The sequence below is a fragment of the Panthera uncia genome, assembly GCF_023721935.1.
Source record: "Panthera uncia isolate 11264 chromosome A1 unlocalized genomic scaffold, Puncia_PCG_1.0 HiC_scaffold_17, whole genome shotgun sequence".
In the NCBI taxonomy this organism is placed as follows: Eukaryota; Metazoa; Chordata; class Mammalia; order Carnivora; family Felidae; genus Panthera; species Panthera uncia.
In genome coordinates, this window is record NW_026057577.1 from 126,679,889 (window position 1) to 126,824,067 (window position 144,179).

Here is a 144,179-nt window from a genome sequence, read left to right on the forward strand (position 1 = left end):
AACTTAAAAATGGCTAAGATGGCAAATTTTGTGTTATGTGCTTTTTATCACAATAAAAAAAAAGAACTTCCAATTATCTCATTGGCAATAAACTAGAGAAGAAACCTGGTGAGAGACTTCTTCACAGAAAACAAGGAGATGTTTGGGAGAAAGAATGAAGTTTTAAGGGGTCTGGACTTGCCTGTCCTTCCCGGTGACTTGGGAAGTATTGAGTGTAATGAGGATAGAGTCGAGATAATAACCTCAGAATACAAAAGGGATTGAAGAGATGTATGCAAGACCTCCCTTCTGCCAACTTTGAGGCTCCTCAATTCTGAATGTCTTTATAGATCCGTATCTTTTGATACCACAGACCCACCCAGTCTCTTCTTAGAACCAATACTGCCTGAACTGTCAAGGAAGAGTCTTCATATGATTTGCCCCTATCCGTTCGGGGAAGACTAAAAGAAAGTACTTATATCCTGAGAGCTAAAACACAAGAGTGGATTGGGCTTGGGGGGAAACCTGGGGATCAAGTAAGCCAGCAGATATGCATACATAGTTCTTTAGGTTGGAGCAAGACATTAATTCAAAACATTCAGGCTTATCTCATTCCTGTGAGAAACCACAGGATCAGAAATAACTAAAAACAAGACCAGCCAGTGGGTCAGAACTTAAGAAGCAGAGACCAGTAGTCCAGTCCATAGGCATAAATAGGAGCCTCCATCCCCCAGGTAGTAAGTATGACTAACAGAGGTTTAGGGACTCAGTTAGGTGGTCCAGGAGCCACACCCAGGAAACCTGCAGCAAAATGTAACCAATGCCCCTGTTACAGAGCTCTTCCCAGGAATAATACAGACCATTCTGTACAGAAACTCATCTCACCTAAAGAACCAGATTTAGGACTTTGCCAGTGCTTGACCCTTCCAACTAAGAGTAAGAAAAGGCACCCACTGTTTCTTTCTTAATCTCTTTTCATTCCCTTTAATCAGATTGCAAAGACTTTATTTCTGGCAGTATGGGGGATATGATTGCCTGGACACTGCACACTATTGAGCAGATAGAAATACTGGAGAGAGGGAGAGAGAGAGAGAGAGAGAGAGAAAGTATCAAACATTCTTGTAAATGTATAACTGAGCTCACAAAAAAAAATAAGGGAAAGCTCCAGGGTCCCAAAATGCAGAAGGAACTGAATAAACTCCAGAGCAGTAAGAGCATAAGCCAAAGCGCCACTGCCCTTTGCATGAAGGGGTGACGGGGAGTTTGCAGAAACCAGGACTTGGGCTTTAACAGTCATGCAGGAACAGAGAATGAATGTTCTAGAGAAATTTTTCCATGACTAGGTATCTCGCTTGGATGACCTTTGGTGGACTTCTAGCCTCCTTGTCAGAACCAGCCCCCAAATCTTTCTTCCCACTGGCTGGTCCTAAAGATGAACATAGTGATCTTTCTTCAGTGCTTCTTCTGGGTATATTTTTATCAGAAAGCAGAAGACATTGAAGACTCTTAAGTATAGTAACAAACCCTGGAGACACTCAGAGTCTTCTAGCATGGGCAGCATTTAGTCATCCAAGGCCTTCGGCTTCTAATCTTCTCACCAAGATTTACAAAGTTGAGGGATCCATCTTCCCGCCTGCCCCATTGCAAGGTTCCTGGATTCTAGAATCTATAGCCCAGAGGATCCTGAGCCTAGAACCTACCTTGGCTTAAAATGAACAGTGACGCCTAGAATGTTTTTTCAGAAAAATTCAACAGTTATTCCTTTTAGAAGAAGGGAGCTTGCCGGTTTTTTGTTTGTTTGTTTAGTTAGGTTTTCTTTCTTTATTTTTCTTTCTTTCTTTCTTTGTTTATTCCTTTGTTTCTTTTTTTTTTTGCATTGGAAGCTAGGTTTTGGGGTTTTTTAAATTTTTATTTAACACATTTTTTTAATTTACATCCAAGTTAGTTAGCATATAGTGCAACAATGATTTCAGGAGTAGATTCCTTAATGTCCCTTACACATTTAGCCCATCCTCCCTCCCACAACCCCTCCAGCAACCCTCTGTTTGTTCTCCATATCTGAGTCTCTTATGTTTTTGTCCCCCTCTCTATTTTTTATTATTTTTGCTTCCCTTCCCTTATGTTCATCTGTTTTGTATCTTAAAGTCCTCATATGAGTGAAGTCATATGATATTTGTCTTTCTCTGACTGACCAATTTTGCTTAGCATAATACCCTCTAGTTCCATCCACGTAGCTGCAAATGGCAAGATTTCATTCTTTTTGATTGCTGAGTAATACTCCATTGTATAAAAATGCCACATCTATCCATTCCTCTGTCAGTGGACGTTTGGGCTCTTTCCATACTTTGGCTGTTGTAGATAGTGCTGCTATAAACATTGGGGTGCATATGTCCCTTCAAAACAGCATACCTATATCCCTTGGATAAATACCTAGTAGTGCAATTGCTGGGTCGTAGGGTCGTTCTATTTTTAATTTTTTGAGGAATCCCCATACTGTTTTCCAGAGTGGCTGCACAAGCTTGCATTCCCACAAGCAGTGCAAAAGGGATCCTCTTTCTCCACATCCTCACCAACATCTGTTGTTGCCTGAGTTGTTAATGTTAGCCATTCTGACAGGTGTGAGGTGGTATCTCATTGTGGTTTTGATTTGTATTTCCCTGATTCTGAGTAATGTTGAACATTTTTTCATGTGTCAGTTGGCCATCTGGATGTCTTCTTTGGAGAATTGTCTATTCATGTCTTTTGCCCATTTCTTCACTGGATTATTTGGTTTTTGGGCATTGAGTTTGAGAAGTGCTTTATAGATTTTGGATACTAACCCTTTATCTGATGTGTCATTTGCAAATATCTTCTCCCATTCTGTCAGTTGCCTTTTATTTTTGCTGATTGTTTCCTTCACTGTGCGGAAGATTTTTATTTTGATGAGGTCCCAGTAGTTCATTTTTGCTTTTGTTTCCCTTGCTTCCAGAGATGTGTTGAGTAAGAAGTTGCTGCAGCCGAGGCCAAAGAGGTTTCTGCCTGCTTTCTACTTGAGGATTTTGATGGCTTCCTGTCTTACATTTATCCATACATTTCATCCATTTTGAGTTTATTTTTGTATGGTGTAAGAAAGTGGTCCAGTTTCGTTCTTCTGCATGTCGCTGTCCAGTTTTCCCAGCACCACTTGCTGAAGAGACTGTCTTTATTCCATTGGACATTCTTTCCTGCTTTGCCAGAGATTAGTTGGCCATACGTTTGTGGGTCCACTTCTGGGTTCTCTATTCTTTTCCATTGATCTGAGTGTCTGTTCTTGTGCCAGTACCATACTGTCTTGATAATTACAGCTTTGTAATACAGCTTGAAGTCTGGGATTGTGATGTCTCCTGTTTTGGTTTTCTTCTTCAAGATCGCTTTGGCTATTCAGGATCTTTTCTGGTTCCATACAAATTTTAGGATTGTTTGTTCTAGCTCTGTGAAGAATGCTGGTGTTATTTTGATAGGGATTGCATTGAATATGTAGATTGCTTTGAGTAGTATTGACATTTTAACAATATTTGTTCTTCCTATCCAGGAGCATGGAATCTTTTTCCATTTTTTTGTGTGTGTCTTCTTCAATTTCTTTCACAAGATTTCTATAGTTTTCAGTGTATACATTTTTCACCTCTTTGGTTAGATTTATTCCTAGGTATCTTAGGTTTTTGATGCAACTGTAAATGGAATCGATTCCTTGATTTCTCTTTCAGTTGCTTCATTGTTGGTGTATAGGAACACAACTGATTTCTGTGCATTGATTTTATATCCTGCCACTTTGCTGAATTCATGGATCAGTTCTAGAAGTTTTTTTGTGGAACTTTTTGGGTTTTCCATATGGAGTATCATGTCATGTGTGAAGAATGAAAGTTTGACCTCCTCCTTGCTGATTTGGATGCCTTTTATCTCTGTGTTGTCTGATGGCTGAGGCTAAGACTTCCAATATTTTGTTTAATAACAATGGTGAGAGTGGACATCCCTGTCTTGTTCCTGACCTTAGGGGGAAAGCTCTCAGTTTTTCCCCATTGAGGCTGATATTAGCATTGGGTCTTTCATATATGGTTTTTATGATCTCAAGGTATGATCCTTATATCCCTACTTTCTTGAGGGTTTTTTATCAAGAAAGGATGCTATATTTTGTCAAATGTTTTCTCTGCATCTATTGAGAGGATCATGTGGTTCTTGTCCTTTCTTTTATTGATGTGATGTATCACACTGATTGTTTTGTGGATATTGAACCAGACTTGCATCCCAGGTATAAATCCCACTTGGTCGTGGTGAATAATTTTTTTAATGTATTGTTGGATCTGGTTGGCTAATACCTTATTGAGATTTTTTCATCCATGTTCATCAGGGACAATGGTCTATAATTCTCCTTTTTAGTGGGGTCTTTGTCTGGTTTTAGAATCAAGGTAATGCTGACTTCATGGAAAGAGTTTGGAAGTTTTCCTTCCGTTTCTATTTTTTGGAACAGCTTCAAGAGAAGAGGTGTTAACTCTTCCTTAAATGTTTGGTAGTATTCCACTGGAAAGCCATCTGGCCCTGGACTCTTGTTTTGGGGGAGATGTTTGATTACTAATTTGATTTCTTTACTCATTATAGGTCTGTTCAAATTTTCTATTTCTTCCGTTTCAGTTTTGGTAGTTTATACGTTTCTAGGAATTTGTCCATTTCTTCCAGATTCCCCTTTTTATTGGTGTATAATTGCTCATAATATACTCTTATTATTGTGTTTATTTCTTCTGTGTTGGTTGTGATCCCTCCTCTTTCATTCTTGATTTTATTTATTTGGGTCCTTTCCTTTTTCTTTTTTGATCAAACTGGCTAGTGGTTTATCAATTTTGTTAATTCTTTCAAAGAACCAGCTTCTCATTTCATTGATCTGGTTTTTTTTATTTCGAAAGCATTGATTTCTGCTCTAATCTTTATTATTTTCTACCTTCTGCTGGTTTTGGGTTTTATTTGCTGTTCTTTTTCCAGCTCTTTAAGGTGTAAGGTTAGGTTGTGTATCTGAGACCTTTCTTCCTTCTTTAGGAAGGCCTGGATTGCTATATACTTCCCTCTTATGACTGCCTTTGCTGTGTCCCAGAGGCTTTGGGCTGTGGTGTTATCATTTTCATTGGCTTCCATGTACTTTTTAATTTCCTCTTTAACCTCTTGGTTAGCCCATTAATTCTGTAGTAGGATGTTCTTGAGTCTTTAAGTATTTGTTCTCTTTCCAAATTTTTTCATGTGGTTGATTTCGAGTTTCATGACATTGTGGTCTGAAAATATGCACGGTATGATCTCGATCTTGTACTTGTTGAAGGCTGGTTTGTGTCCCAATATGTGATCTATTCTGGAGAATGTTCCATGTGCACTGGAGAAGAATGTATATTCTGCTGCTTTAGGATGAAATGTTCTGAATATATCTGTGAAGTCCATCTGGTCCAGTGTGTCATTCAAAGCCATTGTTTCCTTGTTGATTTTCTGATTATATGATCTGTCCATTGCTGTAAGTGGGTGTTGAAGTCCCCCACTATTATGGTATTAGAATCAATGAGTTTCTTTATGTTTCTGATTAATTGATTTATATATTTGGGTGCTTCACATTTGGAGCATAAATGTTTACAATTGTTAGGTCTTCTTGGTGGATATACCCCTTAATTATGATATAATGCCCTTCTTCATCTCTTGTTACAGTCTTTATTTTAAAGTCTAGATTGTCTGATATAAGTATGGGCTACTCCATCTTTCTTTTGTCAACCATTAGCATGATAGATGATTCTCCATCCCCTTACTTTCAATCTGAAGGTGTCTTTAGATCTAAGTTGGTCTCTTGTGAACAGCATATTGATGGATATTGTTTTCTTATCCATTCTGTTACCCTATGTTTTTTGATTGGAGCATTTAGTCCATTGATGTTTAGAGGGAGTACTGAAAGATATGAGTTTATTACCATTATGTTTCTTGTAGAGTTGGAGGTTCTGGTAGTGTTTTCTGGTCCTTTCTAGTCTTTGTTGCTTTTGGTCTTTTTTTTTTTTTTTTTTTTTTTTTTTTTTTTGTCTTTTCTCCGCTCAGAGAGTCCCCCTTAAAATTTCTTGCAGGGCTGGTTTAGTGGTCATGAACTCCTTTAATTTTTGTTTGTCTGGGAAACTTTTCATCTCTCCTTCTATTTTGAATGACAGCCTTGCTGGGTAAAGTATTCCTGGCTGCACATTTTTCCAATTCAGCACATTGAATATATCCTACCACTCCCTTCTGGCCTGCCAAGTTTCTGTGGATAAGTCTGCTGCAAACCTGATCTGTCCTCCCTTATAGGTTAAGGACTTTTTTTCCCTTGTTGCTTTCATGATTCTTTCTTTTCCTGAGTATTTTGTGAATTTGACTATGGCTATGCCTTGTTGATGGTTGGTTTTTGTTGAATCTATTGGGAATCCTCTGTGCTTCCTGGATTTTGACGTCTGTGTCTTTCCCCAGGTTAGGAAAGTTTTCCACTATGATTTATTCACAAAACCCTTCTACCCCATTTATCTCTCTTCATCTTCTGAGACCCTTATGATTCTGATGGTGTTCCTTTTTAAGGAGCCACTGATTTCTCTAATTCTTAAATCGTGCTCTTTTGCCTTAGTCTCATTCTTTTTTTTCTGCTTCATTATTCTCCATAAGTTTGTACTCTATATTGCAGATTTACTGCTCTGCTTCATCTATCCTTGCTGCCGTGGCATCCATTCAAGATTGCAGCTCAGTTATAACATTTTTTATTTCATCCTGACGCTTTTACTTCTTTTATCCCTGAAGAGAGGGATTCTAAACTATTTTCAACCCCAGCTAGTATTCTTATTATTGTGATTCTAAATTCTGGTTCAGATATCTTGCTTGTATCTGTGTTGATTAAGCCCCTGGCTGTCGTTTCTTCCTGGTCTTTCTTTTGGGGTGAATTCCTTCATTTCATCATTTTGAAGGAAGAAAAGGAATTGATAAGGTAAAAAAAATTAAAATTAAAAAATTAAAAACACACATACACACAAATCAAATAAATGATGTTATATTCTAGGAGTGTTTTCGTCTAGCTATTGAAAAGAGCTTGATAGATTAGAGAAAAAAAGGGGGGGAAGAAAAAAAAAGGAAAAAGGTTGAAAATTTGAGAAAATGAATACAATGAAATAGAATAAAATGAAATGATGGAAGTAAAATCGAATTTGAAAAATTTACAAAAAAAGTAAAAAATATAGTAGAAAAAATAAAGAAAATTGTTTTTAATAAAAATTGAAAATAAAAATATTTTTTCTCTTTCTGTATTCAAGAAAAAGAAAAGAAACAAAAAAGAAAAAAGAAAAAAGAAAGAAAGAAAATTGAATAGATGGACCCAGAGAACAGACTGAAATACAATTGAAATTACATTAGTTTCCCCTAGGAGTCAAACTGTGAAGAACTTTATAGTCCATAAACTAAGCAGGTGGAGAGATTTGTGGTGTTCCTGAAGAGCAAGGTTGGCCCGGTCGGGCGGGACTTAGTGTAACAGCTCCACTCTCCACTAGATGGCGCTGCTTAGCTTAAAGGGGTGGATTGTTTGTGGCGCTTGTAGGTGTGTGTGCACATGCGCTGGAGGAGTGAAAATGGTGTCACCCAGCTACCCAGTCTCTAGTATCAGAACTCTGTGCTCTCCCTGACCAGCAATCACACACCCATCCTTTGTCTCTGGCTTCTGTCCACTCCCCGCTTTTATACTATCTGTGACCAAGCCATCAGGTTGCCAAGCAGCACCTCCCTCCTGAATTTTTTCTCGGATGTGACTGTATTTCCCAATCCCTCATTTCTGAGGGACTGCAGCTTTGACCCACTCAGATCTGCTGGGGGAGGGTCTCACCAAGCAATGGCCAGGTGCTGGCTGCACCCACAAATGTTCACAGGACCATGCTGCTATCAACGCCCAGAGACTACGGCTGGGCACCACCCTGCCCCAGAAAAAGTTCACGCAATAATGTAGCAGCAGTGTTTCAGGGGTTATGGAAAACCACAACATACATCTGGCACTAGGCTTCACCCTTAATGACCTTGTTCCAGCACCAGTGAATGTGGTTGTTCTCTGGGACCTGCTGGGACTAGGTGGCTGCACAGACTCTACCAAATGCCCTTCCGGCAGTGGAACTGCTTTTCCCCATGTGGACGGAGAACCTTCCAGACCCCACTCTGCTTCTGGGGATTCGCCCTTCCCACAAGAGCACCGCCAGGTATTGAGGTGTGGAGTTTCAGACTCTGCGCTCCCCCTTTTATACATTCTTAATGGAATTTAAACACTCTCCTTTCTCCTTTCTCCCTTTTTAGTTCAGTCCTTGTAGCTGTTTCCACTTTTCCACTTTCTCTCCAGCTGCTTTGGGGGGGTGCTTTTCCCATACTCTCCCCCCCCACCCCATCTCTGTCCTCTCTCCACAAGCAAAAACAGCTCCCTGCCCTCCGCAGCTTCTCTCTCCCCCAGTTCACCTCTCCACATCATGTACCTGCTGAATTCTGTGGTTCATGTTGTGCAGATTGTTGTGTTAATCATCAAATCAGTTTTCTAGGTGGGCAGATGGTTTAGTGTTGATCTGGCTGTATTTCATGGATGTGAGATGCAAAAAAAACTTCCATGCTATTCTGCCATCTCATTCTTTTTTAAAAAAATCATTATGTCCCCAACATCTAGCAACAAGTACTTAAAACATTTATTGAATTAACAATGAATGATTGCAACCCTTTATACAACATCACATAATCAATCTTTCAGCACAGAAGGGGGTCTTTTCTGAATTGTGATCTCAATTGTACTTAGAACATTAACAGCCTGGGTGATTTATTTATTTATTTATTTATTTATTTATTTTTTGTGCTGCATTGGGAATCCCATGCTAAGAGGATGGCTTTTTCCTGTCCTACAGACCAGTCTCATGGTCTTTCTCTGCTTCATTGCCTTTCTCACTTCCTTTTTTCTTCTCTTTCTGGCTTCCTCCTGCTTTAACAACCTTCAAGTCACATACCCAAGTTGAATTTTGTAGGAGCTTAGTTTTTTTTTTAGTCCATTTTTGAAGTATAATTGACATACAATGTTACATTAGTTTCAGGTGTACTGAAACTACTGATTCCACAGTTCTATACATTACTCAGTACTCACCATGATAACCATATTCACCATCTGTTGCCATACAATTATATTACAATAGTATCGACTTTATTCCCTATGCTGTACTTTTCATCTCTGTGACTTATTTATTTTATAACTTGAAGTTTGTACCTCTTAATCTTCTTCATCTCTTCTGCCCACCCCTTAACCACCTCCCCACTGGGAACCACCTCACCTGCCTGCCTGTTTTTAAAGCCAAATGGGATGTCTTTCCTTTAAGAAGTCTCTGTAGTGACAGCTTTGGTCATGGCCACTTCAAGCCTGGAACCAGCACCTCAAGTATTGGAGGTCCCAGGAAATGATACCAAACTGTTGGGTCAGGAAACCAGTAGACATCTAGAAGGAAAAAAGAAGTATACAGTTACAGTAAAAACAGAGCTCCTTATCAGTGATGTCATTCTCCTCAAAGAAATGAGGAATTTTGTGTTTTCCTGAGAAGATAAATATGAGAAGATCATTAGCTTTGAGGTGACTCACTGAAATGCACCCAGAGTGGCATGTTCACTAGGAGATCCCCATTGGCATTGCAGGCTGTAAATTATGGTCATTCCTAAGAGGTAACAAGAGAGGTTCTGTCAGCTGTGCAATTACTTTGTTTTGGCAGGACACTTTGGATTCAAGAAAACATTGGCTGGAGTTCAAGGCCAAGATTTTGGATCAGCTGCCACCATAATTTTTCAGAAATGTGATGACTGTACCTCAAGAAATAGTTTCCTAAGTAGGCTGCAGGAATGTCTCTTGTACATGTTTGAAAGGAATGAAGCTCTTGGGGACTTAACAGTAAAGCTGAGTTATCATGGGCTTCTCAAGCAAAGGGTGAGAAGCCCAGATCACATCAGGAATCTTCTTCACCAAATGTAGTGAAGTAATGAGAGAGTGGCTTTAATTGAGATAGGACATGGCTGGACTCTGTATCTTCAACATGATATACAAACACAGCGATATAAAAATCTATCAAGGTTACCCAGATCTCTCTTTGCCATTGAAAGTTCTATGTTAAACTAAACAGCATAAGCTTCCTACACTTCTCAGTATCCTGTCTGAATGTAATAATAGTGAAGAGGAGAATCATGTGAACATCTAAATGATCCCCAACCCTCTAGAGGGCCAGTAGATGCACTCAGTGTCCATTTCTTGCTTATTCACAGTCCTTCATTTATATATCAGAAAGCATCACTCAGACTTGAAAATTTCAGGGGGTCATTGCAATTTGAATACCTAAGTCTATGGCTTGACAAGGAGACTATTCCCAGCCCGTTTTTATTTAGCATAACATTGTCTCTAGACAAATACTCTATTATTAACACTACATATTGTGGTTGTCAAGGGAAATATTTACAATGTACCTAAGTTTCTAAGATAGAAAATAAGATAAAATTTGAGTGGTGGGAAATTGGGTGTGAAATTGAAAGTCAAATATTGAGTCAGAAATACCATCACAGAAGCATAGATACGATGCCTACAGAGGAATTGAACATGCTTGGCCAGTGAGGGTAGAAAAAGAAAACACTAGTCCTTTAAGGGCAGTAGCTGGGCCATGCAAATAACAACCTGAAAAGATGAAGCAATCCATTAATTTACTTTCAATTATTACATTCATTTTATTGATTTTATGGAATAAAATTAAGAATATTAAAAGCACTGTCCTATAAGAGAATTTAAAAAATTGTGGTGGGTCTCTGAGAGTTTATATAGGAGGCTGATGCTGGATTCCCCCTTCTATTTAGAAAATTATATTCATTACTCTTGAGGAAGCCTGTAAAATTTCTCTGCTGTACTATGAGTGTGCTTAATTGGTTTTACATCATAAATATAATATTGAAAATGCCACAAGTTAAAGTATTATACAAAAGCATGGACTGAGATCTTACTTGGAAAGCCTATTATTTTCTATATTTTTCATCATGTTGCCAACTTCCCTATGTGTGCTATGTATGGGTATGTGGTGTGTGAGGGTGGGAGTTGTAAATTTAGGAGGAGATGGGGGGTCTAAGAAGTTCAACAAAAGCAAGGCTTCCAATTATCATATTCCTAAGGGCTCTCAATCTTTTGGACCTCCCCTTCCCATCACCCAAATTCCAATGTACATACAAACCTCACTAAAATATCTACGGCTTCTTGTAAAGCAATTTGGGACTCCTAGCTGTGGCCATAAAAGCATTTTTGTCTCTTAGGGATTTCTGTCACAGGAATCAAATCTTTGATCTCTTGGGAGACCCTCAGGGCAGCACTTTCTCCAGAGCCATTAAGCTGGGAGGTTTATACTAATATTCGATGTTCTTTTTAGAGTCTGAGGTCCTTCATTCTCTAGCATAGGCTAGAGACTTTTGAAACCCTAGGCTCTAGTGCTGAGCTTACTGTTTATCAACCGTGAGACTTTGAACAGATCATGTAACTTCTCAGAATATCAATTTCTTTTTCTGTGAAAGAGAAGCATCATTGACAGGTTGCATTCTGGGTTCACTTAGTAGGAAGGGGAGAATGGTAAACAGTTGGTATGTTGGTGAGCATTTAACAGCCAGGTCTCTGGAGGGAATGTGCCATGATTTATAGCATTTGTTGATTTCTGTGGTGGAAATACTCATAACATGACCAATTTCTTTATTATTATTATTATTATTATTATTATGAAATTTATTGTCAAATTGGTTTCCATACAACACCCAGTGCTCATTGCAACAGGTGCCCTCCTCAATGTTCATCACCCATTTTCCCCTCTTCCCCACCCCCCATCAACCCTCAGTTTGTTCTCAGTTTTTAAGAGTCTCTTATGGTTTGCCTCCTTCCCTCTCTGTAACTTTTTTTCCCCTTTCCCCTCCCCCTTGGTCTTTTGTTAAGTTTCTCCGGATCAACATATGAGTGAAAACATAGGGTATCGTTCTCTGCCTGTCTTTCTCTGCCTGACTTATTTTACTTAGCATAACACTCTCCAGTTCCATCCACGTTGCTACAAAGGGCCAGATTTCATTCTTTCTGATTGCCACGTAGTATTCCATTGTATATATAAACCACTTCTTCTTTACCCATTCATCAGTTGATGGACATTTAGGCTCTTTCCACAATTTGGCTATTGTTGAAAGTGCTGCTATAAACATTGAGGTACAAGTGCCCCTATGCATCAGCACTCCCGTATCCCTTGGGTAAATTCCTAGCAGTGCTTTTGCTGGGTCATAGGGTAGATCTATTTTTAATTTTTTGAGGAACCTCCACACTGTTTTCCAGAGTGGCTGCACCAATTTGCATTCCCACCAACAGTGCAAAAGGGTTCCCGTTTCTCCACATCCTCTCCAGCATCTATAGTCTCCTGATTTGTTCATTTTAGCCACTCTGACCGGCGTGAGGTGATAGGTGAGTGTGGTTTTGATTTGTATTTCCCTGATGAGGAGCGATGTTGAGCATCTTTTCATGTGCCTGTTGGCCATTCAGATGTCTTCTTTAGAGAAGTGTCTATTGGTGTTTTCTGCCCATTTCTTCACTGGATTATTTGTTTTTTGAGTGTGGAGTTTGGTGAGTTCTTTATAGATTTTGGATACTATCCCTTCGTCCGATATGTCATTTGAAAATATCTTTTCCCATCAAAGGCATCCAAATTGGCAAAGATGAAGTCAAGCTTTCACTTTTTGCAGATGACATGATATTATACATGGAAAATCCGATAGACTCCAGCAAAAGTCTGCTAGAACTGATACATGAATTCAGCAAAGTCGCAGGATACAAAATCAATGTACAGAAATCAGTTGCATTCTTATACACTAACAATGAAGCAACAGAAAGACAAATAAAGAAACGGATCCCATTCACAATTGCACCAAGAAGCATAAAATACCTAGGAATAAATCTAACCAAAGATGTAAAAGATCTGTATGCTGAAAATTATAGAAAGCTTATGAAGGTAATTGAAGAAGATATAAAGAAATGGAAAGACATTCCCTGCTCATGGATTGGAAGAATAAATATTGTCAAAATGTCAATACTACCCAAAGCTATCTACACATTCAATGCAATCCCAATCAAAATTGCACCAGCATTCTTCTCGAAGCTAGAACAAGCAATTCTAAAATTCATATGGAACCACAAAAGGCCCCGAATAGCCAAAGTAATTTTGAAGAAGAAGACCAAAGCAGGAGGCATCACAGTCCCAGACTTTAGCCTCTACTATAAAGCTGTAATCATCAAGACAGCATGGTATTGGCACAAAAACAGACACATAGACCAATGGAATAGAATAGAAACCCCAGAACTAGACCCACAAACGTATGGCCAACTCATCTTTGACAAAGCAGGAAAGAACATCCAATGGAAAAAAGACAGTCTGTTTAACAAATGGTGCTGGGAGAACTGGACAGCAACATGCAGAAGGTTGAAACTAGACCACTTTCTCACACCATTCACAAAAATAAACTCAAAATGAATAAAGGACCTGAATGTGAGACAGGAAACCATCCAAACCCTAGAGGAGAAAGCAGGAAAAGACCTCTCTGACCTCAGCCGTAGCAATCTTTTACTCGACACATCCCCAAAGGCAAGGGAATTAAAAGCAAAAATGAACTACTGGGACCTTATGAAGATAAAAATCTTCTGCACAGCAAACAACCAACAAAACTAAAAGGCAACCAACGGAATGGGAAAAGATATTTGCAAATGACATATCGGACAAAGGGCTAGTATCCAAAATCTATAAAGAGCTCACCAAACTCCACACCCGAAAAACAACCCAGTGAAGAAATGGGCAGAAAACATGAATAGACACTTCTCTAAAGAAGACATCCGGACGGCCAACAGGCACATGAAAAGATGCTCAACGTCGCTCCTCATCAGGGCAATACAAATCAAAACCACACTCAGATATCACCTCATGCCAGTCAGAGTGGCCAAAATGAACAAATCAGGAGACTATAGATGCTGGAGAGGATGTGGAGAAACGGGAACCCTCTTGCACTGTTGGTGGGAATGCAAACTGGTGCAGCCACTCTGGAAAACAGTGTGGAGGTTCCTCAGAAAATTAAAAATAGACCTACCCTCTGACCCAGCAATAGCACTGCTAGGAATTTACCCAAGGGATACAGGAGTACTGATGCATAGGGGCACTTGTACCCCAATGTTTATAGCAGCACTCTCAACAATAGCCAAATTGTGGAAAGAGCCTAAATGTCCATCAACTGATGAATGGATAAAGAAATTGTGGTTTATATACACAATGGAGTACTACATGGCAATGAGAAAGAACGAAATATGGCCCTTTGTAGCAACGTGGATGGAACTGGAGAGTGTGATGCTAAGTGAAATAAGCCATACAGAGAAAGACAGATACCATATGTTTTCACTCTTATGTGGATCCTGAGAAACTTAACAGAAACCCATGGGGGAGGGGAAGGAAAAAAAAAAAAAAAGAGGTTAGAGTGGGAGAGAGCCAAAGCATAAGAGACTGTTAAAAACTGAGAACAAACTGAGGGTTGATCGGGGGTGGGAGGGAAGGGAGGGTGGGGGATGGGTATTGAGGAGGGCACCTTTTGGGATGAGCACTGGGTGTTATATGGAAACCAATTTGACAATAAATTTCATATATTGAAAAAAAAAAGAAAATATCTTTTCCCATTCCATCAATTGCCTTTTAGTTTTGTTGATTGTTTCTTTTGCAGTGCTGAAGCTTTTTATCTTCATGAGGTCCCAATAGTTCATTTTTGCTTTTAATCCCCTTGCCTTTGGAGATGTGTCAATTAAGAAATTGATGTGGCTGAGGTCAGAGAGGTTTTTTCCTGCTTTCTCCTCAAGGGTTTTGATGGTTTCCTGTCTCACATTCAGGTTCTTCATCCATTTTGAGTTTATTTTTTGTGAATCGTGTAAGAAAGTGGTCTAGTTTCATTCTTCTGCATGTTGCTGTCCAGTTCTACCAGCACCATTTGTTAGAGACTGTCTTTTTTCCATTGGATGTTCTTTCCTGCTTTGTCAAAGATTAGTTGGCCATACATTTGTGCGTCCAATTGGTGTCTGTATTCTATTCCATTGGTCTATGTGTCTGTTTTTGTGCCAATACCATGCTGTCTTGATGATTACAGTTTTGTAGTAGAGGCTAAAGTCTGGTGTTGTGATGCCTTCCACTTTGGTCTTCTTCTTCAATATTACTTTGGCTATTTGGGGTGTTTTGTGGTTCCATACAAATTTTAAGATTGCTTGTTCTAGTTTTGAGAAGAATGCTGGTGCAATTTTGATTGGGATTGCATTGAATGTGTAGATAGCTTTGGGTAGTATTGACATTTTAACAATATTTATTTTTCCAATGTTCATGGAATGCACATTTTCAGATCACAACGCTATGAAACTTGAAATCAATCACAGGAAAAAGTCTGGAAAACCTCCAAAAGCATGGAGGTTAAAGAACAACCTACTAAAGAATGAGTGGGTCAACTAGCCAGTTAGAGAAGACATTAAAAAATATATGGAAACAAATGAAAATGCAAATACAACAATCCAAATGCTTTGGGATGCAGCAAAAGCAGTCCTGAGAGGAAAATACATTGCAATCCAGGACTATCTCAAGAAACAGAAAAATCCCAAATACAGAATCTAACAGCACACCTAAAGGAAATAGAAGCAGAACAGCAAAAACACCCCAAACCCACCAGAAGAGAAATAATAAAGATCAAAGCAGAAATAAACAATATAGAATCTAAAAAAAAAAAGTAGAGCAGATCAATGTAACCAAGAGTTGGTGTTTTGAAAAAATAAAATTTATAAACCTCTAGCCAGGCTTCTCAAAAAGAAAAGGGAGAGGACTCAAATAGATAAAGTCACGAATGAAAATGGAATTATTACAACCAACCCTTCAGAAATACAAGCAATTATCAGGGAATACTATGAAAATTATATGCCAACAAACTGGACAACCTGGAAGAAATGGACAAATTCCTAAGCACCCACACACCTTCCAAAACTCAAACAGGAAGAAATAGAAAATTTTAACAGACCCATAACGAGTGAAGAAATTGAATCAGTTATCAAAAATCCAAATAAATAAGAATCCAGGACGTGATGGCTTCCCTGGGGAATTCTACCAGACACTTAAAGCAGAGATAATACCTATCCTTCTCAAGCTTTTCCAAAAGATAGAAAGGGAAGGAAAACTTCCAGACTCATTCTGTGAAGCCAGCATTACTTTGATTCCTAAACCAGAGAGAGACCCAGCAAAAGAAGAGAACTACAGGCCAATATCCCTGATGAATATGGATGCAAAAATTCTCAACAAGATACTAGCAAATCGAATTCAACAGCATGTGAAAAGAATTATTCACCATGACCAAGTGGGATTCATTCTTAGACTGCAGGGCTGGTTCAGTATTTGCAAATCAATCAATGTGATATATCACATTAGTAAAAGAAAAGATAAGAACCATATGATCCTGTCAATCAATGCAGAAAAAGCATTTGACAAAATTCAACATCCTTTCTTAAAAGAAAAAGAAACCCTCGATAAAGTCGGGATAGAAGGAACATACTTAAACATCATAAAAGCCATTTATGAAAAGCCCACAGCTAATATCATCCTCAAAGGGGAAAAACTGAGAGCTTTCCCCCTGAGATCAGGGACACGACAGGGCTGTCCACTCTCACTGCTGTTGTTTAACATAGTGTTGGAAGTTCTAGCATCAGCAATCAGACAACAAAAGAAAACCAAAGGCATCAAAATTGGCAAAGATGAAGTCAAGCTTTCACTTTTTGCAGATGACATGACATTATTATGGAAAACCCGATAGACTCCACCAAAAGTCTCCTAGAACTGATACATGAATTTAGCACAGTCGCAGGATACAAAATCAATGTACAGAAATCAGTTGTATTTTTATACACTAATAATGAAGCAACAGAAAGACAAATAAAGAAACTGATCTCATTCACAATTGCATCAAGAATCATAAAGTACCTAGGAATGAACTTAACCAAAGATGTAAAAATCTGTATGCTGAAAACCATAGAAAACTTATGAAGGAAATTGAAAAATATACAAAGAAATGGAAAAACATGACCAATTTCAAGCTGATGTCACTGAATGTGGAGCTAAGAAGATATATACAGTGTGTTACATGATTATTTTATATTTCCATACAGATACCTTACAGATAGAATAGATGTAAATACTCTCAAATGCATAGAAAATAGCAAAATAATTTGAAAGTGAAATTTTGAGTATTTATTACCATTGTTTTTAATGAAATGAATTTAATTGTAAGCTTATATAACTTAGCTTTGAAGAATGACTTTGTTAACCAGCTCACAAAGTTTCTGAAACTATAATAAATTGTTTTCACAAGCTAGTACAAACAACTCCAGCACAACTCTACACATATTTTCTTTATATGACAGAGATGAACCAGAGAATGACAATTAATTCTTAAATAAGATCTAAGAAATCTTTTGGGCCAAGGCTTACTTGAATGAGAAGATATAGGATCTTGGATGGGTAGACATTAAGAATAAAATGCAAAAAAAGCATCCAGACTAATATACAGGGTTTTGGCTTTGGGGGGTTTTCTTTTTTTCTCTTAAGTCAAAGCAGCTAGAAAAAGCTTAAAGTAAGAAAAAAAATGTTTCAAAAAAGAAAAAAGATGTTTCAATGTGCTTTTCTGGAGGATACACTAAGTAAGAAACACAAATACCATATGATTTCACTCATAATCTAAAAAACAAAACAAATGAATAAACAGACAAAAAGCGTTATCTGACCTGTAAATACAGAGAACAAACTGATGGTTGTCACAGGAAATGGGGGTAAAGGGATGGGCAAAATGGGTGAAGAGGAGTGGGAAACACCAGCTTCCAGTTATGGAATGAGTCACAGGAATAAAAGGCACAGCACAGAGAATATAGTCAATGATACTGTGGCAGTGTTGTATGGAGACAAACGGGGACTACTTGGGGTGAACACAGCATAAGATATAGAAAGGTTGAATCAGTATGCAGTAGGCCTGAAACTAATGCAACATTGTGTGTCAACTATACTCAAATTTTTCAAGAAAAAAATTTTAAGCAGATAGAAAATGCTTAATAGAGTAAGAAAAAAATGTTTCAGCATGATCGTTTGCAAGTGTATTGTTGCATTATTATCACTATCACTATTGTTGTTATTATAATAAACCGATAATTAGTGCTCTGTTTCACTATAGGAGCTGCCTGTAAATGTAACTAAAAGTTTAACACTGGAGGCTGGTTTTAAGAAACAGTTATGAAAACCTTTGAAGGAAAGAGCAGAGGCATGAGATGTTTATTTTGCCAGTAGTTTTGGTTTAAAAATAGCCTGTTAATCACTCAACTAGTCAGAATGTGAGAGATCTCTCAAGGAAGACAAAGATAAACTATTAGGAATCTGGGGTGGACACAGGTTTGTGTGGCCTCTAATAGAATCAGCCAGCAAAGATTTACTAAACAGATGGATATCTCTAAGACACTGAGATACAACAAGGGGGAAGCGTGGCCCAGGATCTATTCTCAGGTTACAGTGAATAAACAAGCAGACATTATGTAATCCCATCAGACAACAGACTAATGTCTCCAGACTGATGGATTTCATAATTTCAACTATCATTTACCAATGTTTAATTCTGTCAAGTAAAGACATAAAAGCGGGGGGTGGGGGGACCACTGTTATCACTACCATTAGAAAAGGTATTCTCACAGCTCAGACACAAAATCATAGTTGTAATCTCACGGGAAAAAAAAGCCAAACAAAGCTTTATATATTCAGTCAATTAGTGTTTATAAACATTTCCCTATTATTGTCCTTATTTTTCTTATTAAAGCACAAACTGCTAACGCTTCCTGGACAGACAACCATCCTAAAGATGTGACATGGAAACCTCTGAGCAGCAGTCCTAAATTCTGCTGTAAAGGTAGCATCTTTTTCTTATCATCACGATCAATGTCTGATAGGGCAGTATGCGACAGAGGATTAAAGGTGAGAGGGTCTTTGAGGGTCATCTAGGTATACTTAGAGTGTGAACAACACTAATCTCATGTTGTTACTGTGGCCACTGCCGTATTTCACGCCCTGGCTTTGTCATCTCCTGGCTGGGTGACCAGGGCAAGGTGTAAGACTCTGTCTCAGAGATGATCGCAGTGCCTGCCTCACAGGGCTGTGGCAGGGACTGCATGAGATAGTTTAGCCCTGGAGGGTCCTGGGAAGTTTGATGCCACCAGTGTGAGCCATCATTGCTTCTCTCTGCTGGGAACCTCCCACCCACAACGTTGTGCACACCTCAGGGTCCTCATCTATGAAATGAAGTTAAGGAGTAGATAGAATCTACCGCACACAAGGTCACATACAAGAAAGATCCCAGGGCCACAGTTATGGGCCAATCTTGACGCTAGGAGCCCAAGAACTTGAGGTGCTAAAATAGTAGCAACCCCGTTTGTTGACCTGCCACTGCATATCAGGAACCACTTGAACCCTTCAAATGACTTATTATTCTCCTAATTGTACCAAGGGGCAAACTGAGGCAAACAAAGGCCTGTGGTTTTCTGAGACACCCACAGCTAGTTTACAAAAACACAGAGATTTAAGCAGGCCATTTGAGAAAATCTAAGTTTTAACAAAATTTCACAAAGCAGAAACATCATGGAGTATTAACCTTACAAAAACTATACAGAGTTTCTTTGGGTAATAATTCCCCTGGTGCAGGAAATGTTTTATTTTGGAATACTTAGTACTTGACAAAGAAGATAAAAGGAAAGAAAAGTTTCAGGGAATTCTTTGAAGACCAGCAGTGTGGAGGTTATAATGTTAAAAGGATAAATAAGGTGGCAACTGAAGAGATGGGACAAAGCTACAAGGTTGTTCAAAACAGAGTGCAAGCCCTAAAACCTGATGTAAATTAGTGAAGAACGCTGGATGTAAAAACATTGGGAGTGGAGGGCTCCCAGCAAATTAGAGAGTATTTGCCCCATCAAAGGCATTAAAATTCCTTTTTTTTCTTTCTGCAAACACTAGCTGTCCAAACAGAATGCATCTGCAGAGGCTCCAATCATAATCACTGAGACAATAAATGCCCCAGAATGAGGGAGAGCTCACCTGAAGCCAGGGTGGCCAGGGAGGTCTGCAGAGCAGCAGGTGTGAACCTCTGGTGAAAAACAGACCCGACTAGAAAGCCAAGGGTTTTCCCGGCAGGAGGAACAAAAGGGATAAAAAGTTGCAGTCAGGAAAGTGTGAGGAATGTTTTGTGTGTGACAAGGAAATCAGTTTGAGGAAGTCAAATTCAGCACAATTTGAACCTAAGGACTTGCCACTAGTAAGACAGTAAAGCCAGACTGAGGGCGTAGGGCTGTGAACACCAGAGGCAGGTGTGGAATCTGATGGGGAAGAGGGGAGCTCATTAGAGGTTACTGAGCAAGACAGTGACATTGTCAAAGCAGCATCTTAGGAAGACCAACATGGCAGCAGTGAAAAGAAGGAGGAAAAGAGGGGAGTTGAGGAGTTGGGAGGCTGCCCTCTACTACTTTGAGGCTGAGGTGATAAAGACCTTGTTTGGTGGCAGAGAAGATGGACAGGGAGAGATGGATGAGAATCTGACTGGATGTGAAAGGTGATAAAAAAGAAGCCAGGTCTACTTACAGAAGATGAAAAATGACCACTCTACTGGACTAAGTCGTTTGGCATGGTCATTGTCTAGAAACAGCAGCCTGACTTCAAACCCCAGCTCTGCTACTTGGTAGCTGGGAGGACTTGGGCAAACTTTCTGTGCCTCCATTTACACACTTTTAAAGTGACCATAGTCAAACTTCATAAGAGTGACACATGGATAGTGTGTCATAGGAATTTCATAGGAATGACACTGACACATTGTTCAGAAAATGAACCTATTTAAGGTGCTTAGCCCATTTATGGTGCTTAACCCATTTAAGGTGCGTAGGTCTCTTGGCATGCAAAGAGCTCTCAATAGCTTGCTACTGTTACTGAACTGAGAAGGGCACACACTCTTGCTCATTCTTCATTAAATACTGAGAACAGTCATGAGGGGTATACAGTTAAGACACCAGGTGACAAGTTTCATTTAGTTAGTCTTTTGTTGGATTTTTTCCTAAAAGCATAAAATACCTTTGACACCACCCAGGACGCTCCTGCTGGAGGAGCACAGATCTCTCCTGCATAGCTGGTTCTTTTTCAAACCCTCCATGGAGAGCACCCAGCACTGGCCACCACACTACAGGATAAGGAGGGGGTGACACAGCCTGGAATGCAGTCTCCCAGACCTGTCTTACTTGACCCTCATTCTGAACTATCGGAGGCCCTTCTGGAAGAGAGGTGTTGTCTCTATTCTGGTCTCTGGTGTCCCTGGGCCTGGGAGGTACCCCTATAGGTATTAAGAACTTCAGGGCTTTGATGCAATCATCTTCTACCAGCCTGTCTGATGCCTGGTCTCTCTTGGCCCACTGGGGTAGCAGTGGAATAAGAATCCTTTTGTCTACACTATGCAATCTCCCCACCCACCCACTAACACCTTTATGAGGTGCTGCAAAAATCCCAGAATTCCCAGGAGAGACTTGGACTGAGGTCAGGCACTGGTGGGAAAGATGTTCTTCGGGACCCATGAGGGTCTTTTATATTGGGGGGAGGGCAGTCATTGCTCTGACAGATGACAGCTGCTAGCATGATTGCCCCAGGGTAATGACGTCCAGGGAGCAGTTCTTAGGGATGCTAGGTTCTTCAGTTCTTAGAGGTTCTGATAAGCCAGGGCAAGAAAGCAGGTGTGTGACAGTGCTGATGCGCTAGGCCAGCAGGCGCCTCCACCCCAAGGAGAAAGCAGATTTGAATGAAACTTCTCTGACCCTCTGAGGGCTGTCACTGGCCCACACTGGCCCTTCTCTGGCCCCTTTGGATGGGGGCCAATGTACAGAAGAGGGACCTCTTCCTCCTTACTGTCATCTCTTCCTACAGCAGGGCAGGGCTACTTGTCACCAAGCCAAATTGTCTTGAAAGGCCTCAAAAATGACAAGCTGGGGGCTTTGTCCCCTTATCCAGGGCAACAGGAGAGTATCGTAATTGTCCTACTGAATGCCTCACTCTATGCCAGGCAGGGTTCTAAGTTTGAAGTCTTCACAGCAGTTGTGAGGTTGGGACTATGACAATCCCACTCACCACAGGGTGCAAGTCACAAGAATGGAGCCGGGTTATAACCTGGCTCCAACAGTGTCCTCATCTATGAAATGGGAATGATAGAGCTTCAGCAGCTAACGATGCTCAGGGATGCACAAAGCCTGCAAATGGAATTCTTTTCCTTACTTCTAGTTTGGTGTTAATAGATGATTTTTTAAATTGCTATTCTTTAAAAAAAACACAGCCATTGGTACCTCTCCTATTAGTAGTCCTATTTCTGTCAACTCCAGAAGCCCATGATTTAGCATTAGGGAAGGAGTGTGGTACTAAATCAATGGTATTTGGAGCTCCGTAGAGCTCCTCTGGGGAACATAGCCCCCACTAGCCACAGTGATGAAGCATATTTGGCCATTCGTGGGATGTTGCGTATGCATGAAGAAGTTCATAGAGGGATGAGGAGGTAATACACAAGATGGAGATTCAAGAAGGCCCAGGTCCCCAGGGTGGTCCCCAGGGTGATATGGGAAAACACTAGGAATACTCTGTACATTATGGACTGAATATTTGTATTCCCCCTAAAATCCATATGTTGAAGTTCAAATCCCCCAGTGTGGCTCTATTTGGAAATGAGGTCACAAGGGTGGGGGTCTGATCTAATAGGATTAGTGTCCTTATAAGAAGAGACACCAGAGAGGCGCCTGGGTGGCTCGGTCGGTTAAGCACCTGACTTCGGCTCAGGTCGTGATCTCATGGTTCGTGGGTTCGAGCCCCACATTGGGTTCTGTGCTAACAGCTCAGAGCCTGGAGCCTGTTTCAGATTCTGTGTCTCCCTCTCTCTCTGCCCCTCCCTTGCTCACACTCTGTCTCTGTCTCTGTCTCAAAAATAAATAAACATTAAAAAATAATTTTAAAAAGAAGAGACATGAGAGAGTCCCTCTCCCTCTCTACTTGTCTACCTCTCTCTCTATTTCTATCTCTATCATTGCATTACCTGCCCCACACACAGCCATTTCTGGGATTGGTAAGTAATAAATGTGACTTTACTTCCTCTCTGTGAGTATATTGAAACTGTGCCTTCAATCAAAATAACCCCAGGGTTCTTACTTCCCCAAAGTGCGAGCTCTGATGCTAAGGGAGCTAGCTGCCAACCCTGTGTAGGTGCCTTGTGCCTCCTCATTCATCAGATCAGATTCTGCATGTTTTCAGTTCAGTACACTAGCTCCAGCTTCCCAACATTTCTATCTGCCTATCTCCCTGTGCACACATGCACCCAGGAAAGGACATGTGAGGATACGGCAAGAAGACGGCCATCTATAAGCCGAGAAGCCCTCGCCAGGAACCAAATTGGGAGATATCTTGATCTTGGCCTTGCAGCCTCCATAACTGTGAGAAATAAATTTGTTGGTTCAGACCCCCAGTCTTTGGTATTTTTGGTATGACAGCCTGAGTGGACTAAGACAGCCTGTGTTTCCTGGAGGTTTCCTGGCCCCGCCCTTCATTTCTGGCTTGCCCTTCCACACCCTTCCCCCAGCCCCCACTCCAACCTCCAGCCCAGAATCAGCATCCGGCTCAGAATCCTCTCAAACAGGAGCCCCCAGTATGAGTGGCATTCGTGGTGCTGTCAGGGGACTCCATGGCAGTGGTAGGAGCAGGAAGACCAGGGAAATCGCTATGTGGTGCTCTGGCTTAAAACAAACCATAAGTAATTTTCCAGGTAATGAAGCAGCTTTTTACAACCTTGAGGAAACTAGAGATGCTTAAATCTCATCAATGAGTACACCAGAACCTGAAGAACTCTCTAGTGACAAAACTGACTTGGGACCTCTTCAAACTGGGCAATAGGAGTCAGTGAGGCCAACTGTGTAGCTGTGCAGTGTTCTCAAGCTGTAGAGATGCAGGTAATAGGATTTCTGAAGGGTTCTTCCCTTACCCTCCAATTCAAGGTTCACCACTCATTATAATATATTGTTTTCTTAGGGCACCTGGGTGACTTGGTTGAGCATCCAACTCTTGATTTTGGCTTGGGTCATGATCCCTGTGTTGTGGGATCAAGCCCTGTGTCAGGCTGCACGCTGAGCATGGAGACTTCTTGGGACACTCTCTCCCTCTGCCCCTCTCCCCGACTCATGCTCTCTTTCTATATATAATAAAATATAAAAAAGTAAAATAATAGTAATTTTTTTTCTTATTTCTATGAATTTCCCTTTGCTGGGCAGAAATTCTTGAGTTCTTTCATGGGTACCATTCAAGCAGTACAATTCATCACATCTACTAATTGATCTTTACTTAAACTCACCCTAGGAAAACAAAGTCCCCAGAGAATATGGGTATGTGCAGTGTATGTTGGTTGAATTATAAACAGGAAAAAGTTTCTTTGGGATGTATTTTTAATGAGAACACCATTGTTATAGTGTGAGCATGTGGCATTCCTGCTTAATAGAAACATTTACAAGAACATACATATTTATATCCAAACACCAAATGAAGTAGATACTTTAAATGATCAGTTTGCACCAGAAATAAAAATATATTATACAAAACAGGGGTTATATCCACAGTCATTAACTTTCATTTTCCACACAAAACAATAAATTAAATCACATTATATGCAGATAGTTCTACTTACATTAGAATAATAAATTGTATATAGCTTGTGCAGCTCTTATTTTACTTTTCTACCATCCTCATGGTAGATTAATATTGGTTGGTAGTCCTATATTTAAGATAACAATGAGTAATAAATGGCCCAGAAGACAAAGACTACACAAGCAATCCTCCACAGTGTCTGTTCCATGTCCTCTTGGTTTCAACCATTCACCACACACAGGACACAAAGCTCAGATTCCCAGGACCCAGCAAAAAGGTCTGCAAACTCACAGCATCTGCATGTTATTGGGAGCGCCTTATCACTGTCTTATAAGACACACCACACTGAACTTTGTCAGATGTCGGCATTAAATAAATAGAGTATCTGGTTTTGAAATCCAAATTTTCCTCTTTCTCAACATTTTATGCCCAATTATTGTATGACAGCTTTGTTCCCCTAGCAAATAAAATTTGGTAGTCTATGTTATGATTTACACCCTTGGTGGAAGGGCCCTTTATTCCTGTGCATAAAATTTAGATCTTTAAACATGTGAATCAAAGCAACAGCATCTTTGCTAACTCTTAATTTTGCTTGTTCAAATCTTTCCCCTAGAAATCATTCCACACCTGATACATCAAAGAGCTATTATAACATACAGATTTTTACTTCTGAGACTCAGCTCCCATTGAAACCCTTTCACCGTGTTTGAAGTAGTTTACAACATGAACATTAACAGCATCAGCTGGTTTAGAATTGCTTTCCCTTTGGTATGAATTAACGTTAGTGGTTAATGAAAAATTTGAACAAACTCCAATCCAGCACCCTTTGAAAGTCATTTTAATCCTAGAGTCTAGCTGTGGGATATGCCTGCAAGAGACATTTGTGAGATCTACATGCTGAAAACCAAAGCCAGGCTTGTTGGAATATACGCACATCACAGGCTTGAACTGCCCCGAGAGCATGTGTGGTCAAGTCAGCATAGGGTTCTGATCCAAAGCCAGCTACATTCTTATAGGCAGCACTGTTTTCTCTTCTTTCCCTCTGAGGAAGTGCAGAGGTCCTACTCAAGTCTCTACCTGCATGGGCAAGATGTCAATGCATCTTTGGAGCCATGATGGATGCTGGAGGGGTGGGCAGAGGGAGTAGGGGAGAAAGGGGTGGTAAAGACAGTGGCAGCTTGCAATGCCACCCTCTTCTGTTTCTTTCAGAGGATCAAACTCTTGACTTTTCTTGCTGGGTGTGTCCCAAGCTTCTTGCTGAGTCTGGCTATTGAAGATGGGCTAAGCTACTGGGTATTCTGTAGTTTAAAGATCAACTGAAAAGGAAACAGATCCTTCTGAACAGCACGTTCTCATTTTCTATGCTTCTGCACTGCCCCCAAAATATATTCCATGTTTTCAGACAGTTTCAGTTTGTTCCAGTGAAGAAGAAATTCAGCCCATTTTCAGCTTCTCCATGAAGCACTAACCAACAGGGCATAACTAAACAAAACCCATGAAATACAGATCGAGAGGCCTGATTTTGGTTGGTGTTTGGCTTTATCCTGTACCCACTCAGGATCTGGGTTCTTTGTGTCCCAAGAAACATAGGTCCGCATTCCTTTCAATTTATAAACACCCCCTTAATACTGGTGGTATAATATTTTACTTGGCGTCCTAAACAGACTTCCACAAATAGCCCAGTATACTCACTCACAAGAAGGTGGTGATGCCACGGAAATGACTTTCTGAATTGTCACTGTATGAGGTCTATACAATAGCTTTAATTTCCCTGCCAATGGCATATCTTACACTTCCAAAATCAGTACCAACCAGAAGGAAAGTGGTAAATTAGGGACAAAGGGGACACAGGTACCTGGAATAAGCTAACTCTAGAAGCCTGTGAGTAAAGTAAAAATCTGAATTTTAGAGAAGAGGAGAAACGGGCATTATCTTCCCATGCCTTTCTCTTCTCCCTCCACTAAATATAGCATCTGAAATGTAAAAAAAAAAAAAAAAAAAAAAAAAAAATACATAAACTATTTTAAAGCCTATGGAACCATGTATGTAGTTCAGGAAAGGACAAGCTGACAGTTCGGAGAAATGTAATGCTGTAGGGGCTTCCTCATGGAACCTGTGATCAGCCTGGGGGAAAATATGCACTCTATACAGAAATTTCTTTCTGGATAGAAATGATCATCTGGAGAAGGCTTTTATTTTTGAGTCCAGGGGGGAAAAAAACCCTAAGAAGGTGACAATGATGACCATAAAACCTATACTTATTTCCAACACCATAAGTATATACAGAAAGTACTCATTCTGACCTATATAAACATCAGCTTGTTTGTCCAGATGAAAAATACTGATGAAGTTTCCCTTTTGAAATCTGGACACCCTAGATTTCAGGGTAAAAATTTATAGGGTGATTTAAGAACTAAAGCCTTACTCATTTTACTGTATGATATGTGGCTTCTGGTGGAGTATGAATGACTAGTTGTCAAAGGTGCTGTTTAGCACTTAGGAACTTAAATCCCAAATTATAATTTCCAGAGGTCTTAACCCAGGGTAAGCTTGGGCCAAACATCTATACTTTTAGCAAAGTTTTCCAATGTAATAGAGTTTTCAAAACTTAACAGAGTTTTGGCAACACATGGATGATTTCAAGGAGGAAAGAAGTGAAACCAGACATGTAAAGAAGCAATCAGAACTGCTTTAAGATTGGAAAAGAATGGCATGCACATACGAGAAACCTCATGATTTGTTCCGCCACATTTAAAAGACTCAAAATCTCAATTCTACCATTTTATCTGGGTGTAAAATATTAAGTTTAGAACTATTCTACTACTTGAAGTAGAAATAAAAGATATTTGCTTTAAAAATGTTAGAGTTAATGGGCCCCTATATAAATTCCAGAAAGGTTAGAAACATTTATACCCAAAGACTACAACCAGGTAGAGTGATTTTTCCCCTGTAATAAGCACATAGGCTTGAAATTTAATTTTTTTTTTTACGAACACGAGATGGTATAAAATGAATATCTCTAAAACACATTGAAAATATCATTGAAAAATAAAAATTAGAGAGAAATAAGCTCTCAATTCACGAAAATAAGATGGACGCAACGTCCATTATGTTTTCACTTTAAGGAGTCCTGAGCTGTTAAATGTTTTGCTTTTCTAGATTATACCTCCCAAACTCTCTTCCTACATTGGAATTTCTGGAGCTTGCATTTCTTGCTTTCTTTTTCCATCTTTTTTTGAAGTCAGCACTTTTTCCTTCACATCCACTATGGAGAACTACAGTATGGTCATTTCGGTTGATCATAGCTCATTCTGTTATGTGCTCTCCAGCTGCCTGAATCCTATTTTTTAAACGTGGAGGGAAAATATGCCTTACACAGAAATAATTCATTCACTGAAATAATCCATTGGCCAGTTGAAGTAGGAGTGACAGAGGCAGACTCCTCCTGGGAAGCAACCTCAGGCCAGCTTCCAAGACACACAGCTTTCACTCTCTCTGCCTCCACTATTACCTGTGTCAACTACGACCTCCATCACTACCAAGGAATTATTCTAACTCCTCTATTTTCCTCCCTATACATGGTCTTTTATAGTCATTAAGATAATTTTTAAAACTATTTTCCAGATGTTCAAAATGTTATTGAGGAAAGCCCCTAGTGACATAATTACAAGATAGTACACTAATCTGGCAACTTCCTATTCTTCTCTGTTTTCTCCATAAATTATAAGCAAAAATGGCAACCTGAGTTTAAACCTCTGTGCAGAGTATTGGGTGCAAAGTAGGTATTCGGCAAATACCTATTCAACTCTGTTCAAATCCCTTACATATACACCCATAACCCACCATTACACGGATTATTAGCGGATGACTATTAAGCTTTGTGGAATCAACTAAAAAGGAATATAAAAGCTATCTAGATTCCCTCTTTTAACCAAAACATCACTGAATTTTAGTAAAACGTCATGTATGCATTTTTTAAATTTATCATCTCTGTGCTTACTGTTAAATTCTAATACTCTTTATAAAGTTGTTGAGGGAAAAGGCTGCCTTAAACCATACTTAATTCCAATAAATTCCACCCTTTATCTTGAAACTCATCATTTGACCAGAACTGGAAGAGGTCCATTCTGAAAATAACTTGCATTTAAAACAGGTAAATTGTTGTTGTATGGAAACCAATTTGACAATAAATTTCATATTAAAAAAATAATAAAAAAAATAAAACAGGTAAATTGTTATACTCCTGTAGAGTCTGTGATCTGAATACAATTCTAGGTCTCTGTAATTAAAGCAGCAATTGGCATTTGGCTATAACCAAGGGCAAGAGGGAAACAGAGAAAAAGAGAAGCATCTTTCATCATCGTTGTTTTGTGGTACACTTTACCCATGCTTTTAAAATATAAGTGAAATTCAATCTTCAAAATGAAAAAATAGACACATTTTCTAATAGCAAAATATAAGATTAAAAATACCTAAAAATAAAATGTTAGTGTGAAATAGGTTTTTTTTACATTAAAAAATGAAACATTTTAGATTTGCCTTTCTTATATAAATCCTCTTATCTTATTAATAGTTACAACTTTCCAGAATAGCTTTTATGAGACACTGAAGGAGACAGGCAGGAAACCCTTTTTCAAGATATGACATCAGGACCTGAATATATACATTGGACAGAGCATTCCTCAACCTCAAATCCATCCAGCAGCACTAGAAAAAGGAATGCTGTATTTCCAACCTTGAGATTTTTCATTACATTTTCTTCTTTTTGGATCTTAAATTCTTTCCAAGAATATTCTACTTTAAAAATGATTTTATTCTAGCTATAAAACATTTCATTTAGGAAAACCACATGTTGTAGCCTTATGTGAAATGTCCCCAAAAGCCATCAAGATATGGAGACATCGCATTTTCAAAACATAAATCTAATCATAGGCCCTGAAACAGTGTGACTATTTAAACAGAGTGATGTTATATTCTCATATTTGCTTGTCATGAGATGAAAGGCCAGGAGGCATATGGTGATTAATAATAGTTCCTGAGCTTCTAAAGAAATTATACAACAAAATGACTAACTGCTTAAAAGAATGAGTTCTTCAAGAGCGCCCCTTCTGTTCCGTTGATGTCTTTCATCCCATCTATCTCCTTAAACAATCTCAGGGCAAAAGAAAAGGCTTTCTTTTAAGCCACTGAAAAATGGGATCTGATGGAATCTTCCCGTAACTCTCGATGTTTTCCAACATTACTTTCTTCTTGCTGGCTTCGCCTCTCAATGGTTATTCTGTATTTCTTCCTGGGTAAAGGGAAAGTGAATGCAGTAATAAAACCTCAGTTGGCTACAAAATACTATGGTTTCTCTTACAAAGAATGCCCTCAAGGGACATCTGGGTTTGGGTTGATAAATGAGAAGTGACAGAATATGAAACCCTGGTCAGAGATTAAAGCTGTGTGCCCCAAGGCATTATGCACTTCTTCAAGGAGGAAAATTGGCATGCTTTCTGAAATGCCATAGAACAAACCTCCCCCTTTTTCCCTGGGTGCCTTGTGGGTTAAGTCTTGTCTGTTCTGCCACAGAAGCTCTCCCTAACTCCCAGGATGTGCCCTAGATAAAGATCAGACTGATCCTGAGAAACGTAACAGAAACCCATGGGGGAGGGGAAGGAAAAAAAAAAAAAAAAAAGGTTAGAGTGGGAGAGAGCCAAAGCATAAGAGACTGTTAAAAACTGAGAACAAACTGAGGGTTGATGGGGGGTGGGAGGGAGGGCAGGGTGGGTGATGGGTATTGAGGAGGGCACCTTTTGGGATGAGCACTGGGTGTTGTATGGAAACCAATTTGACAGTAAATTTCATATATTAATAAATAAATAAATAAATAAATAAATAAATAAAAGAAGGTGTCAAAACCTTAACTATAAAAAAAAAAAAAAAAAATCAGACTAAGTATACTGTGACCAAAGGAACAGGAATACAATTGTTCCCACAAAGAATCACATACACCCAGAGTTAAATTTCCATACAGAAATGAAGAAATCTTGGTCTAATGACATGAGAATAAGCCACAAACTCAATCACCAAAGATTACAAAGGAATGAATCGCCCTCATCATTTGGGACTATCAGTATCTTGAACACACATAAATATTACAAGTTTACAAGCTTTGGGGCTTAACCACAGTGATAATTAAGCACATGGATTCTCCAAACTGAGCACACACCAGCCTGAGAGTGTAGATTAAGGGCCACCTCCTCCTCTTCAGAAGGTGAACTCAGACACCTATTTCTGAATTGGAGGAAGCTTAAGAATAGGTAAGTTGTTTCTCCTTTGTCTACTTACACATTTGGTGGGTAGTAGGAATTTGTGCCAGAATATTTGTGATCAAAGGATAGCAGTGGCTCTGTGGCCGACAGGGGGATGCAACAGAAAGCCTGACCCACTACCCAGTATGCTAACCCACTGACCACCAAACCACCAGGGTCACAAAGACCATCACAGAAGAACAGCTTAGTTCTTTTAACCACCATGCTTTGGGGGTAAGACCAAGATATAGACAAGTCATAGGGAGGACTGTGCAAAGGCAAGTGACAAGGGCAATAAAGGAGAGTGAATTTTAAAACTTGATAAAAACAGTTCTCACCTGAAAAAGTAGAAGGCCATTAACAAACCAGCTCCTAGTAAGGCCCCCACAACAATTCCTGTCACTGCCGATTCTTCTAGACCACCTGCTTAAAAAAGAAACATAGATAATCAGAGTTCATTTTGAGAAACAGAAATATCTCAAGTTTCATTCACTGGAAGGTGTATCTCAATTTCCCACTTGAGGCAAATTTTCCTTTTTTTTAAGAAAGATTTTCTAGGGGATCCTGCACCTTCATTTGTTTGCTAAGCGCAAAGCTTCAGAAGCATTTAAGAAAGGACCAGATGGACGAACATACCACTCGAAGAGAGTGAGAACAATGAGAAAAAGCAGGTTCCAAAAGTATCTGAGGAGCACAAGGACTGAAGTTTTAGACACATCCACACTGAGTTCATAGTCAGAGAAGACAACTGGACAGACCATGGGACTGACCCAGCACATCTTACTTTCACAGATGGATGATGACACTTCAAAGTGCTAGAAGATTTGGTGAAAAATGCACTGGGTTAATATTCTGTTTTTAGATGTTCTCTCACCAGAGCCAGAGTTTCATGTCAAAATGTCCTATATAGCTTTGCAAAGATGGGAATAACAACTTGAAACAATCAAATTCAGTAGTGTCCCAGTTATTATATAAACATGACAAAAAGCTAGCTTTATATAAACAGCATAGTGTCAGCCTTTAATGCATTATCTCATTTAATCCTCAGAACAGCTCTAAGAGTTGGGTGCATTTTTTTCATTTTACATATGGGAACACAGAGGTTTAAAGAGGTAAAGGAATATTCCTAGGGTCACAAAACCAGTAAGTGACAAGGGTGGGATTTCAAACCCATGCCCAGTAACTCCAGAGAATGTTCTTAACACACTTCTGCCCTACTCCTCCCCATAGTTATTGCATATACATAAATAACATGGTTTGAAGGCTGGACCCAAAATAATAAGCATAAATACATTAGCCTAAAGTGACCAACTGGCCCGAAAGATCAATATTCACTTGGTTCTCCCTCACTAGCTTATCAAAGGGTCTCTCTAAAGCAATGATTTCCAACAGACTCCTATTTGTAAGCTCCTTATAAGAATGTCCACTTGTGGGGCGCCTGGGTGGCTCAGTCCATTAAGTGTCCGACTTCAGCTCAGGTCATGATCTCGCATTTCATGAGTTTAAGCCCTGCATCGGGCTCTGTGCTGACAGCTCAGAGCCGGGAGCCTGCTTTGGATTCTGTGTCTCCCCCTCTCTCTGCCCCTCCCCGGCTTGTGCTCTCTGTCTCTCAAAAAATGAATAAATGTTAAAAAATTTAAAAAAAAAAAAGAATGTCCATTTGCTGGGGCACCTGGGTGGCTCAGTCAGTTAAGCATCTGACTTTGGTTCAGGTCATGATCTCATGATTCATGGGTTCAAGCCCCACATCAGGCTCTGTGCTCTGTGTCTCCTTCTCTCTCTGCCCTTCACCCACTCGTGCTCTCTCTCTCTCTCAAAAATAAATAAACACTAAAAAATTTTAATTAAAAATAAAAGAATGTCCAATTGCTTCTATATTTATGACAAGGCTTCTCATGAATAATATATTTTACACTTATTTGCTAATTTGCAAATTTGGGAGTGTTTAAGTCTGAGGGGTAGGAAGGTACCAACAAACTCTGAAGATCAGACTGAGACTTGCTACACATTTCCTATTTGATCTTTTTATTTTCCCCAACTAGTAATGCCAGATGCTAAGAGATGATACATAGTAAGAGATGGAGTAATAGGAAGAAGTCATCTAGCATTTTGGGAAAAGATGAAAGAGAAGAAAGACCTAGAAACCTCTGGTGAAGGTGGGGTGCCAGTTCGTGAACTGTTCCCCTGGGTTTTACCACATCGGAAAAAGAAAGCTGAACGTTCAGAACATGAGCTCCTAGAGAACATCTGTCTTTTAAACTTGCATAACACTGACATTAAAGATGGTGAAACACAGCACAAGTTAAGTCTCTAAACTTACATGATTTGCAAGGGGAGCTGTTTGTGTGCTCCACGATTCTGGTTTCATCTATTCTCAGTTTTAAAGGTCCCCAAGGATATTTGACATTCGGCCGCATTTCAAAACGACCTTCTTTTCCAAAGTAATCACCGATAACCTACGTAAAAGCAGAAAACATGCAAACTGAAAGGTCGAAGTTATCTGTTTCCAAAGGAGGCATAGGGTGGGCTCCCCTGTGACACTGACTATAGTGATGTGTTTTTGAGGACTTTGTAAGTCAGGATTTGTGCTCACTGATGGTGCTTTCAAAGGAGGCATAATTGAGGGAGAACTGTGGCTCCCCATGGCAGGAAAGTGGTTACACAGAAAACAATAATCTTGGAACTCATGGCTCCTCCCTCACTCATCCGAGGAGGTGCTGCTTGACCCGTCTGCCGTCTGCCACAGAGCAGCCCACACACAGGCAGCCATTTGTAAGGCCCCAGTTACTTTTAGGGATGTGGGAGAGAGTCAGGCATCTCATACCCAGATTAAGCCAGTCCAGGTACACAGCCTCATACCACTCAATTAGCTGGGCACATAAAGGGTCAAAAGTATCTTTTAGGAACATCCTGTTTCACCCTCCTCTGTTTGGAAGATTATTCCCTGATTTCGAGAGTTACATTCTCCTCTCTGCTGAATTTATCCCATTTGCACCCCATTTCCAGACAACTTTTTTTTCACTTGGTTCAGTTTTCTTTGATGCTCACTTCAAGGTTCACCCACGGTTTCTGGTTCAAACAGATGTTCCATCAGCTACCTGGGCCCTGATCTAGAAGTACCTTCCCACCCAGGTTCTCAGGATCTGTTTCTCTTTTTTTCCTGGGCACCAGCACACTGCTCCTGAGTGGCCTGTGACATCTCCCCCTCTGTCTTCTGAAGGAGGGCCAGCAAGCTCTCACAGGCTAGCTCATGTCATAGTAAAAAGAATTCTAGATAATCACCAAAATACAACAATCACTGGCATGTACGGAGCATGTCCCAAGTACTTTAACCTCACAACGAGCCCATAATAGACTATTACTATCCTCCCTTTACAGAGGGAGAGACTAGAATGCACATGAGACTCAGGCCACTCCAAGGGTGAAAAATCATTCAGTACATGTAGCAAGTGTCAGGTCCAGCTGGCTCTGCTCCTCCCACAAAGGCCACATATATGTGTACTAAGAGAAAAGCAGCAAGCCCTTTAGGCCAGGGTCACATCAAGTGCTATGGAAACATCAACCCTGGATGAGAGCCATCAAAGAAGCACATTTGGCCACTGGAAACAGGATTTCCCCGCTCAGGATAAACATGGAACCGTTTCTTGAAATCTTCCAGGATCCCCTCAACCAGAAGGGAGCCCTCTCTACTTGGAAACTCCTAGATTTCCAGCTCATTTTTATTTGGAGGCTGCTCTGGGGACAGCTATTTGGACACCAGAACAAATGCATTCCTTGGAACCTCAACAAGCAGAAGGGGCAGCCGGGGCAGTCTCATTCGCTCACCTCCTGGGTGCCCGCCTCTGGGTCTGTCATTGCAATCACAGAGAAGTCCCCGTACCGGTCTCCATTGGCATCTATGGACACCTGCCCGGCAATACCTAGAGGATGAGACGGGAAGAACTCCAAGTTAGTGACTTCAAAGGCCTCTGTCTGCCACCAAAAACAAGAAAATGAATTGACAGGATTTTTTAAACAAACTCATGCCACAGGGAAGCTCATCAGACTCTGAGCATTTTTGTTGGCATTTGGAAAGACATTGTAATTTCATCTGTGTCTGCATTCCTAAATTCTTAACATTTCTCCATTTAAAAATGAAAAGAAAAAGAAATAAATGACCCTCTTTGGGGAATATGTTTAGGAAAAAAAAAAAGGTTAAGGCTAATCCTGAAAGCAGCATGCTTATCCCAGAGTCTTGTATTAATTAAAAACAAACAAAAACTGCAAAGAGAGAGAGGCTGGAGGTGTGGTGCACTCCTAGACCTGTCATGAGTTCATGTTATCACTGGCCAAACATTATAGAAGAGAAGTCATTCCAGGCCCAGGACTCAGTGAATGTGCATCACTATAGGCACACTCAATGTACAGGAGAGCAGAGGGCCTGCTTCACAGGCCATGGGAGCCAAGAGCTAAAGAAGAGCTAGTCTTCACCCTACTTGTGTTCATTAATTCATTTTTATTGTGTTTTGTTTTGGGGGTGTTTTCCAAGTTTTATTGAGCTATAATTGACATACCTCACTGTATGAGTTTCAAGCATCCAGCATAAAGGTCTGACTCGGGTATATTGTGAAATGATCACTACAGTAAGTTTAGTTGACATCTGTCATCTCATATAGATACATGAAGTCACTCGTTTATCCACATGAGTTCTGGGTCGTTACTAGGTGCTGAACTGGACACATTCCCCACTCAAGACAGGGGCAGCCTGGACTAAGGATTTCACTTGTTCGCACTGGAATCTGACTGCATGTATTTTAATCCTAGCTTTCACATTTACTAGCTCTGTGACCCTGGGCAAGGACTTAGCCCTCTGGGTCTCCACCTTCAGGACTGTAAAAGAGGTACAATAGTACCTCTCAGCCAAGAGATTGTTGAGAAGATTAAATGAGCTACAACAGGTAAAACACTTCCACCACAAGTATAAAAGAAGTTAGTTGTTTTCTTCTACTGTTACTGTGCCTGGAATACCACCACTACTGTGCCCGGAATCTGGGAAAGGGCATCTGACCATGCCCACACCACTCAGAAAAGGAGCTGGCACATCCAGTTGGAGACTCAAGGAGGATTCAGTAAAAGAGCAGATCTTTCATAGGAATACTAGTAAAATCCATGATTTAGACAAGCAGCCATCAGGAAGTAGCAGTATTCTAAGCAGAAAGGCCAGACTTGTTCATATTTACAAAGTCATGGAAGCTGAAAGGAACCAGAGGGACCATGACATTCTGGGGTAGGTGGCCCATGCATGTGGAAGGAAGCAGTGAGATGTAAGGCTGGCATAGGATGGCCAGAGCATGGAAAGCCTGAGTGCCCACACAAAGGATTTCAATTTGCTTTGGCTAGCAACAGTGGCTTAGACAGCTAATCAGTAAAAGAGAATATGTATCATTAGTTGATATCAAATGTCTATACTGTAATTTTCATTAACTAAGCAAGAGAATGCATAGGTCAGCCACATTCTAATTAACTAAGGCAATTTGTTTTCTTTCATTTTAAACTGTGTTAAAGTTCAGTGTAATTCTTAGTGTTTCTATTGATTTGATTCTCTCTGGAAGTAAAATGAATGTCTGGGAAAAGGGATCCCAAGGGAAAGTTCCATCCTCTAGTGTGGTTTGGAGAGGGCAAGTATTTGGGTTTACTGTCCTTTTGGTTATGGTTTGAGGGCCCACTGATTTTTCCAGACTTCGGTCTATTTTGCCGCAAACAGAATGGAGCTACCATTCATCTTGATTTTTTTGTCTTTCTAATATATGCCGGTTACAGAGGATACACCTATCTTAAACTTGTTTATTCTTGACAGCCTATACAACGTTTAAGTCACATATGTCATTTTTAAACATCATATTTATCTTGGGGCACCTGGGTGGCTCACTCACTCAAACATCCGACTTCGGCTCAGGTCATGATCCCGCAGTTCATGGGCTCAAGCCCGAAATCAGGCTCTGTGCTGACAGCTTGGAGCCTGGAGCCCTCTTCAGATTCTGTGTCTCCCTCTCTCTCTGCCCCTCTCCTGCTCGTGCTCAGTCTCTCTCTCTCTCAAATGTAAATAAACATTTTTTAAAATCTTTTGAAAACATCATATTTATCTCCAAACATATTGTCTATCCAAAACCATTTGTTATCCTGTTCAGAGGTGTTTATAAAGAAAGATGTGTTCTGCTAAGGGTTTTGTAGAGTATTTTATAAGACAAGGTGGCCCTAGTAATCCAAGACCTCATTACACTTTAAGCTATTACAATTCTGCCAAGAAATGGGGTGAGAACCCTCAGGGTGGCCAATTAGCAAGTGAGACTTCACCTGAGAGTATTGTGTATAAGGTGAGATTGTCAAGCTGACAGCAGAATTTTCCTGTACATAAGTAATGAGACTTTCCACCCTCATTTCCATTGGCCTGTAGTGGACTTCAAGGTTTGAGCCACAGTCCTATTTACCTTGTCACTCTGACCTCTCCCACAGAGAGGAAATTCAGCTTCTTCCCAGGCCATTTATTGAGAGCCTTGAAAGACGGTCATTGGTTTCACAGTAATAAAATCCAAATTTGTCAAATAACATCCAGAGTATTTTTCCCTTAACAATTTAATGGTCACTTACAGAATGACCATTTCTCAGAGTTCTTTTGGGAGCTACCCTCAGACTGATCATTGTTTAGCAAATAAAATCGGCTTTCCAAATAATTCAAGCCCAAAACTTACATTGGCTTCAATTATCTTTATATCTGGACAAATAAGAGTCTAAGTTTAGACTCGACTATATAGTTGATTGTTTTAGGACTCATTTCATATTGTCTGTGTAGACCTAGCCCTAGAATGGAAGCATCAGGATGACCTATGGGAAAATTTAGTCCATGCCCTCTATACAATGCTGAATTCCAGCCCTTGTGGGCACCTGCCCTTCCCTTAACAACCTCCTTCAGAAGACCAAGAACAAATGACCACACCATGTAGTAAGGAACAGCTAAAAATGGGATGTGGCCTACCAAGGTTGTGTCCACACACACACTAGTTTCTCAGTGTATTGGGCACAACTTCTGGGAAATCTGACTCTGTCCTAATATGCCCCCTGAATTATCTGATTGGATTCCAGCTCCTCAACTGAAGCAGTCACAAGTTGAGCAAGACAATCCTGGAGGCTTATTTGTTTGTCATGTCCTACAATCTGTCTAAACTTAACGTAGATGCTACTCTAGTGTCAAGTAAGACATGACATTCACTAAAACCACCACAGAGAAACTAAAGCCAATTGTCACCATATTTGCTGCCCAGACAACTGGAACTTGACCTCTCAGCACTGTCCTACCATTCCTAATAAACAAGGGCAGGATGAGGCAATGGAGTGCATTGAAATCCCAAATGAATGTGTGTGTGTGTGTGTGTGTGTGTGTGTGTGTGTCTGTGTGTGTATGTCTGTGTGTGTGTGTGAGCGTGCGCGCTCCAAATCTAGACTTGGCAGTACTTGTTCCCATCACTGAAAAATTTCATTAATTGAATTGCAAATAGATGTAAGCATAGCCCAGTGTATGAAACGGCTCACAGGAGGGGTTAGTGTGATGTAGGACTGAAAGGGCTCTTGTCGGTCATCAGCTAGTCCAACTCCTTCATACAGGTGATGACAGAGAAGCCCAAAATAGTGTGACAGTGGCTAGGATGCAGGTTCCCTGAACTCCTGGTCCAGCAATCTGTACTCCATATCAGTGGTTTTTAAATGATACCCATCAGTATACTATACTTTATTTTCCACATAGTCCCCGTAAGGACTCCTTTTAAAGACTTCAGAAAGATCATGTCCCTCAAAACTTTCTGGTGGCTTTCTATCTCACTCTGGGTGGAAACTAAAGTCACCAGCACAGCTTCCAGATGCATGTGATTTGTCCCCCACTCCCTCTCTGACTGTGGCTCCTATCACACTGCCCTTCACGTGCTGTGCTTGAGCCCAACAGGCCTCTTTGCTCTTCAGGGGGGCCACTCAGCACTCTCTCGCCAGATACACTCAAGGTCTCTGTGTTTGCTGCTCTGTCTGGAATGTTCCCTCCTAAACATCTACATAATTTCTTTCACTTTACTCAGGTCTCAACTTCAACGTACCAGAGACCTTCCCCAGCCACTCTCTTTAAATTAGCAGTCCTCCCACCACCCCCTCCTGTCACTGTCTATCTCCCTACCCTGCTTTATTTTATTGCCCCTGAAATGGTGTATTTGTTTGTTTATCACCAGTTCCCTCCACTACCTGGAAAGCTCAACTGATTGCAGGGAGGGTCTTTAGCTCACTGCTGAATCCTCAGCACTTTGAACAGTGCCTAGCATATAGCAGGTGCTCAAGAATATTTGATGAATGAATGGGTGCATGAATATAAAATTGACATCTGCAAGGCTCCAGCAGCTGGGTCATTCTCATTGAGTCCCATGTTAATCTTCTTTGAGACTGTCAGTGAAGTGAAAGGAAACCAGAATTCTATACACTATTAGCAAGAATTCAGACCAGGAGACCTTTTGGGAAGATATTTGGCAATATTTAATGCACCTTAAAAGGCACTAACATACTTTTGGACCCGGATATCTCACGACTAGAAATATTCCCCATTGGATGTACTCACAAAAATTCATCAAGATGTGTAAGATGCTTGAGATAGCATTTTGCATAACAGCAAAAACTGTAAACAACTGAAGTATCCGTCAATAGGAAACTGATTAAAGAAATCCTTGTACAACCATATAGTAGAAAAATATAGAACCATCATTTTAAACTGTGCTGAATCATGAGTGCTCATATGGAAAAATTTTTTACTTGACATACAAGTTTTAAAAAAAGATGAGATGGAAGAGTGACATTCATTGTATGGTTCCTTTTGTATAAATTTTTTTGATAAGATATATAAATGCATATGTGCTGGCAGAAGGCACAAAATATTTTTAGACTAAATCATAGGAAATTGTTAATAGTGGTTACATTAGGGAGAGGAGACTAGGGTGGGAAGGAAAACTTTCACTTTTAATTTTGTACATTTTTGTACTGTTTAAATTTTCCAGCCAAGAATAGTCTCATTCTTGTACAATTTTTAAATGTCAACAGAGGTTGCTTCAGTGATGAGATTATGGGCCATTTTTTTTTTTGCTGTGGTTCATATACTTCTCTGTTCTAAAGAAAGCCACAGCTGATATTCACCATTTTAGAAATAAAATAAAAACAGAGGGCTTGATTAGACTTGCTTATAATCTCAAACTACCCATGATTAAATTGATGAATGTGTATCTGGGATTATTTCATTTAAAACTGATCACAGAACTCTTCACAAACTAATTATTTGTTGTGAATAAGACTTGTGACAAATTTAATTTGAAGAAGCATAGAGTTGTTATCTAACAATCAAAAGGAGACAAGGTACTTCCTGTTTCAGTGGGATTCTTTCAAAGCACTTTCACAAGCTTTATCTCATTTAATTTTCACAACAAGCCTGTGAGGTAGTTTGAACTTGACATATTATCCTTACTTTACAGCTGAGGAAAACAGGAAACTGACAAAGTCCCATAGGTGTAAGAAAGAAAAACAGAACCAGGGAAGAAGCAGCTTGATCATCTACAGAGTGTTGTCATCTTATAGACTAAATCCTCACCTTCAAATGTTCTGTTCCAAGTCTGTTGGATAATTTTCCCTCCATCCTTCTTGCTGTAACCAGCTCTGAGTACTTCATGTAAAGCCAGAACATAGAGGAGGATGGCATCGTGGAATCCTTCAACAAACATGTTAACCTGAAAAGGAAACCCCAGTTGGGTGAGCCCAAACACCAATGACTCAACGTTCATGAATAATGTAAGCAAATCAAATGGTTAACAAGTTAGACTCAAGGTTCACAAGCAATGGCAGAGATGGGCAAAGTGTAGCCAACAAGAATCATGCCAAGATTTTCCTGGTACTGGCTTAGTGAGGAAAATCCTTCCCAGGTTTAGGAATTTGGAGAGCAGTAAAGATATTACACAAGTCAAGGAAATTGTACCTGTTGATGAGGTTAAGTATTCCAGGTGCATCACACTTGCCCATAGTTCCCTCTATACGGGTGCCTTCTTTCTTCCTCACGTCTACTCTCTACCTCAAGCCAGCCTAAGTCCAACCTCCCCCTTTAGGTTTTCATCTCCATCAGTCACCACGATCTCTCCATGCTCTGAATATAAAACTGACTAAAAGAACAGTAGGGATCCACTCATTCATGTTTGGATACTATTGAAAGCCTACTCTAGTGCTGGTGTTAAGGATTCAAAGAGGAGTGCTATTCCTACCTGCCTGGCATCTGTGGGCACTGCCATTCCTACCTGCCTGGCATCTGTGTCCTCTCTTCCATCAGCAATGGCATCTCAGTTTCTCTTTCCAGTTTGTGTTTGTACTTGTTCCTGTGGATCTGACCATCTCTACCCACCCTCTGGACTACCCCTCCCCACCCCAAGTTCTAAGGACAGGAATGGAAATATGCTGGGCCATTGGTTTATCCCAGCCAGGTCCTGGCTTAAGTAAGATAGCCCTTCCCCTCAAAAAACTTAAGCTCCATGTGAATTTGGGGAAGTCATTTAATTTCTTTGAGCATTGTTTCATTCAATAAGCATCATTTGAAAGTTCAGGTACCATATTTAAACCCATTGAACATGAAATGAGAAAATACAATCTTGAAATTTAGTAGCTTACAAATTCTGTATAAAAGTACAAAAAAAAAAAAAAACACCACACACACACACAAAAGCAAGTCTTTTTATTTCAGGAGAAATTGTCAAGAATGGAATGCCGTGGAGCAGAATGAATTCAGCATTCCACAGATGACCACCATTAAGTCTTTGTGAGGAGGCATTCTATGCCTCATTCCTAGAAAAGGTTCCCATAGGAAGAGAGCCACAACTGACCTGCATCACCTAGTTCAAATACACAAACATCCATAGAAAACACAGCTCAATGTCCAGTGCTACTTGGCCTCATCTCATCCTTAAGGATGGTGAGTCCTGTTTTTTGTCATAGAAGCAAATGTTTTGCATTTGCCAAAGTCCAGTGCTGAGAGGCTGTTTAGAATAATGGCTAGAGCCTGGGCTCACTACCCAGAGCTGCCACTTCCTGGATGTGTTTCTCCACAACTCTGGGCCTCAGTTTTCCCTATCTGGAAAATGAGGAAAATAGTAGTACTTATCTCGTGGAGTTGCTCTTAGGTTTAAATGAACTAATAGATGTAAAAGACTTCCAAGAGTGCCTAACAGAGTTGGCACTCACTGTTGGGTTTTATTGTTGTTATTGTCTACATATAGAGAATTATAAACCTAGGGATCCTGCTTAGCCTTTAATTCCTAACAGCAGTATTCAGAAAATAAGCATTCTACTTATGGTATAACATATCTTATGGACCCATTTTACACTTAATGGAAACTAAGGCTCCTTGTTCATGCTTTAACATGCCAAGCAGTGTTCTTACTTCCAGAATGTCACACCCTTAATTCTGCCCAAGCATAAGGTGTGCAGCCCGCACTGGTCAGTTCCACGGACCATCTGGGAGAAGAGAGGTGTCTGATCGCAGAAAAGCTCAGAATTAGTTGCAGGGCCCAAAGTCTAATCCTAGCCCTGACACATTACTTAATCTCCCTAATCTTAAATTTCCTCACTGGCTGAATGGGGGTTTAGTGCCTGCTCATCCCACAGAGCTCTTCAGGGGACTGAATTAGTGATTGCATATAAAACATCAGAAACAGTTTCTGGGACTAAGAAAGCAAATGGTAGACATTGGCTTTCACTCTTAACCATCAGCTTAAGTCTCAGAGAGTCATTATTTTCTTAGGCAAAGAAGAATGATGTACAAATAACATCTAGTCAAAGATGATTTTCTGCTGATTTGGCTATGCTAATTCAATTTTCCAAAGGAATATGAAATTTTCACTTAAGCCATGAAGTCATCATGGCTTAAGAAAGTGTGCATGCTGATGAGTTAATGAATTTTAATAAGTGGACTTTAGGGGCACCTGGGTGACTCAATCAGTTAAGTGTCCTACTCTTGATTTTGGCTCCATTCTCACAGTTCATGAGATTGAGCCCTGAATTGGGCTCTGCAGTGACAGCATGGAGCCTGCTTGGGATTTTCTCTCCCTCTCTCTCTGCCCCTCCCCTGCTTGCACTCTCTCTCTCATAATAAATAAATAAACTTAAAAAAAATAACATAGTGGTCTTTAGCTGTGTAATTTCTTAGGCCATGGTAAAAACATTTTTCAAAAAAATCTATCTTCCCTGGGATAATTATATAAAACTCATCCTGCTACAGGGGCGCCTGGGTGGCTTGATTGGTTAAGTGTCCGACTTCGGCTCAGGTCATGATCTCACGGTCCGTGAGTTCGAGCCCCGCATCGGGCTCTGTGCTGACAGCTCAGAGCCTGGAGCCTGTTTCAGATTCTGTGTCTCCCTCTCTCTCTGCCCCTCCCCTGTTCATGCTCTGTCTCTCTCTGTCTCAAAAATAAATAAACGTTAAAAAAATTAAAAAAAAAAAAACTCATCCTGCTACACAGGGAAGTCATACAGCCCTGGACTATGGGAAATATAAAGTGGCTCAGAAAAACTCTGGTCTAATCCTCTCAGTACTCTGAGAACCAAAAGAGCATCACTCCCCATTAGTCTTTCTGCACTCTCTAATTGAAGGTTTTCCCTCTCCTTGTTCCTGGGGAGCCTAGTCTGAGCCCTGTTAAATTGTAAATTACCAGCCACTGGGTATCAGCTCTCCACTTATCTTCCTCCCCCTCCTGATTCCTGCTCAAAACCTAGGGCCACCATGCTGACATTGGGCACCCAAAGCACTGGACATGCGCCCCAGCATCAACCACCTTCTGGCCCCTCCTCTTCCTTCCTTCTTGCTGTGCCCTCTAAATTGCCCCTTCTACAATTGCAGATTATCTGGCTGAGAAACATGAATTTGGATTACCCTTTTCCTAACAGGTTTGATGGTAGAAGAGAATAGATAGGTTCTGAACACATGGCCAGGTCTGAAAACTCATTCTATCTTGATTTGCAAATGGATCGCAAAATTTACCTTCTTTCCTCTCAAAGTGGCTGAGTGTTTCCCTCTCCTGCCAAAATTAGCAGGAGAGCTGCTGACCTGCTCCGAGGCTCACTGGCACCCTGGGCTGCTGCGGAGGAGGTTTCATAACACCTACCTCATAGGACTTCAAGCCAGAAGCAAAACCCCAGAGACCGTCTTTTCTCGAGGAGAACATTCTCACATCCACATGTGTTTTTTAATGGGAGGAAAGCCCATCAGCACATTATAGACACTAAAAATCACAAGTGCAAACATTTTTTTTAATGAGGAAGAAAAAGAGCCAGAGTATTAAGTTGCCTTTGAAACATTTTTCACTCGACCTCCAGGCTGAAAGGAACAAGATCATCTGCTCTGTCCCCCTGCCTGTGGTCATAACAAAATTTGAACCTCGAAATCCATGATCCATGACAGATCATGCTATAGTTACTAATCAAAGAAAATAGGATACCCTTACCTGAGTATTCCAGTATTTAGCATCATTTCTAGCCAAAAAGCTCTTCCGTACTGTCATTAAGCATAAGTCTTAATTAAATTCCTAAATGCAGCCATTCCCCTGCTAGATACCGAACAGAGTTAAGAGAACAATGTAGTTCTTGGGGCGCCTGGGTGGCTCAGTTGGTTAGGTGACCAACTTGGCTCAGGTCATGATCTTGCAGTTTGTGAGTTCGAGCCCCGCATCGGGCTCCGTGCTGATAGCTCAGAGCCTGGGGCCTGCTTCAGATTGTGTCTCCCCCTCTCTCTACCCCTCCCCTGCTCATGCTCTGTGTCTCTTTCTCAATAATAAGTGTTAAAAAAATTTTTTTAAAGAGAGAACAATGTAGTTCTTGAGCCCTGGGAGTTTACAATCTCAACCAAATAGCCCCACAGTTCCACAAAACACATAGATGAACTCCATACTAGAAAGTTATGAAGCAGAAAGTTATGAACCAATGAGGGACAAGAGTCAGAGTAATAATTATTTGTGCTGGGTATCATCAAATAAAGTATCTATCATTTAAAAAAGATGGAAGTCATTCATCATCTTCCACTCACTCTGGGAAGTTTTCCAGAACAAGGTAGCATGCTGGCACTAACTCTCTCATCATTTCATCTCCATCCTCCTGATCTTGCCCTTTTAGTTGGCCAGCATCAGATATTCCAAATGAAATATAGCCATTTTGCCACTGGCCTTCCTCTCTGATAGTGCCTGTCAGCCATGTCCATTAGTGTTTTTTAATTTTTTTTTAATCCTCTATCATGGGGAAAGCTGAATAGAAATCTTGTTATATTTTAACTGAGCATATAGAGTTGCCATTCATAACATGGCTCTTATCTGTGACAGTGAGCAAAGTCTTTCTTATTTCTCTTTGGAGGGGCAAGTTGAGATTGATAGATGAATTCTTCAATGCCTGAGTTCCAAACAAGTAAGCAAAGTATGCTGCATGCCTCAGCTGTTCTGTAAAGTGAGAATGAGTAACACAGCAGTAATCTAGCTCCTGGGATGTCTGGATATCTGAGAAAGACTCTAAAGCTCTCAGACCGAGGCTACTGGGAGAAAGCTACCAAAGTTAAATGCTAAGGCTAGGCTGCCCTGGGATTTTGCTTGTGGTATCCACATAACTCAAGCATATCACACAGTGGTTCTATCTTCCTTGCCACAAACCAATGGTTCGTAATGCAAATGAGGAAAGCTGAGAGTGTTGGGCAACATTTCTCAAAAGTCTTTTGAAAAAGACATGACCCTTAACCTCTCACTCAGTTGAAGGGGAGATGGAGTAAAGGGAAATTTTGATGGCTTTCTGAAAAGGTAAGAAGAGAGACGGGTCCAGGACACCCAGAGACGGGTCCATCATAGCAGGAACAATGGCAACTTGTCTAATTAGTAATAAGACCCTCAAATGAAACTTATCCAGCTGGGCCCCTGTTGATCATGGACAGGGGAAAGAAATTGCCTGGGCATGCCACATGGGTAGGCCAAAGGTTAGAGAACATTATACATTTGATGAACACTTTACAAGTGATCTACATGCAATAAAAACAGAGATACTATTTGTTTTAATTCAACTTTCTGTTGAATTAAAAAATTAAAAATCTATAATTTAGGGGGCACCTGGGTGGCCCAGTCAGTTAAGTCTCTGACTTCGGCTCAGGTCATGATCTCATGGTTCGGGAGTTCAATCTTCACATCGGGCTCTGTGCTGACAGCTCAGAGCCTGGAGCCTGCTTTGGATTCTGTGTCTCCTCTCTCTCTGCCCCTCTCTCACCTCTCAAATATAAACATTAAATTTTTTTTTACTCTATAATTTAGGATAACAGCAAGAACTTCCATAAGCCAATGGACATCACAACCTCTTCAACACCAAAAGGCAGAGTTCTCATTCTTACTGGCAGACATTCCCAATGTCTGCTCTTCTGTACTGGGCCTGCCTTCATGGAATTCACACTTGGTCACTTGCTTATTTTAGCCTTGAGGAAAGTTAAGTTGAAAATCTAAATCCTTATCCTAGTTGAAATCTGAGGAAATGCAAAGGTCAAGTGGCTTATTAACAACAGTGAGGCAGCACATCAGGGAGAGAGCCAGAACCCAGTTATGTGCTAGGCTGAAGCATTGCCATAATATCTGACATATTTCTTTCTCCCTGTGCTGGGGTTTGCCCTAAGTTTTCCAAATAACTATCTCTATCCTGGGCTCAGCTCCACCCCTATAGCAATACCTACTAGGATTAACTCAGATCTTATAGCCTAGAGTGTGGCTGCCGACAAACAGAGGTAGATTTTTTTCTCTCTCTCATCACCTAACACATAATGTATCATTAAACAAAAGCAGTCCTGAGAAGATTGTTAAGTCAACTTATGACCCCTCATTTGTCTTCCATACCACAGCAACTGGCTGCCCTTTTAATGACTGCAGCAGCAGTGGAGGCTAAATGCAGGCACCACCGTGCTGATACGTGGCACTCATTTATTTACACAAGCAAACCTCAGCAAGGAAGGCATGCGGGGCCTGTTGGTGGGGAGCAACAAGGTAGAGGAGGACTCCATGGAATTGGCCTGTTGGAATTGGTGGATGTGGAGCACAAGCAAATGATAATGACTTAAAAACTCTCCCCTTGCTCATGCAGAGAATTCAGTCATATGATATATCTACCCTCTGAATGTGTCACACACACGTCATATCCAGATGCTTCTCATCACCCTTACCCTTGATGGCTTAGTTGAGAAATACACATACATAATGACATAATTGTCCCTGGCTTTCAGATGATCAAGTGAGCAATGTCTGCCCTTGGCCTTGATTTCCACCAGTACCTGACCAGATGTACCTCTGGAAGGCTTGGTGACCAAACCCCCAAGACTGCTCTAGACACTCTCTGGCCTCTCTTCCCAGGGGTCTGTGGTCCTGTCAGGCTCAATGTTGAAGTGGGTAAATGTGTATACCAAAATCTAATGAGAGAAGGGCTGGGGCATGCAGCAGGTAGTGAGGTAGGCCCAAGCCAGTACAAGGGGTGACCAAGTCAAAGGGAGATGGAGACAAGGAAACATGAGAGGACAATTTCTGGCTTCATTATTTCCAAAAGGCCAAAATCAGAAAGAACATGTAAATTCTAATTTCTCCAACTTGATGACATCCTTTTAGACAACCTGAGAACTTCAGATCACTTCTCCTGAATTTCTTGAGTCATCTATAGATACGATGGCAAGGAAGAGATGAGCAAAAATCCAAGTTTAGATGGGTTTTTTTTGGGGGGGAGGGGTGGTAGTTACTTCTTTTCATTTCTGTCTTGTATCTTAAAATAAAACCGGTCCCTTTTTCTTTAACCAATTTCAAGATGTGGTAAGGACTGAGCTAAGATCCAGAACCCTAATTCCTAGTTCTAGCATTTTTGATTTATTCAATCACTGTGAACAGTCAGCACCTTAATTTTGTTCAATTTTTAATTCAGAGTTTCCCAAGCTGTATTCCACAGAGGCAGCATTCTTTAAAATGTAATGGATGACTCTAGAAATAGCAGTAATGTGTCTAATAAGTTTATAAAATGCTAGGTTGAATAAAGTCAAGCAGTTCTCTTTACTGCCAGATAATTATCATAACAGCTAACTTTTACTGAACATCTCCTACATGCTAAGAGATATGTAAACACTTAAGTTCTACTGCATTTAGTCCTTACAAAACTTTCATAGATAAGTCCTGTTATTATCCCCTGAAAGAGACTCTGACTAACCCTTTAACAGAATGGAGATATCTTGGTCAATGGATTAGGTCAAAATTCCAGAAAATGTTGGGGCAGACAAGCTCTTAGTAGGGGTCCAAACCAGAACTGCCTAGTTATGACATTTATCTTACTGATATGTTCAGCCAACTAATCCTGGAAAAAAAGCTTTGTGCTCTACTTTGTGTTTTTAATTGACTTGGTAGCTCTACAAGTTGAGTACATAGACTGGAAAGAGCAATGAGAGACTATGAATGAGAAGACTAAGACAATGTTCTTCAGGGTGATGGAAGAATAGAACCCACACCTAGAGAGGGAATGAGATGGCAGAAGATGAAAGAAGAAAGGAGGAGAAGGTACATGAGGCAACAAGCTAACTTTCCCTCGTTTCTTAATTCAGTCTTTAAGCCAGAGCTAATACAACATGACTCAGATCAAGTGGATCAGGAGTTCTGATAAGTCATTGACTCAGATAAAGTTAACTGTGTTCCAGCAATCAATAAAAAGGCCAAAGGAGCATCTAAACAAGCTGGATGTTAAGGATGAGGGTCCTACTCCAAAGACCAGTCTGTTCCAAGCACATCAGCAGCCAAACCATGTAATAAAAGATCTACTAATGTGATGTTTTTTTAACTAGCACACAACACAAAATATGATGACTTTGATAAGTAATAGTAATAAATGTAGCAAAGCTTCATCTACCCAGTTTCATCAAATAAAAAAAGATGTCTCATATCAGCAAAGTTTCCAGGTTCTTAAACATTATTTCTCTAAGTATCAAAGTTTTTGAATAATACAAACACTTTTGATGGAAGTGCCTGTAAAATTAGCCACATACATTCCTGCCTTGGTAGCATAAGTATGCTGAATATGATATTAACTTATTACAATTCTCCATATGTAAGGCTATGACAATAGCCAGTCCAGTAGGCTTCATTGCTATTGAAAAGTGTACTGGGGGGCGGTGGCTCAGTCGCTTAAGTGTCCAGCTCTTGATTTCAGCTCAGGTCATGATCTCATGGTCATGAGATCGAGCCCCTGCAGCAGGCTCTGCACAGAGTGTGAATCCTGCTTGGGATTCTCCCTCTCCCTCTGCCCTGTCCCCATGTGCACATGTGCACTTTCTCTCTCTAAAGGGAAGAGAAGAGAAGAGAAGAGAAGAGAAGAGAAGAGAAGAGAAACGAAAAGAAAAGAAATGAAAAGAAAAGAAAAAAGGAAAGTGTATTGGGCTCTTTACACAATGCTGACACCAGACTTCTATGTTTCTAGATATTCTCACTTCTTCCATTCTGATAGAACATGAGCTGGGACCCACTTCCTTTTCTGAAATGCTTCCTTCCCTTGGCTACTGATTGTTCTGCATCTCCTTATCTAGCCATTCCTGTTGGTGACTCCAGGGTTTTCAACAGCTAAAGAACTAAGTCTAAATGTTTCAGGGTGGTGAAAAACACTCTTTATTATTAGCCACACTCCCAAAAGAACTTTATGCCTTACTCTTTACAAAATCTCTTAGATTCTCTGAGCATGCCATGAAGTACCTTTACACATTAGCCCCTGGGCTTGGAATGCCCTCCACATGAGTCTTGTCTCATCCAAAGCAAACTCCTACTCAACTTTACTGGACATTCTCAGATTACCCTCTCCAGATCCACCTTCTACCCTTCTTCAACCAGCTCTGTGCCCTGTGAGGCTGGCATATATGGACAACATCAACTGGGTCCCCTTGCCCTCTGGTTTCTGGTTGGTTCAGCAGATGAGAGGGTAGAAGGAGATAATGGTCAGGATGTGAGAGGCTGCACTCCTCCACCAGATGCCACAGGTGGTTCTCCCCAACAGCCACAGACCTCATGGGTGCTAGAAACCTCTCCCTCCTCTTGCCCCTTCTAGTCTAGGGGCTGTAACAGCTTCCCACATTTGCAGGCCATGAGGTTCTTTGCCATTGTTTGTTGATTTTCCTTAATTCCACACTTACCTTTGTAATAGTCCCTTTACTGAGTTCTCTTTCATTTCCTTTCAGTGTGTCTTTTATTTCCTCCCAGGATCCTAATGGACACATCAACTTTCTGTGAGCCACTCAAACTTGTTCTTGCTGCATCCTTCCCTGAACCACCCAATTCCTCCTTTCTTCCACAAGTACACTTAGTGCATATATTATGTCACTCACCAGTCTATTTTACTCTTTTGCATGCCTCCATACCCTGACATTCCACAAGCCCCTTAATGCACAAACCATATGTTAGGTACCTTAGTTTTCCTAGAATCTAGCCCTGCATCTAACACAGAGACTGTACTCACTTGAGTTGACTCCACTGTCACCTGTCACTACCTGTTACTTTCACTGTGCCTACTTCTAGATGTCATCTTCTTCTCTCAGACTTACTACTATTAATGTTCTGTAAGCTGGAGAAAGAAATCACAAAGCTCATTATAACTGTACTTAAAATGGGGGTAAACAGTTTCTGAGTGAGGATTTGAGAGATTCTCCTATAATAAAATTAATAAATTAGATGTTTGCTTTAGCTGCTCAAAAGCCTTTTTCACACACTCTTTGCTTTTGACTGGGTCTAATGTAGTTGAGATTGCCATAAAATTGATTCAGCAGGTACTTCTAAGAGAAAGACTTCCAGATTTTGACACCCAATACAGGATTCTCATGCTGAAACTAACAAATAATTCTCAGCCAGTAAATGAATGAACTTTTTTCTTTTCTTTTTTTTTTATGTTTATTTACTTTTCAGAGAGAGAGCATGAGCAGGAGGGGCAGACAGAGAGCGAAACAGAGAATCCAAAGCAGGCTCCACACTGTCAGAACAGAGCCCGATGCAGGGCTTGAACTCATGAACTGTGAGATCATGATGTAAGCCGAAATCAAGAGTTGGACACTGCCGAACATTTTTTCTTTTAATAAATTTTTTGCCATCAAGTTTGCTAAACACACACACAGACACACACACACAATAAAACTAAATATTATCTCCCCTACAAGAAGCTTAATTCCCTACACATTTTGAACACTGTTTATTAAAGGAAATTAAGGAATTATTGGAAGATTTCAGGTGTGATAATAGTATTATAGCTGTGTTTTTAAAAAGAGTTCCAGTACTGGCAGAGTAATTTGTATTAGATTAATTTTTCAAAAAGAAATTAAACTCTCTAAACAAAAAGTTTTAAAAAGGACTAATTGAAGACAATGGGAAGTGACCAAAAAAGAGGCCAAAAACAGAGGAAATTTGATCCTTGAAAAAATGGACCACATTTCATAAAAACTAAATGTATATGGTTTTCCTCTAAGGGTACTCCTTGTCTTGGGGTATCTAGGACTCAAGCAGAAAGTCACAGCCTTCTTGGCTTTAGAGGTCAGAGGGTGTAGTTCAGAGCTGATATTGAGGACATACAATGAGGGAGTAAATCCCGGGCAGAAGAGAGCCACAGAGAAGGGAGCATTCCAACCTGTTTCATAAACTTCTGTCCTTAGTTGATTTTTTTAATGTTTATTTATTTTGAAATTGGAAGAGAGAGAGAGAGAGGAAGCCGAGGAGGGACAGAAAGAGAGAGATGGAGGAAGAGAATCCCAAGCAGGACCTATGCAGTCAGCACAGAGCCTGACGTGGGGCTCGAACTCACAAACTGTGAGATCATGACCTGAGCCAAAATCAAGAGTCAGATGCTCAACTGACTGAGCCACCCAGGCGCCCCGAGTCCTTAATTGATTTCTAAACTGCACATATACAAGAAAGACACCAAGGAATCCAGTAGAAAGCAACAGCTGGAAAGCTGAAGAAGCTAAAGAACATTTAAATTGCTGCCTTCTAGAGTTTGTAACTTGAGAAATATCTCAGGCTTTCTGGTAAAACCCCATATGGGCCACACCTTAGAAGTAAAGTCTATACCAAGAGACTAAGGATTCATCCTAAAACTGAAAGTAACCCAAAACAGAATCACCTTAATAAAAAATAAAACCAAGCTTCCAAAAGTTCAAAGTGGGTGGTCAGTAATTTAACTGCCTGCTAGAACAAAAATCACTCTTCAGGGGAACATAACTGAATACACTCTCTATAACATCATCCACAACATCCATTACAAACTCAAAAAAAGTAAACATTCAGTTGCATGAGAGATATCTATAGTCAAGAAAATAGTGAGTAAAAAGTGACCCTGAAATGATCCAAATGTTGAAATCAGCAGATAAGAACTTTAAAGCAGCTTTATATATGTTCAAAGATTTAAAGAAAAAGATGACCAAAAAGAAGGACCAAATGAGAAATCAGTGGAGAAATGTAAGGTTTAAAAAAGAACAAGTGGATATTCTAGAACTAAAAAGTACAATATTGAAAAAAGAAATATTCACTGGATAAGTTTAAAAGCAAATTGAGTCCATGATCTTAAAGATATCAATAGTGGGGCTCCTGGGTGACTCAGTCAGTTAAGCGGCCAACTTTGGCTCAGGTCATGATCTCATAGTTTGTGAGTTTAAGCCCTGCTTCAGGCTCTGTGCTGACAGCTCAAAGCCTGGAGCTTGCTTCGGGTCCTGTGTCTCCCTCTCTCTCTGTACCCCTCTCCTTGTGCTCTATCTCTGTCTCTCAAAAATGAATAAATGTTAAAAAAATTAAAAATTAAAATAAGCAAATAAAAATTAATTAATTTTAAAAAAGATATATCAATAGTAAATATCTCAATCTAAAGAACAGAAACTATACAAAGTGAACATACAGACCCCAACTGTACTTTCTGTATATTCTACTGTATATTCTACCAACAAAAAACTGAAGATGAATTTTTTATTCTACCTACAACAGTATCAGAAGACATAAAATTATTAGCAATAAATTTAACCAAAGACATGCAAAACCGCCACACAGAAAACTACAAACATTATTGAGAAAAATTAAAGATGACTCAAATAAATGGAGAGATATATGTTCACAGATTGGAAGATTTAGTGTTTTTAAGATGTCAGTTTTTCCCCAAATTGGTCTACAGATCAATACAATCCAAATCAAAAATCCCAGCAAGTTTTTTTTTTTTTTAGAAATTGGCAAGTTGATTCTAAAATTTATACAGAAAAAAGAAAGAACTTAGGACATGCAAAACTTCCCTGAAAAAGAAAAGCAAATTAGAGGACTTGTGTTATCAGATTTCAAGATTTACTGTAAAGCCACAGTATTCAAGACAGTATAGAATTGGTATATATACAAATAAATAGATTAAAGGAACAGAATAGAATCCAAAATCCACACTAACATCGTTATCTGAGTTTTGACCAAGGCATTTCATTCACAGTGGGAAAAACAGAATTTTTTCAACACACGGTAATGGGACAAATTTACTTTTAAAATATGGGAAAAAACTAAAACTTGATTCCTATCTCTCAGCATATACAAAAATTCATTTGATAAGGATCACAGACCTAAACATAAAAGCTAAAACTATAGGGGTGCCTGGGTGGCTCAGTCAGTTAAGTGTCCGACTTCAGCTCAGGTCATGATCTCACAATTCGTGAGTTTGAGCCCCACGTCAGGCTCTGTGCTGACAGCTCAGAGCCTGGATCCTGCTTTGGATTCTGTGTCTCCCTCTATCTCTGCCCCTCCCATGCTCACACTCTGTCTTTGTCTCAAAAATAAATAAACATTAAAAAAAATTTTTTTTAAGCTATATAAAGCTGTGAAAGAAAACAGGATATCTTTTTATCTTTGGGATTAGCAAGTTTTATTAAAGAGAATACAAAAAAGCAACACACATTAAAAAAAGACTTCATCAATATAAAAAAAAAAAAACCTCTGCCATCAAAAAGTATCATTAAAAATACCAAGAAGTGAAAAGTTGAAAGAAAATGTTCATTATACATATTTCTGATTTACATTCAGAATATTTAAAAAGAACTTTTAAACTCAATAACAAAAGTAATAAATAACCCAATTTAAAACTGGGCAAAACACTTCATCAAACAAGTTACAAAAGTAAAGTAAGCCAACAAGCACATGTAAAGAGGCTCAAAATCACTAGTCACCACGGGAATACAGTTTAAAAACCACAATGAGGTACCATCCTACACCCATCAGAATAGCTAAAAGTAAAAAGTTGACAACCCCAAACGTAGATGAGATTTTAAAACAACTGTAACTCTCATACATTGCTAGTGGGGATTTAAAACAATATTACTTTGGCAGATTTTTAGAAAGTTAAACATAGACCTATGCTGTGACCCAGCAATTTCTTTCTTACATATTTACCCAATGAAAATGAAAGCATAAGTCCATAAAAAGACTTGTACAAGAATGCTCACTGCAGCCTTAGTCATAATAGTCCCAACCTGAAAAAAAGGGTCCATCAACAGGAGAATAGATTGTAAAATTATGGCATATTTATATAATAAAATATTACTCAGCACTTTTAAAAAGAGAAAAGTGAATACATAAAACATGAAAAATCTCCAAAATGGCATATTAGTGAAAGAAGCCAGGCACAGAGTATACACTGTATGATTCCATTCATATAGTATGTGCTATATGAGTTTAAGAGCAGGTAAAACAAATTTATGATAATAGAAATAAGAGTATTTGCATCAAAAACAATAAACTACTTAGGAATGAATAAATTTAACCAAGGAACTGAAATATCTGTGCACTGAACACTTTAAGAGATTGATAAAAAGAAGCTGAAGAAGACACAAATAAATGGAAAATATCCTGTCCATTCATGGTTAGGAAGAAATAATATTGTTAAAATGCCCATACTGCCCAAAGCAAGCTATAGATTCAATGCAATGTCTACTAAAATTCCAATGGCAATGTTCATAGAAATAAAAAAAAATCCTAAAATTTGTATAGAACCAGAAAAGATCACAAACAGCAAAAGCAGTCTTCAGAAAAAGGAACAAAGCAAGAAGCATCATACTTCCTGATTTCAAACCATATTACAAAACTATAGTAATCAAAACAATATGGTATTAGCATAAAAATAGACACAGAAGTCAATACAATAGAATCAAGAGCCTAAAAATAAACCCACACATATATGATCAACTAATCTTTGGCAAAGGAACCAAGAATACACAATGGAGAAAGGATAGTCTCTTTAATAAATGGTGTTGGGAAAACCAGATATCCACATGTAAAAAAATGAAATTGGTTTCTATCTTACAACACTCACAAAAATTAACTCAAAATAGATTAACTCAAAATGTGAGGCTGAAACCATAAAACTACCAGATGAAAACATAGGAAAAAGGTTCGTAGACATTAGTCCTGGCAATGTTTTTTTGGATATGACAATAATATCAAAAGCCCAAGCAGCAAAAGCAAAAACAAACAAGTGAGACTATATCACATCAAAAAGCTTCCGCCCAGCAAAGGAAACAGCGACAAAATGAAAAGGCAACATATAGAATTGGAGAAAATATTTGCAAACCATTTTTCTGTTAAGGGGTTAATATTCAAAATACATAAGGAACTCATACAAGTCAACAGAGAATAATAATAATAATCTAATTTAGAAACGAGCAAAGGACCCAAATAGACATTTTTCCCAAACAGTTCATACAGATGGCCAACAGGTACAATGAAAAGGTACTCGACATCACTAATCATCAGGGAAATGTAAATCAAAACCACAATGAGATATTATTTCACAATTCTTAGAATGGTTATTATTTAAAAAACAAGGGGTGTCTCCATGGCTCAGTGGATTAAGCATCTGACTCTTGATTTTGGCTCAGGTCATGATCTCATGGTTCGTGAGATCAAGCCCCACTTCAGGCTCTGTGCTGACAGCATGGGGTCTGCTTGGGATTCTCTCTCTCCCTCTCTCTCAGCCCCTCTCCCGTTCTTGCTATCTCTCTCTGTTTTTCTCTATCGCTCTCTCAAAATGAATAAACTGTAAAATTAAAATTAAAATAAAATAAAACAAAACAAAACAAAACAAGGGATGCCTGAGTGGCTTAGTCAGTTGAGTGTCCAACTCTTGGTTTCAGCTCATGGTTCTTGAGATCAAGCCCTGCACTGAGCTCTGAGATAACAGCATGGGGCCTGCTTGGGCTTCTCTGCCCCTCCCCTGCTTGAGCTTGCGCTCTCTCTCTCTCTCTCTCTCTCTCTCTCAAAATAAATAAACATTTAAAAAATAAAAAGTAAATGGGGCACCTGGGTGGCTCAGTCAGTTGAGTGTCCGACTTCAGCTCAGGTCATGATCTCACCGCTTGTGGATTTGGGCCCTGCATCGGGCTCTGTGCTGACAGCTTGGAGCCTGGAGCCTGCTTTGGATTCTGTGTCCCTCTCTCACTCTGCCCCTCTTCTGCTCTCTGTCTCTCTCTCTCTCAAGAATAAATTAAAAAAATTTTTTTTAATTTTTTAATAAAAAGTAAAAAAATGAAACAAAAATCAAGAGATAAATATTGTCAAGGATGTGGAGAAAAGGGAACACTTGTGCACTGTATGTGGGATTGTAAATTAGTACAGTCATTATGGGAAACAGTATGGAAATTCCTCAAAAATTAAAACTATGACTACCATATGATCCAGCAATCTCACTTCTTGGGTATATGTCTGAAGGAATATCTTGAAGAGACATCTGCCAACCCATGTTCATTGCAGCATTATTCACAATAGCCAAGACACAAAAAACACCTAAGTATCCATCGATGAATGAATAAAGAAACTGGTAGGTATACAATGAAATATTATCCAATCATAAAGAAGAAGGAAATCCTGCCATTTGTGACAATATAGGTGAACCTAGAGGGCATTATGCTAGCAAAGTAAGTCAGAGAAAGACAAATGCTCTATGATCTCACCTCTAAGTGGAATCTAAGAAAGTCAAATTCATCGAAACTGAGTTGAATGGTGATTGCCAGGGGCTGAGGATGGGAGAAATGGATGGGGAGATGTTGGTCAAAAGGTACAAACTTTCAGTTATAAGATGAATATGTTCTGGGGATCTAATATATAGCATGGTGACTATAGTTACCAATACTGTATTGTATACTTGTATAAAATAATAAAGAGTCTTATCTTTTAGATACAAACTAAAATATTTACAGATTAAATAGAGGACACCTTGGATTTGCTTCAAAATTATCAGGAGTTGGGGATGAAGGTGGGGGAAAGTTTATAGATTAAATTACACTGAGTTGTTGAAGCTGAGTGATGGGGGCATGGAGCTTCACTACACCATGCTCCCTCTTTTTATATATATTTTAAATTTCCCACATAAAAAGTTTTCTTTATTGGGGTGCCTGGGTGGCTCAGCTGGTTGAGCATCTGACTCTTAATTTTGACTCAGGTCATGATCCCAGCGTCACAGGGTTGAGCCCTGTGTCAGGCTCCACACTGATGGGGCTTGCTTAAGATCCTCTCTCCCTCCCTCCCTCTCTCTCTCTTAAAAAAAAGTTTTCTTTACTAATCAGTTCCCTAAATGAACAACTCCAGCCTGGAAAATAGTGGAAATTTTCCACAGTTGGTGTGATTAGAACGTATGAAAATACTAACAATCAGGTCAACATTCATGTTTTGTTCAGTCTAGTTCTTTGTCTTCTATCATCAATCAAAAATTTTTTTTAATTTTAAATCAATAATTTTTTAAAGACATTTATAGATCTTAAATATCATGCTAAAAGAATAGGGCAACATACCAAATGATCACCACACTCTCAGTCCCATTTGGAATCCATCATAATGAACTTATCTGAATCATTCTGGAACACATTTTAAGACAGCCTTTGAAAACTATGCAAATAATGAGTTTCATATGCTTACTAACTACCAGGAAAAATAGTCATTCCTTGTAATTATCCTGAAAGTATGCCTTCAGGTCTACAGTTTGAGAATTCAGTTAAGTCTTCAAATTTCAAGAAATGCCCATAGTTTTCACAAGGTTGGATCATGCTACATATTATTATACATTTTGAAGAGACTGGTCTTTTTAAGTCTATCTCATTAAGAAAAGTTTTTTATCCCCTTGAGCAATTAAAAGATACTCCATTTCTTTCTTAAAATCTGTACAGCTAACATACACTCTGCTAATGTGAGGAGACTCATTACTCTTAAGAAAGTTATCAAAACAGTGACAGTATTCTAGATGCAGATGTGCCATGATTTTGAATCATGGCGGTAGTTCCAATATTTTAAAAGGTAGAATAAGACTAAGCTCAATAAATATATTGGCCACAAAAGAAGAAATTCCTGGTATAGCCCAAAAGAATTACAGAATTACAAAATTCCACAACATGAGGGAATTTAGAGCTCCTTCAGTCCAACCAGCGTATTATGTAAATGAGAAACTGAAGCCCACAACTGTTGCCTGATTCACTTGAAGTCACGCAGATATCAGGAGCTACAACCAGAACTAAAGACTCCAGACTCCAAACCAGCACCATCATCAGTGTTAACTTGCTTATCAAGCAAGGCACCTCCCTAAGGACCAAATTCACACACAGGGATAGAACACCAAGGATATCAGCCTCTTTCAAAGACTAACATGACTTCTCTAACATAAGATTTCCAAGACCTTATCTGCATATCAGGAGGAAGAAAAATAAGAATGCAAAAGTTTATCCTAGCAAACACGTTTTTAATTGTCAGGGAAATAGGATCAAGGCGGGGGAGGGGGGGTGGCAATAATATTGGATACCAGATTCTTCAATTGTTAAAGAGAGCTCTAGGGCTGCTAAAAAAAAATAAATTTTAAAATTTTTTTAAAAGAAGAAGAAGAAAAAGAAAAGACAAATTGTAAATTGAAATAAGCTAGAAAAAAAGGGCTTAGCCTCATTAAGTCCACTGCTCATAAAGCCAATTCATCATCATTTAAGAACCTGCTATGTTATTTTAAGAGCTGAGACAGGGAACTTAAAGGGGGAAAGTCCTAATTAGAGACTGTGTTCTCAAAGAACTGAGATGTCAAAAATTCTCTGTCAAATATCACTGTCATCTGATGCAGGGACCCTCCTCCACTCCCCGGGCATAATGAATGCATTAAGGAGGTTGGCAGTCAGCTCACATTCTTCCTCTCCACCCACGTTCTTGCATTCATACTGGGAGATTTCAATGTCCCTGTGCATTATTCATTCATCCAACACCATAGCCTCTTGGTTCCCTGACTGCCATTATCTGACAAATTTCATCTGCACTCAATTTCAACTCACTCTCATGCACATGCCCTAGACCAATGCTTCTCAGACTTTAATGTGCATACAATTCACCTAGGAATCTTGTTCAAATGCAGATTCTGATTCAGTAGGTTTGAGGAATGGGGCACCAACATTCCTCATTTCTACAATCTCCTAGTTGATACTAATGCAGCTACTCCATGACCACTGTTTGAGGAGTAAGACCCTAGACCTTGTCATCACCTGGAGCTGCTCTACTTTCAAAATCCTTGAAAATCTCTTATTGACTATAGTCTCCTACTTCCTACTTCCTTCTGGGGATAGAACAAGTTCACTGAATTCAAATTTCCATCCTCACTCACCCCCTTTATGCTTATTCCAGTGAAGTGCTGAAATGGAGCAATTCCCAAAAAAAGGATGAGGCAGGCAGGTACCGTGTTATCCAGGTGGAGGAGCCAGTGGGAAACTGGAAGCGGGGCCTGCCACTCAGGAGAGAGGTTGCAATTGGAGATACAAATTTAGGTGCTATCCACAGAGATGAACATCCCACCTAGACAAGTGGATGTGCTGCCCAGAAGTAGTGTTTAGAGAGAAAAGGGCCAAGGGAAGAACCCTGGGAAACACCAGTATTTGTGGAGCAGGTGGAAAAGAGGATTCATGAAAGGACACTAGGGGGGACCGCAGTGGGCAGAGAACTTGGAGACGGTGGTGTCTTGGAAGCCAAGGGAGGGGCAAATTTCAAAACAGAAGGAGACCTTTCCAAACTACTCCCCTGTGAAATCCTTCTGGTCAAGCCAGGTTATTTTGCTCACTATTCCCTAAATGTGTCTAATGGCATTCCAACTTCTAAGCTTGGAGTCACTTAGCTTCACTTAGGAGGCTCATCTGTCCCCATCTCTTCTTACCTATCCTTCCAGAGACACCCACACAGACACTAAATTGTCCTCATTGGACCCAGCACAATGCCTTGACCAAAGGAAGGCCTCGATAAATGCTTGATGGTATCCACACAGATTCAAACAATAACCATCTTCAGGCTTAACTATACACATGGTGATAAACTGGGTCAAGTGGTCAATAAAAATACATGTGCACCTAGAGAGCATATGAACTACACCTGAAATCTGTTCTACCCAAGAAATTCTTGGACATAGGGTTGACATAAATACATGTCACTGCTGAGCAGAGAGAAGGAAAAATGTCCTAAAACTGAAATGCATGTAACTTGTATGGCAACACTGGGCAAATCTGACACAGGGCCATTTGCTAATGAAATCAAATCTTCAAGATCTTTATGACAGGATAGAAACACAGCCATCTGACTTCGGTGAGTGGGTAATTACCTCACACAGAGATTACAGGAAAAGGATAGAATAAAGGAAATAATTAATAAAGATCTCCAAATTTAGACCAATTGTCAAATTGTTTATTATACAAAAAAAAAAAAAAGATATCCCCTGTTCATCTCCTCCCTGCCTCCAATCACAGCCCGTGGGAGCAAGATTTTTTTCAGAAATTTACGAAATGAAGCAAATTCACTCCAGGGGGGAAAGAATCAGAAAATAAACACTAATCCAAAATAATTTCTTACAGCTTGAGCTACTTTCAAATTTCACAACTGGGAAGAGGACTGAGTCCCTAGCAATATATTATTCTCGTTCCTCTCTTTTAACAATTGGCTGGGCCCCAGGAAGGGTGTCATTTAAAACTGCTACTGCCTGCTGCTTTGCAGGGCTATGGGATCTTCTGCTCTCAGCTACTGGGGCTATTTTCCTTGGACACTATCACTCAAAGTGCTTAAGCTTATAAAACCCCTTTACAATCATTTTTCATAACTCCCAAGAGCAACTCAGTGCGGTTTTCTCCATTTCACAGATTAAAGTCTCTGGCACACAAGGTGGCATGCCCCAAGGTCACCAATTGTTTTAATGCCCATTAGTTCATATTTATTGAACCACTACCTTGGGCTCCTCCACCACATCCACCCACACGGGCAGCAGCATCAATGGCCAGGCCTCATGAACTAGAAATCTACCCTTGGACTTTAAAAACCTGTGGCTGCTGTCAGCATCGAACACCAGAGTCCTGTGTTAGCGCAGTGGCCAACAAAGCTGGCCAGGCCCTTTCTGCCTCCCTTCTCCCAAGCTGGAAGGCTGAACACACGGGCATTCTCTTCTGGCTCCTGTCAAATTATGTGAGATGCAGAGTCCTTTTGCTGCTTGCTCTACTCGTGAAATAGAGCAAGCTTCGTGTAACGGAGTTGAAGTTTCTGAAATCACTGTGTTGCTCTAGCCGTGAGGTGATCTGACTAAAGCAATGTCTCCTGAGCAGAGCTCTCCGAGAAAGAATGAATCCTGACATATGGGAGGTTCTTTCACCTGAGGCTCTTTCATATGTCAGGCTCCTCCTGACAGCAAAATACCACCTTTAGGTTCATTTATGTGAGTCTTCCTTTTCTAGATCCTTCCTTTAAATGTGATATCCTGGTAAGGCCCATCTGCTGAACCCCAGTATCTTTGTGTAAATGAGTTCTTCACCAAGTAGAAAAAGATGGATGCTGAGACCCTGAGCGCCCAGGAGAACCAGGGGAGAAAGCAAAAAAAAAAAAAAATCAGAGCTTTCATCCTCTACAATTTTGCCATGTGCTCCTTCACTTATGCTAAGGAGTATAATTGTGGGAGCTAATGCATGTTCTTTCTGCAAGTTAGACTGGTCATGTATCCACAGTCCATATTTTATGTGATCTGATAATTCTAAAAAGAAGTTAAGGGGCGCCTGGGTGGCTCAGTCTGGTAAGCATCCAACTTCAGCTCAGGTCATGATCTCACAGTTCGTGGGTTCAAGCCCCGCGTCAGGCTCTGTGCTAACAGCTCAGAGTCTGGAGTCTGCTTCAGATTCTGTGTCTCCCTCTTCTCTCTGCCCTCCTCTGCTTCTTCTCTCTCTCTCTCTCTCTCTCTCTCTCTCTCAAAAATAAATAAACACCAAAAAAAAAGAAGTTAAGTTGTGTTTTCATTGTGAAGAATTTGGCCAAATGTACTAAAATGCCCTCTACTCCATTAAGTGACAATAGATGTGAAAAAAAAGTAAAACAGCTTAGCCTTTCAATTGTGAAATACATTTCCACACTGCATTGCTATTTTAGTCATGCATATTTGAGTATATTGTCACCCTTACTGCAAAATATCTTTCTAACTGAAATTACATCACTGTACACAATGGAAATGGAAAAAACAATAATTGTCTTTCAAAAGGTCAAAATGAAACCTACTGCCTGGAAAAGTCCTTTCTCATAGGTACTGTGGCTCTTCTTTAAACATTTTCAGATTGCACCTATTCTGCAAAAAAATAGTATTTTTTGCAATTAAGCAATCCACACCTGCCAACATGTGAAAATCACAAGCAAATGGACAATTATTTACAATCAAACAAAAAAGTACTTTAACCGGGAGATTCCCAATTTTTTAAAACATTCCAATTTGGCACAACTAATTGAGTTAAAAGTTGTAAGAATAATCTATTTCAAAGGATTTTTCCTCTGTATTTCAAGACAAGGGAAGTAACTATATTTTAGATTTCAGTACATCTTTATTTAAATGTGTTCTGAAAGCCAATTGGTATTTCTTTAGCTGGAAAAAAGAATGACTTTTAATAAGCCATTCCTCTTGCAGTGCCACTGTCTGCTGATTACATTTTCCTAATAAAACTAATCTTATTAATATGTTGGCATGTGAACTCATTATTTTTCTGCTGTTAAAAGCCAACTTGTGGTTTGCTTTTACTCTTTCAAATACAATTAGCAAAGCTCTCCAGTGCCTGAAAGGGTCTTTTCATTCGGACAAATTATTCCCGGGCTGGCTTTAAAGAAAGGGGGTGAGGACAAAAAGGGGTGATGGCTGGTGCACGGGGGAGAGTCTCCTCCATTCTGACGTATCTCTGGAAGACATGAAAACTTGCCTGTGCACAGTCTCACCAGAAGAGGGGCCAACACGGCTTGCATCCATCAACTGTGGGTTTTTTCTTACATTACTTTCACCAAAGAGCTAATTTTTAAAAATCTCAATCAGAGTGCAGAGTCAATTAAATGATACTATTTTAAGACAAGAGGGGGTGAAGTGTCTGGCAAAGATTTTATTGATGATCTGATAACTTTTCAACTGATGTCACTTCCCATACTGTTCCTGTGCAAAACCAGTGTCAAAATACAAGCTGGTTTAGACAGCTTTACTGCTAGGCTGTCCCCTCATTGAAGGAATTGAGAGTTGTTTTTCAACATTTCGGACTTTCCAAAATGTAATGTCTGCCTATCTAAACAATGATTTATTAAACTTGTCTCTGTTCAAATACCTTGGCTAGATACATCAGCTGCTCTCCAGCTTCCCTTTTCATTTTTGAGTGTCAGAGGGAAACCTGGAAGAGAGGAAATGCCCAAATACATATCCCACCTCCCTAACAATACCGTTGTGCACCAAACACTGCCGGAATATTTGTTTAATTAGTTAAATTTCCAACTTTTAAATAAGGAGAAAAAACAAGCTATGGGTGGCCTGTAACCTCAAACGAGCAAATATTCAAGGTTATAAAATCACCCCCTGCTCAGAATACCTGGTTAGAAATAAAAACAGCAGTTACCAAATTCTACCCCAAGTCAAGAACAGAGGTGGCATTAAGAAGCATGAAACTGAATTTGAAAGCCAAAACACTAAGGATGAAGCATTATTTCATAGAAAAAAGACTCTACATATTCTTTATAACTAGAACACCTTTCTTTAACAACAACAAAAAGCCATTTCTGAAATTAGCTGGAGAAATACTAAAAAACAGTTCTGATCCATTCTTAAAAACTACCCTGTAATTTTGTGCTTGCAAAAGTACACTTGTAGCTGTATCTTTGCTAATGCAAACTGAAGACAGAACACTACAATTACTGAATTCATGTATACAAAGGTGAATTATGCATATATAAACAGTTACACATCATAGAATAGTGACCAGTTCAAAGCTGAAGAAAAGTTGGTCCTTTGTTTTTTTAAAGCTGGAGTGATGAAAATTTCCAAGAGACTTTCCTCATGTAATGTTACAAGCAGCAGAATAGTACATTGTCATAAAAGTCTCCTAAAAATGGGGGGGGGGGGGTTGGGGAGCACTTGTGATGATTGTTACACTGTGATTTTTCAGTAAGGGATATGTACATTCCATACCCAGAGAAGGACAATTCTAAATTAGAAAAACACTTTCCACATGTTAATAACAGAAACCCGGAAATGGGAAAGCTTCTCGAGGTGGTGGCCCAAATATCTGGTTTTACAACAGAGGAAGCCCCAAGAGGTAAAGGGACCTGGCCAAAGGCTTTCTCGGCCCAAGTTCACTGCCCTAGTTCACAGTCAGGAACTCTGCCTTCTCTTCTATAGCTCTTTCCCAGCTGGGCTCCCTTTGGCTCTAGAGTAATGCTGTCTGCAACCCCGGAGATAACTAAAGGTTGGATCACATTCAGAGGAGACAGTCCCTGCATAGGAAGGTAACTGAGCCCCACAATGGGGCCCTCTTAACATGTTTTACATCTTCAAATGTCTTTTAACTTTTTTTCTGAAATATTTTGTTTTACAATAAAAGAGTCCTAGCAGATTCTAGAAAGGGTTTTAAATTGCTACCACTGCGTTGTGATAAATTACAAATAACATATCAGAACACAAATAGCTCCCACTATTTTTATTTAAATAACCCATCTTCAAACTTTTAACTGAGTCGACTTGGCTTTTTAAAAAATCTACTTTAAAACCTAAACTTCTACTTATACTGGCAACAGGATCCCTAGATGATGTTCCTGTGTATATACAAAGGAATCACTTACAAGTGAAGCTGGTCCATAAGCTGTATTAGAGGAGTTTAGCCCTAGACATAAAATAGAAAAAGGTCTTCATACACCAGTATGACAAACCTGTAAAAGACAACTGCTTTCTTAGTATTACTGTCAATGTATGTCACTTGTATATAATTGCTTTTAAAGAATCACAGAAGGCAGGTATGTCTGTGAGGGGGAAAGAGTGAGCACTAAGTTGGTAAATCAAGAAAAAGTAGCCACTAGAAGGGAAACTATAACTGAATAGGAATTTCTAAAGGAGCTACAGCATTTGAGGCCAAAAGAAACATGATAGATCCCTCTCTCCAACACACACACTCTAAAACTAGAGTGTGCACAGGAACAGGGCAGGCAGCTCCAGTAAGAAACAAAAAACTCCTGTACAGAGGTTCTAGAATTGGAAACACTAGTTACCTCTGGAGGTAGGGATGCCCTGCAGATGAAAATGGCAGGATTCATTGAAAGTCTAATAATGGATCACTTCAACTCAAGTGCACCCCACCTTCCAGCCATCACCAAACCTTTCCCAGAAAAAAAATTGCCCCTTCCCAACCAGGCAGAAAAAAGGAGGTTTATTGGCTGAAGGTGTTGACACAAAAAAAGGTCTGAACAGGAAGGTACCAGGCACATCTGGAGCTCAGGTGAAGCATAAAACTGAAAATCAGGTTTGAGTGGAAAGTCGGCAATCCTAAAGGTGAAGCTTCCCCACCATGGGCTCCCAGAATGTAGGAAAGGCTTATGATTCTCAAGAAGAGATTTGGAGAATTCTTTTTTCTTATATACAAAAAAAAATTTAAGTTTATTTATTTATTTATTTTGAGAGAGAGAGAAAGAGTATGTGTGCAAGTGGGAGAGGGGCAGAGGCGGGGGGAGAGAGGGGGAGAGAGAGAGAGAGAGAGAGAGAGAGAGAGAGAGAGAATCCCAGGCAGGTTCCACACTGTCAGTGCAGAGCTGGGCTCTGCAGGGCTCAAACAAACAAACCATGAGATCATGTCCTGAGCCGAAGTCAGATGCTTAACCGACTGAGCCACCCAGGCGCCCCGTTGGAGGAGAATTCTTTAATGAAACCGATAAGCCTAGGAGATACAACCTCCAGCTAATCATATTTGGGATAACCCTTTGAAAAAGCTAGCTCAACATGTTATTACCCTAAAATAAAGTCTACTTCTAGACACATTCCCATGCACACAGAGCTTCTAGATAGCCTCTTTCATGGCTCACCCTTAAATATAAACAGACAGCTAAGGATTACCAACAGTTTAAGAAAACCTTGTAATATGAAAGAAATCACAATATTTTTATAAGGAATCTGATGTAAGTAAAATGCAATGTAAGTTAAAGAAAACTTACAAAAAACACCTTGTGTCAGCAAAAGTAAGATACCAGAATTATAAAATGCACCTTTGTTTTATGTTCCCTTAGAAAAAAATTCTACTTACTAAATTATGACAGTCTACCAGTTATGAAATGGATCCCGACTTCAGGTAAGTTAAATGTGTTCTAGAACTGATGAAAGGATATATGCAGAAAGATAAGATATTGAATCCAGGAAACAATGTCAGGGTACTACTTTTTAGAAAGAGAGGCACTCAGAGAACAAGAGAGAACTCTTAGAAATTTAACATATGATAGCAGAAATTAAAAATTCCAAATATCTTTGGAAGATAAAGGTGAGGCAATCTCTCAGAAAGGAAAAGAAAAATGCAGAGTTGGAAAATGGGAGAAAAAATTAGATAATTGACTGACAAGAGCCAACACCCAACTTTAAAATTTCTGGAAAGAGCAAGCAAAGTGACCAGCACAAAGATTTTAAAAGACACACACCAAGGTGAAATCATTGTGAAACATCAGAGCACCAGTGAGCCACTTGTCTGCCTTATGGTCTCCAATTCATTTCCCTCCCTACACCTGCTTTGCTTTGCTCTAAATCATAGGAAGATGATTCTTCCAGGCTGCATTTCCCTATCAGTTGACTTCTGGTTGGTTCAGCCAAAAGAAGCACTGGTGGAAGAGTCAGGAAGTAAGGGGAAAGCCAGGATATGTCTTCCTCTCTCTCACCTCGCCTTAGGTACCATCTCTGGGAGAGGTTGTATTTCTTCCATGCTGCTAGCTCTTATGAGCAGCTCTAAGTCTTTGATCCCGTAAAACTCTTTCTTCCCTGGTCTTTCTAGCTCTGGAGGTGGTAATGGCTTTTTGCTGTTGCTAATTTCTGGCTTGCCTTACTATTCTATTTGGTGTTTTGGCTCTTTCTACACTTTAGTTTCTCCAATTAAATTCCTTCTGTTGAAGTATTTAATTTTTCCAGACTAGACTCTGATTAAGCAATCACCATTATGTAAAGAAAATACTAAAGTCTTCGGGATAGAGAAAAAGAAAATAACATGAAAAAGATAAATAATCAGAATGGTAACACCAAAAGCTGCAAAACAATAGAGCAATGTCATCAAAATTTGAGGGAAAATTAATCTTCAAACTAAAATTTTATACCCAGCTAAATAACTGACTATATATAAAAATAAAACAAAATGTTTTCTGTATTCAAAGTCTCAAAAGATTTTCTACTCATATCATCTTGTTCTTCAAAACTAAGGTGAAATTCAACTAAGAAGGAGATTTAATATCCACTAAAAAGGGAAACTGATACAGGAGAAAACTGAAGGAATTTCCAGGTTTATACTAAAGGAAGTAATTACTCTAAACAGGAGCAGGAAAACAAAGGGCTAAAAAAAATCACTAACATCATTCTAGGGAATGAGAACGAAACAGAACTACATGGAAGCAAATTTTTTAAAAGGAAGGAAATTATTAACTTCAGAGAAAAAAAGCTACACATGAAAGGAAATGTAATCATAGAACACTACACAGTTCTGCTACATGGTTCAATATATATGGTCATAATAACAATAGCTCTTAATAAGGGGGGATAGCTATTATTCAAATTTTATTTTATGAATGTACCTGTAAGTAAAAACTATGCTACAAAATATTAGGAGGATGGGAGGAAAAGTACATATTTGTAGAGAAAGTGTGCAAAGGAGCTAAATCTTTTTCCATTTTAGGAAATGATGAGCTATATCAAATTTCTCATATCAAAAACAGCAATATCAAGAAGCTATTTTAGAAATACAGAGGGCAACACTAGAAAAAAGCCAATAGAAACATTAAGGATTATTGCCTCTAAGGAATGGAAGTCAGGAATAGAGAGGAACAGGACACTCCTGTTTGTCTACAACTCATACAGTACCATAAATTTATTTTTAATTCAGTCTGTTTCTTTTTTTCACTTGTTATAGTCAATCTAGAATGGCATATATTATTTTGATTTAAACAACAACAACATCAGGGAAAGAAGGTGAGCTTCACCCAAAGGCAGAGCCAACAGCTCGTGAAGCCAGCCAGTGAATGGGCTTCAGAAGTGCCAAACACAATAGGGAGAAAGGGGCAAGGCCAAGAGTGGGATTTACACGACTGAGAAGTCAGACAGGCTGCCAGAGGGGAAGAGATGTCTCCAAAACTGGCTCAGCCTAAACTGAGAAATAGTAGCAAGGACAAATTTGAGTCTACCTCTTAAAGACTGTGAAAACACTAGGAATTGGAAAGACTAGACTGACTCCCTAGCCCAGAATGAAGGAAGGAAGGAATGACTTGGTATCTCTTTCATCTCAGCAATAAAACTAATGTTTTTCAAATTTAAGATTAGTAAATATTCAAGCATTTAAGTGTTTCTTCATTTTCTTCCAGGGGAGTGATTTCTCAGTGCAGCAGTGCATACACCATGCTGTGCCCTATCCATGAGAATAAAAGGGGCTTCAGACAATAATTGGGCAAATGGCATGCTGACTAGCCATCGTCTAGTTCAATGATTCTTACTTTTTTGTGACACTGAACCCATTAAGAATCAAGTGGGGGGTACTGGCCCCTCTCTCTAGAAATACGCACATGTTCACTTACAAAAGTTTGTACATAGGTATAGAGTTAATGCACACTAAGTCAAGAGACCATTATCCACTTAAAGAGGTCATGGAAACTTGGATGAATTTGGAAGGAACTTCTCACTAAAGAACTAAATGAACCCACTCCACTGTGTTTAATGTCATTTCTCTAGGAACATGGATATTTTCACATATGCACCACATATGGTCTGCTACAAGATAAATGGTCCACATCTCTGTGAGTACCGTCAGCGTATGAGAATGCTTTACACTGAGGCGCGTAATGTTTAATATCCATCCTGGCATAGAAATGCAGATCTTGTGGGCTTCCAGAGCTCGTGGCCATGGATATTTATATACCTGCTTAAGAATTTGTAGGTGATGAGGATCTCACCCCAGATGGGACCACCGCATGGTCACAGATCAAGCTCACAGCCATGTTCTCTGGAGCACTCAGTAAACAACATCTCATGATCTAAGAAATAATGATTTACACTCCAGAAGAAAACAAGAAATACAGGTTGCTGCTGATGAAGAAGAGACAGAGTGCCAGCAGATTTTGTGAAGTGTGTGAAAGAGTAAGGAGAAATTGGTATTTTAAAAGTGTATATTTGGGGAGGCAGTGTGCAAGAAAAGAAGTCCTTCAGCCTGTGTTGCCTGCCAGACTCACTTGTCGGGCTTGAGACACTTAATCTTCAAGTCACGGGTTCACTCCCCATAGTGGGCATGTTGTTAATAAAAGGGTCAGACTGATGTAGTGGAAAAAGAAAGTCACTGAACCAGGATTCAGGGGATGCAACTAATCTTGGCTTGGCCACCACACAGTGCATTCTAAAACCAAATACCAGTGCCCTAGAATTGGAACCACTCACATGGCAAAGGCCAAACACCCATTAAGATATCCTTGAGTCAGAGCCACTGCCCATGTGGGCAACACAATAAAACCACTAGAGAAAGCCAGGCAGGCACTCTGCAAACACTTGTCTGAGCCACGCTGGGAGCCCCTTTGCTACTTGAGGGCCTCTCCAGCAGAGCTTTACTTGTAACTTTAGATTTCTAATGACTGCTAGGGGGTCTTCAGAATCCCCATTGTGAAAACCCATTACTGTCTCCCAATACCATCTCCCACAGGACAAGTGAAACTGAACTCCTGGTTTTGTGGACCTAACAAGGTCTAGGCATAGGATTTATTCAACACTCACCATTGCTATGTTGATTGCAGCATACAGGTTACATTTGGAAAGGCCACCTCACCTGACTGGACCTCAGTTTCTACCTTTCCGTCACCATGCAAGGAGTAGGTTGAATTTGATGTCCTTCTGGTTTAATAATAACTAAACTAATAAGCATAATAATAAAAGCTTAAGTGTATTGGCTGCTTCCTTTGTGCCAAGCATACAGCAAGAGGATGTAAGAATAAACAGAAACAGACATAGTTCCTGCTCTCACAGAGGTGACAGTCTGGTAGAAGAGACAAGATTTAATTATAAAATCCCACACATAGCTGATGGGGCACCTGGGTGGCTCAGTCGGTTGGTTAGGTGTCCAACTTCGGTTCAGGTCATGATCTCACGGTTTGTGGGTTCAAGCCCTGCACTGGGCTCTGTGCCGACAGCTCAGAGCCTGGAGCCCACTTTCTGTGTCTCCCTGTCTCTCTGCTCCTCCTCTGCTTACGCTCTGTCTCTCTCTCTCCTTCAAAAATAAATAAACATTCCAAAAAAATTTTAAAAAGAAAATTCCCCACCTAGCTGAGAGGCTATGATGGTAAGGATCAGAGTGCCATAAGATAGTTTGGAGTGTCAGGAAAGACACATACGGAGATGATGGTATCTGAGCTGAGATCTGAAGGTTAAGTACAAGTACTAGTTACGGTAGGCATGCAGGAGCATCATACACTTTGGTCTGGAGTATAAGAAACAAGAGTAAGAGAAATAATAGCTATCATCCATTGAATATTTACTAAATGCCTGACATTGTGTTAAGTATTATTTATATGCAATCCTTGAGTTCTTTCAACAGCCTTGTCAGTTAAAAATTATTATCCCCATTTTAGAGTCAGTAAACTAATGCACAGAGTTTCAGAAATGTGCCCAAGATAAGAACTGTAAGAGACAGAGCCAGGTCTATGATACCCCCAGCCTGCATATTTAACCATCAGGTTACACCATCTCCAGTGGTGCCCGTGGGGCCCTACTAAAACATGATGTATCAGAATGGAACAGGTCTCCAGTAGGTTCAATAGTAAGAAAACAAATGTACTTTTAAAAATATTTTTATATTACCTATAGGAATGGTAGAAATATCATCATAAGACACTTGTACTAATGACCATTACAGTACATGCAACACCCACAGCCCCAATGATAGAAGAGCCCTAAGTAATCTGATTTTCTTTTTTTTTTAATAATCCTCTTTTTTAACTTTTTAAATGTTTTTATTTATTTTTGAGATAGAGAAAGACAGAGCATGAGCAGGGGAAGAGCTGAGAGAAAGGGAGACATAGATTTTGAAGCAAGCTCCAGGGTCTGAGCTGTCAGCACAGAGTCTGATGCGGAGCTTGAACTCACGAACCAAGAGATCATGACCTGAGCCAAAGCTGGACACAACTGACTAAGCCACCCAGGTGCCCCAGCAATCTGATTTTCTATATACCACACACATGCACCCACCAAACCACCCACCAAAGACAAGGGAAACAAGAGTAGGTATTTGACCCAGAGATGCTAATGTACAGGCAGCAAATAGCCTCTTATTCTCCACTATATGACCTGGGCAGTAGAAAAGCTCAAAGTCTTGAAGTGTAGAGCGACCAGAGTTATGCCAGGAGTGCAGACATTATTAAAATTAGAAAAATCTAGTAATGCAGGTGATTAAAAGGTACAAAAATTTGCAGTTATAGGATAAATAAGTTCTGGGAATCTAATGTACAGTATGATGACTATAGTTAGCAATCCTGTATTGTATATTTGAAAGTTACAAAGATACTAGACCCTAAAACTCATCGCAAGAGGGGCGCCTGAGTGGCTCAGTCTTAAGCGTCCAACTTTGGCTTAGGTCATGATCTCGCCATTCCCAAGTTCAGATTCTGTGTCTCCCTCTCTTTCTGCCCCTCCCCCGCTAGCACTTGCTCTCTCTCTCTCTCTCTCTCTCTCTCTCAAAAATAAATAAACATTAAAAAAAAATTTTTTTTAACACATCACAAGAAAAAAGTTTGTAACTATGCAAGGTGATGGATATTAACTAAACTTACTGTGGTAAGCATTTTGCAGTATGTGCATATATCAAACATTGAATTTATACAATGTTATATATCAATTATAGCTCAATAAAACTGGAAAAGAGGAAAATTTAGTAATGTAACTCATTACATTATAATAGAATAAAGAGGAAACCATCTGATTATCTCAGCAGATACAGAAAAGGCATTTGATAAAATTCAAACACCCCCAACCTACACAGGTGATAAAACTGCATAGAACTTAATATGCATATACTATGTTACACACACACACACACACACACAAACAGGAGTACAAATAAAACTGAGGAAAGCTGAGTAAGGTCAGTGTCAATATCTGTATTGTGATTATATATATATAATCTTCCAAAATGTTACCAATGGAGGAAATTGGGCAATGTATACAAGTGATCTCTCTGTATTGCATCTTAAAACTGCATGTACCTCTGCAATTATCTCAATAACAGCTCAAATTTAAAAAGAGAGGACAAAGGGTGAAAATGGAGGGGAAAAGGGAGAGAGGAAGAGAAAGGAGATCAATTTTTTGGAAACAAAATTGCATTAATCCATCAAAATTTGTTAAGTTAAAAATATAGGATAGGGGCGCCTGGGTGGCGCAGTCGGTTAAGCGTCCGACTTCACCCAGGTCACGATCTCGCGGTCCGTGAGTTCGAGCCCCGCGTCAGGCTCTGGGCTGATGGCTCGGAGCCTGGAGCCTGTTTCCGATTCTGTGTCTCCCTCTCTCTCTGACCCTCCCCCGTTCATGCTCTGTCTCTCTCTGTCCCAAAAATAAATAAAAAACGTTGAAAAAAAAAATATAGGATAGTAATTTTACTTAAAAAATCATAGCCATTCCAACCTCCCAATGTTTTAGTATAGCCTTATAAAAATTTAAAGTTTCAAATTTTTGCATTTTTCTCATTTTTTTAATGTTTATTTATTTTTGAGAGAGACAGAGAGAAAGCCAGTGGGGGAGCGACAAAGAGCGAGACTCAAAATCTGAAGCAGGCTCCAGGCTCTGAGCTGTCAGCACAGAGCCTGACACAATGCTTAAACTCACAAACCTATAAGATCGTGACCTGACCTGAAATCGACTGTTCAACTGACTCAGCTACTCAGGCGCCCCTCAAATTTTTGCATTTTGAGAATATCACAACCCTTCCAGGGATGCTGCCAACATGCTAAATATGATGAATACAACACTAACATATATGACATAGTGTCAATGATATATTACAATTTACAGTGCCTACAATAAAAACTGTGTCTGGGGGTGCCAGTGGCTGTCAGTTAAGTGTCTGACTCTTGATTTCGGCTCAGGTCATGATCTCACAGTTTGTGAGATCCAGCCTCACATCGGGCTCTGCACTGACAGCGTGCAGCCTGCTTGGGATTCTGTTTCCCTCTCTCTGCCCCTCCCCTGCTTGCTCTCTCTCTCTCTCTCTCTCAAAATAAATAAACGTTAAAAAAAATTTTTTTAACCTGTGTCCAAAGCCTTTCCCCTAACCTATATTATATAAACTTAAACCTACATTATATAAACTTCGATGCTTGCTATGCTATTTTCGTTTCAGTTATTCCAACAAAATATGTAATTCTTTCAAAACAAAACAAAACTTCACCAACAAAGAATAGAAGGGAACTTCCATAATCTAAGGACTCTCCCAAAAACTTTACACTCAACATTATATTTAAACAGTGATATGAACAGATATGAAATGTGTTATATGTTCTTTGTAGTAAAGTTAAGAACAAGGCAGGGATGTCCATTATCACTGCTTATATTCAATTCTGCGCTGGAATCCTAGCCAGTGCCATTAAAATTTTTAATAAAATATACTTAATTTAATATGCTTAATTTAATGAAGTATACCTTCAATCAAGCATACTTAGGAGAAGAATTGAAAAGAAAGAAAATTGTCTCTATCCACAAGCCATGTGATTGTTCAAAGAATAAGTGGTAAATTTTAGAACTAATAAGAGATTCCACCAAAGTTGCTGGATTTGAAATCGATAGTAGAGGCCGAAGAGCCCATGATGAGTGTCATGAACTGAAATTCTAAGTAAAGAGATAAGACAACCCATTAGTACAAAGAAGAGAAGCAGAATGACCTAGAAAGGAGCTGAGCCCTAGAATGAAGACCACTAAGTCTTTCTAGTTGTGCTAAGCATCTCCTGCTGCATTAGAGCAAAGTCTCGCACCTGTAAGTCCCAGCTGCACCAGCTCCTGGGTCTTTGGCTCCCACAGCTCCCTCTCCCACAATAGCCCCCACAACCTCCTGTCTAAACTAACCTGATGAACTCAAAAGAGCCCAACTAAAACACACGTAAGCATGAAAAGTAGACATATTTTCAGAACTGGAATAAATTACTATAACGAGCTCTAATTTCTACTCATAATTTTTATTTATTTATAAAGTCAGTTTTAATGATCCCATCATCAGAGGGAAGCAGTATTAAAATCCACAACTACAACTAATCTCTAAAGCACTGACACATGGTTTGGGATATGTTATGGATCTTTGTAGCAGGTACAAAGATACATACTTCTTTTGCCCAAGAAGTATCATTATGTTGGACAGCCTCTACTGTAATACTTAACTTCAACAGCCTCAGGTAGGAGGCCAAACAAAATGTGCTCAGTGACCTTTACATTCTTTCCTATTCCTGAGGCAAAGGATTTGGATAATGACAATACTATCATAGGTTTCCTTCAACTTGGTCTCTATTGCAAAAGTTCTACTTCTTTCATTATTCAGAACCCACTCTCCAATATGGTAGCCACTAGTCACATGACTACTGAGCATTTGAACTGAATTTAGATATGCTATTAGGGTAAAACACACACTGAATTTCAAAGACTTTATATAATAAAAAAGAATATATAATCTCATCCATAATTTTTATATTGATTAAATGTTGGAAGAACATTTTATATGTGAGTTAAATAAAATGTATTATTCAAATTAATTTGACCTGGTTATTTTAACTTTTTAAAAATGTAGCTACTAGTTTTGAAGGGGAACATGCACCCCAATGTTTATAGCAGCACTATCAACAATAGCCAAATTATAGAAAGAGCCCAAATGTCCATTGACTGATAAATGGATAGAGAAGATGCGGTATATATTTACAATGGAATATTACTCAGTGATCAAAAAGAATGAAATCTTGCTATTTGCAACAACACAGATGGAACTAGAGTGTATTAATGCTAAGCAAAATAAATCAGAGAAAGACAAATATCACATGATTTCACTTCTATGTGGAATTTAAAATACAAAACAGATGAACATAAGGGAAGGGAAGGGAAGCAAAAATAATATAAAAACAGAGAGGGAGACAAACCATAAGAGGCTCTTAAATGCAGAGACCAAACTGCCGGCTGCTGGAGGAATGTGGGGTGGGGGGACGTGCTAAATGGGCAAGAGGCATTAAAAGGAGGGCACTTGTTGGGATGAGCACTGGCTGTTATATGTAAGTGATAAATCGCTAAATCCTATTCCTGAAATCATTTAAAAAATGTAGCTACTAGAAATTTTAAATTACATACATGGCTCACATTTGCATACACACACACCTTTTGGCTTTCTAAATCAGAACCATCCAGTATGTATGCATATGTATATACTTTAAATGATATGTATATTATACACATATATAACATTTAAGCCATGAATAAATATATTTATGAGAACTTTTGTACATCATTTGATAGCAAATCATTCTTACAAAGATAGGTATAATGTGATAATAGCATAAAAGAGGCCTCATTTATTCAGCTCCAACTTTGTGATGCGGATAGCACTAAAAGCTTCAGATAGATTATCTGTAATCCTTCCAACAGGGAGCAGTAGTTTGGACAAAGACTGTGCAATTTGCCCCAGATCACACTGCTAAAAAGTGTTCAACTCAAGCTCTGAATGTAGGTCTGTCTGAGGACAATGTCTACACCCTGTACTCCTTCAAATAAGGAAATCGAGAGAGGCCCTGTTTGGAAGTGACCAAATGAAGCTCGTCTTACGAAGATGGTCATTATCCACTTTGGGCAAGGACTATCCAAAGCCATATATCTATCATTAAGAAGGTGCTCCTTTTCCACTTTGGACACTGTGGAATGAACAGTTTTGAAAACCGGCACACACACAACCCCCCAACCAGCCTGAGGAGTGCACTGCTCACCCTGCTCTGAGAAAGAATTTGCTGGAAGGACACAGAGTTTGAGGGCCCGCATAGCAAAGTACGCCAGAAGCAGCAAAACAATGGCACCAAGTGAGGTGTGGCCAGCTGTCTTTGGTGCCACCTCTCAGATGAGTTCTCTGCTCAATCCTTAGTGTGGCCAAAGCTTCGGACCCTAGTCCACCCTCGGAAAATGCATCAGTAAAACACCACTAATAGAGTGGGAAGCTCGAGAATACCCAAGGGGAAGTGACGCTACCATAGGAGAGAAAAGCAGAGTCACCAAAAAGATGGCCGAAAGAAAAGAGCCTTCTAAAACCCAAAATATCTGGGGCGCCTGGGTGGCGCAGTCGGTTAAGCGTCCGACTTCAGCCAGGTCACGATCTTGCGGTCCGTGAGTTCGAGCCCCGCGTCAGGCTCTGGGCTGATGGCTCGGAGCCTGGAGCCTGTTTCCGACTCTGTGTCTCCCTCTCCCTCTGCCCCTCCCCCGTTCATGCTCTGTCTCTCTCTGTCCCAAAAATAAATAAAAAACGTTGGAAAAAAAATTTAAAAAAAAAATAAATAAATAAATAAAACCCAAAATATCTTATGCCATCAAGCTTTGGAAAAATTAGGCATGCAAAACTTTGGTATTCCTTCGTCCATCTTCTCCCCCACCATACTCCCAGTCGAATAAGCCTTGGAAGTCTATAGACATCTGCTCAGCATGGCCACAAGTACCCACAAAAAGCAATTCTCCTTCCTGCAGCAGTTGGAAAAGTGGGGTGACGGACATGGAGGAGAGGGGAACTGGTCAGAAAAAAAAAGACAAAAAGTTCAGTGACATTCAGACGTGAACCTAGGGATTTTTGAATGGTTCAGAATAGGACACTGTCACCTCTGATTTAATTAGAAGACTGTTTTCGGGATGCTGAAGGTCTCGGCTCATAATCAAGCACTTACATAATCCTCCTCATTGAGTCCTTGTTTCTCAACAGAACTTTTCACCTCCATGGAAAACTTCTCAAACTCAGGTTTCACTGTCCTCAGTAGAGTGATTGTTTGGAGGGATGAGTATGCTTGCTTAGCTTCAAAGTCATGCTTGTCTCCTCTCTTCCACGAGCCATCTCCTACAGAGAAAGAAAAATATTTATAATTCCAAGGCAGTCACCATAAAGGGGCCATTCTCCCTCTTCAGCTGCAGCGTGTCACTACATGTTACTTTTGGCAGCTGGGGCAAGCGGTATTGTCACAGTTCTGCACTTGGATATAACATGACCACATCAAGACCCTCAAAGGAGAAGAAGGCCTTTTGGACACGTGTTCCTTTGAAATGGGAGAGGAATATAAAAGCACTGTGGACTTCACTGCCTCAACCACATAACTGTACTTTCAGCACCTGAGAATCCAGCACTGGAGGAGTAAGAAGTAAATTTGTCTTCCTTTCCATTCACATTTTTTTAATACCTACAATCAACCGTGGAGGTCAACCGAGTTGTTACTACTGTGCAACAAGCCTGATGTTATGTAGATGTGGAATGACAGGAAAGTCTATGTGTGACAACACAAGTCTTGTGCACAAGACTTATGCACAAGTATGATAAAGCTGGCACCATTCACAGGGAAAAGTTTGACATTATTGATATTCTTTGAAATATTTCTGGAATCTCTTCAGAATAAAAGTAGCTCAAGTGAACATGAGGGTTTATATCTCTGTAGTGTTGGGAGCACCATAACAATTATTTTTTGGACAATATTCGTCAGTGCGTCAATAGTAACAAAATTAAAATTGCTAACATTTATTGGACATATATAACAATAAAAGCTCTGTTTATTGAGAACTTTATACATATAAACTCATTGAATCTTTACAAGACTCTCTGTGATTCGGGCACATTATCCTATGTTACAGATGAGGAAACTGAGGCATTGAGAAACTGGGTCCTCCCTGCTTCACAGCACTCCCTCTCACAAAAGCAAAGGCAGATTATGTGGATAAGAATCATTACTCTTCTCGTTATGATTTCATTTTTGAGGAAATATGTGGCCTGCAGGACCCCAAAAGGAAACATGGGCTTCCAACATGTGGCAATAAACTGTTGTTTCTATGAATTACCATTATGACCCCTACAGATCTCTGGAAATACAACAAGGAATTCAGCCCGCTAGAGTTCAACATCAAAGTCAGTTGTTCACACCAAGCCCCTAGTCCACAGTAGACACGTGGAGCCCAGCAGCTAAGCAGTGAGGATGCCTGGGGAGTGTGCAGCCAGGGCTCGGGCCACTCACTCTGCTCTTATAGACAAAGCTCCATAAAGAGTCAGTGGCTCTGGAAGTTCTACCACAGCTTAAATCAGACAAACATTAACTAACTGTATACCACACACAAGGTTCTGTGATAGCCAGCACAGGACACGTCATGAATGTCTTGAACAGTCTCCACCACCATCACAGAGGGGTTTAGAGGGGCACCTGGGTGGCTCAGTCAGCTGGACATCTGACTCTTGGTTTCGGCTCAGGTCATGATCTCACAGCTATAAGATTAAGCCCCCCGTTAAGCTCCACACTGGGTGTGGGACCTGCTTGGGATCCTCTCTCCCCTTCTCTCTCTCTCTCTCTCTCTCTGCTCCTCCCCAACCCATGCTCCCTCGCTCTCTCTCTCTCTCTCTCTCTCTCAAAAAAAAAAAAAAAGAGGGATTCAGAAATAGACACGTAAATAACTGAAGTTATTACAGGGTAACAGTTAGCTTACTATAGCAGGAGGTGGGGGAATACAAAGAAACAATGCAGAGGGTAGAGGAAGAGGCAAGAGGCTCCCACACTCTTAAGGGGGATGGTTTCGAGGGAGGTGGAGGAGCAGGTATCGGCTGGTCCTAAATGTGTGAATAGGATTTTAATAGAAGGAGAACAGGATGGAAAGGCGTGCTTGGCAGAGCCTGTGGCACAGGCAAAGGTGCAAATGTGTATGACATCAAGTAGGCAGCTGGGAGCCTCAGTCTAGAGCATGAGAAAAGGCAGAGGCAAAGAATTTATTTGTGGGGGCATCTGTATAACCATAATCCTATTAATAGCAACCATTTATTAATTGCTTACTCTGTGCCAGGAGCTGTTAAAAGATAATAAGACAGAGCTGAGGACAGAATTCATTAAGGACTAGATCCGCTCTCAATGAGCACAGATTAAATTTCAAGCCACCAAACAAAACTTGACAAAGTCCTCCTCCTTCATATGAAACCTCCCAAACACCAAGGAAGCTGCAACATGCACAGCAGCTGTGCCCGTAGTGAGTGAGTTACAGCCACTGCCACCAGCCAGGGGACCCAGCGGGGTGCTCAAGACCCAGGCAACACAGTCTCTGTTAAGGAGCCAGATCCATTTGCCAGGAAGACCCCCAATTCTAAGAATGTCCAGAACATTCTTCATCCCAAGGAGGAACCCATTTCTTATAAGCATGCAATCGATACTTATTGATTCATTTATAATTGATTTGAGATACCAAGACTCAACAGGAATGGTATTTTGTAGGCAAAGAGGGTCAGAGTTTCTAAGCTCCGGGAAAGAGTATTCTCCAGACACATAAGAAAGAAAATACTTAACCCTAAAGGGTTTTATTCTGTGGAATTAGAAAATACATATACAACTGGAAACAGTAACTATCTCTGTTATGAAATAGGAAAACACTCTTTTCTGAAAGAAGTGAAATCCAATGTAATAAATCTGTCTACCACAATCCAAAGAGGAATAACTGTAGAGTTTTGTCTTCTAGAAAAAAAAAATGGAAACAATAATGCTTAAATAAATCTGAGCCAAACTAAATAGTTCCCTTGTCACAACCATAATCGATACTGTAACTTCTCACTTTTGTGGGCATTTCTTATTGTAATATGTCAGTAACATTTCCCATACACAGGGTGTTGAACACTGGAAAAGCAGAGTTAGCTTGGCATGATGCCCCATCAGCGAGGACAAATTTAATTCAGTAGACAACTGGGTGCCTCTAGAGATTTACGAGTGTAACAGAAGAATGACATGATCAGAATCATGCCTTGGGAAATAGCAATGAGATTAGAATGGGGAGACACGGAGGGTTCACAGCCACAGTAATCCAGGCAAGAGGTTACAAGAGGCTCTAATGGGAAGTCACACACCAAAAAACTAAACATGGCTCTTTGGGTAGTTAGAATTACAGGAAAATTTTCTTTTCTTTTCTTTTCTTTGCATTTTTCTGAATCTAGTAAATTATAAATACAAAATATTTACTGCTTTTACAATCGTAAGAGGGAGAGTCCTTGAGAATAAAAGCAGAGGACAGTGCAAGAGGAATCTCAAGACTCTGAAGAGTTAGGGAGTGAGGGACAACAAAAAGAGAGGCACGTCGCTGATGACGCCAAAGAGGAAAGGAAAATGGGATGTTATTAAAGGAAAGCGCAGAGCCAGATGGCGGAAGAGGGATATATGAGGTGGAAATGGTAATGACTTCAGTTAGGGTCACGGTCAACCCAAGGTGACTAACTACAGAATGCCCAAATGACAACACCAGGCTAGAGTTGGAAATAGCAGTCTGAAGCCAGAAAAAGGAGTGAGCACTAGAGAGTATTGGATGCCATTTCCAAATGGCTTCAAGTGAAACCAGGGAGTTACCACATTGGATAAGAAAGAGAAGGAGAAGGGTTGAGCACAGACACCTTGTGGATGTTGTTTCTAGTGGGCAGGAGGAGGAAGAGGAGACAGAGAAGAGCTAACAGAGAACCAAAGAATGCTGTGCCACAAAAACTAAGAAAAGCAGGGTTAGGGAGTGGGGAAGAGGAGAAGGTGGGTGATGGGCATTGAAGAGGGCACTTGTTGGGATGAGCACTGGGTGTTGTATGGAAACCAATTTGACAATAAATTATATTTAAAAAAAAAAAGAAAGAAAGAAAAACAGGATTTCCAGAAACAAATGGGTGGAAACAATACAGAATTCTCTAGAGCTGTGCTGCCTAATAGAGCAGCCACCAGCCACATGTGTGCCCATTTACATTTAAATTAATTAAAATTAAATAAAATTTTAAATTTGGTTCCTCGGTCACACTTGGCCACATTTCAGGTGCTCAATGGCTCCGTGTGGCTAGTAGCCACCATACTGGGCAACCTAGAACAGAACAGAGGCAGCGTCACAGAAGTTTCACTGGACAGCACTGCTTTAGAGGCACAGAGACTTGTTCTGAGGTAGGCCAATGGCTTTGGTAGTGAGGTCATTGGTGACCTTGATGATGGCACTTTCAGAGTGGTGAGCACTAATGTCATATTCTTTCAATGCTCCTGAGCAAGGGATCAAGAAGATGAAAAAGAAGTCTGCTAGTGAAAAGTAGGGCAGGGAAGGTGATTCTTTGAAGTTGGTTCAGGAGTGAGGAGTTCAGGAGTGAGGAAAGTGTTGCTTTGTTTTGTTTTAAACATCATGGAGTACCAAGCTAGCATTTAGAGTAAGAGCACAGAATATTTGTGAAAGAGGAAGTAACCTGCTCACCATCAAGCCCTCCTGCGGCCAGGGAGCTGGAACTGGCAAAAGGTACCCACACTGGGATAACAAGCTGAAACATCACATCCAAGAAATGAATGCCTGGAGTTCACCTGGACTGACCTTGCCTCACTCTACCCTCTCCGAATGTCTAGGTGTTAAATGCTTGTCATGAGCTAGGCTGGTCCACTCTTCCTCCCATCAGTAATAACAGCACCACTTACTGCGTGATTCCACTGTGAATGGCATTTCCTATAGCATTTCATTCTTTATTCTTCATAAAAACTCCATGAAGAAGATCTAAGTATGATTGCCACCTTCCAGACAAGGAAACTGCGGCTCAAGGAAATTAATGTGCCCCAAGCCACTTAGCTAATAAACAACAGTGGCAGGATTCAAATGCGAGCCAGACTCCAAACACTGGTGCCATGCCATACCTGCTCTGCCTTCATTTCATCAGAGTTTGGGGTGTTCCAAGCTTTAAAACTGAGCAATGCGATGGGATGACAAAAATGTTAAAAACAAAGTAACACAGAGAGAAAGATCAGAGGAGGAAGCGTCTAAATGTTACAGTTCAAAGACTGTATGAAAGTTCTTTTTCTTTTCTCATGGTCACAAACTGACTTTAATGGGCATATACTATTTTTATAGCAAGACATAATAAATCTAATCTCTCCTCAATGTTTCTATTTTTCCACTTTTAACAAGTCAATTTATGTGCATCACCTAGCTCTACTTCACTTTCATCTTCACCTTAATTAGTGCTCTCTGAGTTAATCAGGAAGTCAAGAAAGCTCTACAGTAATCTTACAGTCCTGGACAGGATCACCTAAATAACCTGCCACCTAACTTACATCCAAAGACAATAATGCCAACGAATAAGAATGCCAAGAGGTGCTATTAAAAACTCTACAAGGCGGGGGGCGCCTGGGTGGCTCAGTCGGTTAAGCATCCGACTTCGGCTCAGGTCATGATCTCACGGTCTGTGAGTTCAAGCCCCACGTTGGGCTCTGTGCTGACAGGCTCAGAGCCTGGAGCCTGTTTCAGATTCTGTGTCTCCCTCTCTCTCTGACCCTTCCCCGTTCATGTTCTGTCTCTCTCTGTCTCAAAAAAAAAAAAAAAAAACTCTACAAGGCAATATATATCATCTTCTCTCTAGATTTTGTTAAACCTATCCTTTCGGTCTTATTTTCCATCACTTGAATCCCCCACCCCCCATAGTATATTCTGAATTCCTGTAACAATATAATTTGGGCAAATCTGATCATTTTTTTTTTGAGTACTCATCAAGACCAAACAATCCAGTAATCAGTAAATATGAACACAGTGTCCATATGTTTTTTTAATCCAATGGCAAGTTAAGTATTAATTAAAAGAGAGCCTTTTCCTAGAACTTGTATGGAGGAAGCACAGGGAGAGGAGGATGTTGAAAAACTTTTCCTGAACATATATCTGATTCTTCAGGCACAAAATCTCAGAGAGGACCCTTTACTGATAATGGACACCAGAATCTTGGTCCAGGTCCCCCTGCCTGCCATAAGATTCTGTCTACTGCTTCTACTCTGAGGAGGAAAGGGCTTCAGGGTCTGTGGCAAACATGGAAATTTGTTTCCCATCATCCATTCTTCTTTCTCCATTAGTAACAAATTCCTAAATTGATTTGGGACAACAATGAGTCCAGCTGAAAGCGCACATTTACTGCCCTCCCTCACAACTAGGGGTAGCAAATGATATGTAAGAAGTTAATGAGAGGGGCTTCCAGAGAGCCTTCAAACAGAACTGAGTCAACGGAGATGGTCTCTTTCCCCCTTCATCTTGCCTAGATTGAAGACACAATCCCTGGAGTCCTAGCCACCATCTTGTGATCTTGAGGGTGGACACTGTTCACTAAGATTAAAGGTGCCAAAAAACAGAAGTTTGCATCCTTGATGACATTATGGAACGACCACCTCTGCTCTCAACTGCCACCTCTGTAAAGGATAAACCTCTACATTTGTTTAAATCACTATAGGTGGGAGTCTTGCATGCAGATGTAATTCTTAATGCACCTACATCCATTCCTAGGCTGTATTAGATAAAGTTGGTTAATTTGTTAATGGAATGTATGGCCTGAACTTATCTATAAAACTATACCAAGAAAAGTTTATGAACTTACCATTTTTTGAGTACTATATATAATCATCAAAGCAAACTAACACTAATAATAAACCTAATATTTATTAAACATTCATTATATTTCAAGAAGTTTGCTATGTATCTCACATACATTATCTCATTTATTACTCAGCCTGATACAAAGAAGTAAGTACTATTATTATCATTAGAAGAAACTAAGACTTGCGGGGGAGGGCAGGGTTGCATCAATTTGCCAAGAGCACAGCCCCTCAGAGAGACTGATGCCAGAGCCCAAAACCTGACAACCATCAGGTGAAAAAGAAAGGGTACCTAATCAGAAACACCAAGGATACTTTGTAGGTTATATAGAGTACACTGTGTAACTCTGCAATTAAATTTTCAAGAAGCAGAAAAACTGAATTCATGGAAAAAATATGTTTTAAAAAGTTGACCCAAAATTACACTGATTATACACTAATATAATGCAATGAGAAGGACACAGCATCGCTTTTGTAGTACTCTTGCCAAATAAGTTTAAACTCAATCTTACCATGTGAAAACAACAGATAAATCCAAACTGGGAGACATTCTACAAAATAACAAACTCATCAGAAGTGTCAGGTCATAAGTGACAAAGATTAAGAAAATATCACAGATTGGTAAAGATTAAGGAGATACAACAACTAAATGGTTTGGATCCTGGAACAGAAAAAGATCATTAGGAGGAAAGGTAGTAAATTTCAAATAAGACTTGTAGTTTAGTTAGCAGTATTGTACCAATGTTAATATTCTTATTTTGATAATTGTACTATGGTTATTTAAGTTGTTAACATTAGAGGGATCTGGGTAAAAGATATACATGAACTCTCTATATTATTTTTGCAGATTTTCTTTAAGTCTAAAATTATTTCAAAACTATTTTTTTAAGTTTTTCAAAAATTACCTCTAAAAAGAAGTTAGGTCCAGATACAGAGTTGAATTGTTTCCATCTTTCAAGGAATATTCTTATGGTATATAAACTGTTCTAGAGCACAAAAACAATGGAAAGTGTCCCGATTAATTTTATAAAGCTAATATAAACCTGATATTAAAACTGGCAATACCACCTCAAGGCAAGAAAACTACTGTCCAATCTCACTCATGAATATAGACTCAAAAATCCTAAATAAGATTCTAAAAACATAAAATCAGCAGTGCATCTAAAAAAGTCATCATGATAAAATGTACTTAATTCCAAGAATACTACAAGGACTCAATATTAGGAAATTTATTAAAAGTATATGTCAAGTGTATTTGATAACATTCACTGCTCATTTCCAATTTTTAAAACCACACTTAAGAAACTAGAAATAAAAGGATACCTTAACATGTACTTCAGTTCAAGAAGTCAAAAATTAATATAATATATATATTATATATATATATATATATATATATATATATATAAAATAATATTATTCTGGAGGTTCTTGCCAATGCAATAAGAAAAGAAAAATATATATTCAACTTCAAAATGAAGGAAAAACTCTTGTTCCTATATGAAAATGATATAAAAACTACTGGAACAGAGGATTTAATATGTGGAATTCTTGCAAAATAAATAAATAAAAATTCATAGCTTATCTACATAACAACTACAATTATAAAATGTAATGGGAAATGATCACCATCATAGTAACAACCAGAAAACATAACCTCTAAGAATGAACTCAACAAGAATGGTGCAGAATATAAATAAAGAAACTGAAAAACTTAGCTTATGGACATAAAAAGAAGTTCAAATATATAAAATAATTTAAAAGTTAGATGATGTAAGGATGCAGAAAAACAGACAATCTCATAGCTTGTTGCAAAAGCATAAAGTGGTAAACCTCTTTAGAGGTCAACTTGGCAATATCTATCAAAACTTAAAACTTTTGACCCAGAAATTCTACTTCAAGAAACTTATCCTACAGATAATATGTATGTATAACTATGTGTATGTGCATGTGTGCACGCACATACAAAGCCACTCAATATAGGACTGTTCTTAATAGTAAAAAGCTGAGAACAGCATAAATATTGAAAAACGACAGACTATTTACATAAAGATGGCATATCAGCATTACAAAATACTACGTAGCCACACTTGAAACAGTATCAACACTTTATTAAAAAATATTTTCGTAAATATGTTTTTTTATAAAATAAGCAAGACGTACATACTTCTACATATTATCAACATACTTTTAGCTGGGTGGCAGAATTATAGTAACTTACTTTCTGCCCTGTGATTTTCTATTTCTCTCAAATTTCCTTAATACTCATGTATTATAATTAGCAAGGAAAAGTAATACAAGCTTTACCTGCAGATGCAAGAAATTCCGGTACCTAATATTTGCATTGCCCTGGCCCATTTATACTGTGCATTCACATCATTTTCTCCAAATAAATACTGTGTTTGCATTACCAACTTACAAAACTCAGGATAAATGTTTTTCATTTTTCACCAGTCTCTACTACTATCTCAGTGAACTCAATGCTATAGCCAATAACATAATTACATTCTGATCTGTGGTCAAAAAGTGAAAGCAGCACTTCACTTATGCAAAGAGAAGGGGAAAGACAACCATGGCAGCAAGGAGGAAAAACATGGTGTTTACCCTACAAGCCTCAAATCTCCAATCTTATCCACTACAGGAAGCAGTAGCTACTTGTGTTTCATCAACTTTTGTTTATCCCTGTGAGAACTATGTTTTATTATCTGTTTATGCACAATGCTCTATTGCTTGGGTTGCTTGAATAAGCCAGGGTATCAGAGCAGGAAACTGAGGTGGATGCTTCAATGTTTAGATCCTGTCTAACCATATCTCAACAGCAAGAACTGGGAAGTCGAGCTCAGCATAAACAAACCATTTGCGATAAGCACACTTATGATTCCCTATAACTGCTCAGCTTTGAGCAGTCAAGATGCAGTATTTAAGAAAATGTGCCATTGCTCTATACTGTCTCCTTCAGAGAGGGCCTTAATCACATATGGAGAAAATGTTTTGTATCTGTGATCTTCATGGCCTTCTTAAACACCCTCCATCACAGGAACACTGGGAACTTCCCCAGATCCATTTTAAGAAATTATATTCTTTCACTGATATGTGTTGGTGGATCTCAAACTTCTACAAAGGAGAAGCTTAATGGGCAGTAATCTGGAAGGAAGAGGGGCTGGGAGCAGTAGCTTTTAAAATGTTTTACCTCAATTTACAGTAATAGTTGTTTTACTTTCACACTATAACCCATTACAAACACATGTGTAACATGCATAAATATATACACACATACAATTATATTTCCAAAATAAAAGTTTTATGAAATAATACACATGCAATGTGTAATACACTTTGACATGTTCTATTATGTTGATATATTCTAGTCTATTCTATTAAAAATTATGCCCAAATCTCACTAACATTCTTCCAATAGTCAATCATGGTGGCAACCTGCAGTTGGAAACACACTGAGGAGGGGTCTTTAGGGCCTAGATTTACAACCATCTGGAGGACTGGAGACAGCTATGCTCACTCCCAAACAAGTCTGTTGCCATCACCAGTATGAGGTATCTGCTTGCTGAGTTCTCAGAGAAGAAAAGCGTGAGAACTTACAAGAAGTCCCCAGAGTGTTCAATATCACAGATTTCTAAAACCCTTTTTATGGAACCAGATCTACTGAGGTAATTCAAATTACTGGCTTTCTCATGACCTCGTTTTGACACCTTCGAGGGAGGGGAGACTAGAAGCGGTATAAGCATTTACCGTAGGAAGAGCTGTTGAAGAGCTCGATGTTGAAGAAGGCGTAGTCTCCACTGGTCATCCCGTGCTTGTGCGCTGCCAGCATGATGCCCCGGACCGTGTCACTGCTTGCACACATGATCACCACTGGGGAAGGAGGAACAAACAACATGCATGAAACACCCCTTCCCAGAGGATAGTGGGGACGTGGAAACCAGGGGAGGGAGACAGGGTACTAATATAGCCCTTAAAGCATCTCCTCACTCATTACTTACTAATTACAGAGGGAATGAATAGTAACTTTACAGTGGAGAAAGCAAGCGGTCACCAGCATAACCAAGTGATGGAAGCCAATATCATCAACCATGGGAACACATTCATGAGCCTACACCCAGGATCCAAATGTCAGATGGGCAACATAAATCTAATCAGGAGAGAGGCCAAAAACTCAACTTTGGGGGACAGTCTATAGAATAGTTGTCCTCTGCTCATGAAAACGATCAGTTTCATGAAAACAAAGACAGCCTGACGAAATGTTCTAAACTAAAAAGACTTTTAGGAAAAGAAAATTAAATACCGTGTGTGATTCTGGATCCCAAAAAAAATAATAAAAAAGTTTTGCTATAAAGGGCATTATTGAGACAACCGGAGAAATCTGAATAAGTCTGTAAATTAGATAGCAGTGTTGCGTCTGTGTTCAAGTTTTTGCTTTTCATATTTATACTGTGGTTACGTAAGTGAATGCCCTTGTTCTTAGGAAACACAGACTTAAGTATTTAGGGGTAAGGGAACATGATGGCCCTACTTCTCAAGTGGTCCATAAAAAGATCATTGTGTGAGTATGTGTGTGTGTGTGTGTGTGTGTGTGTGTGTGTGTGTTTGAAGAGGAGTAGGAGGAGAAGGAGGAGGGGAGAGATTTGGAATGAAAGCATATGTGGCAAAATGTTAATAATTGGCAACAATCTGGATGAAGGCTGTGCAAAGGTTCTTTATACTTTCTTACATCTTTTCCAAAAGTGTAAAATTACTTCAAAATAAAGTTCTTTAAAAATACCTCAAATGTATCATCAGATTTACCCAATATAAGCCAGTCAAGTGTGTCAACTGCTTTTAATACTTAACAGCATGGAAAATACATTTTCCTGAAGAAGCAAACTGAATGGTTTGAGGGAGAACAGTCATTTGGCAAATCAGGATTCAGTGAGGGGTATAAGCTTTCTGCTGTCTGAATTTTGAAACATTTTTCTCAAGCTGTCTCAACGTATATAGGAAATAGTTAACAGAATTCCAGGCCCCACCTCATGTTCTCTCAGCTTATACCCACACTTGTCAAACTTGAGAAGCTTTAAACAGCTCCAGAACATTGTTTCCCGCCACATAAGAGCTACATCAGCCAACAGTGAAGTGGGTACCTGGCCGTTATCTAGTTAATTTGATCATTGTTGATGGCCCTGGTCCATCAAAACACAGACCACTGTGTTTTGCTGCATACATGGAAACAGAAGGCCTGGAGAGGCCTGGGGGCTATAACCATGCGTGCAGCCCTCCGCGATGTACACGTTCTTTGAAAAAGCATGGGTGCTGAAAGACGTAAAACAAACCTACGTGAAGGTTTACGCACTTGATATTGTTTACTGTGCATGTTAATTCAAAGTGTTCAATCATGACTCTGACATTTCTTACCACAAAAGGGCTCTGTGTGCAGGCTAAAAGCTCTGAAAAACAAGTTTTAACAATACAAAACTCCTAAAGGTCTATAACTGTGGGGATAGGCGTTATCTGTGCCTGGAAATATTGTTATATATTTGGAATAAATAGTCAAATTCCAAGGTGCCTTAGCAAGGAAGCTTTCAAAGAAACTCTTCATCGCTCATTATGACCTAGACCTTTGTTTTAGCTCTGATTCAATTCTCGACCCTGGAATGACAAAAGAGCCATAGAGTCCTACAGAGCAGCCAATAAGGACAAGGCTGAGGCTGGACAAGTTTGAAAAGCACAGATTCCAAGAGTGGGCATCTGCAGAAGGCCCTGGGAGGCTCTGGCTGACTGTCCAGCAGCCCTTATCAGCTTTTGATCAACTGATCATAGTCTGGAGCTTGGCTCTAAACCCCTGGATATAGAACATGATTCTGTCAGCACATAAAAAATAGAGTCATTGCTTGGAGGCAGAGTCCCAATAACCTAACTCAGATGTTTCGGGGTTTTTTTTAATTGTTATTCATTTTTGAGAGAGAGAGAGACAGAGCGTGAGCAGGGGCAGGAGCAGGGAGAGAGGGGGACACAGAATCTGAAGCAGGCTTCAGGCTCCGAGCTGTCAGCACAGAGCCCGATGCAGGGCTTGAACCCATGAACCATGAGATCATGACCTGAGCCGAAGTCAGACGCTTAACTGACTGAGCCACCCAGGCACCCCCTACCTCAGATGTGTTTAGGTACCCTGAGATGCAGATTGCTTGATTTCAATGATAACCAGAGTGGTCACGAACACATTTGTGTCAGCATATACCTGGGCATGCCAACTGATAAGCCAAATTGTAAGGTAGTAGAATGCTAGTGAGGATGAAATCAGACTCAGGGACGTCAGTTGGAGGGTTCAGGCACTCAAAGGCACCAGGCCATACAAGTGCGATACCTGGCCCAGGACCGAGCAGGCTGTGTCCTTAGGCCAGAGCACAAGCTTCCCCAAGTCCTGGACAGGCTATGCCCGACACCTGCCCCTCTATCACTTCTTTGTCTATTTTTACAGTCCTGGCCCATCTCCTCCCTATTCCTATCACCACCAAGACCAAACCTTCTGACAGACATATTCTTTCTTTAAAATGTCAGTACCTGCTTGGGCTGGGCAAGAGTGACCCACAGCAGCAGCGTGTCTATATAAGCAGACTTTGATTATTTTTTTTAAGGTTTATTTATTTTTGAGAGAGAGAGAGAGAGAGAGAGAGAGAGAGAGAGCGCACAAGCGGGGGAGGGGCAGAAAGAGACGGAGACAGAGGATCCCAAGAAGGCTCTGCACTGACAGCAATGAGCCCAATGTGGGGCTTGAACCCACGGACGGTGAGATCGTGACCTGAGCCAAAGTCAGATGCTCAACCGACTGAGCCACCTAAGTGCCCCGATTTTGATTATTTTATACCTCATCCACTTTGTGTTGACCATGTAGTTAAACTCTCAAAAAGGAAATCTTAATTTCCAAGTCCATGGACAGGATATTGTTTTTTTCTTGCATAAAACAAACCCATAATGTACATTATCATCCAGTTTAGGTTGGAACAAGTACTCACAGACACCAGCAGAGCAGAGAGAATGAAGAATCCTTCTCGATCTGTAGGCTGTTCCCTAATCTCTTACGGCTATTTCATTCATGCCTAACTCCACAGCAACTATTTTTAACAACTTGCCTTTATACAATCTGTCGGAAGGTTTAAAATAGTTTTCACTAAAATAGCTTTCTCTTCCTACTCATGTTTCATCAGTTTATATAATAACTAATTAAATTACATACTTATGATAATAAGTACAAGTGGTATAAACACATTTGGCAACAACTCTTGGAAAGGACACGGACAAGTGTGAGAAGAGTGTGGGCATACTCAGGAGAAGTATACAACTACCAACATTCACCAACAGTCAATAAAGTGTACAGAGAAAAAGAGACCTTCAGCTAATCCTACAGGCTGCTTAAATGAAGGTCAATTAAGACAATTTGTGTTGTATTTAAGTATAGTTAAATATATAAATACTAAGTTTTTGGTCAAATTGTTAAATTTCTGAAAGAGGGGATGATAGTGTGATCCTAAGTTTCTGGGTGTTCTTCATTCTGCTCTATTTTTCTCTTTGCCAAAGAACTTGTGATGTTCCATGGCATCCTCCGCCATCTGATTCCCAGTGTCTTCTTTAAGTGACTTCTCACGATCACAATATGTTCTTGCAATCACTCTAAGAAGGGCAGAGAGAGAAGTGCAGAGGGGTGACTACAGAGGTCAATTCAGAGAACCAGAAACAGAGCAGGTAGCATAACTGAGTTAGGAGGCTATCTTTTCCCCGGGCTCAAGTTTCCATCTGGAGCAACCTCTGAGAGAGTGACACTCCTCATCTCTCAATGGACCTCCATTTATCCCTCTCCCCCCACCCACCCCAGAGGAAAAGGACTAAATTGTTGGATTGGTGAGTCTAAAACCAAAAATGGCATGCTGGACCCAGCCTTTTCTTCCTTCCTTTTTTGGGACATGTCTGCTTGTGGAGGGCACATATTAGGGAAGAAATAATAGCAAATAGGCCCTCTTGGCAACAAAGCTAAATCCATATTTTCTAATACGTTTTACCAGCAGTAAAAACATATTTTCAGAGCACCTGGGTGGCTCATTCGGTTAAGCATCTGAATCTTGGTTTCGGCTCAGGTCATGATCTCATGGATCACGAGTTTGAGCCCCGCATCGGGCTCTGTGCTGCCAGCGCAGAGCCTGCTTGGGACTCTATCTTTCTCCCTCTCTCTCTCTATGCTCTTCCCCTGCTCACTCGCTCTCAAAATTAATAAACTTTAAAAAAAAAAAAAAGGAAAAGAGATGTTATGTCATGAAAGTGAAGCAAGATATGCCATGTGCTGAAAATCAAAACTATGATAGCAGAAATTAGAAACCAAAACTTAATAGAAATCTGGGGCATAGTCAAAGGAATATCTAAAGAAGAGGAATTTCTTTTTAAAAGACAGGTGGTACTGTCAGAATGGCTAAAATTAAACCAGGAAACAACAGAGACTGGCAAAGTGTGGAGAAAGGGGAACGCTTTTGCACTGCTGGTGGGAATGCGAACTTGTGCAGTCACTCTGGAAGTTCCTCAAAAAATTAAAAACAGAACTACCCTACGACCCAGCAACTGCACTACTAGGAATTTATTCAAAGGATACAAAAATGCTAATTCGAGGGACACCTGGACATCAGTTAAGTGTCCGACTTTGGCTCAGGTCATGATCTCACAGCTTGTGGGTTCAAGCTCCACAGGTTGGAGCCTGCTTCAGATTCTGAGCCTCCATCTCCCTCTGCCCCTCCCCCACTCGCACACTGTCCCCCCCAAAAAAATGAACATTAAAAAAAATTTTTAATGCTGATTCCAAGAGGCACATACACCCCAATGTTTACAGCAGCACTATCAACAATAGCCAAATTATGGAAAGACCCCAAATGTCAAAGACTAATGAATGGATTAAGAATATGTGGAATACTACTCAGTGATGAAAAAGAATGAAATCTTGCCATTTGCAACAACGTGGATGGAACTAGAGTGTATTATGCTAAGCGAAATTAGTCAGAGAAAGACAGATATCATATGATTTCACTTATATGTGGAATTCGAGAAACTCAACAGATGAACACAGGGGAAGGGAAGGAAAAATATGATAAAAACAGAGAGGGAGGCAAACCATAAAAGCCCCTTAAATACAGAGAACAAACTGAGGACTGCTGGAGGGGAGGTGGGTGGGGGGATGGATTAAATGGGCAATGGGTGATGGGCGTTAGAGGGCACTCTTTGGGATGAGCACTGGGTGTCATATGTAAGAAATGAATCCCTGGGTTCTACCCCTGAAGCCAAGACTACACTTTATGTTAACTAACTTCAATTTAATAAATATAAATAAATAAATAAATAAATAAATAAATAAATAAATAAATGACAGGTGGCAAATAGGAGAAAAAGAGTAAGAAAAGTAACGTTTTGATCCAGGAAGCCTAGATTGAACATCAAAATAATACAATTCTAGGGGCGCCTGGGTGGCTCAGTCAGTTAAGCGTCCAACTTCGGCTCAGGTCATGATCTCATGGTTCATGAGATGGAGCCCCGTATCAGGCTCTGTGCTGACAGCTCGGAGCCTGGAGCCTGCTTTGGATTCTGTGCCTCCCTCTCTCTCTGCCCCTCCCCTGCTTGTGCTCTGTCTCTCTCTCTCTCTCTCTCTCTCTCACTCTCACTCTCTCAAAAATAAATAAACATTAACAGGTTTTTTTAATAAAATAATTTTTAAAAATGTTAAAATATTGGGAGCAAAAGGAAAATTCTAAAATTTTTCAGGAAAAAAAATAACAGATAACAGGTCAAGAATCCAAATCAATTCAGCTTCCTAGTAGCAGCAGTGGAATTTAGAAGACAATCCTTCAAATCTTGAGGGAAAACGATTTCCAACCTAGAATTCCATAATAATGTATAAGGGAAGAATGAAGACATTTTCAGTCATGAAAGGTATCAAGCTTTAGCTCTCATCCACCCTTTCTGAGAAACTCCTGGAGGATGTGCTCACCAAAACAAGAGCATAAGCCAAGAAAGACGAACGCATAGAGATCTAGACAGAGAGAGATAGGGAGGCAATGGGAGATACAGGGGGGTGTTGGGGAGAGAATCCCGACTGACAGCTGCGCAAACTGTTTAGATAATAACCAAACCGGAACATTTCAGGGGCTTAAAATAGAGTTGATAGATGATTTAGTTATAAGCTCGTAGGACACTAAGCAAACAATCAAAAACAGACTTTTTTTTAGCCCAAGGAAAACTAGAGCAATAAAGGAAATATCATTGTAATAGCCTATATGGGCCAACTACAAATAGCATTTAGAAGGCAATAATGATATAGACACTGAATGCGGAGCTAACCAAAAATTTTCACACAGCCACTTGAAAGGATGGCTGCGGGGAAAACCTTGAGTGTGTGGTGAACACGCAGTAGAAGAGAACCAAACTAACACCTTCCACTGGGATGGCAAGAGAGAAAAACAAAAACTGAAATCATCAAAGTAACCTGTTTTCTGGAGGTCTGAAACCAAATACCTACAGAAATAGCTGCAAGGGTTGAAAATACTTTCCTCTGGATAAAACACCTCGGAATGAATCTAACCAAAGAGGTGAAAAATCTATACACTGAAAACTATAGAAAGCTTATGAAAGAAGTTGAAGAAGACACAGCAAAATGATAAAATATCCCATGCTCCTGGATAAGAAGAATAAATGTTGTTAAAATGTCAATACTAACCAAAGCAATCTACATCAATGCAATCCCTATCAAAATAACACCAGCATGTTCACAGAGCTAGAACAAACAATCCTAAAATGTGTATGGAACCAGAAAAGACCCCGAATAGCCAAAGCGATCTTGCAAAAGAAAACCAAAGCAGGAGGCATCACAATCCCAGACTTCAAGCTGTATTACAAAGCTATAATCATCAAAACAGTATGGTACTGGCACAAAAACAGACACTCAGATCAATGGAACAGAATAGAGAACCCAGAAATGGACCCACAAATGTATGGCCAACTAATCTCTGACCAAAGCAGGAAAGAATATGCAATGGAATAAAGATAGTCTCTTCAGCAAGTGGTGCTAGGAAAACTGGACAGAAACATGCAGAAGAATGAACCTGGATCACTTTCTTACACCATACACAAAAACAAACTCAAAATGGATGAAAGACCTAAATATAAGACAAGAAGCCATCAAAATCCTCGAGGAGAAAGCAGGCAAAAACCTCTTTGATCTCGGCCGCAGCAACTTCTTACTCAACACGTCTCCAGAAGCAAGGGAAACAAAAGCAAAAATGAACCAAAATGAAAAGCTTCTGCACAACGAAGGAAACAATCAGCAAAACTAAAAGGCAACCAACAGAATGGGAGAAGATATTTGCAAATGACATAATAAAGGGTTAGTATCCAAAATCTATAAAGCACTTATCAAACTCAACACCCAAAAACCAAGTAATCCAGTGAAGAAATGGGTGAAAGACATGGATACTCCTCCAAAGGGGACATCCAGATGGCCAACAGCACATGAAAAAATGCTCAACATCACTCAGCATCAGGGAAATACAAATCAAAACCACAATGAGATACCACCTCACACCTGTCAGAATGGCTAACATTAACAACTCAGGCAACAACGGATGTTGGCGAGGATGCAGAGAAAGAGGATCTCTTTTGCACTGGCTGGTGCAGCCACTCTGGAAAACAGTAGGGAGGTTCCTCAAAAAATTAAAAATAGAACAACCCCACGACCCAGCAATTGCACTAGGTATTTATCCACGGGATACAGGTGTGCTGTTTCAAAGGGACACATGCACCCCAATGTTTATTGTAGCACTATCTACAATATCCAAAGTATGGAAAGAGCCCAAATGTCCATCAATGGATGAATGGATAAAGAAGATGTGGTACATATATACAATGGAGTATTACTCGGCAATCAAAAAGAATGAAATCTTGCCATTTGCAACTACATGGATGGAACTAGAGGGTATTATGCTAAGAGAAATTAGACAAAGACAAAGACATAGGACTTCTTCATATGAGAACTTTAAGATACAAAACAGATGAACATAAGGGAAGGGAAGCAAAAATAATATAAAAACAGGGAGGGGGACAAAACATAAGCGACTTAAATATGAAGAACAAAGGGTTACTGGAGGGGTTGTGGGAGGGGATGGGCTAAATGAGTAAGGGGCATTAAGGAATCTACTCCTGAAATCATTGTTGCACTATATGCTAACTAACTTGGATATAAATTTTAAAAAATAAATTAAATTAAAAATAAATAAATAAATTTTGTGTGTGTGTGTGTGTAGATTGAGGAAGGTTACATAAATAAATTCACAGGTAACATCTGTAAAAAATATGAAATTAAAAATTCACTAGTATGGGAAGTTATGGCTAATATTTCTTTTGAAATTATCATCATGGAAGGCAACCACTTGTTTCTTTTCTCAGGGAAAGAATTTGGGGATAGAAAAAGCTGCTGATTTGATCAAATACTGTTTTTGCTTCAACCAATATACTTGCCAGCAACAAAAAAAAGGAAAAGAAAAGAAAAAAAGCTTTCCTCTGGGAAGTGAGAAATGGGAAATACAAGATAGGAAATTCTTGTTCCTAATAAGGCTTGTGTAATCTTACATTTTTTTAAGTTTATTTATTTATTTTGAGAGAGAGAGAGAAGTGCAGAGAGAGGGAAGGAGAGAGAATCCCAAGCAGGCTCTGCACTGTCAGCCTGGAGCCGGATGCAAGGCTCAAGCTCACAAACTGTGAGATCACGACCTGAGCCAAAGTCAGACGCTTAACCCACTGAGCCACCCAAACGTCCAATCTTCTGACTTTTTAAACTATGTAACTGTGTAACTAACTCCCATAAGATTAATATTTTTAAAAAATACTTCTTTCTGGCTGTTCCTACACTATACAACAATGGGTTTCATTTGCAAAACAGAGATTGCACTTTTATTTTTGTTGTTCACAAAGTTCCATCTACTCCAAAGGCTTTCAGAATTTCTACACTACAACTTACAATGCTTCTTTCTTCCCCTGCTGTGTGTTAGTTATTTTACACTTAACATGCATTCTTTGCTCAAAAATTCTGCTGACCCACCACTTGGTCATTTACCCCAGGCTAATTCTAAAAATAAATGGCTCTTGTACTGATTAAATACTGTTATCTCTACAGTTGTTATGCAGGCCCAGAGTAATGACATATTAATAACTAAAAGGATAAAACTATAGTTCTTCACACAAAAATGTGTGTGTGTAATACTTCTCGTTCTGCATCTCATAACATGTATCGACAAAACAACTGCTAGCCTCTATTGCTTGAAAAAATCTTTATTTTTAAACTAGCCTTTTTGAAACTAAATTTATTGCTGAGTATAGAATACTGAGGGCAGCAGTAGGCGTTAGAATTGAATCAGTTTTAAATATGGATCATTATTTTTTATGAATATATACTCAGGTGTGTGTATTTTGCTGATGATATATGTTGGTTAAAGATAAAAGAGGGGGGAAATTTTTAACTATTGATTTCAATGCTAAGTCCCTAAAAGGAATGATTAATGTCCCTTCATTTTACAGTACAGCACATGACCAAATGAAATTTTAGTCATATTATTATTTGAGATGGCGGCATTATCAGTTTTTACCCATTAAGAAATTCAGACATCTGTGATATGATCTTAAAGATGACTTAAGATCAGGGGCGCCTGGGTGGCTCAGTCGGTTAAGCACCTGACTTCAGCTCAGGTCATGACCTCATGGTCCATGAGTTCAAGCCCTGCATCTGGCTTTGTACTGACAGCTCAGAGCCTGGAGCCTGCTTCGGATTCTGTGTCTCTGTCTCTCTCTGCCCCTCTCCCGCTCATGTTCTCTCTCAAAAATAAATAAGCATTAAAAAAAATAATAAAGATTAATTTAAGATCAAAAAAACTGCCAAAAATGTTACCCCCAAAAGAGGGGGGAAATGGGAGACTCTCTAGTTCTCTGAGGTTTAACATGGAGTTTTCAAGGACACAAATGTGGTCCGTCATATGTTTCATACCTGAATGAGCACAAATCCAAACCCAGGATCAGTGTGAAGAGGCCTGATTCTCATCCAACCTCACCGTTTCGGGGAGGAAATTCCACCTCAGAGAAAGTCAGTGCCATGCCTGGCCACACAGCAGCTGAGTGGAGATGCCAAAGCCAGAGCACCTGCTTCTCCTCCCAGGGTTCTTTCCCCACAGCAGGGCCTCACCCCTGCAAGGGCAATTATCATCACATACATAAAATAGTAATAACTATAATAAAACCTCGCATTTGCTGAGCATTCCGTGTGTGTCTGGCACTGCTTCAGCACATCCCGTGTGTTAGCTCATTTAGCCCTCCCAGCATCCCCAAGATGGGGTGCCCCAACCACCCCTACTTGACCTGAGGAGCCCGAGGTACCGAGGTTTAGCAGCAGCCCACCTGTTTTGCCAGTGAATGCCTGAGCCAGGGCAGGTGCTCTGGGAGAAGTAAGAGTGATTAGTACTTTAACCACTTACGGAGAAGTAAGAGTGATTAGTAAAATGTCCCCAGAAAGGGGCGCCCAGGTAGCTCAGTTGAGCAGCCCAGGCCATGATTTTGGCTCAAGCCATGAACTCTCAGTCTGTGGGTCAAGCCCTGAGTTGGGCTCTGTACTGATGGCTCGGAGCTTGCTTGGGATTCTCCCCCTCACCTCTCTGCCCCTCCCCCACTTGCTCTGTCTCAAAATAAATAAATAACCATTCTGGGGTCACCTGGGTGGCTCAGTCAGTTAAGCTTCCGACTTCTGCTCAGGTCATGACCTCAGGGTTTGTGAGTTCAAGCCCCCCACCATGCTCTGTGCTGACAGCTCAGAGCCTGGAGCCTGCTTCAGGTTCTGTGTCTCCCCCTCTCTCTGCCCCTGCCCTGCTCACACTCTGTCTCTCTCTCAAAAATAAACATTTTTTTTAATTAAATAAACAAATTTTTTTTTAATTTTTTAAAAAGGTGCCCAAAGAGAGCTTTGTTATCAAGCAACTTTCTCTCCTGAGGGTACAGAAATGGGGGGTGGGGGTGAAGGCTTAGGAGAGAAACTTTTGTTGTATATTTCTGAATATTTATATTTCCACCAGGTCACTGCTGGAAATGTATTTCAGAGTAAGCATGGTGGCCTTATCACCTGTAAAGCATACAGTTCAGCCCAGCAAACTTCCACTACTAAATTCAAAAGTGTTAGAAAAACATAGAAGCAGCAGCAAAAAGACCTGGGAACAGCTCTGAGGCTCCGGGGTTTAAAATAATCGGCAGCACCAGACTATAGCCCAAGGCCTCTGAGCCCCCAGGCCTACCAGGGCACTGGTTCCTCTCTACCCCACCTCAGCCACACCATTGTGAGGCTGAGGGGCCTGTCCTCCTCCGGGCTGACCGCTCCGCTAGGCCAGGAATCGCAGGCCATGTATACATGGCTCACCACCACCAGCATTTAGACCTTCAGGGCTTTGGCAGCATAGGCGCCAAGGAGGATCGCGGCCCGCGCCCGCAGGGTAACACGCCCCCGATTCCCAGCCCTTCCTGGCCTCGAAAGCCAGGCCCTGGAAACGCCTGGCCCTCGAAAGTCAAGAGCTGAAAAACCAGGTTCCGAAGAACAGAGAAACCCGAGGTCTGCAGGGGTCTGCGGTAACCTGCGGACAGGGAGAGGGGAAAGAAGTAAACGTGGGTTTCTCCGCCGGGCGTGGCGAGTCCGCAGCGGTTGGACACAAGTGCCCTTTTTCATAATCAGCGAAACCGGCGCCCCGCCTGCTTGTCTGGCAGGGATTCGGCGCAGACAGACTGGAGTTCAACGCTCAAAACTTGGCGGTGCATCCCCACTGTCAACACTTCCCGTCTCCTCCCTCTAAAGAGTGCGTTCACTCCCGAGTCGAGTCCGAGTGGCCAACCTGGGAAAAAGGGATTGCCACAGCGCCATCCTCCGTGGAGCCTCTGCCCGCTCTCACCTGTTCCTGAGGCCCCCAGCTTCCGGTTGCGCTTTGTCCCACGGCCAGCGTCCAGGCGCCTGGCCTTGCCAAGTCGTGGGCTAGCCCTGTGTTTGGCTCAGCCCTTCTCCCCTTTAGCTTCCCCGCGTGGGGTCGTGGGGTTGTGGGGTCGTGGGCAGCTTTGCCCGGACTGCACCACTGACAATCCAGGCGCGTGCGCGCCGAGGGGGAGCAGAGGTGGGATTCCCCGAGCACCGTGCACCCCAAACCTGACACCCGGAAGGAGGGAACCGCACTTTACTGGGACCTCAGCCCACCTTCACGCAGCCTACGCTGCTGTAAAAGGGGCCTTATTGGGGGCATCTGCAATTAGGTATCCGCGACCACCCGCTTCTCCACCCGCTCGCTGTAGCCATAGCCGCCATCCTCAACCCTGAGCTTTGTTCAGTTAGGTGGCTGTTCAAACCTCCACAGACCCGGGGAGAAAACTTGGGGGGGGGGATACACTTGGAAAAGCAGCACAGCGCCCGCTTCTCCAGCGCTCTCTCGCGCAAAGCCTCAGTCAGGACGCTTTAGAGACCACGGTTTCGAACGCACCGGGGGTGGGGGTGTTAAGTGAACCTGAGTCCAGACACAACGAGGCATTCTTGGTGGAAACCGCAGGAGCTCGTTTATAAGGGCCACAGAAGAAATGAGAAGGGCGAAACAATGACCCTTTAAAAGAAAGCTGGGATTTGTGGAAGGAGCAGCCAGGAAAAACGGACAACCAAGCTAGCCAAATAGCGGCGAGCCAGCAGTGAGTCCGCATACGCTTCCGCACTAGTGGGGGGCGACACGTCGGTAAACGACTGGGCAACAAGTTCTTTCGGCCTTGAGACGTTTTCAGACCATGTTTGGAGCAGGGCATCGGAGTGCGCCCCCAATCACTAGACTGGCGCTGGTGAAGGGGGAGGGAGGAAGAAAAGCCCAAGCGGTTCGACAGCACCTGTCGGACCTGGTCAAGCGGGAGCTGCAGGCTCAGACGCCCCTCCCCCAGGCCCTCCACATTCACCCCGAGACCTGGAAGGGCGATAGTCAAAGGTTGTCGCAGCCAAACAGCGCACGCCCCGGCGAATCCCCGTGTGCGCGATCTCCCCCTGTCCTGGGTAGTGGACTCCGCAGAGGAGCGGACGGGTACGTAGGGAGAGCCGCCGAGAGCGATAGGGTTAGGGCCGGAAGCCCGGGGCGCGCTCCTGCTCACCTCGCTCACTGGCCTGGATGTAGCGCACGATGTCGTCCAGATCCAAGTCTTTGGTCTCATCGAAATTGTAGGCAGACGTATGCAAGCCCTCCTCCTGGAAGACTTCGTGGACCCCTTCGAGGGTGAAGTAGCAGTTCCGCTCCAGCTTGTCATCGCTGTAGACCAGCGCGGCGCGGCTCCACTGGTGGTGGCGAAATAGGGCGAGCATCATCTCACCCATCTTAGCGTATGCGGGTGCCACGCGCGTGAGGTGCGAGTATTCCGTGTCCTTATGCTGGAAGCCGGCGGCTAGTGCCCCTGCCGACAGCATAGGCAGGTCCCAGTGCGACGCAAGCCGGGCCACCGGCGCTGCCGCGTACTCGCACACCGGCCCCAAGATGAGATCCGGCTTGGCGCCGCGTGCCGCCGCCACGCGGTCCACCAGGCTGAAAAGTGCGCGGTTGCCGCAGTCCGAGTCTTCGTAAGCCACATGGAAGCGAGTGCCGGGTGGCAGAAGCCGCCTCTCGGTCCCGTTGCCCTCCACGCTGCGCAACGCGTATTCGATGGCCGGCCGCACCCGGGCCAGGGAGAACAGGTAGGAGTCGTCCTGGGGTAACAATACCAGCACCTCGATCTTCTGCGGCGGCAGCGCCTCTCTTTCCTGGCGCCCTCCGCCCGGGCTGGCACCCTCGCCGCCACCGCCACCGGTGCTGCCGACCAGCAACGCCCAGACAAGCAAGACGCACTTGGAGAAAGTGAGCACCAGCAGGGACGGCATCGTGCCGCAGGAAAGCGCTTGCCCTCGCTGCCGACTCGCCCTCTGCCCCCCACCCACCCTTCCTCTTTCCTCCCCACTCTTCTCTGCGAGGTCCCTGCGCCCCCTTGGGCGCTCTAAGAAAATAGAATATCCCTTTCACTAACTTAACAAAAGACAGAGAGGAAGAGTCCTTTGCAATGTCACTCGTTTAAAAAAGGGAGAGAGAGAGAGAGAAGGAAGAAAAAGTTCACCGCGTGTAAACCTGTACGCCTGTAATATATTTATATATATATATATATATACTTATAAATATATATATATTTGCCCTCCCTTTATATATACTATTTTACTTAGAGGTGGCTTCTTTGGGCGTTGCTAAGATTGCTTTTGAAAACGTAGTTGTAAAAAACAAAACAAAACAAAAAAAGGAAAGAAAAGAAAAGAAAAAAAAAGTTAGACTTGTCCAAGTGCTTGTAATTGACGGTGCATCTCCCCCGCATTTGATCTCATTGATTAGCGCCGGTTCCTGGATCCATAGTCCGCGTTTAAATAGCGTGGCAGCGGCGGAGCGTGTTACCACACAAGGCGCTCCGAGGCTGGGTTTGTATTTCCAGCGGGTGGGGTGGGTGGGGGTGGGGAGTGATGGGGGCTGGGCTGGGGGAGCCTCTCATTAACATTCTTACATCAGGGCTCCTCCCCGCACCCCTACCTTCCCACCGTTCCCGGGTCCCTAACCCCAACAACTCCCAGCTACCCCTCGGCCTTGGCCTTAAAGCCGCAGTCGCCCTCGTCCGCACCGGCGGGAGCCCCCACCACACCGCACCACCCCTGGGGTCCCCCGCCTTACCCTGGCCGCGCACGCGGCAGCGCTTTCCCCAGCTCCAGGCTTTACACAGGGAAATGTGTTTGATAGTAAAGAAGTGCGCACAGGCACACACACACCATGCAAAAAATAACTGGATTAGAGGAAGGGGGTGGTCCTAGAAATTTGTAGTTTCGTTGCAAAACTCCGTAGGTCCCGCTCGCTCTCACCTCTTTCTCACTCCGGCCAAATTCCCTCCTGACGCGCCAACTCGGGGCGGGCACCGACCTTCCTGGTCCCTTGGCGCAAGGTCAGGGAACAGGGACCAAGGCCCCAGGGCAGACGGCTCGATCGAGGACCCAGAACTCCCAGCCGAGGCGTTACTTACACCCCTCCCTACCCCGCTTTCCCCTGCTACGCGCCCGCGTCCTCCCCCTGGGCCACGCGGGTTCGCGCTGGAGTCGTAGCGTTTCCAGGATTCCAGTGTCCCCGCGCAAAGTCCCTCAGCCGGCGCCCTGCAAGCAGAAAAGCGAAACTTGTTGCTCGCAAAGGCGAGCGAAGAGTTCCGCTTCTCGAAGTGGCGAATAGTTTGAAGAGCATCTCCGAAGCGTCCTCAGGGTTTTGTTTGCCAAACCAGGTAACTAAAGAGACCTCCCTGAATCGTCACTCGAGGGTCCCCTGGGTGCAGCAGCACCACCCTCCGCTCTAACCGCTTCTCCTCGCCAGCGCGCGACACACTGTGCTCCGGGTTCTGCACTGCCGAGAGAGGTCCTGTGTCGGAGACCTAGGCTTGCCACTGGTCACAGCCACAACGGCAGTGGGGACAAGGATGGAAACGGCCGTGAAGTCCGCGGCCAGAGGAGCCTCGCGGAAGTCCGCTGCGCTACAGGGCAGGTCCAAATGGAACTTGACCCGCTGAAAGTGACAACACGCCGAGGTCATTTGCAGTGTGAACGTGCTACATTGGACTGGGGAATTCTGATACTTAAAGGCCACAAATTAAAATAAGGTGAAAATTATTTTAAATGGGCTTTCATTAGACTGTCTGTGTCCACGAATTTCTATTAGTCTTAGACCAACGCCCTCTTTCGGCAGAAACTTGCAGCCGACTGACTGCTATCGCCGGTGCCACCGTCCCAGGCGCTGCATTTGGTTGGTTTGTTGTTGGTTGTTCTTTTCTTTTCTCTCTTTGTCCTTTCTTTCTTTTTTTTTTTTTTTTTTTTTTTTTTTTTAAAACGGAGGCCCCCAACAGCAATCGCTCTTATTTGTGACGGTGAAAAGGCAAACTGGGACTTAAGGAGACGTGGCAACTTCAAGTAACAGCGCCTGTTGCCATTTAAAGCACCTCCTTAACGCTCTTTCTGGCACCGGAAGTGTGATTATGGATAACATTTCGCTCTCTGGGTCATTTAGATTTCAGATTATGCACCATGATCCCTAAAACTTCCAAGTAGGACCTTCCAACCCCTGCATGAACTCTCATTTATTTAATCAGAGCTGCTAATCAGCAGCAAAAGAGGCATCTGTATAAAATTTTAATTCCACAAAGAGGTAATTCGCACATACTGGAAATTAGATTTAGCACTTCACAGCAATTAAATCCTCCCTGAACTCCTGGGAAGAAAGAGGATGGAAGGAAGAGGGAGGGAGGGAGGGAGGGAGGAAAGAGAAAGAAAGAAAGAAAGAAAGAAAGAAAGAAAGAAAGAAAGAAAGAAAGAAAGAAAAGAAGGAAGAAAGAAAAAGAAAGAAAAAAGAGAACACGACTATATCACGAATTCCTTGGGTCTTAAATGGATTTTGAAACTGGTTGCCAGGAGACATGAAGGAACCAAGGTTTCCTATTACTGCTTTCTGTGCCCTGTGTCTGGGGAACGCCAGCCAATGGCGATATGATTCTGCACACTATGTGGTGTGGGTTTATTAGGAGAGTCTGGGGTTTCAGTGGCACCAGGCGTGAAGGCCTCTGCCCCAGCGGCACCAAAGGTCACGCCCAGGGCAGTACGTTTGCGTTTGGGTGAGTATCATAGTCTCCCAGTGGCCTTTGGATCAGAGCTCTCAACTTCCAGCCTGTTACTCAAGGGCACTGAGAAACCAACCTGTGGAAAGGAAGAGCCCCAAACTAGACAGCAGAACCAGAAAAACCAGCATTACTGCCCATGCTGGTGTTCAAAGCACCCCTTAAAATTTTTCAATGAGCAGAAATTAGGATTATTTTTAATTGAGGTGTAATTAATACATAACATTATATTAGTCTTGTAATATGTATTATGTTGTATAATTTATATACAACATGATTCCATATTTATATATAATGGAAAATGGTCACCACAATAAGTCTAGTTAACTTTCATCACCATGCATAGTTGTAAAAGTGTTTTTCTTGTAATGAGAACTTTTAAGATCTCTTTGCATCTTTCAAATATGCAATGCAGTCTTAACTATAGTCAACATGCTATACATTACCTCCCCAGGACTTATTTTATAGAAATTAGGATTTTTATTTTTTTTAATATTTATTTACTCTTGAAAGATGGAGAGAGATGGCATGAGCGGGGGAGGGACAGAGAAAGAGGGAGACACAGAATCTGAAGCAGGCTCCAGGCTCCAAGCTGTCAGCACAGAGCCTGATGGGGGGTTCAAACCCATGAACCACGATATCATGACCTGAGCCAAAGTCAGATACAACTGAATGAACCACCCAGGCACCCCCTTGAAATTAGGATTTTTGAAGAAAAATCTTTAACTGAAAATATGCACATCATAGGAAACCCCATCAAGTAATTTAAGTATATGAATTGTAATATTACAAGTTTACTTTCCATCAAATTAAAATTCTTCCAAATAGCTGGAAGTCTGTGTGAATATCTTGACTATCATGAAGTTCTCCAATCTTAGGACTAGAAAAGATTTTAGAAGTCATGCAGCCTGACACCTTTCATTCATTAAGGCCAAAGAATAGAAAATACATACTTAAATATATCTTCATCCCTGAGATTGAATTAGAAATAAGCATTACCACCTATTATACCATCTAAAAAAGGTTTGGAAACAAAGCTAATTTTCATTAAATAATAACAGTCTTTATATAAAAATTTTATTTTATATGTGGCTAAGTTTTGAGGATATACAGCACACTAAGATAATTATTAATAGATTATAATAGAATTTTTTGCATTATAATCATAAAAGTGAATCAAACCAAGAAGAGAGGGGAAAAGAAAACAAATAGAAATAACTCATCCCTCAGACTCAGTTTTTAAATACTGTTCCTTTTAATTCTGTAAAACACTGATATGGGGGGAGGAAGATTGCTAACCTTTTCACTTAGTACATTATGGCTACAATTGCTGAATGAAAACAAAAGAAAGTTACAGGGAAGTCCTGGAAAATAAAAGAAAATTACCCAAATGAAAGGCAATGTTAGCTCTAAACATGATTATTACAGAAACTAATAGACTTTTTATAGGATTTAGAAATGTTTTCATCCATATCCACAAACTATATTTTTTTAACTTTAAAATAAAGTGGCCAGTTTTCTATATTCAATTGTTTGGTTGCCAGCTCTTTGAAATGAAAGCAGTGTCTATATGTTAATTCCTCTACTACCAGGAAAGACAGCATTATCTAAGGAACCTCAACATGTAATTCTTTGAAATGTGTTAGAAATGCTATAAGGAAATTTTCTCCACCAGTTTTAATCGTCTGTATGATCTTCTCCCTCACAATCCCCATGGCAATCTCTAAAGCAAGAGCCCTTCCAGATTTTCGCAGAGAACATCTCCCTTGTGAAGCCAGCCCTGAGGTCACATTAAAGAATATTCCTGTGAAGCCTTCAGCCCACAAAGAAGATACCTTCTGGGGACAGAATTGTTGAAAACACACTTCCCCCTAGAGGCAGAAAAGATGAAAGAATATTACACACAATTCACAACATTTCTGTAATTTAATGAGTATTGTATTGAGGTTTTATTTTTAACATATATTTGATGTTTTAGAGGAAACCATTCAAGACATGGGAGGGAAATCAGTGAATGCCAAAAAATTAAATTAAAACTTTGCCTCTGGGTTTTAGCTTTCTTTAGCAGGGACCCTATTCATTGATTGACCCTTTTTCTTCTATTATACAAATCTAGGATTTTTTCCAGCACTATAAATAATAGCAATTACATATTTTTTCTATTTAAATTTATGATTCAATTTCATCAGAAACTGCAGTGAAAGGTGGCCTTGAGGGATTCTTTTGAAAACACAGCTCTAACAGATTTTCTTCCTTATGGTCAGATTTGTTTCTAAATTACTGTCAGGTTTCCATTAACTACAGGTTTCCATTAACTACATTCTGTTTTCACTTCTTTGAAGATGTCCTGAGACAAAGTGACGTTAGAAAGACTTCTGAAAAACATACAACTGGTCTGATTTAACCTGAGTACTGACATGTTTCCTAGGATTTGCAAGCCACATGAAGAATTCTCCTATCATTGATTTAGAGGTAAATTATTTAATGTAGAGTATCTCATTCACAAAAAACAGTGTATATGCCTCAGCTTCATGCATACCAATACTGACTATATTCTGTTGGTATAATTACTTGTACATTGCATTGAATTATTCCAGAAAGGATTTGTGAAAGCACATAAAAATATAAAGTGGAAATTTGGAAAAATGTCCTTAGGGCAAAATCCACAGCCATTGGGTCCTCCTCTGTTGGATTGTGCTATTCCTTTAAGCCTTTACTAACAGCCACAAACCTCAGCAACATCCACCTCTCCCGTCTGAGCTTCCACCGTGCTCCTCAGGGTTATGAGCACACTCAGTTTTACTTCCATTTCCAGGGAGGCACATCAGGGCTGGGATCCAGGCTTCAGAGTGGCGTCCTGGGAAGCCAGCACATGCGTAGAACCCTCACAGCACGTCAGTAGGCTATCACCTCACCTCCTTGGCTAGTTTCCCCACTTGCCTCAATTTTCTTGCTTCTAAAATGGAGAAAATAATATTGTTCTGGTGTTGGGGTCCCTGGGTGGCTCAGTCCATTAACCATTGGACTCTTGATTTCAGCTCAGGTCATGATCTCAAGATAGTGAGATCGAGCCCCACCTCAGGCTCTGTGCTGACAGTGCGGAGCCTGCTTGGGAGTCTCTCGCCCCCTTTCTCTCTGTCCCTCCCCCCCAAAGTAAATAAATAAACATTAATATATATATATATATACATATATATATAAATAATAAAATAAAAAATATATATATTATATATATTGTATATATACTGTAAATATATACGTATTTATATATATTTATAAACATTATATTTTTATATATAAACAATATATCTATAGGTAGATAGAGTTGTAGGAGTAAGGATCAGAAAAAATAGATGCAGCCCTTTGTATGCAGGAGGAAATTAATAAATGGCAGCTCTCATTATTAAATTCCTTTCAATGCCTGGTAAAAGTACTACACCAGGGGCGCCTGGGTGGCTCAGTCGGTTAAGCGTCCAACTTCGGCTCAGGTCATGATCTCGAGGTTCGTGAGGTCAAGCCCCGCGTCAGGCTCTGGGCTGATGGCTCAGAGCCTGGAGCCTGTTTCAGATTCTGTGTCTCCCTCTCTCTCTGACCCTCCCCCATTCATGCTCTGTCTCTCTCTGTCTCAAAAATAAATAAACGTTAAAAAAAAATTAAAAAAAAAAAGTACTACACCAAGTAAGTGTTCAATAAATGTTTATGGAATGAAGGAATTAATTCAAAACCCCAAATGGTGTGGCTTATGTGTAACTTGCTTAGAACTATCTATTGCCTCATCACAACAGACCTCACTTAATAATGTTTATTTGGTGACAGTGGCTTCCCTAGGGGGAAACGCTTTTGGCAATCACTGTGATATTGGCCCTGGATGTCCAACCTCAGATATTTCCTGGTAAGCTTGAGACAAGAGCTAGTTCAATATTCTTCCTTCTGCACAGTGGAGCAAAGAGAGCAGGCGCTGATGTTTGCCACCCACAGCTGCCCTTAACATCTAAAAGCCTCCAGAAATCCAGGCTGCCTCCAACCTCAGAGAACTAACAGGAACAAGGGAGACAGGGATACATCACAGAGTGATTTCTTTAAAAAGAGAAAAAAATTGAAGCAGCTGCTCAAAGGGGCAGGACTTTGAGGATGGGGAAGCAATAGAAAGATTATATGGAAGTACAAAGAGGATTGTGCTGCAAGGAACGTACTTATAGATTGTGTACATTATAATAAATAATGAGAAAAGAATAGAATGGTATCCTAATGTACTAAAAACCCAGGTGATAAAAGTATCAGGCCCAGGGCTTAATGCTCTTGTCCAATTCAGCAAACCTTTCAAAATCCCTATAGTGTATCAAGGATAATGGTGTTCTATAGCTTAAACCTATCATATCAGACAGTCATTTGTTTTATTTGGGGATATGATTTGACCCAAGTTATACTTAAATCTATGCACTAGCAATCACATTATAATGCCGAATATGCTATGTTTAGGAGAAACGTTATAAGGACAAAATTATATCAAATTTCAAAAACATAAATATAATCTTCCTGGTGTTATTACATTACAGTATCGAACAGTTTGTACTCTAAATTAACAAGCATTAACCTATTAGAATATAAACTGCATGAGGGCTGCGATTTTTTTCTTTAATCCCGCACCATTAATAAATCCAAAGAATACAAATTTCCCATAAAACAGAATTTAGAAGAGAAATAGTAAAGTAATGAAAGGAAAAAAGAGATAATTCAAAGAGAAATTCGCTCATAGATACAAACTCATATATATATAAACTTCTAAATTCATAATTTTCAGAACATTCAGATATGACCATATTGGATTTCTGAGTATACAAATAATCTTATAAGCTACAAATCCTAAATATCAATTTTAAGAGGTCTCAACACACTGATACACCAGCATCTCATCACTTGTGCTCAATTCTTGATTATTTTCTTGCCAGTGAGAAAAATGCAGTACCCTAAAAGAAATCAGCTCATTATCTTTTGTAATGCTATGAACAGGAATTTAAGGTCGATGGGGAACATTTCTGTCACACTAATGCGCAATGCCGTGAGATGCAATTTTTTATTTCTTTCCAGCAAGTACATTCCACTAGGTATTAAATCTTGGATAGCTGATACATAAGACTAAAATAGAATAGAATGCCATGAGGAAAACATCAGGAAAATTCTTGACATTTGCCCTCTCATACTTTTGGTGATCATGTTGTGACATCAAATTTCGCCCTGACACTAGTGGAGAAAATTGTTTCTTCAAGCTGACATTGTTACTTTTCAATTGTTGACAACTCCTTTGGCATTAAATGTTCTTCTTTCCTCTTCATCCATCCTACAAAAATATTCTCTTGTCAGCCCATATTCTCTTTTTCCTTTACTAACTGCCTGGGGGAAATAGTAAAGATTATTTTCAACAGAATCCATTGCGTTGCAGACTCTTGGAAGTCTCAAAGTATGACATGGAGAAGACTTTCTACGTGGGCACTTTCTCATATTCAAGTGTATATTACAGGTATGAATTGTCTCAAATTGCAAATCATTCATGTTGTAATAAATCATTATGGGGTTTTTTAAACCTCAGGTACAAATTTTTTAATTAATCACAACCTCAATTCCTGGCACATTCAATCTGGCACATATCGATCTGAAAGTTTCTTAATTTCTCTCCTTCATTGCTCTCTTCACATTCCTTTTACTCCATGGGATCATCTTTCTGTGTTTAATATATGCCATTGATACATCTATATTCTTGAAAAAGAGTGTTTCTCATGCATGCATGTGTTATTCCAAAATAGAAATTGTATTGTCCTATTTCTCATTTTCACAGAGAATGACATGGATAGATCTTAACTATTAGGTGAAAATTTTACATCCTTAATTTGTTTTGTTTAATTTTGTTTAATTTTTAAAACTGGTGATCTCTTTTTTTCCTAACTTTATTAAGGAATAATTCCCAAACATAAGTGCACTTATTTACATTGTACAACGCCATGATGAGATAGACATATATATTGTGGAATAGTTACCAAGGTCAAGGTAATTAGTACATACATCACCTCATATAGTTAACTCTTTTTGTGTGTTTGGTGAGAATGCTTAAAATCTACTCTCAGCAAGTACTCAAGTATACAGTACTCTATTATTTTTTTTAAGTTTATTTATTTTGAAAGAAAGAGACATATGGTTTACAAATATTTTCTCCCCTTCCATAGGCTGCCTTTTCAATTTCCTGATGGTTTCTTCGGCTGTATAGAAGTTCTTTAGTTTAATGTGCCCCACTTGTTTCTTTCAGCTTTTGTCATCTGTGCTTTTGGTGTCTTATCCAAGGAATCATTACCAAGACCAATGTCAAAGAGCTTCTTCCCTGATTTTGTCTATAATTTTTATGATTTCAGTTCTTACATGTAAGTCTTTAAATCATTTCAACTTAATTTTTTGTGAGTGGTGTAAGATACAGGTTCAATTTCATTCCTTCGCATGTAGATATGCAGTTTTCCCAATATCATATTAAAGAGAGTACCCTTTCCCCATTGTGCATTCTTGTTGCCCTTGTCAAAGATTAGTTGACTATATATGCATGGGTCTTCTGGGCTCTCAGCTCCGACCACTGGTTTGTGTGCCTGTTCTTATACCAAAACCATACTGTTTTGACTATAGTTTTGTAATATAGTTTGAAATCAGAAGTGTGATACTTCAGCTTTGTTCTTCTTTCTCAGTATTGTTTTGGCTACTTGGGGTCTTCTAGGGTTCCATAAACAGTTTAGGATAGTATTTGTTCTTTGAAAAATTCCATTGGAATTTTAATACGGATGGCATTGAATCTGTAGATTGCTTTCAGTAGTGTGAACATTTTAACAATATTCATATAATCCAAGTGCATGGGGTATCTTTTCCATTTATTTGTGTCTTCTTCAATTTGTCTTATAGTTTTCAGTGCACAGGTCTTTCACTTGCCTGGTTAACTTTATTCCTAAGTATTTTATTGTTCTTTATGCCACCATAAATGGGATTCCTTTCTTTCTCTTTCAGATACTTCATTGTTAGCGTATAGATACCTATAACTGATTTTTATGTTGATTACATATCCTGCAACTTTACTGAATTCATTTGTTAGTTCTAATAGTTTTTTAGTGGAGTTCTCAGGGTTTTCTTTATATAGGATCATCTGATCTGCAAAAGAGATACTATTACTTCTTCCTTTCCAATTTAGATGTCTTTCATTTCTTTTCCTTGCCTAATTTCCATGGCTAGGACTTCCAATAAATAGAAGTGGTGAGAATGGACATCCTTTTACCTTTCCTAATCTTAAAGGAAAGGCTTTTCACATTGCACCATTGAGTATAATATTAGCTGTGGGTTTGTCATATAATAGCCCTTATTATGTCAGTGCAGTGACAGCTCCAGCCATGGGGAAGAAGCATAGCAGTGGGGACCAGTGGGGAGTCTGGGCAGCTCCATCAGATGGTTTCTGTATTGGTGAGGACTGCAGGTGTCCTCAATAGCAAAGTCTGCAAGGGCAGTGAGGCTTACTAGGGTTCTGCTCTCTTTTTCCTCCATGGAAAAAGGATCCCTCCAAGGGGATCCTTCTTGGAGCTGAGTTGTTTTGGACAGGGGGAGGGGATGACACAGGTAAAATGTTTCCTACTCTTTTCTATGCAGCCATCCTCAGTTTCTTAGCTCTGCAGAGTTCTGCTGCTCCTTCATTGTAGTCCAGAGCTTCCCCAGAGCTGTTTTCACCAGTTTGTAGTTGTTTACTTACTGGGATTTTTGTTTGTTTTTGTGGGGGAGATGAGTGCCAAGATCTTCCAGCCAGCCATGGTGCTGAACTACATTATTACTTTTGAATGTTGCATAGTATTCCACAATATTTCACTTGTTCATCCTCCTAGCTTTCAACTAGTGTTAATTCTCTGCTGCCAGAAACTGCTCTGATGAAGATGGTCATCTGTGTCCCCTAGAGAGTTTCCCTAGGGCATTTGTTGCTGGGTCAGAGGTGTATGTGTTTGTATTTATTATGGCCAGATTACTCTGCAGTATGGCAGCATCAGTTTATGTCCCCACAAGCTCTACACGAGGGTTTCCTTTAGGAACGTCTTTAGAGCAAAACTTCCTAATGCCTGTTTAGTGTGTCTTCATTACCAAAAAAGAGGGCTGAACCAGTTTCCTCAGACCCTGCATAACGGCAGAGTCTGTCTTCTAGATGAAAAGAGAATTTGAACAAATCCTAAACCTGACTTTTAATTGTCTGAATTAGATCACCTACCTCTTCCTGTCCAAACACCGTGGCCAAAGCAATCACATGTGAGAACTGAATAACTGATGGCCCCAAGTAAAACCCCAGTATTGTTACCAAAAGAGGGAGAAAGGATGTTGAATGACGAGAACAAGTGCTTACTAGAGCATATGTTCCTGAAACCACAGCCTTGTGGTTAGCAGGTATGACCCATCCACAACCCTAGCCCAAGCCACAACATCTCTGAGCAATATCCAAGATGGCTCAGGTTTCTTTCTGCATAAAAGACCACCTCAAAACTTAATGGCTTAAAACAGCACCCATTTATTAACTCATGATCCTGTACGTGAGCTCAACCGGGTGGTTCTTCTGGTATTTTGTCTAGAATTACTCACGTGACTATAATCATCTGGCAGCTTATCTGGGGCTGGAAGATCCAAGAGGGCCTCACTCACATGCCTGGAGATCAACTGGGGCTGCCAGCTGGAATGTCTCCATTCTTATCCATGCAGCCTCTCTGACAAGATGGCCTGCATTTCTTACACAGAGCTGATAAAAGTAGGCAAGCCTCAGTGCAAGAGCACATATCAGGTCTCTGGCTTGACATTTGTTGATGTCTCACTGACCAAAGTGTGTCACATGACCAAATCCAAAATCAACGTGGAAAGGCATCACATAGGGGGTAAGTACCAGATCCATGCTTTATTGGGAGCCATTAAAATTACAGTCTACTATCCTAGAGGACAGTTCCACAACATATTACACTAAACTTGTGTTTTCATGAGAGTCACCTAGAAAGAGGTGGGACTCACTGGCCAAAAACTGAAACCAAGAAAGACAAACCTAGAGAAATATTTGGCTCTTCTGGGGTGAGCCAGCCCAGGAGATTGAGGAAATGCTGACATAATGGGCTCTAAGACAACACCCCTACATGGAGACTGGGGAGAAGTTCAAAGTACAAAAGAGACAATGTGACTTCGAGCTTTGTAGCGCAAGGACATCTTCTGAACAGAGATTCTCAGCCATAGAAGCAATGTGTGGTAGAGAGGGCTAATTGTCCACCCAATACCCATTCTTCCCTTTGTGCTTATTAGCATAACCCCATTTTATTCAAGGCAACGATCTTCTCTAATGAAAAACTATATTGATCAGCCTCCCTCAAAACTAAGTATGGCAGTGTGAAACTAAATATGGCCAATCACACTCTGGGAAACAGTATGGAGTTTCCTCAAAAAGATAAAAATAGAACTACCCTACTATCCAGCAGTTGCACTATTAAGTATTCACCCAAAGGATACAAAAATACTGATTTGGAGGGATACATGCACCCCAATGTTTATAGCAGCATTATCTACAATAGCCAAATTATGGAAAGAGCCCAAATGCCCATCGACTGATGAATGGATTAAGAAGATGTGGTACATATAATGGAATATTACTCAGCCATCAAAAAGAATGAAATCTTGCCATTTGCAACAATGTGGATGGAGCTAGAGAGCATTATGTTAAGTGATATAAGTCAGTCAGAGAAAGAGAAATACCATATCATTTCACTCATATGTGGAATTTAACTAACAAAACATATAAACATAGGGGAAAGAAAAAAGACGCAAACCAGAAAACAGACTTTTTTTTAATGTTTTTATTTGTTTTTGAGACAGAGAGAGACAGAGCATGAGCAGGGGAGGGGCAGAGAGAGAGGGAGACACAGAATCCGAAGCAGGCTCCAGGCTCTGAGCTGTCAGCACAGAGCCGGACGCGGGGCTCGAACTCATGGACTGTGAGATCATGACCTGAGCTGAAGTTGGACGCTTAACTGACTGAGCCACCCAGGCTCCCCAAAAACAGACTTTTAACTACAGAGAGCAAACTGAGAGTTACTGGAGGGGAGGTGGACAGATGGGTGGACTAAATGGGTAATGAATATTAAGGAAGGCACTTGTGATGAGCCCTGAGTGTTTTATTAAATGATGGATGAATCACTAAATTCTACACCTGAAACTAAGATTACACTGTAGGTTAATAAACTGTAATTTAAATAAAAACTTGAGGAGCGCCTGGGTGGCTGTTGGTTGAGCATCTGATTTTGCCTAGGGTCATGATCTCACAGTTCGTGAGTTCGAGCCACACGTTGGGCTCACTGCTGTCAGTGCAGAACCGGCTTCCAATCCTCTGTTGCCATCTCTCTATACCCTTCCCCCATTCATGGTCTCTCTCTGTCTCTCGCTCTCTCTCTCTCAAAAAATAAATAAGCATTTTTTAAAGATAAAATTAAAAACCCAAAAGGATAAAAAATAATAAAATAATAATAAATATGACTAATCAAATGTAAGTGGAAATTAATTGTTGGGTAAAATTTCCAGGAAGACTCTTAAAGGGGGGAGCATATGGAGCTCCTTGGTCTTTTCTCTTCTTCCTCCCTGGAATATGTACATGATGGCTGGAGTTCCAGCAGTAATATCAGACTGTGAAATGACCTTGGGAATGGAGTCCTTGTGCCAACGATGGTGGAGTAGAAAAATCAGTATCTGCACTCGCTTTGGCAGCACATATACTAAAATTTGAATGATACAAAGAAGATTAGTGTGGTCCCTGAACAAGGATGACACACAAATTTGTGAGCATTCCACATTTTTAGGTGATGTGGATTAAGGAGTACACTTGTGATGAGCACCGGGTGATTAGAATAAAAAATTTAAAAAAAAAGATTTTAACAATGGTGGCTAGATATATGTCAATAAATGTTTAGGGGTGCCTGGGTGGCTCAGTTGGTTGGGTGTCTGACTTCGGCCCAGGTCATGATCTCCCGGTTCGTGGGTTCGAGCCCCACATTGGGCTCTGTGCTGACAGCTCAGAGCCTGGAGCCTGCTTTGAATTTTGTGTCTCCCTCTCTTTCTGCCCCTTCCCTACTCACACTCTGTCTCTCTCTGTCTCTCAAAAATAAATGGACATTGAAAAAAAAATTGTTAATAAAATAAATGTTTATAGTGATGACTGAAAAAAGAAAAGAAAAATCAATATCTGAGTCCTCAGTGACAGACTGGTAGGCTTCTTTTACAAGAATGAACAAACTATATTATTAAGCCATTCTTTGTTTGAGTTTTTGGCCAATACATCTGAACTTAATCCTAACTAGTACTACTCAAGGTAGATTGAGTAATTTATATTTTGTAAATTGGGCTATTTGTGGCTTCTTGAAATTTGGTGTTTATTTTCATTTTATTCTGTTTTACAGAAAGTCTTTAGAAGTTCTGTTCTTGTTCCAGTTGTACCCAGGAGCACAAGACAAGAGAATTTTGCCCAGACAGAGACTGTGTACAGGTGGGTGGTGGTAATAACAAAATGAGAAGACACATCAAGGTCATAATTAGAACTACAAATTGGCTTCCTTCATCACTTTTACACATTGATAAACTTAAACAGTAGAGGTTCTGAATTACTAAGAGAAGAGAATTATTCTTCATACATCCTAGAGAGCCATCAGATAAACCTTGAACATTCTTTAAAAGATAGAAAATATTTGGACACAGAAAAGAGAAGACAATGGACATTCCAAACAAGGGTAGTCTCATAAGCATGAACTCTGAGTCAGTGACAGTGTTCTGGATGGACTCAGAGGAATGGACTTGTTAGGGTGAAGGGTTCATCTGGAAAAGTCATAGGACTATGGTTTGGAAAAAGAATAGAGAAAGGTTTTAATAACATTTTACAGCCTGATTATTTCTCCCGAAATCATCAAGCAGAGCCTGAGGATTTTCTAGGTAGGGGGATAATATGATGAAACTAAAGATTTTAAAAGGTCAGTCTGGTCATGATATTAAAGATGGGTTTGGAACTGAAGGGAGTCTAGAGGTTAGAAGAGGCTTTGAGGGTTCTTATAATAATCCAGATGTGAAACAGTCTTTTCCTGGATGGACTAAATTGATAGCAACAGGAATGGAAAGGAAGAGGAAGAGGTCACTAAAGGCATATCAAAGGAAGTCATCAGGACAAGAGGACTTAAAAGTTTTAAGTAGCACTATCATGGTTATTAGGGAGCTTGTTTCTCTGAAAAACTAAGAAACTAAAAAAGTGTTACTGAGACCTATTCCAAAAAGCATTAAGGAAAAGTTTCTGAGTTTTTAGGTCAGATACCAAAGTCAAAGTATATCTGAAAATCAGAACAGTCAAACATAGTCAAAGAAAACAAAAATGTTCAACCTGAACAGTCCCATTATTAAGCTGTGTCACCCAGACCCATAGAACAATTATGGAACTGTATACCTTTTTGTAGATTTATAAACTTCTCTATAGGGCAATCCAAGTGAAATGGTTAAAACCATAAGCTTTTTTTATTATAATTTTTTATTAATGTTTATTTATTTTTGAGAGAGACAGAGAACATGAGCAGGGGAGGGGCAGAGAGAGGGAGACAGAGGATCTGAAGATGGCTCTGTGCTGACAGCAGAGAGTTTGATGCAGGGCTCGACTCACAAACTGTGAGATCATGACCTGAGCTGAAGTCGGACATTCAACTGACTGAGCCACCCAGGTACCACAAAACTATAAGCTTTGCTAAATGCAGTTTGGTATTTTGGACTGGATCCTGAGATACAAAAAGGACATTAGTGGGAAAACTGGTGAAATCTGAACAAAGTCTAGAGCTTAGTAAGTAGTAATGTACCAATATTAAACTCATAGTTTGAGCAAATGTACCATAGTTACATAAGATGTTATTAATATGGGAAACTGAGTATGTTAGCCCATTCAGGCTGCTGTAACAAAAATACCATAGACTGGGTGGCTTGAACAAAAACGTTTATTTCTCACAGTTCTGGAGGCTTGGAAGTCCAAGATCAAGGTGCTGGAAGATTCAGCGTCTGGTGATGGCCCACTTCCTGTTTCGTAGAGAGCCGATCTCTCACTGTGTTCTCAGATTGTGGAAGCGGTGAGGGAGCTCTCTGGGTTCTCTTTTACAAGGGCACTCATCCCATGCATTAGGGGTCCACCCTCATTACCTAATCACCTCCCAAGGGTCACACCTCCCAATGTCATCATACTGGGGTTCAACGTATGAACTCTGGGACAGAACATTCAGTCCATAGCACTGGGAATACAGGAACTCTCTGTATATCTTTGTAACTTTTCTGTAAATCTAAAACTGTTCTAAAATAAAAAGCCAGAAACTTGAAGTCAATCAGACCTAGACTGAACTCCAGCTGAATGAATTTAGGCAATTTCCCTAAACCTCACTTTCCTCACAAATAAAAGAGGGCAACAATAGTACTGATCTCATGGTATTTAAGGACACAATACGGGTAAAATCCAAAGTGCCCTGCCTAGTACCCAGTAACACTCAGTTTTATTTGTTGTGGTATTGGTGAACTCTTTATTCAAAAGTGTTCCCAAATAACTCACAAAGTAATGGAAAGATCTAAAAACTTGCTGGTCAAAAAACAATTCAACCACAACACACCTACCAGAATGACCAAAATCTGAAACACTAACAACACTAAATACTGGTGAGGATGTGAAGAAACAGGAACGCTCGTTCATTGCTGATAGGAATGAAAAATGGTACAGTAGTTTGGCTTTTTCTTACAAAACTAAACATACTCTTACTATATGATCCAGCAGTCATGTTCCTTGGTTTTTACCCAAAGAAATTTAAAACTTATACCCATACAAAACATGCACATGGATGTTTATAGAAGCTTTATTCATAATTGCCAAAACTTGGAAGCAATCAAGATGTCCTTCAGTAGGTAAATGGATCAATCAACTGTGGCACATCAGACAATGGAATATTATTCAGCACTAAAATAAATGAGCTGTCAAGCCATGAAAAGACATGAAGGAACCTTAAATGCATATTACTAAGTGAAAGAAATCAATCTGCAAAGGCTGCATACTGTACGATTCCAACTATATGACATTCTGGAAAGACAAAGCTATGGAAATAGTAAAAGATCACTGGTTACCAGAGTTTGGGGAGTGGACAGAAATGAATACAAAGAACACAGAGTATGTGAAAATCATCTTTTTAATACCATAATGATGGATATGTGTCATTATACATTTGTCCAAACCCATAGAATGTACACCATGAATGAATCCTAATGTCAACCATGGGCTTTCAGTGATTATGATGTGTCAATGTAGGTTCATCATTTGTAACAAATGTGCCATTCTGGTGTCAGCTATTGATAATTAGGAGGAAATTATACACATATGAAAGCAGAAGAATATGGGAAACCTCTATACCTTCCTCTTAATTTTGCTATGAACTTAAAACTGCCCTTAAAAAAGAAGTCTTTTTTTTTTTTTTTTTTTAATCTCTTGGATAAATACCTAGTAGTGCCATTGCTGGGTCGTATGGTAATTCTATTTTTAACTTTTTGAGGAACCTCCATACTATTTTCCAGAGTCACTGCACCAGTTTGCATTCCCACCAACAGTGTAAGACGGTTCCCCTTTCTCCACATCCTCGCCAACATCTGTTGTTTCCTGTGTTAATTTTAGTCATTCTGACCGGTGTGAGGTGCTATCTTATTGTGGTTTTGATTTGTATTTCCCTGATGATGAGTGACGTTGAGCATCTTTTCATGTGTCTCTTGGACATCTGGATGTCTTCTTTGGAAAAATGTCTGTTTATATCTTCTGCTCATTTCTTAACTGCCCATTTCTTTTTATTTTTTTAAGTGTATTTGTTTTGAGAAAGAGAGAGAGAGCACATGCAGGGAGCGTAAGAGAGAAGTAGAGACAGAATCCCAAGCAGGCTCCACAACATCAGCTCAGAGCCCCACGTGGGACTTAAACTCACAAACCGTGAGATCGTGACCTGAGCCGAGATCAAGAGTCGGACACTTAACTGACTGTGCTACTCAGGTGCCCCTTAACTGCCCATTTCTTAACTGCCCTATTTTGGGTGTTGAGTTTTATAACTTCTTTATATATTTGGGATTCCAACTCTTTATCAGATATATCACTTGCAAATAATCTTCTCCCATTCCATAGGTTGCCTTTTAGTTTTGTTGATTGTTTCATTGGCTCTGAAGAAACTTATTATTTTGATGAAGTTCCAATAGTTTATATTTGCTTTTGTTTCCCTTGCCTCAGGAGACACATTTAGTAAGCAGTGTTGCTATGACCAATGTCAAAGAGGTATGGAAGTGTTGAATCATTAAATTCTATACCTGAAACTAATATTATACTACATGTTAACTAACTAAAATTTAAATAAAAACTTAAGAAAAAAATGAAGTATTTCTTTAAAGAAATGAAAAACATTCATATTTGATTTTTTATCGAGGTATAAATGACATACAATGTATTATTTCCAGGTGTACAACATAATGATTAGATATTTGCATACCCTGGGAAATGATCACCACCGTTAAGTGTAGATTACATCTGTCACCAAACATAGCTACAGAATTTTTTTCTTGTGATGAGAACTTTACTCTCTTAGCAACTTTCAAAAATGCAATAAAGTTATATTCACTATAGTCACCATGCTATACATTACAAGATTTGATTTTTTAATGAGATTGGATTTAATGTTGTAGGTACTGTGATGGTCACTTTTATGCATCAACTTGGTTGAGCTGTAGTCCTACAGTTATTTAATCAAACACTAATCTAGGCGTTTCTAGGTATTTTGTAGATATAATTAAAGTCCACAATCCTGTTGACTTTAACTGAAGGAAACTATAGATAACCTGGATAGGCCTGATTAAATCAGTTGAAACGCTTTTAAGAGTAGAACTGAGTCAGGGAGCCTGGGTGACTCAGTCGGTTGAGCGTCCGACTTCAGCTCAGGTCGCGATCTCGCGATCTCGCGATCTCACGATCTCGCGATCTCACGGTCTGTGAGTTCGAGCCCCACATGGGGCTCTGAGCTGATGGCTCAGAGCCTGGAGGCTGCTTCCGATTCTGTACCTCCCTCTCTCTCTCTGCTCCTCCCCCATTCATGCTCTGTCTCTCTCTATCTCAAAAATAAATAAACGTTAAAAAAAAAATTTTTTTTTAATAAAAAAAAAAAGAGTAGAACTGAGTCTTTCATGAGGAAGAAATTCCACCCGTGGATAGCAGATAAGGCTCTTACTCAAGAAATCTGACCTGCCTTTCCTGCAAACCTCCCTTATAAATTTTGGACTTGCCTTGCCACCCCCACAATCACCTAAGCCAATTCTGTGGAATAAATCTTTTAATATATATCTCCCATTGGTTCTGTTTCTCTGGTTGAACCTAGACTGATACAGGTAACTTCACCTAAGATTCTGGATTCACGGTATGCCACCTCAGGCAGCTTGGGTTTCTCCAATATTAACCTAAGGTGACCAATGTTAAACAAAGTTGAGGTGACAGAAATCCATTAATATAATGCAGAGGAATGCATTCTAGGTGGGTTTATCATGTTTCCCTCTTTCAGCTCACACCCAAAACAGTATGGAGTAGAGCCCCCTTCTGACCAACTGATGAAGGGGCACAGGGCTGAAAATGGACTGCTGCCATGCTGTAGTCAATTCAGGGGCAGCCCTGAAACACGACAGTGAAGGGAAGTATTCACAAGGAGCAGAGCTTTGGGCCGAACACTTAGTCATCCACTTCATGTGGAAAGAGCAGGGGCTCGAGGTAAGAGCATTCACAGACCATAAATGTATACCATTGTCCACCTCTGGTGAAATACAAACTGTTCTAATCCTCCTTTCGGGAATGGAAAGGAACACATTCATCAGTGTTCTTCAGTGTTCATTCACATCAGTGTTCATTAACCACTATCTGTGTGCCTAAGGCTTTGTGTACATGCCCAAATCTGGCAAAACAGCTGCAGTTCAAGATATTACCTGGTTGAGTGGTGGTAATCTTCTGTAGTCCTCCGTGATCAGTCTAGATTTTGTAGGGGCCAAATCTGTGAATTAAACAGGGATGCATGAGGGCCACTACCCCCTACATCACTTAGAGTAACATGAGCCTGTGCTATTTCCCATGAGGATGTAATATTAACTGGGCTGGGGCAGTGGGCAGGGGATAAGGAGCTTCAGGGATTCCCACTGTGGTGCTCTTATCTTTCAGGCCCAGGAGCAAATGTAGAGGTTCTGCCATATACCAATTTAGGGACCAGGGAAATGGCCACTGGTCAGTCTATAGACCCAGCTAACCCGCTAGGAAATAGACCTGGGTCAAGACTCTATTACTTGGCCTCCCACTTGTCCCCACTGTAACAGTGATCCATAAAACTGCTTTGGGTTCTAAGATAGCAATGTCAACTTGTACCCTATGTCCAACAGTTTTTGAAATGTTTGGTTATTCCTTTTCCCCAGTGGTTGGTTATCTAAGCAAATGGCCACAGGTCTCTCTGGGAAAGGACTAGAGGAAACATTACTATATCTACTTGTCATATTGTTGCAGTATCTTTCCTTCTGGAGACATGGCTCCTAAATTCAGGGTATCAGAGCCTTAAAACAGCTCATGTCTGAAAACTGAGCAAAGGATTATGACTTTTAGGTCTGGCTGCATTCAACCCTTTTATCATCCATCCTTGATTTCTCTCAATGGTTTAAATTAAGCAATACCTTTGTTGCCTGCCCATCTGTCTTTCTCCCGGGGAGCACATCTATTAACCAACTCTGTAGGCTTCTTAGACATCAGATCCACCCACCCCCATGACCCTTCAATTTTGTAGCCTCATTGCTTCTGATGATTAAAGACCTGCTGGTCTTTATTATTTTGGAGTTCTTTTATCCCCTTCTTATCAGGAAACCCAGTTCTATCGTCAGCCCTGTACTACAGGGACAACAACCAAAGAGTGAATCTGGTGCCCTCTCACCAGCGCATTCTTTAATATGTTGATAAATGGACTGTTCTCTGGGCCCCTCCCCAGAATGGGCTTTCTGGCCTTCGATTATATGTCCATTCCAGCATGCACTCCTCTCTGAGCTTTCTGACCTACTTTTCCACCATCTGCCACAGCAGTTCTGGAATTTCTACTTCACTTGGTGTGGGCCTTGCCTTTCTTCAGCCTTTCAAGAACTATCATTTCCCAGGGTCGTTGCCAAAGGTGTTAAATCACGTATCATGGAAGAATGCTCCCGTGATCAACTCTTACTTCATTATGCTCTAATCCCCCTTCAGTTGGCACCCTCAGGATCCAGTTCCATCTCTATCCTCCCGGCTGCTGCTAGCGCATGTCAGTGCGTTCCCTCATACAGCCTCTATCCTCCCTAGCAGGTTGGCACTTCCCCAGCCGAGTTTTACTGTGTGATTTAACCCTGCTTTTTGGCCTGATAGCCAGATCAGGAGATGGGTGTAGATCCTGAGGGGGCTTCATATTAGTTACGTGAAGAATAATTCATCATGTTAGGCAGGTGATTTTCTTGTTTGGCTGCATGGTTTGGGGATGCCAATGAAGGGGAAAATTGAGATGCCAAAGTGATCTCTGCAATGCATATTCATCAGGGTTTTTCCCCCACGGCCTCCCCAACCCTCACTCCTCCCAATTTTAGGACAATCTAGGTGGGATTCGGTGCTCTGCCTCCCACTGTGGAAATCAGGTCAAGGAGAGCCTTTCCTCTTTCCACTCCCTACCAGCCAGCACACAGCTGCCTGGCCTCTTTTTGCCGAGGTCCAGTCATCTGGAAGGAGGGGCGCCTGGGGGGCTGAGACTATTAGGAAGACGTGGACGTGTCAGAGAGGCAGGTGACCTTGGCATTACTGACCCGGGAGCGGCCGGCGTGGCTGCAGCCTTGCTTCTGGCATGTGTCAGTCCTGGTTCTGATTCTCAAGCAACTCGGACTGGCTGTTCTCAGCACCTCACCTATATCCCCTCTGTGTGCTGCAGCCCAGAGTCAACGGCCACTGGCTGCATTTCTAACTGGAGGCTTTCCCCAGAGCAGGAGAAGCCTGCCCTCCCTGTGCTAAGGGCAGCTGGAACGGTGGGACAGTGAGCAGCCCCAGAGCGGTCCCCAGGCTAGGACTAACAGAAGTCAGTGCATAACGATCCCAATGCCCGCGATCCCAATGCCCGCCCCACGTAAGCAAGCTAACTCAAAGATCCATGTTTCCACAGGTTCGAAGAGCTCCTTCCGCTGGGGGGTCATTTCAGGGGCCCACAGTGGTAGCTGTGATTATACACCTTGTATCAGCTGCCTCCCTTCCCATCTCACTTCACCACCCTCCTAACCAATGTTTCTGCCACCCCCCAAATAAGCTACTTGCTTTCAAAGTCTTTCCTCAGAGTCCGCTTCTGGGGCACCAAACAGGTTTTCTTCAGCAAAAAAGGGATTTCACTGGGAAGCCACTGGAGGCAATGCAAAGCTCACAACCAAGCCGTAAAATAGATAATCCACAGAACTCAGCAGGGGTAGGCCCAGCGAGAGCCTAGCCCACATGCCTCCATATCTCTGAGAGGAGCCAGAGTCTGAGAGACGGTCCAGTCTGCAGACCTCAGTTCCAGGGCTAGCCTGGTTGGAAAGGAGAAAATGTTCCCTTTGGCTTCTGACATGGAAGGTGGGTGTCTCCTCCCATCAAGACTTGTAACATGAGCTGGGTGCTCTTACAAAAAAAGTTGAACTCTTAAAAGACAGGGGGAAAAAAGGCAAATGTCTACTCCAAGCAGAAAAAAACTTAATGGCCTTGAATGTATTTCATTCAGTCTCCAGGGTGAAGAAGATGTGAAGCCACTGGTTGTTTTCTGCTGTTACCACCCAAATAGTAATCACACCCTTTGCCATCTGCTTATCAACATGTCTGTGGTATGAAAGCTTTATGACAGTCAAAATGTCATTTTCTTTCCCAGGGCGCCTGGGTTGCTTAGTGGGTTGGGCATCTGACTTTGGCTCAGGTCATGATCTCACAGTTTGGTTCGTGGGTTTTGAGCCCCGCATCGGGCTCTGTACTGACAGCTCAGAGCCTGGAGCCTGCTTCAGATTCTGTGTCTCCCTCTCTCTGCCCCTCCCCCTGCTTGTGTGCGCTCTCTCTCTCAAAAATAAACTTTTTAAAAAAAATGTCATGTTCCTTCCCAATCTGATACTGAAATTTTTTAATCTGTCATTTCTTAATTTCCCTTTGTAAACTCTATTAGGATCTACTCTCTATATTTGCAAAACAATTCATCTTTCTCTTATACTAGATGTTCCATTCCCCCCAGCTTCCTTTATATTATTATAAATCATGTCTCATTTTTTCTTTTTTTTTCCTAATCTCACAAGATCATAAGGGCACAGAATTGAGATCCAAGAAGGCAATATAGCATAAGAGGAACTCCTTTTTTTTTAATTTTATTTTTTATTTTTTAAAATTTACATCCAAATTAGTTAGCATATAGTGCAACAATGATTTCGGGAGTAGATTCCTTACTGCCCCTTACGCATTTAGCCCATCTTCCCTCCCACAACCCCTCCAGAACCCTCAGTTTGTTCTCCATATTTATGAGTCTCTTCTGTTTTGTCCCCCTCTCTGTTTTTATATTATTTTTGTTTCCCTTCACTTATGTTCATCTGTTTTGTCTCTTAAAGTCCTCATATGAGTGAAGTCATATGATTTTTGTCTTTCTCTGACTGACTAATTTCACTTAGCATAATACCCTCCAATTCCATCCATGTAGTTGCAGATGGCAAGATTTCATTCTTTTTGATTGCCGAGTAATACTCCATTGTGTATATATGCCACATCTTCTTTATCCATTCATCCATCCATGGACATTTAGGCTGTTTCCATACTTTGGCTATTGTTGATAGTGCTGCTATAAACATGGGGGTGCATGTGTCCCTTCGAAACAGCAAACCTGTATCCCGTGGATAACTGCCTAGTAGTGCAATTGTTGGGTCGTAGGGTAGTTCTGTTTTTAGTTTTTTGAAGAACCGTAAGAGGAACTCCTTTTTGAGTGCTCGCTCCACAAGAACAAAGCACAGTTGAGTGCTCTACATACATTATCTCAATGAAACCTCACAGTAACTCTCCAAAGTAGGCATTTCAGCTCCATTTCAGAGATGATGAAACTGCCTTCAAAAAAATGGAATGATTTGTCTGCAGTAGCAGAGGTAGTATGTGACAGGGCTGGGATCCGAACCCAGTTATTTAATTTGAAAGCCCATATTCCTAAGGAGTATTCCACAAGCAAAATAAGGGGTTTAAATTCAACCAGAACTAGGATCGAACTTGCCAGTGTCAACCGTCACTCTCATAGTGAAGAACGATTCAGAGCCTACCAATGTGGTGGGCTTCCGGACTCCATAACTGTGCTGAACACCATCTACCCTCCTTGCTTTGAGAAATCATTGTCAAAGAGTTTTCCATTTTAGCCATTAATCTTTTTTTTTTCATTTCTTTATTATAAATTGTAAATACATGCATCTATATTTTGACATATATCAGAAGTGTTTGGTCCTGCTAATAAATTAAGAGGAAAGGTCTCTACCAGAGGGTTTTCTAATTTGAAGATCTAAAGATGGGCTTGGAATTGTCACAGAAAGAGTCTCAAGTAAATTATTAATATGTCAGAATTTTAGAACGGGAAGAATTCAGCCAGTCCAATTCTTTGATTTCACGGATGGAGGAGGGCCTGGAAAGTGAAGGGAATACCTTATTGCCACCAACTGAAGACAAGCCATGAATTAAGGCGTGGTGACTCTATCATTCCTCGGTACGACAGGTTTTATTGTATTACCACACATTATGTTATTAAGAACTTTTGCAATTTTTGTCCTGAGCCTGCAATGTGTAAACGTGCTACTCGGTGAGCATTTAATGTTTGAGTTAATTTTATACATTTTCTCAATTCAGCATTTCATCAAGTAAGTCGTTTTTTAAAAAAATCTATCTACCAAGCTTATTTTTCAGAGGGGAAAAAAAGTCTTTTTTAATATGTACATAAGCCCTCAGGTTCTATTTCTGTTTGATTTATACTTTCCTATTGAATCACAGGTTTTCCTAGAAGCGCCTGTGTTTCCTCATCTCATTGTTTGCCGGCACTTTTCTGTTTCTCAGCAGGAGTTATTTTTAAGCTGCCAGAGCTATGGAGATCAAATGGAGGCTTTGGTTAACATCTTTTACAAGCCCAGTTACTGGGCTTTGGGGAAAGAATCGCACTGGGTAAAATTTCCGTTTGCTATAGATAAATTTTTGTCATTTAAAATCCAGGGGCCCTCTTGTTTCATGCAGCTATTCAAAGATTATGAAGCAAAATAATGGATTATTTTCTTCTTTTGAACAAGGAAAGACCATGAAGATCCAGTTAAAAGTAAAAAACAAAACCCAGATTGTAATACGCAAAGGGCATTCTGTATTATGGGGGGAACCACTTTGTCCACACAGTGTATAGAACTTCAGGGTTTGGGCATTCCTAAAACCTCAGATGCCCACCAGCCCTGCATGAATGTTGCCATAAACTGGGAAAGGCTAAGGGATTGGGACCCCAGGCAGCTTTAGAATGTTTATGGTTAAGGAGAAAAGGTAGGTGTTCTAAGATGTACTAGGGATTTGTTTTAGTTAAGTATGGTGGTGACAGAGAGACAATTGCCTTTGAAAGAAGAGTTTATTCCTTACATTTCCCAAGGTGGGGGCGTGGATGCGGCCACCACACCACACAGGGCCAGGGCCCCAAGGGAAAGCCAGGAGGCAGAAGCAGCAAAGGAGAAAGGATGACCCAGAGTCTTTATTGTGGTTCCTGGGGGAAGGGAGGGGTGAGGCAGGACTGACAGATTTGAGCAAGTTTAAGATTGAGTAGTTTGAATAATTTTGCAGGGCTCTAAGCTAGAGGGGTGGTCTCCAGTTGCCCAGTACCTGATTTAGGGCAGGGGAAACATTGGCTTGGCGTGTGAGTGAAATAAAGGAAGTAGCTGGCGAGTCAGACTTTGGAGAGTCAGACTTTGGATGGGTTAATGTGCGTATGAAAATGACACTCACCAGGGAGCTGTTGGGGCTCCAGGAACCAGCCAGCCCTGGGAGGGGCAGTCTCTCCCCAGCCAGGGCCTCCCAAGATGTCAAACGTCATAAAATATGGAAAATAGAAATCATGATTAATACAGGCCCCTATTAGGCAAGTCGTTCTTAGGCGGAATTAACCAAAACCGAAATGTCATGTAGAAGTGCTATTTGATATTTATCAGCTCTTATGAAAAAAAAAAAAAAGGAAATGTATACAAACTGTGGCTTTTACACATAATTCTGTACCAGACATCACTCCAAGCGGTAGGATATGGAGCTGAACTAATCACCTAAATCACAAAAGCATTACGTTCAGTAAGTTTTACATTGTTGTAAGGACACATGCATGCTTTACCCTCCTCCTCCCCAATTTCAAATGCATGTATATTATTTCCACATAAATTTTTTTTATTTAAAGAAATATTACTTTTCAGGTCATAGCTTTCTTTTATAGGTTGTGGTTTTAGTTTAATAGAATAAAATTTTTAATGTGTTGATCAGCAAAACCTGTCATAACAGCTAAAGATTGAAAACAATCTAACTATCCACAGCTAAGAAATTAAGTAAATTATGAGCTATCCATACAACGAACCATGAAACAGGTATTTAAAATAATGTTTAGAGGAGCCTGGGTGGCTCAGTGGGTTGAGCGTCTGACTTCGGCTCAGGTCATGATCTCACAGCTCTGTGAGTTTGAGCCCCACGTCGGGCTCTGTGTTGACAGCTCAGATCCTGGAGCCTGCTTCAGATTCTGTCTCCCTCTCTCTCTGCCCCTAACCCATTCTCATTCTCTGTCTCTCTCAAAAATAAATAAGCATTAAAAAAATTTTATAATGTTTAAATATTATTTAACTGAATAATAAAGAAGTGCTTTTAACATACTTAATGGAATAAGTTATAAAATTCTGTGTCCTATATAATTTGCTCTTCTGAAGAAAAAGACATATGCATTTAAAAAACAATAGCAACAAAAAAAACACTGAGAGGAGATGCATCAAAATAGAATCCACAGTTATATGGGTTGTGGGGTTATAGTTTACTTATTTTCTTCTTTTTTCTTGTATTCTTAACATTTTCATAAGAAGCAAGGCAGGGGGAGCGCTTGGGTGGCTCAGTTGGTTAAGCATCTGGCTTTGGCTCAGGTCATGACCTAACAGTTTGTGAGTTCGAGCTGTGCATCAGGCTCTGTTCTGACAGCCTGAAGCCTGTTTCGGATTCTGTGTCTCCCTCTCTCTCTGTCCCTCCCCCACTTACAATCTCTCTCTCTCTCTCTTTCTTTTTTTTTTCTTTTTTTTTTTAATGTTTTATTTATTTTTGAGACAGAGAGAGAGCATGAGCAGGGGAGGGTCAGAGAGAGAGGGAGACACAGAATCTGAAGCAGGCTCCAGGCTCCGAGCTGTCAGCACAGAGCCTGACGTGGGGCTCGAACCCACGAACAACGAGATCATGACCTGAGCTGAAGTCGGACGCTTAACCGACTGAGCCACCCAGGCGCCCCTCTCTTTCTAAATAAACATTTTTAAAATTTTTAATTTTTTCGTAAGAAGCATATATTATTTTATAAAAATGAGAAAATAAAAATTTTATTTTTATTATATTGGAGTTTCTTTTCCCAAAGAAATTTTCTCCTACTGCCGGTTCGGCTGGTCATAAGGTTCAAGGGGCAGGGCAGCTGGGATCTCAGCCAGACTTACCGCACAACCATTTCTTATTCCAGATCCTATTTGTCCTAAGGCATACTCGTTTCTTGGTAAGACATCAAAGGGGTTTGCTACCTCCTGACCACCAGGTCCCATTAGCATAATTCCATCCTCTACGGGATATCAAAATGACCATTTTCCTCCAAACTATACTGTGATAGCAAGAGAACTGACTTAGCCTAAGGCTAAGCATATGAGATGGGATATATATTCCAAAAGCTTCAGAAAATACAATCTGTCACAACATGGCCGCTGAGTACAGATTTTGGTTAGCCAATTTAAGGCACTAAAGTCAATACACTAAATGTAGAATCCCTGAAGAGCACTCCAATGTTAATAATTCAGACCAAAAGAGCCTTAAATAGTGTCCCTTTTTGTCTAACACCTTTACAGCCTGCTCTCACAGTTGCTCCCCAGACTCTTGTCAATACAGATCAGTGACATCTTGTGGCTTTGTATAAACTCTCTCTTCCCAGACCAGCCTTTGTGCCTCTCTATCAGGGCTCTCTAGGCTTTAACTCTTGTTATGGGCCTGGAGGCAATGAGTGATGACATTAGTTTGGGAGACAATTGCCAGGTATAAAAGACTTTTATAGAAGAAGAAGGCTTGTTCCCTCAAAGAGGGGTGGGGTTTCCTCAGTTGGCAAGGGAGTTAAGGGGAATTTACAGACTGAAAGTTCTCAGCCTTGTCCATGTCTGCCCAAATGTCTTCAAACCAACCTCGTCTCATGTCCCGCTCCAGGCCCACCACTGCCCTTACCCCAGGTAAGCCTAGCAGGCATAAGCATTTGATCGTTTTCGTACCTCTTCACCCTTTACCCCTCAGCCATATCAACCCTGCAGTCACAAAAAAGGAAGGATTCCCTCAAAGCTGTCATGGAGGCCTTCTGGCTCCCTGTGTGTATTCTTAAGTTTATCTTTAAAGCTTTTCATTTCTCTTGGACTGTCTAGGGTTCTCAGAAGGAGCCAGGTGACTCCATGATCCTTACAAACACTACTATCGCTATAGCAATTAAGTCCCACAGCCACTTGATCTCTCCACGCTGTGCCCTTCACCTGCACTTCACTTCTTGCTGTCAGGCAGTGATAATTTGGGTAGGCATGATGCCACTGCATGCCATGAATTATCTATGTCGCTTTCTCCCCTACCAAGCAAGTGATCTCTGTGCTTCTTGAATATATACACAACCCAATCCCAAAATCCCATTTCAAGGGTCTGTTTTTGGAGTATAATATAAATTATAGTCTGGGTGCCATCCCTTAGTTCCATAATCCCATAGAGAACTCCAGAAATAAACCACAGATAACAACTGTCCCCTAACTTCACACAGGCTGCGTCATATTACATCACTTTTTACTCTAAAATCTCCGATCTGTCATTCTTTGGCTAATTTCTTTTCTCATCCTCACTTGGCTTTTAATTAAGCATTTCCCTGGAGATGCTTAATTCCTTGCTTTGCACTTGAAGCAGATTATCAATGTACTTCGTCAAAGTCAATGTTTTTTCCAAGAAAAATATGGGTGGATTTAATTTCTTTTCTCTTACTACTTCTGAGCCCCCAGCACGTAGTTCAATGACTGTCTCATAATACATATCAAAACTGTAATAACAGCACATTATATTGTAAGTATTTACTGTAAGTTTTATGTATCTTGTCTCATTTAATCTTCACAACAATACCATGTGGTTTATACTATTACTATCTGCAACTTACCTCTGAGGAAACAGGCCTGGAGAGTTAAAGTAGCATGCTCAAGGTCACACAGAGCTGGTAAGTCAGAGAACCAGCTCTATTTAATGGTAAAGCCGCTAAGCTCCACAGTTTCTTTCAGTAGTGTTTATAGAATGAATAGCCAGATGAGGAGCCCCAGTAAATGCTATCCATATGACTTTATTTCCACATTATTTTGTTGATCCCAGACAAAACTTCCTAGCATTATCGCTAACCCTTTATACCAGACTTTACCCTTATGGCCCCATCAATGGTTGTGTATATATAACAAACCAACTCTGGCTAACCTTATCAAAAATAGAGGGATTCATTGAAAGGTAAGGTTAGCCTACAGAATTAAAGTAATGGCTGATCAGCAACTTTGGGGAGGGACAGAATCTAGGCAAACCCAGGGAATAAAGTAGCAGGAATTAATAAGCAGGAGGCTGTTTGGGGCCTCCACCATTGGAATGAATCAGCGTCAACTATTTTCAGTCTTTGTGTCACTGTGCTTCAAGCCTCAGATTCCTGGGAGAGTTTGCCTGACATCATCTGGATCCCCTGTCCAGCCCCAGGCCAGGGAATGGGAGTGGAGGCGGGAGGGGGCACTGTGACTGGCAGTTCCACCAAGACTGCATTCCAGAAAGGAAAATCAAGGGGCAGTAACCAGAGGTTGGCTTCGTGGGTGCTGGGCAGGCAACAAAATGTCTGCTGCAATGACCTTAACACATCCAAGACCAGAGGAGAAAGACGTGGACTACTGAAAATATCCAAAGAAATGCACAACAAAGGCTATTCCTAGAGAAAAGGTTCAAAATGTTTAGAGCGCCATGTATCAAAAGGACCGCTTTTAACAAAATTTAAAAAAAAAAAGATTTTTTAATTTTTTTTTATTTTTCAGAGAGAGAGAGAGAGAGAGCAGGGGAGAGGGGCAGAGGGAGAGAGAATCTCAAGCAGGCTCCACACTTAGCACGGAGGCCTGATGCAGGGCTCGGTCCCACGACCCTAGGATCATGACTTGAGCTGAAATCAAGAGTCAGACACTCAACCAATTGAGCCATCCAGGTGCCCCAAAATAAATAAAAGATTTTATGGACCATCTAATGTTGTCTTAAGTTACTTTTTACTGCAATGTTACTTAGATGTGTACAAATATCAAAACAGGAGTAAAAATCCTTGGATTTGTAGCACTTATGAAATTATAAAGCACAACAAATTTTATTTATTTATTTTTTTTAATGTTTGTTTATTTTTGAGAAAGAGAGACCGGATCCTAAGCAGGCTCTACACTCCTGAGTTGAAGTCCAGGCTTAACCACTGAGCCACCCTGGTGTCCCCCTGGTGTTTTTTATTTTATTTTTTTTTTCAATATATGAAATTTATTGTCAATTTGGTTTCCATACAACACCCAGTGGTCATCCCAAAATGTGCCCTCCTCAATACCCATCACCCACCTCTCCTCCCTCCCACCCCCCATCAACCCTCAGTTTGTTCTCAGTTTTTAAAAGTCTCTTGTGCTTTGGCTCTCTCCCACTCTAACCTCTTTTTTTTTTCCTTCCCCTCCCCCATGGGTTTCTGTTAAGTTTCTCAGGATCCACATAAGAGTGAAACCATATAGTATCTGTCTTTCTCTGTATGGCTTATTCACCTAGCATCACACTCTCCAGTTCCATCCATGTTGCTACAAAGGGCCATATTTCATTCTTTCTCATTGCCACGTAGTACTCCATTGTGTATATAAACCACAATTTCTTTATCCATTCATCAGTTGATGGACTTTTAGGCTCTTTCCATAATTTGGCTATTGTTGAGAGAAGCACAACAAATTTTAAAATTCAATGCAAACAAAAATGACAAAACCACTATCATTCAAGTTACTTACATAAGTTGAACTTGACAAAGGACATTTTTCTGAACCTGAGCTGCTCTGCTCCCGATGTGCAGGTGGTAGTGACAGCTATACTGCAGGCATTTTGGAGTTCAGCACTGCTGTGCTATCGCATGCCTGCTGATGACTCAATTCTCCCGCCACTTTATCCCTTCAATCCACGGGGAAACCTCGGGACAGCATGGCCAGGTCCTTACTTGGCCTTCATTTGGCATGAAAATATCTGCGCTTTTTTCTTATTAACCCAGGATAGAGTACTGTTCTCTGATGTGAACGAGTCAGAAACACAAACGCACGTAGAGGCACAAAAATTCCTGGCAGTGCTGTTATGAGATGGTCGCTCAGGTGATCCATAACATGCTGATATTAAAAGTTTTTCGAGTACCTTAGACACATAAGTGCAACTTTTAAACTTTCTTATGGAGAACTCATGGATATCTGAGACTGCATCCTTTGGCACCCAGGGATCGTGAACCCCAGTTTGAGAAACAGTGTTTAGAGCCATGGCATCATCCTTAGAATAAATGTGTGAGGAACCCTTTGAAAAGGGTATTACAGGGGCGCCTGGGTGGCTCAGTCGGTTAAGCGGCCGACTTCGACTCAGGTCATGATCTTGGGGTCCGTGGGTTCGAGCCCCGCGTCAGGCTCTGTGCTGACAGCTCAGAGCCTGGAGCCTGTTTCAGATTCAGTGTCTCCCTCTCTCTGACCCTCCCCTGTTCATGCTCTGTCTCTCCCTGTCTCAAAAAAAAAAAAAAAAAAAAAAGTTAAAAAAAAAAAAGGTATTACAATGATTTGCTGCTATAAATTCCTAGATATGTATTTGTATAAAATTTCCATATGCCTTCTGATAGTTCTTATGCCCTTGATATTCTGCATACTGTATATAAAGAGAAAAAAATACTTAACAGCCTCTTGATAATCTCTATGGAGTGGGCGAAAACTCCAATTTCTAAGAATACAGTAATACATGTCTGTCAAATTGCATAAAAAATCATGTTAATTGAGCAGAGGTTGAGATTCTGACCATTCCTCTAGTTATGAAATGGCTAATAATTATCTAGCTATTTTGAGTAAATGCACATGTGGAGAATTTTGCTTTCCAGTGATTGTGAAACACAGCACTTTATTTTAAAATGTTTCTGATCCAGTAAGGCTGAGCGACATTCTGCTCTATTTAAAAAGATCAACTCAACCAAATTTTGCAAGCATTGACTTTCTAAATACATTTTTTTAATTATTCTAAATTATATGGCTGAGTTAGACTCAGAATTACAGCCCCCTAATAAGGAACAAAGCACTGATAGCTAAAAGGAAATGCTTTCATATGTAAGATAGAGTCCTCCAAGAATGTTTGAATTTTGCGTTTACATTTATAAAATAATCTCAGAAAGCTTAATATCAGCATGTTATGATTATCTGGGTGACCATCTACAACAATGAGAAGGATTTAATTATCACCGGTGGCATAGGTCTCTTTAATTTATAATTATACCTTGCTTTACAAGTGTCTTGGAAACATGAACAACTAGCACTGAGAATATTTCAGTAAAGAATAGCTCTCATATTGTCCATATAGGAAAAAAGTAATCTCATGTGTGCCAGTTCCAAATGCCAAATCATCTGAATGATTCTGGTTACATAGATCAACAGAACTAGTTAATGGGCTAGGTTTACGAAGAGAGGCTATACAGAAACATGTTCTTAATATTTAGTTTCATTTTACACAAAATATACTATATAATCCCTAATCTCCACAGTTAGAAATCCAAAGAATTTGCTTTTAATAGTAATACATTAATAGCAGCATGTTTTATCAACATTTTACATCTATCTGTATGAAAACTCCCATGATAAAATTGGTCATATTGAAAGAATGCAGGGTTGAGCAAGTTTAATTATTTGCACAATTCAAAGTGAGTTGATTGTTGAGAAATAACAAAAAAAAAATTAGAGATTTTTGCATCATCTGTCACTTTAAAATGTCACCTTTTACAGTATGTTTTATAATAAAAATTAGAACACTTTAGAAATATCAGAAAAATCTAGGATTCTCCCTTTATTAGTTGTGAGTTGGGGGAGGAGGAACTATCCTGCAGAAAGTGTCAATCATGCTAGTGTCTTCATTTTCAAACTGGATATGAGCTAGCTTACGAGCATCGCGTGATAAAGTGTAATGGGTGGGCTTTGAAACTAGACTTTGAATCTGGGTCTGACTACAGGCTTTGCCATTTATGAATTGTGTGATCCAAAGCATGCCCTTAACCACTCTGAACTTTCGTTTCATAATTTGAGGTGAAGAGGGTGATAAGACTTACCTGGAGGAGTGAGAGAACTTGGTTTCTTTCCCCGCTCTCTAATTCACGCTGTCATTTGGACAGTCACATGACCAGTCCAGCCTCCTATCTTCTAAAAAAATGAATGTTTTAGTGGTTCTCAACAGGAAAGGTTACTTTCCTCTCCACAGGGGCATTTGGAAATGTGTGGAGTGGTTTCTGGTTGTCCCCAAAATTAAGGGAATCAAGAATGCTGAATACCCTGTAGTGGGGATGACAGTCCCATACAACAAAGAATTGTTCCATCAAGAAATCAACATAGCCCTTTTGTGAAACTAACTAGATCATCCCTGACCTTTTCACTTTGACATTTTAGCTTTTATTTTAGTTTCATTGTTTCTTTACAATCATGTTGGATGAGCCAGATAATTAAATGCTGTGAGCCACCATGATACACATGAGCATGTTGATCAAAATGAAGACTTGTGGGGTAAAGAATGGGCTTTGTTTTTGTTTTGTTTTTTAGTTGGAATGAAGTGCTCAAAGCAAGCCTAAGAGCATGTGAAATAAAAGCTTTCCTGGAAATCATTCCCAAAGCACTCCAGGCTAACCAACCTTAGGCCTTAGACAAAAGAAGAGTTCTTCTCTGCCTCTGCAAAGACCCACCCCTTATGCTCCCACCTCCTTCCTCAAGACAGACCTCTTTCCAGGACAACTGATGGTGGTTTCACAGGAAACTCCCAGCCTCCACTCCCAGGACTGTACTATTGTTCTTTAGCCCCAAAAGACATCAGAACGCATTTCTATATCAATACGTTTCCCAAATGCGGTATTCAATCTTTAACAACACCACGTGGGGTCAGCCAAATCCCACCCAGGTCCCTTTGCTCCAAGCAAAGTTTCTTGGCACAGCTTCTCCTCCAGCATAAGAGAAGACTGGGGACTGCGTGTGTTCCCAGACCCTTCAGGGTCTCTGCTTCTGATATGGGAGCAAGAATACACATTGCACCAATATTTGGAGCACTAACATACAAAACATCATGGCCTGGATCCGCACCTAGAAAAACCCCACTAATACAAAAATAATGGATAGCAAGGCGGCTCTGTCCCTGTGGGTCCCTGTGCACATAGACAAGTCATTTAGCTAATACCTGTCAGTTCCAAAAGAAGGCCTTTGCATCTCCTTTCATTACTAAAGGCCTGTCTTGACTAGTTTCCCCAGAACAAGGGGACAGCTGACCAAATAAATGAAAAGTCAGGAGTTTCCCCAGCTTTGGCTCATCAAGTGTTCAAACACTGTGGGGTACATATCAGTCAGGATCCCTTGTTACAATCCAACAAACATGCAATGATTGCCTCTTGGGTGTCAGGTGAAATGCCAAGTCTTAAAAACACAAACAAACCAAAGAAGAAAAACAGCTCTAGACTCAGGAATAAACATGTATAGAAATTCAGTGACGAGTTCCTGATAAACCAATTCTAGCAAAAAACCTACTACTATACATCTCTTTGGCAAGCCTGAGAACTCTGATGCCAGCAAACCCAAGTCGCCCCTGATGGGCATTTCTAGAAAAGAAAGAATGGAAGTGGAAATAGAATGCCTGAAAATAGAAAATGAAGGTAAACCACAGAGCATTTCTCCAATGAAAACTCAGGAAGATAAAGGAAACTGAGAGAAGCCTACTTCCTTGGGATTGTACTCTGGGACTGTACAGAAGGAAGGAACTAAGACATAGATAAGAAGACTTGACAGCCAGGGCCAAGCAGAGACACGGGGCGCCCCAAGAAGGCCAACAATTTGGCACGTCTTCGGATCAACGCTATTTTTTTAAATGGTTCAAGATTTATTTAGTGAGGTTAAGGTTAGGGTCCTTTCATTCTTAAAAAGTGCGTCTAACTCCTCCTTCTTCTGCTTTCCTCTTTCCTTCTCAAACCATTCAGTCCTAAAGCTACCAGATGAGGCAGGAAAAGGGAGGAAGAGGGAAGAGGCCACAGTGGCCCAGAACAGGATGTCAGCCAAGCAGGGAGAGTGCAGCGTCCATCTGCACACTGGGGTGCCCCGGTGGGGTTTGTCAGAGCTCTGCACAAGAGGAGTGTGTCCTTACCTGGGAGGCACCAGGTGGGGGTGCTGGGGCAAGCTGGAGAAGGGTGTCTCTGTGGAGGGGAGCAGGGCAAAGGGCACCAGCACTCTGGAGTGAAGAGAGCACCTGGGCAGGGGAAGGGTTGGCAGCGGAGATGGAAGATTGGGTGATCAAAGAAGTAAACTATGGTTGTCCTCCTTTATCCGCAAAGGATACATTGCAAGACCCCCAGTGGAGGCCTGAAACCACAGAGAGTATCAATCCTATATATACCATATTTTCTCCTGGACATACGTATCTATGATAAACTTTAATTTATAAATTGCGCACAGTAAGAGATTAACAACAATAATAATAACGTAGGACAATTATGGGGCACCTGGGTGGCTCAGTCGGTCAAGCGGCCGACTTCGGCTCAGGTCATGATCTCACCGTCCGTGAGTTCGAGCCCCGCGTCGGGCTCTGTGCTGACAGCTCAGAGCCTGGAGCCTGCTTCAGATTCTGTGTCTCCCTCTCTCTCTGACCCTCTCCCATTCATGCTCTGTCTCTCTCTGTCTCAAAAATAAATAAACATTAAAAAAAATTTTTTAATAAAGTAGGACAATTATAACAATATACTGTAATAATAGTTGTATGCATGTGGTCTCTCTCTCAAAAGATCTTACTGGACTCACGCTTCTATTTCTTGTAATGACGTGAGATGATACAATGCCTATGTGATGAGAGGAAGTGAGGTGAATGACAGAGGTGTGGTGACCTAGCATTAGGCTACTAGTGACCAGACAATAGGTTAGAAGGAAGGTCGTCTACTTCTGGACTGAAACCAAGGAAAACGAAAACTCTCAAAAGGGGGGACAACTATAAAGCTAATGGAGCCAGGTTTCTCATGCAGAAGAGAGGTACAAATACAGAAAGGAAGGAAAGAACTTTCATGGTGATGGATTCAGACTGAAGGTATTGGCATGAAGTCAAGAGCTTCAATAAATAGCCGATACAGAACTTATTATAAACTTAAGTGTGTGTTTCTGTACATGCATATATGAAGAGAGAAGAGAGACAGAGAAAGAATCTACCTACTAAAAGGGCCTGGAAGCAACAATGTTCTGATAACAGTGAATACACCCAGCACCCAGATTTGAATCCTAAATACCACCGGCCATTAAAGGAACCAGGGCTCCCTGAGGAAATGGCTTGACCCGCCCCAGGCTGGGGCAGGGAAAGTAGAAGATGAACCCGGAGAATCTTATGCCAGAAAGCAAAAAGCACTCAAAGAATGAGGGGACATGCCAAAAAGGACACAAGCCAGCCTGCGCAGGGGCCAAAACAGGGACAGTTTATCAAGATAAATTACAGTCGTCACAGATTATTACCCAAACACATGAACCCATATTCATATTGGAAAAGCAATCAATGAATTGTCAGTTTAATGAGGTACAGGATGTGTATACAGTTTTAGAGGCTCTCCCCACAAAATACTAATTACAAAGAGGAATAGAGACGTCTCAGAGGTAAAAATGTTCTGTGTTGTACTTGCAACTTTCCCGTGTCATTGGTCAAAATTATATATTTTAAAAGTATATGAGAAATGCTAATTTGATTCTGATTGAAACAGAGTCAGTGGTCTGAAAAAAAGTCAACAGAACATTTCCAGCTTTTCTGTAGTTCTTTCCTTTTGGAATTTTCTAATCCTAGCCAGTTATCAGGAGGTATACTAAATAATAAAAGAAATCCATCATTTCTTCCATCCACACAAAGTTCCCTGTGCCATGCTTTCCTCGGTTTCAGAATTCCAGTTGCCTGGGACTGCTCACTTTTAACTGACTGGATGGGACTGCGTGTGGGCATCGCAAAAACAGGAGACAGAGCTTGGCACTCAAGTTATTTTATTTCTCCTCATAGGTACCGTGTGTCTGAAACAACTTACCTCTGCATTACTGCATTCCAGATGCCTGCTCCCACCACCCACCCTGGGCTCTGCTGGGGTCATCACATTTGGAACCACAGTGAGTGTGGGAAATGACTCAACAGCCCGACTTGCTGACTATTTGGGATGGACACACAGAGGCAGAGGAAGAAAAATGTTTCTTATTGCTTACGTGCCATCTCAGCAAAGATTATCTGCATGCATATTGCTTCAAGTACAGAAGAAAGACCCTATAAAGTTTCTGTCGAGACTGAGCCTGGGTGGCTCAGCCAGTTAAGCATCTGACTCTTGATTTCAGCTCAGGTCATGATCTCACAGTTCTGTCCTGACAGCATGGAGCCTGCTTGGGATTCTCTCTCTGCCTCTCTCCGTCTCTCGAAATAAATAAGTAAACTTAAAGAAAAAAAGTTTCTATCAAGCACGTTTAAATTATTTGTAGCATATCCATATGACTATTTTAAGATGTGTAAAATGCTATGAATAATCCCTCTCAGAGCTGCCACGTATGGTTGGTCAAGTTGTGCACAAGGGCACCTGGCTGATTAAGGCTGTGTCCATCCAGAAAAAGAGATGCATTTTAAGTTTTGCACAGAGGAACTGTATGGCCTAGCAGCATCCATGAATGTATTATTTTTACTTCTCTTAGTGAACAACAACAAAAAATGGTGTAAAAACTTTTATATGTTCACTTCTGACTCCACTACCTCAACTCCTTAAAATCTTATTTTTCAGCTATAAATTCTCCTTCATTACAGAGTGTCAGGAACCTCTCCTTGCAATTTGAGAAAACTGGAGAAATAGGACAACATGGTACTTGCAGAGTAAAGACTGTACAAAGTACTAGGTGAGTGAAAAAGAATGGCCACAGGAGGATTGCAGCAAATTTCTAAATAGTGGTCACTTTTAAACTCACCTGTAACATTCGTATAAGGCAGAAATGTAGAACTGGTAAAGTGGCCTTCTTACATTTGGATGATGTCACATTCAATATTCAATATGATCATGGTGAAGAGATAATCTTGTGTTCATTATAAAATATTTACCTAGCACATAGTTCCATAGAGAAAACTCATGTCTACTGCCTAAGTCCCTGGGGGGGGGGGGGGGGGCGAATCTGGAACATTAATTTTACCCCGCTAAAGCAAGTTCATGCTGAAATTACCATACTGGAGGTTTTTTAGCAAGAGTTAGTGTTAGAAAACACACACACACACACACACACACACACACACACACAAACACCTTATCCCCTTTTCAAGTGGGATTTTGTATAAGAGTAAAACAAGAGGATACACTCTCCCTGGCCATGCTATTTAGACAGACAAGCAGATTACTAGCTGTATTATAATTAAAGAACTGCAGCTCAAGTCCTAAGTCAGGGTACAGTGTTGAAAATCTACACATCATTCACTGGCTTAGTATGTAGTTTGACCCCATGATGGAACTAGTTCAAATTTCTTTTTAACATTATATTATACATTTTTAAATGTTGCTTTTGGGGCGCCTGGGTGGCTCAGTCAGTTAAGCGTCCGACTTCAGCTCTGGTCATGATCTTACTGTTTGTGGGTTTGAGCCCCGTGTCAGGCTCTGTGCTGTCAGCTCAGAGCCTGGAGCCTGCTTCAGATTCTGTGTCTCCCTCTCTCTGCCCCTACCCGTCTCGCGCTGTATCTCAAATATAAATAAGCATTAAAAACAAAAAGAAAATTGTTGCTTAAAAAAAAAGATTGCTTTAAAAAATAAAATCTAACTCTGTTATGTCTTATGCTTAGATTTTTTTATTAATTATTGTTTTATTATTAAATATTTCAAAATACACAAGGGAGTATAGAGAATGATACAATAAACACATGGTCCCTACCACTTAGCTATAACAAATATTTTTGCCTTGCCATATTCACTTCCCATTTTTTTGTTAAAGACATGAACCCCTTCCGTGAGGTTGCTGCTGCCTATGTAGCCCTTACCGATGTCGTTCCCTCCCTCCTGCCCGGAGAAGCCCACTACTCTGAAGCCAAAGTGTTTCTATCCCAAGCATATTTTTAAACTTTAACCTCCTAAGTATATAATTCTATAACTTGGGTTTTTTCACTTAACACTAGATTTTTAATATTTCTTCCATGTTAATATGCATACTTCTAAGTCATTTGTGCTGGTTACTGTAGGTTGTATCAGTAGTTTATGTATCCGTTCTGCTACTGAAGGAAATCTGAGTTGTTTGCAGTTTTTCACCGTTACAAACAAGACTCTGATGAATAGTCTCATGCATTTTTCCTGGAGCACAGGCATGAGAGTTTTTCCAGAGGCCTATCCATTCCATTTGCTTTTCCATAAAGGTTGCTTAAATATAGCAGATTTATATGGCTGCAGCTAGCTACAGGTTGCCAAGAAATTCTTCCCTTCGCAGAGGAAAACATAATGGCCAGGGAGGGCTCTCTGGGTGACCTGGGCCTCTACCATATACAATGGCTCTTACAGAAGCCCCCTCCCTCAGCGAACAGCAGGAACCTTCCCGCCTCACCCTCCTCCATGGGGAGAGCTAGTAATACATCAGAGCATGCAGCTTTCCTCCTGAAGGTACCCAGGCTAGTGCTTATAAAACCTGGAACAGACCAATGGAAGCACTGTGGAAATGATGTATGTATGTGGCAAACAGCCAAAGCTGTTTGGAGGTTTAACAGTGAACATGACAGCTGTGGTGGGCGGATTAATGGCGCCCCCCCTCCCCCCACCAAAGATTTCCACATCTAATCCCTGAAACCTGTGAATATGTTTCCGCACCTGGCAGAAGGGACTGTGCAGGTATGAGTAAGTTAAGGACCTTGAGAAGAGGTGACTATCCTGGATTATCTGGAAGGAAATGGGGTCCAATGTAATCACAAGGGTCCTTAAGGAGGAAGACAGGAGGGTCAGAGTTGGACGCTGGAAGATGCTAAGCCTTTGAAGATGGAGGAGGGGCCACCAACCAAGGAATGTGGCAGCCTCTAGAAGCTGGAAAGGGCAAGGAAAGGGATCCTCCCTTAGAGCCTCCAGAAGGAACACAGCCTTCCCAGCACCTTGATTTTAACCCAGTGATCTTGGCCCAGCTTTTACTTCTGGCCTCCAGAAATGTGAGGTAATACATTTGTGTTAAGTCTCTGAGTTTGTGGTAATTTATTACAGCAGTGGCATGAAATGAACAACAGCAAAGGTGGAGGAGGACCCACCTTGTGGATCCTCACAGAAAAGGAGGCACACCTCACCCTACCCATCCGAGAACAGAGCCGCCAGTGCAAAGGCTAACTTGAAGAAGACCGTCATCCTTCAGGACTGCAGCCATTGGCAGGCAACACAAGAGCTCCGTGCATATCCCCATTGGGATTTGGGATTTGGCAGCCCATCCCTGCAAGTAGCCAGTGATGGCCTCTGCAATTTAGCGGATGCGGTGGGTTGCAGTAAATCAGTGTGTTGTTTGTGTGATCTTTCCCATCCAGGATCTGGAGGAAACTCTCTGGTATCACTTGCTTCCTAGTCAACCCCTGATTTTGGAATCTGAAGCCTTGTCTGTCTGTTCTAGGTCTGAGGGCTGCTCCCTGACCTCCCCCCTCCCCCCACCCATCTGGGATCCTACACTCTGACCTCACTTTGAGCTGGACCTCCTGCGTGGCTGGACTCCTGCCTGCACCCTCTCACTTAGATGGGAAACCTCCAGACGTTGACTCCTGACCTGTCCCATCTGAGCATGTCTGTGCTCTGTGACAAATCTGGATCTTGTTGTTGTGTGTCTTTCCCTGGACTTGTGACCTGGTTTTGTTTGTCCTCCAGGTTGGCCTGACCTCTGAGGCCTAGATCTTGACCTGACTAACTGTGATTTTTAATCAAAGCACACTTCCCAGCTAGTTCTGCCTCTACTTAGTTTAGTGTCGCTGTTAAAACGAGGGTCTTTCTCTCCTGCAACCTGAATAGAAGAGTAGCCACAAGAAACTGACAACCTATTTCAGTGCCAGGAACTGTGCTGGCATCTCTATATACATATCCCATTCGATCCTAAAAGATCCCAGGGTGTGTCAGAGTTCAGAATACCAATGCCCCAAGCCTTTTCTTCTGGAAAACACAGCTTTCTCCTTTCAGAGACCTTCTCCCCATCATGCTATCATGAAGACCATGTTGATCTAATGGAGGTGGCTAATCGTGTTCTCCACTCTGCCAGCCACCGTAGCAGTCCGTGAGCTGAGCTCATTAGCACACATCACCCTCCTGCCCATCAAGACTGGAAGTGTGACCTCAAGTCGGGCTAATCAAAGCCCTTCTCCAGAATGTTTTCAATAGAGCATTTCATGGGAGGATGCCTTTCCTGGGAAATAGGTGAGGGGCAAGCTAAGAGGTGAGAGCCAGGTCACCAATCTCATGGGGAAAGCTGGTTGAAGAGAATGA

General features: G+C 40.7%; 1 protein-coding gene and 1 non-coding gene across 3 annotated transcripts; one reads left to right on the forward strand and one right to left on the reverse strand.

Annotated features, from left to right (window-relative positions):
- Positions 1-27,616: 27,616 nt before the first annotated feature.
- On the reverse strand, positions 27,617-102,483 carry NPR3 (natriuretic peptide receptor 3). Of its 2 annotated transcripts, none has more exons than XM_049648223.1 (8): positions 101,491-102,483; positions 88,033-88,155; positions 77,599-77,765; positions 40,731-40,866; positions 34,913-35,007; positions 33,408-33,543; positions 31,426-31,510; positions 27,617-30,084 (listed from the first exon to the last, which is right to left on the reverse strand). In XM_049648223.1, the coding sequence occupies exons 1-8, from the start codon at positions 102,245-102,247 to the stop codon at positions 29,973-29,975; spliced, it is 1,611 nt and encodes a 536-aa protein (XP_049504180.1). In that variant the 5' UTR covers positions 102,248-102,483; the 3' UTR covers positions 27,617-29,972. The 2 variants fall into 2 exon arrangements, with proteins under 2 accessions (XP_049504180.1, XP_049504179.1); XM_049648222.1 differs by having other exon boundaries at positions 31,426-31,513.
- Positions 102,484-115,814: 13,331 nt separating this feature from the next.
- On the forward strand, positions 115,815-115,920 carry LOC125935842 (U6 spliceosomal RNA). Its single transcript, XR_007461826.1, has one exon. It is a non-coding gene; the product is annotated as a U6 spliceosomal RNA (small nuclear RNA).
- The last annotated feature ends 28,259 nt before the right edge of the window (positions 115,921-144,179 follow it).

Coding starts and splice junctions, on each gene's coding strand:
- NPR3 (XM_049648222.1), bottom strand. CDS start 102,247: ATGCCGTCCCTGCTGGTGCTCACTTTCTCCAAGTGCGTCTTGCTTGTC. Junction 33,544..34,912: donor CAGAGGCGGGCACCCAGGAG/GTGAGCGAATGA, acceptor GCTTTTACGTAG/GTTATCGGTGATTACTTTGG. Junction 31,514..33,407: donor CAGCTCCCCTTGCAAATCAT/GTAAGTTTAGAG, acceptor TTCTTTTTTAAG/CAGGTGGTCTAGAAGAATCG.